The sequence below is a fragment of the Macrosteles quadrilineatus genome, unplaced genomic scaffold, assembly GCF_028750875.1.
Source record: "Macrosteles quadrilineatus isolate MER2022 unplaced genomic scaffold, UCM_ALF_1.0 Scaffold_7__1_contigs__length_78375512, whole genome shotgun sequence".
In the NCBI taxonomy this organism is placed as follows: domain Eukaryota; kingdom Metazoa; phylum Arthropoda; class Insecta; order Hemiptera; family Cicadellidae; genus Macrosteles; species Macrosteles quadrilineatus.
The window spans coordinates 62,426,341-62,570,519 of NW_026542600.1; the positions used below are offsets into that span (position 1 = coordinate 62,426,341).

Here is a 144,179-nt window from a genome sequence, read left to right on the forward strand (position 1 = left end):
TAATACAAGTTGACTTTCTGCTGATGAAATAATAATAATTCTAAGAATAAGAATACACACCAGTATAATTCTTAAATAGTTAACTCTTCAATCTTCTTGTACTTGAACGTATTAATAATGTAAACATTAGCTCAACGTCAATGGATGTTTGAAATTCAGTAAAATAAATGCACTATGGGATATCAGGAGTACCAGCAGTTATGAACTATGCAGGCATTGACTCACTTTACCCTCTTAAGGTAAAAGTAATGGAAGAATTACCTTCTTCTGACACAGATATTCCCTGCAACTATGCTGGATAATGAGTGATTTCAGTAAAGTAAATAAATTCAATACGCTGTTGTGGGACAAAGTAAAACAGCTTGTTGGTGGAACAAAGGACTGAATTGAAATAGTCTGGAACGTAGAATTGGAACAATTCCTAGTCCAATGGTTGTGTTCATATTAAAAATTACTAAATACATTTAAAAAAATTGAAATCAAATTTGTGTTGGAAAAATTGCAAGTCCAATGGTCCTATCCATATTAAAAATTACTAAAGTAGTGAAGTGGGGTATCCCATGTGTGCTCTTCAGTGCCAGACACAAAACTGAGTTGAATATGAATGATAGCGCCAGGGTTTGACCTCTGATATTGGGCTGTTTAAACAGGTTGGGTGGATGTGGGATTGAAGGACATGATTGCAACTAAATTCTATACACGTAATATTTGAAAATTAAGTTGTATTTATAAAATTACTCTTTATATGGCCTATGATGGATAGTTAATTGTACAGATGTCTTTTAATCTAAAACATACATACAAGCATGTTTACTACTAAAGACACTGTAACATGTTTAGCAACAAGTATATAGCCTATGATGGATAGTTAATTGTACGAATGTCTTTTACTCTAAAACATACATATACAAGCATGTTTACCACTAAAGACACTGTAACATACGAGCTACGAGTGACTTGGTAGTGTGTGAATGTGTTACTATCAACATTATCGAAATACACAACCCATACTTTTTTTCAAACAAAACCTAAAAAGGTGAAATGATGAGAACAATTAAATAAAAAAAACCTAACAATACACACATACATTGGGCCTTCCATTGTTTAGAAAAGTTTATGTTTGGCCCTTTAGATGTGTCTAAAATATCAAGTATAATAAGCAGATAAGATCATACTTAACATGAACTAAATTAAGGCTCATCTCCTTAGCACTTATTAATCCAGCAAAATACATACACACAAAATAAAGATTAATTTTACAGATGTTTTTTAAGTCCGTAACATACAAGCATGTTTACTACTAAAGACACTGTAACATGTTTAGCTACGAGTGACTTGGTAGTGTGTGAATGTGTTACTATCAACATTATCTAAATACGCAACCCATACTTCTTTACAAAATCTAAAAAGGTGAAATGTTGAGAACAATTAAATAAAAAAACCTAACAATACACACATACATTGGGCCTTCCATTGTTTAGAAAAGTTTATGTTTGGCCCTTTAGATGTGTCTAAAACATCAATTATGATAAGCAGATAAGATCATACTTAACATGAACTAAATCAAGGCTCATCTCTTTAGCACTTATTAATCCAGCAAAATACATACACACAAAATAAAGATTAATTTTACAGATGTTTTTTAGTCCATAACATACAAGCATGTTTACTACTAAAGACACTGTTAGCAATGAGTGACTTGGTAGTGTGTGAATTTAAATAGATGTGTCAAAAACATCAAGTATGATAAACAGATGAGATCATACTTATATTTGAACTAAATTATGGCTCATCTCTTTAGCAGTTATTAATCTATCAAAATACATTCAAACAAAATAACACAATATATTTAGTCTTTTGTGAGGTCAATCTCAATCACCTCTTCTTCTTCTTCTTCTTCTTCTCCTTCTCCATTATCTGGAATGACTTCTGGAACAGGCTCCTTAGTAGGAAGATTGAGTGGGTTGAAATCTGGATGGGAGAGCAACTTTTGCAATTTTTGTTCATCAGTCTTTGGCTGAAAAATACACAATCACAATGTACTTGGCAGAATACAACTAATGGTAAAACATACAAGTTACAATTAGTGTTAAGTAAAAGTGGATACTAACATTTTAATGACTCCAATATAAAATATAAGTAAAATCAAATTGAAATATTGGGTTTTTTATTTTATTTTGTACAAGTTACGTTATAAATAATGTTATAAGTCATTTAAATATTGGTGACAATCGAATCACAATACACCAATCACAAATCAGACGGAGCCGTGAGAGATAGTTCAAATCTGAGACCAATGTTTTGTTCTTTTCTATTTTAGCCAGTTTCTACCCTTATGTGACTATTAGTCTCATCATAATGTAAGAAATCATAACATAAGTTTCAGTGGGAAGGATGTTAATCCCTGTTGCAATCCATGGCCAGCTGATAGATTCCATAAAAGTATGTAGACATATAAAATGTGCATAGTGGTTTAGGTTTAGAGTGTTCACAGAATTCTGAACATGTTTGCACAAGGAGGCTGGCAGCGAATGTTATCAGTTTAAACTGGGACAGTGATCTTTTATTTCAATTTGTAAGCTGAGAAGCGTGTTAAGTCTACCAGGGTTTACTTATAGTCCTCGACAGCCTATAGTAGTTTACTATCAAATTGACAATCCTACTGCAATCTGCAGGCAAGAACTAACTAAGCCGGCCAGCCTAATCCATGCACTATGTTGTGCAAATATTTAAAACTGCCTAAGAACTCCATCCACTCCTTACAGGCATTTCCTAAGCCCATACAATTTCCTCAACTGGAGATGAATATGAAATGAAAAATGAAATTAAATGAGAATCCTTCTTTATTGAGGCAAACTTTATACAGTTAGCCTCTAACTCCTGACATCAGTAACGGTTGATGACTGAGACCACAGAAATTTAATTACAGAACAAGATTTATCAGGTTGCCCAGCGCCCTATCAAAATAATTCAAGGACAATTCCAGGTTTTCAAAATTCAAAAAACAAATTTTCTAGGACAAAATTTGCTGCTCAAAATAACTAAAACGTCTAGGCTACTTGTTCATACCTGCTAGAACCATTAAAATTCATGTTTCTGGCCCCTGGATTATATTGTTAAGACCATAATAGGTTTTGCATACCTCCGTCAAATAGTCCAACTATTAATATTGCTCATCAGCTTACATGTTTCGTTGTGAAGACAACATTTTCAAAGCTTTCAACTCGCCAAAACCACAATTAAAAACACGGATGACACGAACACAAAAAACATTAAAATCGTATGAATACACAAACATTTAGATGGCGCTATCATAGTAAATAATATTGGTTAATTTCGTCCGGCGCAGGCAGGGTTGGAAGCAGACTCAAAGTTAATTGTGTTTTTGATGTTGAATTCTACCACATGGGTGGTCAAATGTTTTGATTATGATAAATTTGTAATGATTATCTGCAATCGTGGCAACGTTTGTGATGATTTCTTGTAATGTTGGACATCCGTGATGGTATCTTAAAATCGCCACAAAATTTTGGGATGATTTCCCGTGCATGCTACAATTTTTTGGTCACTTGCCATTGGGGCAAAATCCATGATAGTTTCTCACGGTCATGGCAGCACACATTATGATGTATTTCGATCCCAGCAACATGATTGTATCTATCCGGCGATCATGCAAAACCTTTGATTATTTCTTACAATCAGGGTAATAACTATGATGATATACTCTGATAGCGATAGCACCTGTGATTATCCCACACGATCGTTATGTCTGCGATCATCTCCAGCAGTAATACCCAACACCCTTGACTGACACCGGTGACTATTATTGCGATTGCTGTCACACCTGTAATCATCTTGTAATTGCCCTGAAATTCATAATGATTTCTCGTGTTTACTGCAACGCCCGTGATCATTTCTACTTTTCTAGCAATAGTCCAGGAGCTGAGGGGGTTTGAGCATGCATGAAAGTGGTACGCAATGTTATTGCTGATTATTGTAATATGGACTGTGGATTATTTTAATATTCAAAAGTGGTCGATAAGGTGGAGGGGAGGGGGCAAACATGGCGGGGGGCACTGTGCGTTAAAACGCTGATATTTCGAAAACGGTAAAAGACAGAAAATCGGTTAAAACGTCGTTGTAATCCTAAGAATATGGACTACAATAATGGTTATCAGGTCCGAGGACGTATCTCTAAAATTAAAACAAGTTATTGTATAAAATATGTAAAAATGGACTATTCGTGTATAGTTTTTTTCCAAAAGTAGAATTAATTTGTGAGTGTCGCAAAGAAGTAAATATAAAATATCTTCGCTGATAGTTGTAATACGGACTGTAGTTATAAAAAATACACATATCGCCTACTTTTCAGGTGGTCGAGAACTTGGGGGGAGGGGTACAGAGATGGCGGAACGTGCTATTCATTGAAACGACTCTCTCGAGAACGGTACGAGATGGGACATCGGTCAAAACGTCGTTTTAATCAAAAAATATGACCAATAGAAAAGGTTATTAGGTACAAAGTTGTATCTTAAATAATTAAAAAATTATAACAAAAATATATTTCGCAAATTCTACATTATACAGCTATGTCTTTCCAGAATGTGGACACCCTGTTCAAGTACAATTACCAGTTTTCCCGATTGGCTGGACACACTGTTTGTACTTGGGGGAGCGTCAATTTTCCTTCAAAATGTTTTTTTTTTTTTTACTGGAACAAGACTCGTACCATACAGGCTAGAACAGTAGTGGATGAAGTAACCATGGCATTGGTCGATGATTTGTATTAGTTCCCTTGGCTGTGACAGGAGCTTGATGAAAACTCAATTTACAAAATATCATTGTGAAAGACGACCTCCACAGTTACTCTATATATTCACAGTTATACTGTTGGCTATTGAAATATAATTTAAATGCGAGGGATGGTTATAAAAATAAGGGGACTGGTTTTCTAAGAGACAAACGTTGGAACAAGACCTTACCGACAGACCACCACCGCCGCACCGTGCAGAACGCATCATACCGTACTGTTTGTGGGAAATTGTTATCTCTATCACTGTCGCTGTCAAAACGTATCGTTTGTAGGTTAAATTTAAATTAATTTAAATGTCATAACCTAACCAAACTTGCTCATAATGAAAATATCGAATGAAGGTTTACTAATACCGTAACCAAAATAGTTCTGTTCATAAAATACAATTATAAATGTCTCAAAATCAATTATATCATTTTTTAATTATAAAATTAAACTATCATAACCTAACCAAACCAACCAAACTTGCTGTTAATGAAAAATATCGAGTCAAAAAGTTAATGCCTCCGGTGGGTTTCGAACCGGCTACCTCCGAATTATCAGCCAGGTGCGCTATCCACTACGCCATCGAGACATATAACTATTCAACGTATCGTTGCGGTAATGGTGTTCTCTCGAGCAGTGGTGGGCAGTGGCGGTCTGTCGGCAAGGGTTTCTAACGTTGGAAGGCTAATTGTCATAATAGGGAGTCACCCGAAAGCCCTTCTTCACATTCCGGCCGGTTCGAACAATACTTGGTTGCTAAGATCGGCTACAGCTTAAGTTCATGTCACACAATTCAATTGAATTAAAGTCAATCTTTTATGGCATGAATCAGTTTTAAGTAATAATTAATCAATTTATTGATTGAGCAACATCTCAATGTAAAACTAACAAGAGAATTATTCACCCTTAGTCTTTTCCTTTTTTTTGGGGGGTCTCATTTTTTAAACTAAGGTAAACGCACCAGTAGCTGACAGTATAAGAAACTATACGCACTTAATAATCCATGGTTTTGAATAAATAGAAACTAAATAGATATTACGGATTTTATGTGATTCTAAATTTAGTGAAGTTTTCAAATTTGTCATAACCTTTGTACGTGTCCCAGTGGCTGACACTGGAACTATAAATGTACTAGCTGCTAAACCTAAGGGTTTTATAATTTATAAGACGAATAAAATCTAACTTAATAATTAAATTATAAAATCATGTAAAACGTTATTAAGAAAATTTATTTTACATATTTTACAATAAAAAATATTTACATTAAAAAAATATATTTTATATACAGGTATATTTAAAAAAAATATACATTTTTTAAAGATAATTTGGCTTATTAATTAAAAAATTAAAATGTGTGAAAGCAAACACATAAAATTAAACATTAACTATTCATTAGGTTAATGCAGAATGGGTTTAGACTGCTAAAAACATGTTCTTTTATGTACTCTCATCTTGCAAGTAGCAAATATCCCCTGTCAGCTAGTGGAACTTGTACGGCTTTTGTGCACCAAAGCCTGACATTGATATAATTTTAAATCCAAAACCCCTAACACCCCAATTTTATCATGAAATTGTCAACAAAGGTATAATTGATAAAAATAATGAGCCTAATCATTAATACTATTTAAGAAATTTAGCGAAATGACAAAAAACCAAACTTACCTTCTTAACAATTTTATCAAGGGAATCGACTAAATGTGATGTGTACAGACAGGGTCGCTTTCAAACCACCACCATTCAGCGAGTATGGGCTAAATTTCACTGATTTGTTTGTAAACAAATCAAGAATAAACATATGTTCTTCTAACAATGCAATCATGTGTACATATTTTTAAGAGACCACATTATAATGTAAAGAAACTCAAACTGTCAGCTTCTGGAGCACTGTCAGCTACTGGTGCATTTACCTTAAATGATTTATACAGTTCCAGTCTACTCTACCTTTTTGTTTGTTGTTTTATCTTTGTGTTCTTTGTATCGTTTTGGGTTTTATTTAAGTATGGGTACTGTAAGCAAGTTCTGAGTTTTAATCCTGAGCTACGTCACCCAAAGTAACAGAGGTGCCGACCGTTACAGGTGATGGAAGTGCCAGGAGTCTTGTAACTTTTTACAGAACTACAAATCTTACAAATCTTGGTACCTCTTCACAAAAAAAATTGCTTTAATTTTTGGGGTCCTAGTAGAGTTGACAAATTTGGTTTTTTAATACATATATATATATATTTTTTTTGTATTATTTGTAATCACCACTTTAGTGCAGTTTTTCATCAGTTTTACATGAGGGTACAACAATTATTCCATTTTACAAATATTTTAACAATTTATTTGGAGTTAACCAAAGCCTTGTAAAATGCCACTATTTTCTCTGCCACTACAGAAACTACCTACCGCGACTATTATAGTCACGCTGCCAGTTGGAGGGTTATGAGAGGGTTTAACATGGAGCACTTACACTGAATATTTATAAGGGTAAGTGGCTTAAACGTCTCAAATATTTATGGAGATGCCAGGGATTGAATTCCTTAGGTAGTCTAAGTCGCGCAAGAAATAAACCTGTAGATAAAGTTTCATGACAATTTTTTTTTTTTTTTTTACTGATACACTAGGTATACATTCTGTTTGCTATTAAAAACCAATTCACTGAACTATAGGTTTGTGGATTATTGGCACAACTAACTATTCATTTATTCAAAGGAAAACCTAGTAGACAACACTTTTTAGTTTTTATTTGAATGGAAATATTAATAAAAAATCTACAAGAAATGGGGTTAAAAATCTACAAGAAATATAAAAGACCTTTCAGCTGATTTGAGTGGCTAACAGCTAAGCTGTTATTATTAAGACCCTTTTGACTCACTGAAGTAACGTCTCGTTATAAATGGAGAAAATCTATTCCAACTTCACTCTGAGCTCTTCAAACAACAGTACAACTAACTATAGCCACACATATGTTTATACAACAACTGCTAAAGGCATAATTTTAACCATACCTCTCTAGAATATGTCTTGCCAAACTTTTTTACATCGGGCTCCGTTGGTAGGTCATTAAGTTGCTTGCTCAATCTTTCAATCAATTCAGGATTATTAAGTGTTTTCTTAACATTCTTAATACACTTCAGGATCACTCTTTTGGTTAAGTCATCCAATCCATAGAAAGGAATACCATTTAGCATACAATGGAGGTATCGGTACATATCCCTGCAACATTTAAACACCAAAATATCTTTATAACCTGTACACAACAGATTAAGCATACACAATTGGTAAGATAATATCATATCCCCCAAAGAAAGGGTTGGGATGTTGAAATGTCACATATTAAATGATTTCAGAGTATTCTTGAAAATAACTGCCTCTTACTATGTATATCAACCTCAACTTGTTGTATTATTGATTGTATTATGCTGTAGAGTGGCAACACTGTTAAATAAGAATAACTTTAGGGTCATGTTTTTTAATCAATCTGGATTCATGTAACCAGGGGCGTTGCCTTGGGAGGGTAGGGGGGAGCCTCCCCCCTCAGAACCTAGAAATGAGAAAAGTTGGGAATTTCCTCGCCACGAGTTGGGACGGTTGGGAAGTCGAGGAATATACAAGAAAAATATATATTTTAACGAAATAAAAAATAAATATTTGCGAAAATCCATCAAAGATTAAAATTTCTTTGACTTGAACAAATAAACTTGATGTTTCTTCAACTTGCATTTAACTTTGATTAGGCCTAAACACGTTTTATTTAAGAAATCAATAATCAATTAGTGGTAGTTTGTTGGAATTTCGATAGCAAGAAATTTTGTTCCTTGTTGGACGTATGTTGGCTACCCTGATCCTGTCCTGTGTTGATGATTCGTCTGAAAGACTGAGAGTTTGAAAGTTCAAGCGACGTAGCGCTTCAGTTGAATTATGTTGTTTGTTAGTGTTAAAAAGAAATTCAAAAATATTTTACAGGTCAGTCAAATTAACCTATATTTCATACCTTTTTTGTAGTATTTGGAGCAGGCTAACTGACAGGAGTACTTGCTAATAAGAAGATTAAAATAACATTAAAGAAAGGTTTTGTGTACCTTAAAACAGATTTTTTAATAGCCTAACTGAAATGAAATGTTAATTCTCTGAATACATTTTAAAAATCTACAAAAGTCATATTTCATTCCTAATTAAGGATTTACACAAATTAATCAACTAATCACTCTGAAACAGATCTACGTGGAAAACATAACCTAAAATTTTATGTTTGATTTTTTTGATTCCTAACACTGTGGTATTTTCCATAGGTACTACACATAATTTGTACTAGGCCTATTTTATATCCCTTAACACTGCTACATCTGCTACCACAATGACAATGGTTTTTACAGTTTATTGGATCTGAAACAATACTTATTCAAGTTTTATGGTCATAAAATTTTGTTATGAATTAATTGGTAGAAGTTATAGTTGTATTTTTAATGAAGTAATTTTAAATTAATGTTAAACTAGTTATGTTTTGTCAATAGAAGTGAATAAATACTGAATTGAGTATAACTGCAGTGTAGTATAATAATTTGTAGAGTTTTTTAATAGTACAGAAATTTTTGTCTTAAAAAAAATAGTTGGGAAATCTATACTAAGCAGTTGGCAAAATTGAGGCTTCTCCAATGTGTGGCGGATATACATTTGGAGTATTTGAATTTGAAAGGTTGCGAAACACGGTATAACATGTTTGCCTGTCTTAAAAACATAATAGAGAGGAAAAAGTGCTTTGTCTAAGCCATTCGTTAGAAGACAATTATTTGTTGTCCTTAAAGTGTAGTGAGGATAAGAAACTACAAGACCACATTGTAAAGTTTTACTCTAATTAGGGATTTTGAATCAACTATGAAGATGACAAGCTCTATGAAGTCGACAAGGTCTGCCATTTGATGCTAACCATACCTAAAAGGTTTGACTCTGTTATAACGGTTTTATAAACAACAAGCTCTAAGTTAACATTAGACTATGTTAAAAGTAAATTACTGGATGTAGAACCCAAGCTACAAAACTCAAGCCTAATTTCAGGTACAGCTAATAAAACTTTGTCAAATGATTGTATATTCAGTGTAGGTTATGGCAATCCAGACCTAGACCTAGTCCTAATTGCCTCAGGTGTGGTAGTACACCAAGGCGTATGAAAGAAGGTGTGTGCATAGTGACGTCACGTGCGAGCAAAACGTGTTTTATTTTGCCAAATCATATGTTTTCTTGTAATTTCCCAAAGACCTAAATTTTTGGTAATCCACTAAAAGTATTAACTTAAAATATTAAGTGGCTACTTTCGTTTCCCAGACATTATTTTTTGGAAATAAACCATAAAATTCAATAGGTTTTTATAAACATTTTGGAACATAGAAAGTCAATAAGTTAATGAATTACAGTCTAACCTTGATATAACGAACCTCGATATTAAGAATTCCTTGATATAACAAATTTGTTTAGATCCCCTAGAACTCTCCATAAGACAGAATGTATATTTTACCTCTACATAACGAACAAACCATAACAACGACCTTGATTTAACAAATTTTTTGTGATTTCGGCTGAAATAAGACACCTCAATATAACGAATTTATCATTGTCAGAACCTCTACATAGCGAATTTAACCTCTACTTAACGAATTGCCTACGTCTTTCCCTCGATATAACAAAACCCCCACCTTATTATTGTTATGAGAAAATCAGTTTTTTTATCAAATGAAATGGAAAGGTTACGTCATCGCTTGCGCTAATATTCGTCTGCTCCGTTTTACACGTCCTTGTCTGCTGCTGCTGTCGCTGCACGCTATGTGACATACTGATGACTGATTCGATTTCATTCTCTGAGGAGAGGACTGATGAGTGATGACGACGCAATCAATCAATTGTATTTTCAATACAATTTATTTCAACTAGCAACACCAATCCTTTAGTTGATGATTGTTAATATTGAGATTCCTCTGTTGTGATAAATCAGTACTCTACTGTAAGTAGCCTACCGGCCTATCACGAGCAGTAGCTTACAAATCTCTCTACTGTTTTGTTTTGTTTTTTACGTGGTTTATGACTGTACAATAGTGTTTGGCTAGGTTTTAGGAGGGTTAGATTAAGCTGTGATTTTCAACTTACAGTTTGTAACCTGTACCAAGGTCAATGACTAGAAATGTCATGATTGTGCAATATTAAAGATCCCTCCCCTTTATTACCCCAGATAATTGTGGTTCTACTTTACAATGTAAACACTTTACTGTAAAGTATTGTAGCCTATGCTACTTTAATTGTGTTTTAATGAGGTCAATCCCGACCTATATTGACTGACGCTGGTTCTGAACCTCGACTAAGCGAAATTCCTGCAAACCTAACCTCAATATAACGAACCTCATTTTAACAAAATCCTTGATATAACGAATATTGGAATATTCAGTTCGGTCCCTTCAGATTTGTTATACCAAGGTTGGACTGTAATTACGCACTTAAAACCTTATTCACACACACTATCAAAAATTATTTATTAAATTTAAAACATAAACAATCCTACTTTGACAGTTCTAATTTTGTCTCACAGCTGCTTGGTTGAAATTAGCAACTGTTGTCATTAATTTAGAAAATTAATAGTGCTGTACCCTTTTGGTACATTTTGTAACCTTTTAATGCTAGTGATCATCACTGAATCAAATTGTTTAGTTGAAACAGCTGTTAAGATTATTTTATTCCATTTAAATATCAGTACTCATAAGGTTCAGAGATATAGAAGCTAAACTAAATGACCTAAGAGTAGAAGCACAGCAAGTGGGCCTGAAAATAAATGCCAGAAAAACCAAGGAAATGAGGTTAAATAACCGGAACAACACTCCCCTCAGAACAGGAGAGGATGATATTGAGCGGGCCAATGAATTTTGTTATTTGGGCAGTATGGTGACTGAAGGAGGAGGTGCCGATTGGGACATGGAAAACCGCTTGAATAAAGCAAGAGCTGCATTTGCCCAGCTGAGGCCAGTTTGGAGAAGCTCTGAAATAAGAATAAAAACTTAACTCAGGATCTTTAACTCAAACGTTAAGTCTGTCCTCCTTTTTGGCTGTGAGACATGGAAGGTGACAAACACGAGCACACGCAAACTGCAGACTTGGGTTAATAAATGTTTACGAACCATTCTCAGGGTGTGGTGGCCTGAAGTCATCTCTAATGAAGATTTGTGGGCCAGAACCAACCAGGAGCATATTGCTATTCAAATAAATAGGAGAAAATGGAGATGGATTGGGCATATTCTTCGGCAACCACAAGATACAGTAGCGAGACAAGCCCTGGAATGGAACCCACAGGGAAATAGAAGAAGAGGGAGACCGAGAACCACGTGGAGGCGGACTGTGGAGAAGGAGTTAAATAGTCAGGGCATGACATGGGCTAGGGCAAAAGAGCTGGCCAACCAAAGGGACCGCTGGAGAGTGTTTGTCGAGGCCCTATGCTCCCCCTAGGAGCGCAAGGAAATAAGTCAAAAGACTCATAAGGTTGCATGGGAAACTCCAGAGCCACTGGGGCAGAGCCCTTTTGACGGATCTGCACCCAAACCATCCTTGAATAATGCTTAATAATACCTGAAAGTTTCATTACAATCTGTCAAGCGGTTTTGGAGTCCATAACGTTAAAATATATATATATATATATATACACAAACTTCCTCTTTTATAAATATAGATATAGTGTTGTATTCAGTATTGAATATACTGAAGTAGTGTTGTATAGTATCTTTTACTATTAATACAACAACTAGACATTCCATCCCCATGTTAAAGTTGTAGCCAGGTTTTTAATAAAATTTGTCTTAGTTGATGTAAGCCACCTACAGATTGCGCTGATCTAAATTACTGATTTCTGCCGATTACATGATGGTTTTTACCAAGTCAAACTGATGGAATGACTTATTATGAGCTATAGCAACTGTTGTGACCCAGCAACTATGTCAGTAACGAAAAATAAGGTACAAAATAGAGTTTTAGACACTAGCGCAATCTGTGACTGGCTCACACAACTACATTCTTTTTCAGTAAAAAATTTGCGACAGCTGATCCATATAGATGGGATGTCTTCTTCTGTATCCAATAGTCAATGATAGTATATTCAATGGTGGTAGTATATAACATTTTGATAGTGAATACCTTTTAATCGAAAAATAGTGACTAACTGTGGCTGCCTAACAGGCAATATATTTTCAGCTGACCATATACCAATAGTTTTTAATATAATACCTTTTTGTAGCTCCTACTTATGTTTTATATAATTGCAAATCTCTCATTTAAGTAGCCTTAGTGGAAAATAAATAGTTGCAAATAAATTGACAAGATTCTATTTACATTTATTTAACAAAACCAGCACAAAACGATATATAGCTTAAGTTGTAGCGAGTTTATGACATACACTAAACCCAAGCACTAAACAACTAAACCCGTAGGGGAACTCCTCGGACTATGGTTTTTCTTAATAAATTTAAAAATTTACTAGAAGCTTACCGAATAGCCTCTCTCGTTTTGCGAAGTGGAAAATCGTGACTGCAGCAAACGATAACGAATACAGGACGTCACCGCAATCGCCAGAAATCATCACGGCTGTTGCCGCGATACGGAAAATCATGACAAATCTCGCCGCGATTAAGATATGATCAGAGATGTAGCCGCAAACACAAATAGGCCTTTAGTCATGGATGCTGAGATAATCGAAGGAGATTATCGCGGAAGTTAAAATGTTATACTCTGCAAGATTGGTGCTTGGGCAGTCGAAAAATAGTTCAAACTGCCCATTTTTGGAGTTTGAATAAAAACTTTGTGTAAAAAAAAAAAAGTAAACACATATCTTGTTGTAAATAAAAGTCATTTAATTTGTAAGTACTTATTTTCCGCTAAGGCTATTTTAAATCAGAGGATTTTAATGATATTAAACATAAAATGTAAGAGCTGTAAAAAAGGTACTATAGTAAAAACTATTTATAAATGGTTACCTAAAAAATCGCGAGTTAGAGCGAACCCACGGATGGATTTGAGCAAGGGTATCAAGTATCAAAGTATTTGTATCAAGTATTTACTGCTTTACTGTTTTTCGATTAAATGGCACGTACTGTCAAATGTTCTAGACTACCTGGTATATTGTATAACAGTACTACAGAATATTCTATGTTTAATACAACTCTATATTGGATATATAAAACCTAAATAGTGTTATATATTCAATGCTAATTCGTAATGATTGTCATTCGAAAGTATTTGGGGAATTACAAGAAAACATATGATTTGGTAAAATAAAACACGTTTTGCTCGCACGTGACGTCACTATGCACACACCTTCTTTCATACGCCTTGGTAGTACACAGCATTTTATATCTTCCAAACCTCAGACTCAAAGTATTATGTAGGCCTACAAGGGAGTTTCAGATATAACTATCGTGGGAGAGGCAAGCAGCTAAGAACTGGTAACAGCAAAGAATTTACTTCCAATTCATTTGAAGAATAGGACTACTGTACCAAACATGGCATCAGGCATGAATTAACCGCAACATACAGCCCACAACAATGTGGTTTAGTGGAGCGTATACTATGTTCGTAAACACAAATCTACCTTAGCACTTATGGGGAGAAGGCAATACCAACAAAATAGGGGAGAGGCAATGCCAACAAAATAGGGGAGAAGCAATACCAACAAAATGGATCGCCTACTCGAGCAATTGATGGTAAAGTACCAGCAGAAATTTCTCTAGGTCACCTTAACCTTGAAAATTTTGTGTGTTTGGCAGTAAGGCATGTGTATATAGGCTACAAGTTTAACAAGTTAAAAAAGTGTTTTGTTAGAAGTTTAGAAGTTAAGAAGGGTTGGCGAGTGTAGGCCAATATAAGGAATCAATGATAACTACTACCAATGATATATCATCATCCATCACGTGACGTCATGATTACCAGATCGCCAACTCAACGGCTGTTGAACGTCATCCATGCTAATAATAATAATATTTAGGATCTTAATGTTTGCAATGTTAGTTATTTATTTTCTTATAGGTCTAGCCTATACATTTTTTGTTGTAACTTATACTGTCTTACAAAATTTAATAGGCCTAACTTATGCACTTGTAAACAGTTCCTTTTTTTAAACCATTCGGTAAAGTTACATAAGAAATTTCTTTTAGGTAGATAGAGTAGTAAATAGCTTATTCCCTATAGGGGAAATTCGCTAAAAAAAGAAAGTTTTTTTATTTAAAACCAGTGTTGTATTTATTTACAGTTTAACGATAAAGGATAACTGATTTTTTTAAAGCAATTTTAAGTAGGCCAACTGCAATGAGCTGTGACTCTTGGAACATTTCATATAAATTTTTGGAAGGACTTAAAATTGAAGGTGAGTATAGAAAATAACCGCTTAGTAGGCCTATATCAACCTCAACTTGTTGTTTTAATGATTGTAATATAATGCTGTATAGTGACAACACTGTTAAATGAGAATAACTTTAGTGTCATGTTGTTAGTCAATCTGGAGTTATGTAACATCTGTCATAAGTTGTTTGTTGTAAGCCTACAAGATAAAATGTAGTTTTATAATAAAGTGAATATTGTAACAGTCATCAGTTTTATTTAGCAACCAAATGAATAGTTTTTCTTTACAGGAAAAAAACCTCTCAACAAGTAGAAAATTAAATTGAAAGTGCTATGCAGGTTCTTTCCTTGTGTCTAGAATCAATTTAACGCAACGCAACAAATAATTTTTGGATGCAATTAGGCTATTATTAACAATGTACATACATACAGATATTTGATTGAAGTAGATTTAAATAGCATGTCTTTAACTTTGACTCAAAAACCAAGCATTGGCGTCATTACACTGACGTATCAACATCTTTTGGCACCTGGATTAAGGGCTTTACTTTTAGTTGTATTTTAGGAGAATAGAGGGAGGCTGGGTATTTTCATTTTCTAAAAAAAGGTACTTTTTTTAAAAATAACAAGAAATTTTAATGCTAGTTTCACTGCTTTCCCTTGTACTACCTCACACTAAGGCCCGGTTCACACGAGCGACATACCTAGCCGACTAGGCTGTGACAGGTAAGGTAAGCCCGACTGGATAGCGGACCACAGGATCAAATGGAGCCGTTCACACGAGCGTAGGACGCCGACTAAATAGCCGTGTTCGAGCTTGGTGTCCCAAAACCCAGTCGGGCCTCGCTTCCCAGTCACTCGTGGCAGTTACCCAGTCACCCAGTCGAGCGGTGTAGCAGTACACGTACAGGGTGTTTACTGGATTCTGGATAAAAAATTCATGGACAATTCCCGTACATTTAAGGACACTTTGTCGTAACCGTTGTCGCACAGATTACCGAATATATTTTCCTGATTTGTCAAACTGTATTAATCTTGTTCTTCACTGTAGTTGTACCAGAGAGAAAAGTAAGTAGGTAATAATAGACAAGAGTTAGAAATTTATTGAAATGAGCAAACATTTACTTTGGGTAAAGCTTTAGTGTAACAGAGAAACCCAATCATCGTCTACCGCAATAGCAACAAAATCCTGAATATCTCGATCGGTCATGGAAACATTATCATATCATATCCGATCTATGTGGGTTAGTTAGGCGTGATTCGCCCTAGCACAACGTTAAGTTCTCGACTACTTTTGAAACAAATCTTTAATACATATATTGTACCTCGGTTCTCGGTACAAAATCGGTATGGTAAGCGGCTACCAGTAAGCACAGAGAAAGATTATTGTCTTTTAATTTGCAAAGTTATTGGGATCAATTACATTTTCTTAGTATATTCTACAGCTCTTTCAAAGAATAAAAATACCCAGGCCTGGACCTAATTATTTAGGGGGGGGCTATATCAACTGAGTAACAAACAATGAGGTTATAATAGCAGCAAAGTCACCATCATCATTCTAGTTCATAAGATTTAGATTGCTTAAAGCATATAACACAATAAATAAATATGGGAAACAAAAACATTGAAACTGTGACGGCCCCAAAAATTCCCAGACCCAATACATATCAGTTGGGGAGGTTTTTGCTACACCCTCAAGAAACTCTTGTCAGTACCGTCACAAAAGCTTTGCTTTATTTCAAATATAAAAGGAGGGTCTGTAATATTGGATTGTTAACCTCCCAACTTTTTGCGTCAGCCAGTTGCCTCACCATGGAATATTCCATCAGCATGGCTCAGCGCTAGGCCGGGCCAACGTTCTCGGAAAGTGTAACGCGCATAGCTGGAATTTGCTGATACAGCTCAGCAAGTCGCTCGATGAAATCAGTTAATGCGCAGCTACAGTTTACCTAACGCCCCGATTGATCGTTAGGCAGCAGCACTATCCAGTGTTAGCACTGACGTCACGCGGCATAGCCGCAACGTGATTGGCTGGTTCCCCTCCACGCCCAACTCTGGGCGATGGACAGGGAGCACTCAGTCTAGTTAGTCTAAATTCTAAATTCATTTCGGTCGGTCATGTAAAGTTCTGTTCTGCGTCGCCTTGCCCCATAGCCTGCTTGGGAGGCTATGTTCCCCAATAACTTATTTTATTAAATAGATAAACTATACAGCAAGTCAGAAGCTACAAATTATTTGCTTTGTCATAAATTATTTATTCGTAGCGCATTTTCGTTGTTTCACTCTGCTACCTGTCACAAAACCTGAACAGCCAACAATATAAGACAAAGATACAGAAAATGCAATGACATGATTTGAGACCAAGTAGAGGCCTGCTACAATTAATGCAAACAACAATGCTTGTGGTTTTGTCAATTAAAAGTAATATCCATAAAAAATTGTTTTAACTTACAAAATAATATTGTAGATTAGTTACAAGTTTAATATGAAACCGTAAACAGTTTTATGACAGTAGGCAATGGCCAGCGGCAAATTGAATGTTCAAGAGGATAAAAGTACAAGTAAGAAGTGAAACAGCCATTATAATAAAACTATTATTTCCATGATTAAATAGGATTGGGATCTCATAATAATTACCCAAGTAATAAATAATGGAAGTTGTAAAGGAATAAAAGTGATAAAATTGTTATGAACTAAGCTATTTTCACAATGGTTCTTGGAAGTACTTGACTTGACACTTGATTGTGGTGATAAAATATTAATGGGTTTGAGCTTCTAATGGTCTTTTATTGCACAATTATCCTAGTAATAAATTTCTGAAAATGTAAACTAAACAAACATCTGATAAACCTTGTATGTGCTCCTAACCAACTAGCAATCGATAAAATTATTGCCCATTAAAAATTTAAGGACATAGTCTGGCATTTAATGACAATTGTGGTACATTTTATGGCCAGTAAAAAATTAAGTACAATTCCGGTTTTCCTGATTGGTAGACACCCTGACGTAGCTTTATACGAGCGTTCACACGAGCGATCGGGTAGTTTCGCTGCTGTTTGCATTCTTCCCTTTGTTCTCATTGTGCACACGTGATGGATCCCAGAGGTTTTGATAACGATATTTTCATCTAGTACGGGGACATGTCGCTCATGTGATCCTGTGGTCCACTACCCAGTCGGGCTTACCTAGCTTTACCTAGTCAGCTAGGAAAGTCACTCGTGTGAACCGGGCCTAAGCTGGTGCCTGGGTGAATCCATCCCCTTTCCCCTTGCAACGCCACTGGTTGTTTTCCTACATTTAGATAAGTCAAGGCTACATCCTACAAGGATTTTTGAACAAAGAATGATTTCTCATAATCTTAACATTAAAACATTGTGGAACTGTAATATAGGCCTAAGTCCGATAGAACTATAGAGTAAACTTTGCTTCATCAAATCATGGAAATCTGTACTTAAAAAAGGACAAGGCACTTTTTTTTCTGTTTACCTTTATGAAACATATAAAAGACAAGCTTAAATGTGCTAATTTCTTAAAAACACAAAGGCCACTAACATAGTGCTAAATTAATTGACTCCAATTATTATCATATAAAAAAAACTTAGCATGTCTATTCCATAACAGATTAAAAAACTAGGCCTAATATTACCTGGGGTCTACTCCTCCACATTCTTCTTTGGAAGGTAGATCTCCATATTCAGCAAACAACAAAAAATAATCCGAAAATATATTCTTATCAAATGCATTACTTTTATTTTTATGGAAATATTCAATCCATTCATCCAGGTTCTTTACTTTTTCTATATCAAAGGCTGGCTCAACATCAGACTCTCCTAATACTTGATCTTTTGTTGCTTGTTCACCAATTGCTTTCCACAAGTTGAGCTGTCTTTTAATATGCTTTTCTTTTTTTTCAGGCACATATCGTTGCAAACCTTCCATGTTTTCAGTGCCAAGTACAACGCATCCAGCATAAAGCCCTGCCAATTTTCTTTCTGGCCATATATAGCCGTTGTCCGTGCTGCAATCGTACGTCAATACATCTGGTTTTTTTTTTATCCTTTGGCTTACCTGAAAATCAAATAATTTATATTCAGGTAAAATTTGTTTTACATCAATAAATACTGAACATTTCATTTCATTTTTTTTAGTAGTTTTTGTATAACTACTAAAAAACATTAACACATGAACATCAACACTTTAATTCTTAGAAGTTGTTTGTTGAAATAAATACCTTCTTTTTAATACTACATAGCTGAGATAAAGCTATGCAATTCTTCCAATAATTTTATAAATTGTAGAACAACACAGGTTCAAGAGGCATTTATCTATAACTAGTTATATACGTCACAAATTGTTTAAGAGTCTTCATCACCCTCGGGCTAGTTGCGTTTTAGGGGTATGACCTTGAGGGGAAGGTTGTTTGGACAGATGAGTAGCCTGGGGTTATTGTGTGTGTGATTCTGAAAACATGGCAAGCACCTGACTATTAGAGATTTAATGGTGAGGTACCCTTTTACATTGAACCTCACGTATCGATCTCATATCACAGGCAACACTGCTCTTTCTATTTATATTATTTCTTGGTACAGATTAAAACCTTGAGAGTTTGACAGAGCTTTGGCTCATATGAACTTCAAACAACCTAACATACACACACCAGTCTATGACTATAGAAAGAAGCTGCTAGGGTGTGAGCCGATGTCATGGTTAATAACAAGAAGTAAACAATGGCCGGACATTTCTTGAGTAGCTAAAAGTGCCTAACAGCGGCACGCTTTAAAGCTGAAACATGGGTTATTTTAGCTGCTTCACATAAAACTCAAATACAAACATTTTCATGTAATTTTTTTGTAAAGCCGAAGTTATAGTAAAGATGAGCATAAATAAAGTTTGTAAATTGATTCCACAGAGAAGTAAGACACAGAGGAAACATTCAATGGTACACTTAGACCTCAATGGTTTTCAATTTACTTCCTAATTCAATAAAAGCTGAAACAATTACAAAAGATTTAAGCATCGGTTGAGGGAATTTTTAGTTAGGCCTACTAAAGAATTCTACAAGGTGTCTTCATTTGTAAATAATTACAATTAATTTATATAATATGTACCTCCAGAAGTTTGTATTTTTATTTATAACTTTCTAGTTTTAGTTTTTATGTTTTATATATTTAGTTTTGGTGACTTTTGCCTTGTACTTTATGTATAATTTTTAGAAATAAATCTATCCAACAAGTCAGTAATATTGTCACTTGCACTGTCCAAACTGCAATATTTACAATGTACCTATGCCATTATGCATTGTATTCTTAGTCTACAGATTATTGAAGATTGTTAAACCCACCCTTATCGGTTGCTTTCGAGCTGGCGGGTACGTTCTTTTTTCCTTTTGTTGTAAATCCGCCTCTTTTCCAGCACTAAACCACACAACCCCCTCAGATGTCGAATTTGAACATGAAGGTCCGGCTAGAGACAATTGTTGAAGATCAGAAGGGAGTGAACAGCCCTCGTTCCCTTTTACCCCCTCAGATGTCGAATTTGAACATGAAGGTCCGGCTAGAGACAATTGTTGAAGATCAGAAGGGAGTGAACAGCACTCGTTCCCTTTTACCCCCTCAGATGTCGAATTTGAACATGAAGGTCCGGCTAGAGACAATTGTTGAAGATCAGAAGGGAGTGAACAGCACTCGTTCCCTTTTACCCCCTCAGATGTCGAATTTGAACATGAAGGTCCGGCTAGAGACAATTGTTGAAGATCAGAAGGGAGTGAACAGCCCTCGTTCCCTTTTACCCCCTCAGATGTCGAATTTGAACATGAAGGTCCGGCTAGAGACAATTGTTGAAGATCAGAAGGGAGTGAACAGCACTCGTTCCCTTGGTTACTTAGTTCTGCAGGATCGATACTGTCGATAAGTTCGATAAAGTCTGCAATCGAATCTTGTTCTTCGACAGGCAATATTGGATTTGCCTCACCCTCCATGTCTTCTATAACAGAATAAATGTTATTTTATTTACAAGTCTTTATCAATTAATGGTCAAATTGGGGCAAACCCGAGCTTGAATTCAAATACCCCCTACCTAGCAATCCTCCAGACTAAGCAAATTTTAATTTTTTTAATTGGATTCATACTAAAATAGTTCCATAAACAAGACATAGGTATTTATTTAGCTTTTAAATGACGAGTAGGCCTACTTAGGTTTGTTTGCTGCTATAGAAAAGTTTTTTTTTCGGCCAAATGTTATTAGTGTAAGGTGAAATGTTGTTATAAATGTAGGTACAGTAGACTCCCTCTTATCCGGACTGCTCGGGACCGAGGCCAGTCCGGATAACGGGTTTTCCGGTTAAACCAACATCCCCAAAAACTCATTAAAAGGGACCACTTAAATGCATGCAACCCAAATATTTGACTCAAATTTAGGAGAGCATTGAGTTTATACATGTTATGGCTGGTCTCAAATCTTTCCCACGAGAACAGTACCGCCCACTTCCTGCCGATCAAGTCCGGTTAAACCGATGTGCTGATAAAAGTTGTCCGGTTAAAGAGATTACATTTCCGCCGAGATTACATTTCCGCCGACTGTAGTCCGGTTTTAATCCGATGTCCGGATAAGAGGGAGTCTACTGTTCTCCATTTTGACACCCTTACATCTAATGTAAGGCCAAATTATGGTAATGATAATAATTTGGAAAATGTCATAAGTTCTTATATGGATCTGATAGTCAAAGTAACAGTATGATCAATGTAACAGTCAACTACAAAAGTTATGGATAAGTTATGGATACTAATTCAATAACGTACGGTATGGATACTGATTCAAAAACGTATACGGATATGGATTAAATAACATATTGATAACTTACTGATTCAACAACACATATGGCTACGGATTCAATAACGTGACATATGAATACTGATACCCCCATGAATCAAATTTTTATTTTGATCATCACTGAATCGAATCGGAATTCCGATGTATTTTCGATGCATCGCACACCCTTCAAATGGTAATTCCGTCCTAATGATCAGGAATACGGTACACGACTCAAAAAAATTTGACAAAGTTTTGGGATCCGCTAATCTCTAATTTTGAAGGGTTAGATTATTCGCGAACTTCGGCTGAAATTCATTACTTTTTTCACGACCTATCAAAATCCCCGACTTTTTCCCCAATTACCAGACTAGTAACTTAGACACCCTGAATTATTACAGCCAACATCACACCATTAGGGATCTTGCGATACTATCGATACGGGTAGGTACCGATACTTTTATTACGATACGGTATCAATACAAAAAATCGGAAAGACAGTGGTATTGCAACATCCCTACACAGCATAATGGCATGTCGATGTCAGCTTAGCAACTTACACCAATCGAACAGGTTTTAGCCTACATTAGCTTAATACAGTGCATGCTAAACAATTAAAATTAGCTTCATTAGGACAGAAACATCTATTCTAATTAGTTTTGATAATCTTGTTGTAAGTTAGTATATTATGAATATTATCTTATTTTAGGCCTAAGGAGTTTTTGTTCTTCTAGCCTAGGTACTTTTGCTGTAAATTATTACAGTAACATAAGCCTATGAGAATTTAAAGTATTATTTAATTCATTCGTTCACCATACTGCCACTCAGTTCTAGTCTGTTAAATAAGTACCTATTCTGGAAACCAGGGGGGAGCTACCGGTCAACAGTCACCAATCAGTTAGCGTCATGGTAACCGCCATGGTTCTCAGGGAAACAAAAGCTTGTGCAATTAGCCACGCCATAACAATCACTATGACCCTTCTACTGTTATTCTATAAATAAATAATGGTTTAAATACCTTATATTTTACTGTCAAAGTGATCCATCATCGGCAACGAAACTGCAGTAGCCTATATTTGGACTACAAAGGATCGCTTTGACAGTATAAGGTATTTAAACCATAATTTATTACTATACCAGTGATCCGGAGGCTAACAACATGAAGTTGTCTTATGTTCACTGTCTAGCCTACAAGGTGCAAGGTTCGTCCTGAGAAGATTGATCCCAGTAGAATATCTCAAAAAGGGTGTGAATGTTGACAGATTTTCTGTGGCTTGGGCAGATAAGGCTACTTGTGTGATTGAACCGCCTAAACCTTAGGTAAGGGGCCTAAGTTAGACCTATGATCTATTAAACTACAAGGTTAAGCTAGGTAGAACGAATATGAATTAGTTTTAAGTTACTGGACAACCTATCTGCTTATTAGAAACTCATTTCAAAACGAAAGTCATAATAAATATCGGACAGCATCTAAAGCCTGAAATAGGCATTGCAGCCACTTAGGCCCCTATAGCTTTAAGTTATGGAAGTACCCTAAGGCCAAAAACCCAAACCCAAAGGGGTTTAATCGTCCCAACAAACGAATGGCAAAACGTAGGCCTAATTAAGTTGGTTGTAAAATCTAAATATTTTGATATTCATACAATTATTATAGGCTAGGCCTAAGTTACTTACGACTGACAATGCCGCCACCAGCCTTTTCGGTAATGGCAATACTCTTCTCCTGTTCAAGTTCAGAGCTCTACTACTTGGTCCGCCAGAGAAGACGAAAATGATTGACTAATTTGGTAGTTTAGTTATTTGATAATAAGTATTTAAACCAAACCACGGCAAGGCACGAGGCGAAGCTCAGAACTCAGCGAGAGCCGATTCAGCCGAGAGCAGAGCAGAGCAGCAGAGGAGAAGCAGCGAAGCACGAAGCAGGAGCAGGAGGAAAAGAAAGAGGAAAGGAAAGGAAGGAAGAAGGAACCCTTTGCCCTTTGTTTCTAAAATTCTAAGCTAAGCGAAGCCGAGGTGGGTGGATGTGGAGGGAGGCTGGAAAAGCGCGCCAACGAATAGAATAGAGTAACAGAACAGAGGGCATGAGGTCGTAGAGTAAGAGCACAATAGCAACAGCACATCATAGTCATTGAGATGATTAAATAATAACTAGAGTCACCACTATGTGTTTAAAAAGCGTACCACTGTTTTTGCTGATTTTATCAGTGTTTCGAGTTGTTAGGTTGGCCTTATGATCGTTTGGTTGAGTGCTATCAAATTAGGGATAGGCAAGGTGGCGTCATTATGTTGTTTTGTTGATAGTTGATGCAGTAGTAAACAAAAATAGGTCAATATTATGCAATATTAGTTTATTTATTTACTTTACGGGGAACCCATATTACGGTAATTATATTAACCTCCGGAAATCACCCAAAATTATTTTATTTTTCAAAATGGTCGAAATTTCACGCTTATTACAAAAATGATTGTAGTTTTCTCGGGGAAGCGGAAAATATGTTTTGATCAAAACCCATGTCGTGGGAACTCAAATTGTGCGGAATTTCATCCTGAACAAGAATATTTAGTTTTTATTAAGATCGCTACAAAATTAAATATCGACGGAAAAGCGGGCCGTTCGTTGGTGACTCATTTGCTACGGGTACCGTATAGCGCCAGCGTTGCGGATGACTCCTACCACAGAAAACATACTACTATAACCGTATATGGTTATAGTAGTATGTTTTCTGTGCTCCTACTCAACTGTGGAATGTGGGCATTGTTTTATGTAAGATTATATTAGGTTAGTTTGGGTTAGTAACCCAAACTAAGGTAACCTAAACTAAGGTAACCTAGGTTATTTTAACCCTTACCAGAGTTAGTGGATAGGTGGGTATACTAACCCGGTGGCTGTGGAGAAGTAGTGAGGGCGAAATCGGTGGGCGAAGCGTACTTTAAAAAGGTACTCCGGTAAGGTAACCTAAGAAATGTTTCTCAACTTTGCCATACGTACCCTTTGTAATAGCTGCCTGGATATCCCACCATAACGTCGCTGTATGTTGTTGATATGCGCACCGGAATTCGGGTCCACAATGTTCTTGCTGTGATTTACTATCAGGTACTTGAATCTGCTTCTCTTTGCGTATAGTACGCCAACCAACAATCAGTGATGATGATTGATCCCTGTCGGACGTACTAACGGGCCTGTGTTTAACCAGGGTCTGTCTGGTACGGTCGGAGACACGGAGACAGGGATAAAAAAGCTCTCCGCAGTTCCTGTGACTACCCCTAGAACCCACTGTCCTTTGATCAAACTACCTCTGTTATATTTTCTTTTACCGAATTTTGCCTTATTTATTTCCACAACGTAACTGGGCCTACCTAACCGTTTTTTTTTTATTTTATTTTGTTTGTTGTGGAACAGCAGGACCTCACGATAAAAATAAAACCAGTCAACGACCGTGTTTGGTCCAAGATCAAGGATGTTTTGGAGGAAAGATTGCCGGAGAAGATTTTTGGTGTAGTAGATTACGTTGTTGTATTAATAGTCAAAGTTACTATCCTCCAAACCTTGAGTATAGGCAAGCAGGTATGGTCACGGAAATCGACGGCAAACATATTCTTGTTCAGGATTAAATTCCACACAATTTGAGTACGCACAACATTGGTTTTTGAGCAAAAAATATGTTTTCCGCTTATCCAAGAAACGGTACGTTTCAGAGAAAACAACAATCATTTTTGGAATCAGAGTATGAATTTTGACCATTTGAAAAAAAAAATTTTCGGATGAGGTTCGGAGGTCGATATAATTACCAAACCCAAGCCTAAACCGATATCTCCAAACAAGGAAACTTGATTATTTTCACCATTAATCATAGCTTGAAAAGAGGAAAATAAACATTTACCCCCCTAGGAAAAATAACTCGTTACAATCTTACAACTAAAAATCGTAATATTTCAGCCATTTCTTATTCGATCTTTTTGAACTTGATATTGTTTGGAAGGGAATTGAAAATACTAAATAAAAGTGTACTTGACATTTTTTTTTAATTTGCCGTTTTTAGTTATTAAAGTTTAAAAAATAAAAATGGCCGCCATTTTGAAATTTAATGTTGGATCTAAGCCCAAGATGAACTTTTTTTCTAACATGGGTCCCTTTTACCTTAACCTACAAACCAAGTTTTATAAAGATCGTTTGAAAAAATTTAAAAATAAAAATGTTTATGTAAAAAATACAAAATGGCAGATATCTCGTTAACAAAGTGATTTTGGAAAAAATGTCTCTCTTTTTGCCTGGATATTGGGATTACATTTATTGCGGATGCAATACATTGAGTGTTCTCCAGCTGGCTCCCGCGACGGTACTATTTAATATATAATACTGTTCGTCACAGGCCTGTGTTCAGTCCTCGATAACCATATGTCTTAATTCTTTGTTGTAAAAATGTGCGTTTGTGTTTATGTTAGTGTTTTTGTGAATATGACGACGTCCGAGCGATCGAAGGATCGACTACGTCAAGATAAATGTCGACTTCTTAACAACTACGTGACCATGACGCAACTATCGTCGAAACCATGGTTGTAGATAATAGGTAGGTTGTAGAGTCTTTGAACTGTGACGAAAGTAAAGATGGTAAAATAAACCACTTGATCCTGCACCGTAGGTATAGGGTGTTTCAAAAATCTCTCACGAAACTCAGTGCGCATGTTCCTGAGGTCAAAACAAACAAAAATATCATATAAACATTATGACCTATCGACCTCTCTCACTTCGTTTATGTTTGAATTATTATTTAAATATAACTGTTGACAAACGTCCAAAGCCAGCTGTAATAATTATTAATTACTTACTTTACTTACTTACTCACTCGACGTTGTTGACCAGCTCTTGCTGGATAGACTGAGTCAACAATAAAAATAATAACAATATTTATATACATATTTACAAGTTTAGTGGCAGGCAAATTTTATAAAATTCATCTAGGGATTATAAGGTCCTTGCCAGTATAGCCACTCCCTCAGTTCGTTTTTGTAAACTGAGGCCTCAAGGTTTTTAAAGTACAGTGGCAGTCGGTTGTACATCCTAATTGCCAACATATAGGAAAGCTGTCATTTTTTTGTTTAGTATGCAGAAAGGGATATCAAGGTTGGATTTTGACCTTGTATTGTGATCATGATGGTCTTCTCTCAATGCAAGACTAGAGATGTTGGTCCTTACGTTGGTGATTAGAATGTACTGGCTGTATACTGTAAGGATATTGAGCTTACTAAAAAGAGGTCTGCAATGTTCGTGGTAGTCAGCGGACGAAATAAGTCTGACTGCCTTCTTTTGTAACAAAAGTATATCCTTACAGCCAGCTGCATGGCCCCAAACCTCCAACCCATAGCTGAGATGGCTGTGGAACAAAGCAGACAGTTAGTAGGAGGTATTGCTTTGGATCAGCATAGGTTTGAGCTTCCTACAGAGAAGCAATGTCCTCGATAGCTTGGTGCACACTTTCATGGTACCTGTTTTCCCCAGGTGAGTTTGTGGTCGATTATGAAGCCTAATAATTTTACTTCAGGCAGGTTATCAGGGGTGGGATTCCGAGCTAGACTGCAGGTCATGTGTTGCGTTTTGCTTTCATTTAGGCAAAGCTTATTTGCTTTGAACCACGTCTTGGTTTTCTCGAAGGACTATACAGCCTTGACCCTGGCTTCCTTAGGAGTGCTTGCATCCGCAAAGATAGTCGTGTCGTCCACAAAAAGCAAGACGTTGTCTAGCTGCCCGAGGTCGTTCACCATCACCAAGCCACACAGGGCCCAACACAGATCCCTGGGGCACGCCATGTTTAACCGGCAATGGTTGTGAATTTGCCCCTTTTACTGCAAAATTATCTGTTTTCGATTTAGGAGGTAGGATTTAAAGGCAAGCAGTGCTGGCCCCCAACGCCATATAGATGTAACTTTTCTAGCAGTTGAATGTGGGAGACGCAATCAAAAGCTTTGCTTAAGTCAGCTCTAGGGTGAGTGCAACTGAATTCCCCTCTTCTAAAGCATCGACTATACCTTAGTGACAAGTTTAAGAACTGCAGTAGTTGTGGTTCTACCGCTCCTAAAACCATACTGTGAGTCACTAAACAGACCATTTGTTTCAAAGTGTTGAACAAGCTGTGTTTTCATTATAGTCTCATAAATCTTTGGAAACATAGGCACTATGGAAATTGGTCGATAGCGATAGCTTCCTGCATCTTCAGGGTTGCCCTTTTTTAAAATGGGTACTGTTTTAGAAACTTTTAAGACATCAGGAAAAACCCCATGGGACATACAAAGATTAAGTACTTTTGCTAGGGGATCAGCAATAATGTCCGCAACGTGTTTCAGCACAATGATGTTTAAAGCCATAGATATCCTGACTAGTTGTGTTCTTGAATTGTTTGATTATTTTAATGATATTTTGAGGCGTTACATAAGCCCAGTTATCTAGAGTTTATAATAGGCTTGTCCGGTATTTTAGTTCCAGTATTTACATCACTGTCAGGGTTTACTGAGTCAACAATTTTGTCAATTTCCCCCAGAATATGTTCATTGAATTATTTGAATTCATCAGGATTTGCGGGGCATTTAGAGTTGGGGTTGGCTTAGAAACACGATTTACCAAATTCCATGCCCCCTTGCACGGATTTTTCGCAGCTTCAATCTCAGTCATGTTTGCAAGTTTCTTTGCCTCGTCCACCTTTACTCTATACTACCTATATACAACAACTATACAACCTCTTTCTTACTTCTAATGTACAAGCTTAAGTACCTATTTTGATCTATTACCTCAACAGCATGCTTATGTTTATCGTTAAAAGCCAAGACGAGTTTCCTCATTTGATCTAGGTCAGGTGTGTGTGTCATGACTTACCACAGATTAGCTCACTCTTAGTAGTTGGTGAAGGTTTAGGCTTAAGCTTAGGCTTACGTAGGCACTATTTTTTTTAGGAAAGACCTGGTCAAAACAGCCCATAAAAATACTGAAAAAGGAGTCAAAAGCTGTCATTGAGTCATTGGTCTGAATTTCTGCATTCCAGTCTTTACTTAATAGAGATAGCCTAAGATAACCAAACTTATTTTCACAAACAGGTCTTATAATTTTATTTTGTTGTACATAGTAAATCAGGGCAAAAAATCAGAGTTACTCACCCATTGAGTGGGAACATCCAGGATTACCGGTCAGTGATCAGCCACTATCGAGTCAGCAACAGAAGTCACACAGGTCCTGGTGTCAAGCGAAGTTGCAAAAGTATTCAAGCATACAGGGCCACGTGTATGAGAGCGATTCGTCACAAAGTCCATGACTTTTTAGCACAAAACCGAGTTTATGCGTCCTTATTTCATCTTGATTTAGATAGATTGTGATAGATATATATCTATTCTAGCCAATTTTCACTCAGACATAGAACATCAGGAGACACATAATTTATAAATAAAGATAGCAGATTTGTTTTGGTAAAAAGAATAAAAAAAATTAATTTAATATTTAATAAAAAGATTGGGCAAGTAACATAATTTGTTTATGTTTAAAAATCATGCCTTCTCTGTTCAGTTTCCTCGGTACATTGTCATGTATGTCACGATAACTATAATACTCTTTGGCTTCATTCTATGTTCGTAATGTTCCTGACCCCTGGCTTGAACGTGACTACATTTTAAAACCGGCAACTATGAACATCTGTTTACTAAACACATGATTTGTTATTGTCACCTCCTGGCTTGCTCCTTGGCAAAGAAAAGAAACTAAAAGAAAAAAAGTTTATGCATAATCAACTAATCAAGCTGAAAACTAGTACTTTGGACTTCTGTCAAAAAAGTTGAAATTCTTTTCTTACTCCAATTTGTTTTATTGTAAAAATATTTAAAATTAGCAAAAATGAGCAGTTGAATTAAGTGTTAGGGTATCTCATAATCTAAGTGACGCATAACATCATAAAACTTCAAGAACTTACTTTCTTTAACAATATGGCAATTTCATTAAAAGGGGTTAGTTTAATTTCTCAACGATCAGTTCAGCTGTCTCCCTTCAGGTAGGCAAATGATTATATTAATCAATATGAAAAGTATAATAATTTACTTAACTTATAGGTTTAGTTCTTAGCAAATAACTTTGGAAAACAATTTTATTAACTTGCTCTACTTCTACTTATTTTTTGTTTACACTTCGTAAATAAGTTAATATTAAGTTCACCGGTGGTCTCAATTTCAGACTACTGTCAAGTATTTCTCAATTTCAGTCTCAAAATCTATGTTAAACTCTTGCCTACAGTATTTGAAACAAAATTTCTTGTTTGCTATATTTTTAAACTCAATAAGTTACTGCTAGTCCAGCACAACTTCCAGAATAGGCATCGAAAGAAGTTTTAAAATTATAACCCACTAAATTAGTCACTTTCGCAGTATATGGTGTTAAAAAGTTGGGTACAGTTTCTGAACTGGGCTATGCTAATATCGATTGAAACTATCGAATTGAAAATACTGATTAATATTTGATAACTTATTTTTAAATATATCTATTATAAAATTAAACTACCTATCATAACCTAACCTAACCAACCAAATTTGCTGATGGTGAAAATTTGCATGAAGGTTTACTAATAAAATCGATAGTTTCAATTGATATTAGCATAGCCCTGTTAAGAAACTGTACCCAAAAAGTTGGTGCATAACGTAAGTGATTTTATGTACCGTTTGACAATGTGGTAACTTTATCTCTATAAGTGCTATATAGCTTCATTTGGCTGAGCCAAACTGAGTGGGTTACCTGATAACTTCCTCTTCGCCAAGACCAGCTATGCCGGATTGGTTATGTCATAGGCCTAGTAAAAAAATAAAAAAAAACAAGGAATGACCTATTTGATAGATCAGCTAAAATAGCTGAATTTACTGTGCTGGTCAGATCTTAAAAACTAAACATAGGGTGAGTTGTATTACCGGTAATTACAAAGTGCACTAGCCTAACTATTGGCTCAATTGATTCAATAGGTCGGCCTGATATTCTTCATAACTAAGGAATGAATTTTAAGCTGGATATTACAGCTTCATTTTACAATAACTTATAGACAATATAATTATACAGGGTGAATAAAAAGTCAAGACCCCCCCCTCTAATATTTTTCCAAGTAAATATACAGAGATATCCTTTTGGCGGTCAAGCAATCTTAGCAGGAAGTTTCATTTTATCATTTTGAAATTTTTGAGTGTCCCCCCAAAAGGGGGGATTTGGGGGGCAACTCAAATATTTTAAATGTAAACCCCCTTCAAGTGACACCTCATTTTGAAGAGTTTACAAAAACTTAAAGAATGGTGAAAACTAGAGGTCGCTATCTCTTCTCTATCCAAAATGGTAGCCCGTCAAATGTTGTGGAAAATCAACGGTAAAATTGTTAATATTGGCTGCCATTTTGGATAGAGAAGAGATAGCGAGCTCTGGTTTTCACCATTCTTTAAGTTTTTATGAACACTTCAAAATGAGGTGTCCCTTGAAGGGGGTTTCTATTGAAACATTTTTAGTTGTCCCCCGAATCCCCCCTTTTGGGGGACACTCAAAAATTTTAAATGTAAACCCCCTTCAAGTGACACCTCATTTTGAAGTGTTTACAAAAACTTAAAGAATGGTGAAAACCAGAGCTCGCTATCTCTTCTCTATCCAAAATGGCAGCCAATATTAACAATTTTACCGTTGATTTTCCACAACATTTGACGGGCTACCATTTTGGATAGAGAAGAGATAGAAACCTCTAGTTTTCACCATTCTTTAAGTTTTTGTAAACTCTTCAAAATGAGGTGTCACTTGAAGGGGGTTTACATTTAAAATATTTGAGTTGCCCCCCAAATCCCCCCTTATGGGGGGACACTCAAAAATTTCAAAATGATAAAATGAAACTTCCTGCTAAGATTGCTCGACCACCTAAAGGATAAATCTGTATATTTACTTGGAAAAATATTAGAGGGGGGGGTCTTGACTTTTTATTCACCCTGTATGTACAGCACACAACATTATGCGGAGCTCTTAAGTTACACTTTTGATCCTAGCTCCATGTTAGAGCTCCGCTTTTGACCTGGCTAAATTAAGTATAACTTAGCTTGTTTTTTGCATTTATGCAATGTTGCATTTTGCAAGAAAATGAACCAAAATCTATTGAATCAGGCAGCTTAATGTTAGGCAAAACCATTAGGCCTAGAAAGTAATTGAAGTTTTGTCTTCAGTCCATGCAATTCTTCTTCAAATATAGATTACATCAAGTATGTCAAGGCCTATAAAGTTTTTATCAACCTATCATCAGGTCTTAAAAAAACATTGAATATAGGCCTATTATTCTTTTCACAGATTAGTCAATGTATGAATGGCCTAAAGTAGACTACATGACACATAACTCACATTAAACATTTGACATTTTTTTGAACTTAAAAAAAAGAAAGCTTACATTATGGCTGGTGATAGTCAGGGTCCTATTGCCTCAGAGTCCTATCGATTGTCAGAGTCGTATCGCCATCCGTTTCAACAACCTTATTTATTTTTAGTTTTTAAAAGTTAAAATTAATGTTGAAATGTTTTCATGGAGGCTAACTTATGTGTGTTGTAATCTTACCGTTCTGACAAGTAGGCCTATGTGAAGAGATTAATATGCATGTGTTTCATGTTTTTTTTTACCTTGTTATGTGTAAATAATTTAAAAATCATACAGGCTAAAAAATGAATAAGAAATCATTACTCTGCCAAGTTATAAACAAGAATGGTATTTTGCTATTCTTACTTATAGCCTAATTCCAATCATCTAAGCCTATCTGAAAATAAAGTCAAGTTGATACATGATATAATACTATTAGCAAGTAGGCTAATTGGTAATTGAAGGAAAATGCTCTTAAGTACAAATATGCCACCAAATCACTGGTTGCTGCTATAAAATATTTTTGTTTGAAAGCTGTTATGTTAACAATAAAAAAATCTATCGAGTACTTTATCGATCAGGTTCTTAAAGTACTACCATACCCAAAAATCGTCATGAAGGGAAATTGAATGTTTTATAGGTTTAATAAATGTCCTACCCGTTAAAAAAATGGTTTCACTTTATGTTAGTTTTAACATGTCTTTATACAAAGATTTTTCTTTGCTTAATATTACGTTTTATAGTGAAAGAATGTGAAAATCCACACACTATTTTAGAAATAATGACGTTTCATATATATTTCTATCGACCAGGTTGTTAAGATACTCCCATACCCCAAAACCTTAAGAAGAGAAATACCTAGAATCTTTTATAGGTTTCATACATGTCTTAACCCTTTCAGTGCTATGAAACGATATATCGTTGTTTTAAATAATCTCTAAGGGATGTAGAGAGGAAGGTTATTTTAACAAAAAGTAGCAAAACGGCCATTGGTGACCTGTATGTTCATAGGATATACTAACAACCACTTAGCTAAAAGATTCGCCCAATCTGATGATTTCGAGGTGTAGCCTATGTCTAAACCAAGGATTATGAACACCTCACTATGCCCCAGTGGTTGTAGTATATCGCTACAAACACACAGGTTACCAATTATTTGCCACACATGACGGGAATCGAACCCGAGCAGACGAATGCCACTGGCCAAGTGACACACGCCCTAGCCTTCTCGGCTATCTGTGCTTGAAGACTGAGGAGTCAAAAACCGGTATTTAAGCTGACGCCACAGATTGCAAACAGATAGCGCTACAGATGGTTGTTCAATGCGTTACTAGGTAGCAGCACTAGTTAGTCACTTTAGTCTATTTAGATGATATTTTTCAGTTGAAACACAACAGTGATCATAAATGCGTTCCTGAGACTTTGCTGCAAAACATTATTTTCCCTATAATGGCTATATTATGATAACCTCGACCAACTAAATCAAAGTTAAATTCAATATTACATTATAAACTATATGTCTTTTGATTTTATGAGATTTTGGTTTCAAACAATGCTATCAGATCATAAAAATTTATAGGAAAACCAGGAAAAATACAACAAAACTAAGTTTTATTTATAGTTTACTACAAATAGGCCTACCTGGATTTATCTGTGTTTTATATTTTCTTAAATTGTCTTATTATTCAAAATTAGCCTAATTAATAAAATAGTGACAACATTACAGTTAAAATTCAACAACAGGTAATGGAATTGAAAGGCAAACAAAAAATTCTTACGAAAAAATACTAATTATTGGCCTAGCACTGAAAGGGTTAATCGCAATTTTCAATGTGTCCTATTACACTTCAATTTAATTAATAGTAAGTTTCATATTTTATAGTAGGCTAATAAAAAAGTTTTATCGTCTTTTAGATTTATTATGTTCCCTTGAACTTACCTTTTAGTTGTATGTCACGTAAGTTTACCAAACGGTCACTGTTGTTATCGGCCGGCCGTGTCTGCTACAACCAGTCACGTCTGCTACGCCGGTCATGAGGTAAAAATACTAAATGACGGTAATACATTTTTATATAAATATATACTTATATAAAACTGATGAAAAAATGTATTCACATCTCACAATAGTAAATTCATTATTTTAATATATATTTCCAATGATTATATTTTAGGTATTAGGTATCAAATTATGATACACTTCCAGCTTCAACACCATTTTCTAATTTTTAAAGGTTAAAATTATTAAATCGGGAAATAAATACATGTTATTCCTTTTCATTCTTTATTTAATGAAACATTCTTTCAGTAGTTTGCAGAATTTGTCTTAAACTCCTTTTTTTTGTGGGAGGTTAAGTTAATGTGACCCGTCTGTTCTCCATCCCTGTTATGGTTGGCCCTACCTACTGGAAATGTTTATTTTTTAATATACAAATGAAAATTGTGCTCTGCTGCTGCATTTTAGTGTCCCCAACAATATGTGAGACTAAACTATCAATAGTTGAAGTCAATTTGAAAATTTTAATTTAAAAAAACTTTCCTTTAACCTAATTTTCCCAATTGGTGGTGTTGACCCATACAGTTAAAGAACTTGATAGATCAAAGCTAAAGGAAATGGGAAATCTTAGAATGAAAGAATTTGTGAGAACTGTCCTACAGGGTAGTAGATTTATGGAGTTGATATGCAGTAGAAAGACCAATAAGATAAAAGTAGGCTAATGGTAAAAACCTTTAGAAACTAAAAATTTTTAATTACAGAAACTTTTAAATTGTGTGAGGAACGTTTGTGATAGACCTATAGACTAAGAATAATGTGAGTGTTAATCAAGCAAAAACAAAATTGTATTTTCAGTAAATATGGTCTGGTTATGTGATAGCGTTAATAATATTCTATTTTACACCAGGAACGGAAAATGAGGTTTTGCAGGGTGGAAATGATATGAAGTATATGTCTGAAAAGTAACAAAAATCACGATGTATAAAACAATTCTGCCTAAAGCTTAAACTTAATATTTTGCAAAACATATAATATTGAATACTCTTGCACCAGCAAACCTGAAGGCAAAGTCAATTTTAATAGTAGAACAAATTTTACTCATTAAATTCAGGATATTATAAAATAGACTTGGCTTAATGAGTATGGTACTTAGGTTTTCTGATACAAGGAACAAAAAAGCTGGTCACAATACAATCTTTAAATCTTGGAATGAATTTAAAAGTGTTCCGTTCCAATTTCACTGACAGCAATTAATTGATAGCCTATATTCTACGTAATGTTACCCTGGAAGACAAACCTCCCAAAAACTCTTTTCCTAGGATTAGGTTGAGCTAGTGTGCTACTACAGTTAGCCTAAGTAGATGTTAGTTTGAATGTTTGATTTAAATTTGGATATTAACTGGACATTTCTTATGAGAATATCTACCCAAACGGAAAAAATCCAGGTATCCCTACGGTTACATATGAGCAAATTAAATCAAACACTACTTATTTTTGGCATCATAACACTCTAAAACGAAAACTACTATAACCTTGACCTAAGTCTTACCATAGGCCTAAAGATTACGGTAAAGCTCTTCCCTAGAGAAAAATTTACTGAAATCTAATCCTTGAACAAAACATTGATGCCGTACTGCAACTTAGCATTTAGTTATTTAAGTTGCTAGACATCGAGAACAACATGTACAGTAGACTCCCTCTTATCTGGACACCTTTAACCAAACATCGGTTTAACCGGACTACACTCTGAAGAAATGACATCTCTTTAACCGGACAATTTTTATCAGCACATCGGTTTAACCGGACTAGATCGGCAGGAAGTGGACTGTAGACTACTGAACAACTGTTCTAGTAGGAAAGATTTGAGACCAGTGATCACGTGTCTAAATACAATGCTCTCCTAAATTTAAGTCAAATACTGTATATAGTATACATTTAAACGGTCCGTTTTAACGAGTTTTTGGGGACGTCTGTTTAACCAGAAAACTTGTTATCCGGACTGGCCTCGGTCCCGAGAAGTCCGGATAAGAGGGAGTCTACTGTACGCCTAAATGTAGTTGCAACAAATCTTTGGTAGTAATATATGAAAATGGTTAAGTTAAGTCTTTTTGTTCAGAGCTAAGTGTATTTAAGTTTTAAGTAAATAAAATAATTTCTGATTTTAAGTCTTTGGATGGAAATTTGTATTATACATAGACCCCTAAAAAATTTTTTTTTCAGTGAATGAGCTTGTAAACAACTGAACAATGCTTTCGCTTGTAGTTAATTGATTTTACCAATGCAAAAAACAGTTTAACCTTTCAGAGGTCGCATTGATTTTCAAAATGGGAGAGGGTGCACCCGGAGGTTACTTCCAGGTTGATAAAAACAAACATTTATTAAGTAAAATTTGTATTTTAGTGCATAAATTAAGTTTTATTTTTAATTTTAAACATAAAAAATGTGTTTAGTGAACTCTTAATTATAAAATAACGTAATTTAGATTTTATAAATGTAAAATTAAACTAATATTCTATCAAATGTTCTAACATAAAAGTAATATGAAGAAATCTTTTACAAGAATATATTAAAGAAGTTAATTCAAATTTTACCACAATGTCCTATATTGTGGTTTTAGATGATAACACTCTCAATACCTGATGTTTTAAGTAATTTAACATAATGGGTATCTTAATACTAAATGACTCTGTACATACGTCGTTCGTGAATCTCCCTTTCAGCTCGGCTAAGAGTGTTGCAATTTGAAATTAAACTTCTTCGCTCATCTTGTAAAAACTATATATTTACTAAATAATGCCATGAATCGTAAAAAATAATTATTTACAGTAATTGTTTACACAAAATAATCAACGCACACACTAAATTAGAGGTCGCATCACGGAAGTTGCCTCCAGGTTGTTTAAGAATCGGCAGAGCGCACACGAAATTTACTTCTAGCCTCTTTCAAAACCGAACAAAACCAATAAATATAAAATAGTAGGGGTGAGTTTAGACCTTCACTCGATTCTAGGAATGAGGTGCATGAGGTACAGTGATACTCACACTGCTGACACCACTCAAAATAATATAATCGCGAAAAATAAAACATCCCTGGAGGTTACTTCCGTGATGCGACCTCTGGAAGGTTAAAAGTCAAATTCCATGGTGTAAAGTGCTTTCTGACTACGAGACTATTTAAAACTGAAATTTTGATTATATCTTTACTTGAATTTATATTTTGAATACCGTTCCGGTACTGGCTACAAGCTCTGAGATATTACGTTAATGTATTATTACAATAAAAAAAATATTTAATATATGCTTGAGCTGCTAATATTGTTACTTGTTTGTCAGGCAGTTCATATTTGCCTGTTATATCTTAATAACTGTGCAAGCTTATCTCTTATATTACATTATGTAAGACATGTGATATAAAAACATCACACTGGATTTATTGAGCTGTGGGTAGTATCTTACTGTTTATGCGTTTCACTCACTGTCTTATCAAAGCACTTTCATCTGAATGTCGATTAAAAGTCCTATCACCCTGTGAAAACACATAAAACATTGATTGACATAATTTAAGGTTTTAGACATTATTGCATGGAAAGTTTAATGGGCTAAGACTATTATTTATTTTTAAAAATATCCATACTTTACTCATTTTTTGTGAGAGGCCTACATGATAGTGGAATAAATTTGGGTGATTCAAAAATTCAAGGCTATATCAGGGAAAGTTCTGCCTGTAGAATATGTATAATTCTCAGCCCCTAATCTGAACTAAGTTTTTATTGCGTTTATGATTTGGCCTATACCTGTCAATGATTAATGGACACTTTTTGTCTCAAACTCATTTCCTACAACTTCAAAAATTTTATTTCATGTTAGGAATTGATTTACATTTGGAAATTCATTGCTTTACTATAATTTCAGAAGAAAAGTTCTAGTACTGTTGTTATCATTATAGTTTGAAATAAGATTAAAGCCAGAAACAGAATTTTGTCTTCATCACACTTTAATGTTAACATAATTTTGAGATTTTAAAAGTCACCATAGCTATGAAAACCACCCTCTAAATAAAATGTGACGATGTCTATTGCTAATTTGTAATGTGCTGAACGACGGAATAAATGCCTTATTAATGCCTTAATGCTACATTTATATTATAAGCCTTCTTTACTGTAACCTAACTCAATAGTCATTTTATAAAAAAGTGGCCCTGAGTACCAGTTTATCATTTTAAAAGCTTCCAAATTTGACCCCCTCTGTAGTAGGCTATTTTGCACCTAAGGAACCAGATGACCACACTGATAGACTTATCCCTAGACTTACTTACTTGTAATACTTGTTGTCTTAATCCTTGACTGAAGTATCCTGGATAGATTGTGTCATTATACTAATATTTACAAAATTTACTACTTACAAAACTTACTATGCAAAATTTCTAAAATTTCTAAAATCTTTTAAACTTAGGCTGTGGTATGCGTGTCAGTTAATTCAACCTTGCATTAGCTGATTGTTAGGCAACTCCTCAAGACTGTACAGGGGCCTATTTGTGATCAAGCTCTTCAACTCGGTCTTGAACACTGTACAGTCGAGGTTCCTTTCGCTGTTTGGCAGGGAGTTGTAGATCTTTATTGCTGAACTAGGGTATCTCCTTAAGGCGTGGCTTAAGCGGCTATATAGGTCATGAACCCTTCTTGTTCCATATTCATGCCTATCACCAGACCAGTGATCACGTATCTAAAAACAATGCTCTCCTGAATTTAAGTCTATTATCACAGTGAACAATCCATTTTAACGAGTTTTTTGAGACGTCGGTTTAACCGGAAAACCCGTTATCCGGACTGGCCTCGGTCCTGAGGAGTCCGGATAAGAGGGGGTCTACTGTAGTAATTTAGATCAAGCGCAATCTGTAGGTAGCTCACATCAACTACTAAGATTTTTATAAAAAATCTAGCTACAAATTTAACATGGGGATGGAATGTCTAGTTGTTGTATTAATAGTCAAAGCCGACACGCTGGACTCACGAGGAAACTACGTCTGCTCGCATCGACTGACTGATAAGAACTGATAGTAAAGATGTGTTTGGCCTTACCAGTAAGTTACGTTTACATATTATCGATTCAATTCTTGTTCCATTAACCTATTGTTTTAATCGAGTTGAAGCAATACGACGTGTATTTCTAAACCCTGAAGTTCCAACCTTCGAAGAATCAGGATGTAGAGGGGCCTCTCTGGTGAGAGCCGCCGGGGGCCTCATAGATGGCTCTGTAAACAATGTATTTGCTTAGTGGTAAATAAATTTCTTATTCTCATTCTACACCACAAAAACACTAATGATGTATGTTTTGTCTGTGTTGCTAGTGCTTACTTGGAATGATTCAAAATCTCTATAATTGACCATCAGTAATGGGTAGGCCTATACCATTCACTACTGTTAACATACACCTCACTGCAGCCTCAAGTGTATCAAAGCCTTAGTTAACTCGATAGTGATAATTGAAAGAATCAATCCACTAGTTTATTTCAATACCAGTTCTTGGTTATTCCTAGTTTTCTACTGTAACACAAAATCAACCATACATTTGGTTTGTCACAGACATTTGGTCACGAGCTCAGCCCTAGGAGATGTCAGCGAAGGATGGCTCAGTAAGCTGCTGGTTCGTAAGATCGAACCCACCAAAGAACCTCACTCTCGTATGCTGTCCGATAAAGAGGTCATTTATGAACTACAGACTCACAACGTTCGACCAGACTCCACTTCCAAATACCTCGATAATTAGTAAGTCATACAAATATAACTAAGTTCATAAAATTAAAATAAGTTCTAAAACTTAACAATCTAAATAAAATTGGACCCTTATCTTACTAACCCTTTGCGGTCATAAGGCCACTACGTGTGGCCACGAGTTCCATAACGTGACAAGTTGCAATATATATACTGTGTTGATACCAAAATTTATCGATTCTCGATACCGATACCTACAAAATTGATTCTCGATTTTCGATTCCGATACTATTTTTTAATTGTTTTACCAAATTTTCTGAATGGATTGGTTTATACTTCACCAACGGGTAGTATAAACCAAAGTAAGTCCTTCCATTGAGTATTTCTGAGGTAATGAGGTGTTTTTCAAGTAAGAAAAAAATTATGCAGCTACGATACATTCCAGATAGCCAATTTCCAACTAACTACCTACTATATTAAAGATAAATGAAGAGCTAACAAAAAACCAAAAATAAAATAATATTTTAGAGGTGTGCTAGCTTGGCATTTTCAGTCAAGCCAAACTCGAGGTAATATCGTGATCATCGCCAGCGGTCGTTGAGATATCATCTGATCGTCTTCAGCGATCACTGTAAAATATGAAATAACTTCCTAAATTACGGAAAAATCATCACTGTCTATCGCGATCGCAGAAAAATCATGAACGTCTCCCGCGGCCGTGTATACATCATCATCAAATTCTGCGGTCAAGGAAACGTTATCGTCGTCGTCCACGATCGCCGAAACATCATCGTCGTCTCTCACAGTCATGGAAACGTCGTTGTCCGCAATAGCGGCAAAATCATGAACATTACAATCATCGGCAATCATCATCGTCTCCCGCGTTCACGGAAATGTCAGTCATCATCCAAGATAGCGGCAAAATCATGAACATCTCCTGCGGCTGTGACGGAAACGTCATCGTCGTCTTGTGTGTTTGCAGCAATAGCTTTAATTTTCCAATCACGGGGTTGTCACAGGTATCGGTATCGGAATCGACTTTAGACGATCGATTCTGTAACAATTAAATTTTTTAGTATTCTTAAGTATTTCTAAACAAAATTATATTTTGTGGTCAAAACTGATTCAAAAACAATAAAAATGGTTCATTTACAATAAAATTTAAATAAAAGAAAATCATATCCGAATTATATATTTTACAAGTTACATGAATATTGTACACTATTATGCAAATTACCAACTATCCTTTGTCAATTTAGTGATAAGGAGAAAAAAAAACCTGTCTAATATATAATATTAATTTCAAAGCTTAGTACTTGAAACCAAATAATATAAAGTAGTATTGTATATAAAATAAAATAAAATGCTGATATTCCTCCAAATCTTCAAACTCAATCAAAATGGAAAGGTCGTCATCTCCGTCAACTGTAATAAATCCTGTATGGTATCGGATGTTAGGTAGCTTTTTGTGGCTATTCAAAATCATAAATATAAATTTATTGAAATTTAAAGGCTTTAAAAGGACTAATGCTCAACACGAGCTGATAACTGAACTCGCTAATGAAAAACAACGGCTTGTGGTTGTCTCCAGATGGTTCCGATGATTGTGGAGGGAGAGCATTATTATTATTATTATTACTACTACTATTATTATTATTATTATTATTATTACTATTATTATTATTATTTGTCAAAGGAGCCAAGGTACCCAGACGGCTACCTGGTACCCATTTAATTAAACATAACCCGGGCCCCATAGTGTCAGCTGGAGAGCTTGCGCACCAACCTTGAACACCATGGGTGGATGACTTAAGGCCATCAAGCTAACCGGCTGCCAAAGCAACCATTCGGAAAGAGGGTTACCCCTCAATCCTAACCAGGGACACCGGTTACTTGGTCGCACGTACACTCCAAATGGGTTCCACCAAGGCCCAAACCCTAAAGGATCATAATGGAATGCCCTGAACGCAACACAGTGCAAGCAACACTCGGGACCTAACTAATCCCTGACAGGCCGAAACCCGCCATCAAATATCTCTGGGAGGGAGAGCAGCACATCCCAAGCGGAGAGAATTGAAAACAAAATTACAATGCTAAATAATTTGAAGAGAAACAGGGGGCCACTATGGGGTGGACAGCCGAGCTGAACAGGAATCATGTAGAGGGCCACTACGCGTGGCCGGCCCAAGCTACCAACTTTAGCGCTGACAATGTTGCGTCATTAAACAAAATGAGAGGGCCAGTAAGTGTGTTCATCCAGATCTATAGGGAAAGAAAAGAGAACGATAATTATAACGGATCAACTAGATCTCTTTTTAAACCTTGCTAAGTGGGAGGTTGGCTACAAAATCCACTGTAAATCAAATCTAAAATAACAAAGTCCTACCATTTTGAATCCACCCATACCATGTCCCTATAAAAATATTTATATCATGTGCAACTTCCACGGAAGAAAGTTAGCTAAAACACATTAAGCCACACTTCAAACTTAAACTTCAATTTTCAAATCTAGTGTTGCCAAAAAATTTATTGATCGTTAAAGACTAAATAAATTGATTTTATAAAAATTAATGATGGTTTGCCACAGTGAGAAAAGCGTAAAGATGATTCTGTCACGGAAGGATGAGTTCAAATGTGACTTGGTGGCCTCGTGGACAGTGCAGGTGGGTGATCTGGACCAGGCGTTGCATCTGTGGAGGTATACCGGGGGCTTCTCTAGCATCGACAAGTGTAACAATCTTCTGGCAGTGGATAAGGTGCGGCTTACTGTCAACCTTTAGATAACTAAACACTAAGTACAGTTATTGTTTAAGAAGTATAATATAATGATTCGTCCCAGTATTCTTAAAGCAATATATCAAGATTTATCTTGGTATTTCGTTGAAATGAGCTATTATTCTTAATATGCCATCATTCCTTTCTGAACTTTTACTTAATTCAAAGAAAATACTTTCACTATTTCCTCTTTTTGGTAATCATCTTGTAACAGATCTATTAATATTTTTGTAAAAGTCATTTTTTCAACTTCAGTGAGAATGAAGGAGTTCCCTACAAATAATCGCAACCATTCTTTTTTATTGGCAAAATGTGTTTTTGGAGTACTTCCGCAAAATAGTACGGCATAGTGATAGATAGTTTGGGAATAAGCAAAATAAATTTTTGTCACAATTGAGATTAATCTAATTAAATAAACAACTTAGGATAATCTTACAGAGGCTATTTCTGTGTAATTCCCAGTTGGCCTATACGGTTTGAAGGTGGAAAAAATAAAACTGTGCTGAAGATAACACTAACTAAAACCATAGATTTAAACTTTCATGTGCCTACACAAATTACTTACCCAATCAGTATAATTCAGACTTATCAGCAACTGTTGACTGAGAGGGGCAACTACCTCAGGTCTCGTCATCTACAGTACCTGCTGGCATTCAGTTACTGGCCACCAATCTCGCCTCGCAAGGGCAACAACTTGTACGAGATACGCAGCTACAGCCTCAAGCCGGGAACTATGATAGAGTGGGGAAACAACTGGGCAAGAGCCATCAACTATCGCCGCAACAACGATGAACCCTTTGCAGCCTTCTTTTCCCAAATTGGAAGGCTTTACAATGTTCATCATATTTGGTGTAAGTTGACCTTATCCATCCTTGTGAGTCAGTCTAATACTAGAGATTTAAAGTTTTTTAGCCAAGCTGTTTCTGGTCTTAAAGCTTGAGTGGTTTAACATCATGTCAGTTAATAAAGCCAATCTTTTATTATTGTAGAGTTGCCAAGAGGCATGGAAGCGTGAATTTAGGTGACCACGAAAAAGTGGGTGAACTATGCGTGAATTACTTCTTTGGACCATGAATTTTCAAAATCATAAATGATAATTTAACATATATTTTTGCCAAATAAAAAAATCCATATAAAAAAACCCTGCCGTCTTGAATGCATACTACCTGCATACTAAGAAAATTTCCAATTATCACAAAGCAAAGTGAATTTCTTAATTTATTATTCTCAAACTGGATACATTTTTACTTTAAGATCTTTGCTTATAGACTATATTGTAATATTTTAAACATTGTTTGTGTCTGCAGTGTAATATAATTAAAAATAACTTATTATTTGAACTTAAAAGCTACTAATTGAGTTTTCTTCTTCTAAGGTTTGAATTTATCGTTATATTTTCTCAAATCCGATTTATATTTGATTAATAATCACATTGTTTTATCACACACAAGCTTATTTTTATGTATATCCTTTTTCAACTGTGGAAGTTAATCAATAGAAACACACAAAACAATTGTCTCTTAAATGTACAATTCTTAGCTAGGCATCACTCGTTTGGGGTGAAATTGCAAACTGCCTATAATTTTTTAAGACCAATGAAAAAATCCTTGAATTCTGCATGCATTTTTTTACCTCACTTTGGTGGCGACCCTGTTCGTCTTATTTGCACAAACTGTCTGCAAAGATTGCACAATCAAAATTGTAATTTTGCCACTATCACTAAAGACCATAGTGTCTCTATGATTTTGGGAGATAGGTAATCACAATGCCACCACAATCAGTGGAAAATAATTTTCATGCCACTGCAGTGTGTACTAGTGCCTCATGTCCTAGCTTTTTACCTGCATTTGACTGAACTAAGGACTTGTTACCAGCTTTATAAGTGTTAATGCCTGTTTATTTCGTATAGAGTTTGTCCACAAGTACTATGACTCATCAGATAGAACAACTAACCATTTTTATGGCTTATTCAATAGTGCATTCACATTGGCTGTTCATGTCCGTGACTTCTCTCAGCTAATTTAAAATACGGTGAATGTGAGTTTTAACACTTTCGATGTCATTCAATTTCGTATGCTGAATCAGGCGGTGAAGATAAAACTGATTAAGATTCTTGGTAACCAATGTAGTCTCGGTCCCATCAACCTCGGTTAATCGAGAGTGTACTTTACAGGAATATGTAGTATTTATTTACTAATGAGACAGTATATTACAATATTATATCCATTAAAATGGCTTGATTCTCATGAATAAGCTTTTGTGAATGTTGCAGGTTATGAGAACCTGCAGGCTCGTAAGGACACTAGGGAAGCAGCCTGGAGGTCCCCAGGCTGGGACGAGTGTGTCGCCTACACAGTTCCTCTCATACGAGAGATGCACTCACGCATCATTGTGCCCACCTCATTCTCTCCCACCCAATAAGTCTGTATTTTTATATTGGCTCGTTATTCCAAAAATATTCATTTTATTTCTTTATATATTTTTCAACTATTCAATTATATCATATGTTTAAAGTCATTGAAAGAAGTTGTGATCAAAGCAACGTTACGTTTTCTTTAGATGTAATTTTTATCTGAAACAAATATTGTCAGTCAGTACAGTTGCACAAACCAGTTATCTTTAGTATTGTTGTGGTTCTATTGTTTATGGTTCTTACTTTGTTGTTATGTACAATAATTTTGTTATGCTGTATAATAAATACATATTTTCTAGGATAAACTATCTTATGCATTTTTAATTAGTGCTCATGCTGAACTTAGTTACTTTAACATACTCGTATGCGTTTGTATGTAACTATGTATAGTTATCATGACATCAAATTTGTATATTCAATAAAAGTTTTATTTTCTCATAAGTAATTATTTTTTGTGCAAGTTTCACTAACTGTTCTAGGCTATGTCTTTGATTTTTTATTTTGATTTAAAGGGATTAAAACTAAATAAACAGAGTTAAATCATTGGCTTAGTAGTAAAAATGGAGTACTATCTCATAAAACTGTGGTTTATTAATGTAATAATAGAATTTTTACAACAGCTCTAAACAGTGGGGAATTGTGACTTATTAGGCCCCTCTTTCACAATACGATTTCGGTCGCCCGACCAAATTCCAATTGTGAACCATTGGATGTTATAAGCGCTCACCCACACACCAACAGTCGAACAACGAACACAATCGGTCGGCGTGCAGTCGTCCACTGCCATTATGATCCACGACTGTCGCCCGATTCATTGGAACAAATTGGCGTACGTAACCAAATGGAGGTTGGCCCACGCACCTATATTTTGTTGGCAGTAGCCCGTTCTCACCAGTAGTCCTTGATGCGTTTCCTTGTACTTTAAAATAAATATATCCCTATCCTACAACCTGTACCTTTGCGTTATTCCCTACCCCTCCGTACTTCGTACTCCGAGTTAAAAATTACAAGGCTAAGGTGGCCTTGGCATATACTGCTTCTGTACATTGGAGTGAATAGTGACTAACATTGAAACTTACAATCATCATGTCCTTTAAAAAGAGTGTGGTATGCTCTTGTGGGTTCCCTATTTTGATTAAAATTAGTATACACCTATGCTCAAACCACGTGAACGAGCACCGTCCATATCGTTAGTTTGAGTGTATTTTTTTTTCAATTCAATGCCCTAAGGACATTTTTTAGCGTGATAGTAGTAAAGCCAGCACTTTTGCTAGATTCGGGATCCATTGTTTTACTATTTTATAAATGTAACCCCTCTTGAGATTGTTGCGCAACGATTACACTCGTACACTGCTACAGAGTAACTGTTTGTTTTACCGATCAAGTGTCGTTGTGTGGGCAAGGACCGCTCCACCGATCCAATGTTCTTGGTGGCATGATGTCGAGCAACCAAAATTGTTGTGTGGGGGAGGAACCTTAGCCTTGTAATTTCTAACTCGGATTACGAAGTACGGAGGGGTAGGGAATAACGCAAAGGTACAGGTTGTAGGATGGGGATATATTTATTTTAAAGTAAAAAAAAAAAACATTAAATTCAACAGCATAAATCGATTAAATTAAACCTCGCCATTACAAACTAACATAGTTTTAATGAAATAATTTAACTAACAAGAAATTAATTTTTTCATCGAATGGAAATTATTGTTTTCATGGTTAATTCAACTAGACCTAAATGGTAATGGTTAATGTAAAAACAACAGATCTTTATTTATTAGAAGTCTAAATAACCAAAAATAGGAAATTCATCCTTAAAGTCTAGATGAAGGGGAATAGGCGGATAAAAGATAGCGTTTACACAATGATACGAATTTATTTATTAAAAATTATACACAATATTAGCACAAGCCAGGAGATGATATATATGACATTGAAGCATAGCTTTGTAAGGATTTGCACCTCACATGAATAATGTAGAAATGTCCCAGTTAATTGGTGTTACATTTAAGGTAATCATATATTTAAAAATTCAATAATCACAATACATTTTGATTTTATCAAACAATACAAATATGATTGTAAGATAGAAATCCTGACAGATTCTGAAAATATTGGAATCTAGATAATCATTTGTACAGAAACGTAAACAATTTATACCTGCAAACTATAGGTTTTGCAGTAGTATAAATGATTAAACATTTATTTTCACACCAACTTGTATATATTCTTATATTAAACTTGTCTGATAGCAGTATTACTTTTTATTGGCTATTTATTAGCTGTTTGGTCTTGTCACTATACTCTATTAAGAGCAAGGTCGAGGAAGTTTTGGTATTCAAAGACAATAAACCACAAAGCAAATAATTGCTTAATTGAGAAATTCTTTTGCTTAATGACAGTAATAATAGAATAGCTGTGTCCGGGTTTCACACATAGAGGAAAATACACATAAATTTTGTGGAAAAAATATGTACAAAGTGAGACCATTTGCCTTTTCTTTTTTTTGTGTCCTAGGACGCTAGGCACGAGCCTGGGATTGTTTTTCACATTACTTCAGGCTAGACCTAGGAGTTGCGGCATTATCACTTAGATAAAATCCATTGGTGACTTGGCGGGGATCGAACCCGGGACCTCAGGGACTGAAGTCCCGCGCTCTAACCACTACGCCAGCTCGCTCCCCGAGACCATCTGCATTGAGGCATTATTTTGCCATAATAATGTGATCCAATCAGTCTTTCTTAACCGTTTGAACCCCTGAGATTATTGGTTGATTTGATTATTTTCTTACTTTCTTGATTCTTTTCTTCTGTATCTTGTGAGACAGTAAAAATGTTCATACAAATCAGTTGTCAGTAACTGCAACCGTGCACAAATAATAGTGTAGCTAACAAATAATAATACACCATTTAGTCAACTTCCGAAACGTCCAATTATTATTATTAGGAGGCTCTCCTATTTAGATTTGCCATTGACAAGTTAGCTCCTAATGAGACCTGACTGAGACAGATTTGAACCCACAACCTGATGGCATTGTACACTGAAGGGCCTGTGCATTGATCACAAATAACCGTCTGTCGCACAAGCCCTACAACAGTTTACCAGTAATTATTTTTAAATTATGGCACCCCATTATATAGTTCTTTGTGAGTCAAATGGTTAACAATATAGATACCTAATTTTTCTAAAAATTTGAACCCAAATGGTAGATTTAAAAAAATGAATGAACTAAGAAATATATAAATTGTTATAGTTATATTAATTCAACATTCACTTCAAATGTGGAAAAATAAGCTTTGTATGGTGTAAACTCAACATTTAAATTATAGTTTCCAAGTAAATTCAGAAATGTCTGTTTGATATGGATGGTGTTGATTAGCCTTGTATCAAAGCATCTTCATCTTCTTCTTCCATGTCATCATCGGCTCCTGGCTCTCCGAGGGCATGCACAAACTCTGAAACATTCCGTCAGAACAATAAAATTGAATAAGTTAACAGGTGAAAACGATGTTGCTAAGATAATGGTCAACCAAAATTAACATAGGCTTTTTAATTTAGTTATTAATAAAAAAAAAACTACTTACAAAAAAACACAACTTACCGTAAAAGTCGATTCTACCATCACCATCCACATCTACTTCTTTGATCATGTCTTCAACTGAAATCAAACAATTAGCCCGTGAATAAAAGTTTGAGTGAAATGTTGATAAGTAGATAGTTTCCAGGTGAGAATTGCCAAGCATGGAATTTTATGCAAGTACTATTAACACCTTCCCGCTTCCCAGCTGAGACATGTTAGATACCTTTCATAGGTTAGTTTTTAGTTTTAAATTTAATGATTTTATATTTTATTATGTTTACAAAGGTCTTTACTGAATTTCCCATATAGTGAATGAGCTATTACCGTAGGTGGCATGGTAAGACCCAGGACCGATATACTTTTTCGTTTTTTATGTCCCTAACAACACCATCCGATCAAATTCATATATACAGTTTGTTCAAAAAAGGTGGGGACATAATTTACGTAGTGATTCCTTGGGTCAAAATAAAGAGAAAATAAAAAATTAAATTTTTTCAAAATCGCTTCGTTAACCAGATATCCACCATTTTGTAATTTTTGCATGGACATTTTTATCTTCGTTTTTTTACCGATCTTTATGAAACTTGGTATGTATGTAAAATAAATCCATGTTAGAAAAAATCATCTGGATTCAACTAAAAATACCAAAATGGCGGCCACTTAAAGTTTTTGAACTTAAATTTCTCAAAATGGCTGATTTTATGAAAAAATGTCAGGTACACTTTTATCTGACATTTTTGATTCCCTATCAAACTATACGAAGCTCAAAAAGATCGGATAAGAAATAGCTGAAATATTACAATTTTTAGTTGTAAATTGGGGTAGACTAGGCAGAAGCTAGTCAGGTTGGCCTCATTTTACAACTAAATACTTTCGCCGCAGCAAACCTGCAGACTAAGTGAATTTCCATTTGTCTGATATTTAAATAGCATTAGGTTTAACAAGTCAAGTACCTAGGTTTGCTGCTACATGGAGGATAAACAAGTGTTTTTTAGTAAAAAATTATTAGCTTAGTATAAAATAAATACATTTGCCAAGTTTGAACAATATATATCCATAAACAAGCAAACTACAACAGTTAACTTAGTTTTTCAAGCTCTTCAAAATGGTCTAGAGAGAAAGTGGGAAATTTTATGTATTGAGGGTAAAAAACGAGAAATACCATTTTATACCCCATAAATTCCCCCATAAAATCCTGTTCTAATGGTCCAATCATGCTAGTTCGCAAACTCATTCAAATAAACGTAGGTTTACATGTTTGTACCAAATTTCATCAAAGTCGGATCATTTTTGCTTGAGTTATCGTGCTGAGGGACACACACACACACACACACACATATATATATATATATATATATGAATTTGAACAGATGGTGTTTTTAACCTCTGAAAACATCAAAACGAAAAAGTAAATCAGTCCAGGCCTTAACATGAGACCTACGGTAATAGCTTATTCCCTATATGGGAAATTCGCTAAAATCATACAAAATGGGGCAAACCTGACTAGCTTAGCCTTTTTCTACCCGATTTTACATCTAAAAATTGTAATATTTCAGCTATTTCTCATTAGATCTTTTTGAACTTTGGTAGCGTTTGATAGGGAATTAAAAATGCTAAATAAAAGTGTTCTTCAAATCTTTTTATAAAATCAGCCTTTTCTTAGTAATTTAAGTTTAAAAATTGAAATAGCTGCCATTTTGAAATCTTAAGATGAATCAAGATGAACTTTTTCCAACATGGGTCTCTTTTATCTTAACATACATACCAAGTTTCATAATGGTCGATTGAAAAACTTTAAAGATAAAAATTGTAATGTGAAAAAAACAAAATGGTTGATATCTGGTTAACGAAGCGGTTTTGGAAAAAATGTTATACTTTGTTTAATTCTTAATTTTGACCCATAGAGCCATTTCCTGGAGTTAGGCTGTTTACTCACGGAACACCCTGTATATATGTCCGTTAGCAAGATAAATTGAGTAAAAATTATTTGATTTTGTTGAAATTTAGTACAAAGGTGTAAACCTAAATTAATTCGATTGAGTTTGTGAACCAGCATGATCGGACTAAGGGAAAGGGGGTTTATGGGGTAAACATTTTTTTCCCATTTTTGCAATGGTCGCAATAGCTACACATTCCAAGTTGCTGTTTGACAGGATTAAAGACTTATGTCCGTTAGCAAGATAAATTGAGTAAAAATTATTTGATTTTGTTGAAATTTAGTACAAAGGTGTAAACCTAAATTAATTCGATTGAGTTTGTGAACCAGCATGATCGGACTAAGGGAAAGGGGGTTTATGGGGTAAACATTTTTTTCCCATTTTTGCAATGGTCGCAATAGCTACACATTCCAAGTTGCTGTTTGACAGGATTAAAGACTTGGTTCTTTGAAAGAACCGAATTTATCACTCTAGTCGATAGGAGAATTGCCACTTGTTGATATTTTTTGTTGTTTTGATTGGTATGTCTGCTATAGATTTATCTGGTCTATGACACTAACCTTATCTACACTGTACTTCTCATGTAAGTGGATATCTTTGTTATAGAATTGATTAGGGATTTATATGAGGTTAGTACATATTCAAGATGTAACTAAATTAAATGGTTTTAGATACTTTGGTTCTTATAGAATGGTAAAGATTGCTTACTTTCTTCTTCAGACAAATCTTCTCCCAGACATTGAAGAACAGCCCGCAAGTCAGAAGCACTTATGTAGCCTCTATTGTGTTTATCAAATACCTAAAGGAAAATCACAATTAATTGTTTGTAACCCTATGTATTGAATGTTATGTATATAAGAAACAATTAAAAAACAAATAGTCAGCTTTTAGATCAGTCGTTCTGTTAAACTTTAACCAAATTTTGTTTCCCTTATTAAAATAAAAACTAGAAACTAAAATTCTCTTTTCACAACTTTGATTCCATTACCAGGCTTAAAGAACAAACTTTATATCCCCACTTTACTTCCACTATATTTCACCATTTAATAATTTTTGTGGAAGTGAAAGCGCTTTCAGAAGAGATTTTTAATTAGAAGACTTATTATAAGTGCCGACAAAAGAGAAAAAATATACATGTTCCTGAGTAGCACCGAGCCTCTCATATAGCCACCATGTTTCAGTTTCATCACCAAGACTTTAAATTTTAAAATTCATATGTAAGAATATCAATGTGGTTTTATGGATTTCAATAAACTCATTTCATCTATGAGGGACCTTTTTTAAAAGTAACTGCCGTTTCTGCGTATAGCTCTTGGCATGTCGAGGCTTCTCGCTGCTTACTGGCTTAATTTGTGAACAGAATGGTTTCCATTGCCGCTCTATTGCTGACGTGTACAATTTGCTGTGTGCTGTGTGTCTATAAAACTAAAATTATTGTCTCATCCACTGCATACGGGGTCAATGCTTTTGACTGCAAAACAATATTGGCTGTGGAAATTCATCGCCAGATGACTGAAGATTATAACCTTAATGCAATGAGTTAGGTTAAATGCAGAAATAGGTTAGGGAGTGTTCAAAAATGGTTGTGAAAATGTCTACTTCGGAAGGAATTGTCATTTTGGTGGGTACCCAGAATTCTCACAGAAGACCACAAATGAAAAAGGTTTTCACAGCCATTTATACACTTCCAAACCTACTTTCCCACTTTACCCTCACTCAGAGCATATTTTAAGGGATTTCCACCGGGCGACAGTGGCGCCGAACTTACCGGGGGTCTGGCGGTTCCCCCCGGAAATTTTTGCATAAGTTAAAGCAAAGTGAAAATCACACATTTCTACGTATCTTTTAATGAATTTTTCGATTATATTTGCTTGTAAATAGTCCACTTAACACGTTCACTGCGGGTGTATCCGATCGGATACGGGCCGTGCGCTGTTCAGGTGCTGCCGTAACCGATCGGATACGCTCGGCAATGCCTTTTGTATTTCATCGTTTTTGATCTAGCGTCGGTCGAAGGCAGACCTATTCCACGTTAGCGTGTAGTGGGTGACTTGCTTTTTGTTGTGTTGTAGGTTGGTAGTAAAATTTCCCCATTAAAATCCCCGTCTGTCAAACTTAAAAATCAACTTGTCCCGTCTTTCTCCCTCCAATTGGCAATACGATGGGACCGGCTACGTTCCAAGCAGTGCTGCTATCTGTGAGTGTTTAGCGAACTACTTCGACTCTTGTTATAAAACAGGACATCACCGCACGCTATTTGCTATTCGTCATACCGAAATATGAGAGCCAATCACCCGGCAATCGGGTTTGTTCGACGCTGCGGGCTGCGCCGCACTAGGGCTACGCCTGCCATTTGATGGCCCGCAGTGAACGTGTTAATCTCACTTAATTACGTATTCTAGAACGTTGTAACAGGCCAAGGCTCCTTCACAACATCTTTTGGGCCAAAATCATAGCTCAATACTGTACTCTAAAATATTTATATCGTGTTATTTTTTAAATTCCGATACATTTAAAATGTGAATCATAAAAAAATATGCCAGCACCACCCTCAGTCACTGAGCTACAAAATCTCAGCAGTTAACATGTTATTTTATGGCCTGCCCTCACTCATTGCATTAGGGCCATAACTTTTGTCATTTTGCAATAAATGTCACCATTGAGTATGTTTATTGTGGTAAAAAATTGTAACATTGACCTTACCTCAAATTTGGCGGGAAATTTAATAACATAACATTATTTAAATCGTGCTAAGCGGCAAGCCGCCTTACAAGCGAACTACAAGGCTATTCGCAAAAACAATATCCTTTCTTAAAAAACATAAGTTGGTAAATAGCTGCTGACAAAAATATACACAAGTTTCTAATTTCAGAACTGTTTGTTTTGGTACATTCTCTGGTCTTTCTTAGGATCATTGTAGATTGTGTTGCATAATAATATATAATTATAATTACAATTAGAATTGCATGAATAAAAAGTTCTTTACTCTGAATGCATCTCGGAGCTCCTTTTCTTCTTGGTCTGCAGTTTTTTCAGCTGTTGCTCCCATGTTGGAAACAATTTCAACAAACTCCTCAAAGCTGAAGTAACCATCTCCTGAAAATTCATAGAGCGAATTAATCAAGTTTATTGTAAATTCAAGATATTGCAGAGGATTGAATACACTTACTAGGCAGCCTAGATCGGACACCCATGAACACATAATGCACAGCATTAAAGGCCGTTGGATAAAGACCATTGATTAAACATTAGGCCTAGTTAAATATTTAACTAGGCTGTCACATGTTTACATAGTATTTGGTTCCTGACTATAATAGTCTGCTAGGTGATATTGTGGTGATATGTGGTCAGACCACTGACTGAATGTCCTGATTGATTTCACTGATATCTGGCATCTCACTACCATGGGAGGTCTGGGTTATTTATTTAGTTAGAGCCAAAGTGTGAACATCTGAATGGCAACTGTGCTCTACCCCCTCCCTTTTACATATTTAATTCACTGAACAGAATTGTTTCTTGAATCCACCAGCATTATTTTGTTGAAATTCTCAACCAAGCCTTACATTCACCGAACGACAGTTGCAATATAATATAAACTAATCTACCTGGACCTTTATTATTTGACCTTAGGCTATCATTTGATAATATATTATGATCAATGATTAGGTCAGATTTTACGACGACAACTCCAGGTTTAAGTTGATGATGGGTGATGGTTATAGGATGTTAAATGAATGAGATGACTGCTTTCTTACTAAGATCAGCCAGTTCTGTAGCCAGAACCATCCATTAAAAATCTCAATGATCAAGAACAGCTGGCTCCGGTTTCCAGCCGTCAAAAATATCTAGGCATTTCTCAGGATCGAACTAGAAACCATTAGATTGTCAGGCTAGCATTATAACCACTCAGCTGCTTACTCTAAAAAAAGCAATACTTTAATCATGCAACAATTTTTTAAAGTAATTTACTCTACAAATGCATTTATTCATAATATTGTGAACTTAATTAATTGTTTTGAAAGTTTTTCCCCTTATCATTTTGTTATTTTACTCACCATCAATGTCTACTTCATGTAGCATCTGCTGCAACTCCTCTTCTCTCGCAAATTGTCCCAAACTCCGCATTACTCTGCCCAACTCCTCCTGTGTGATACTTCCATCTCCGTCCTTATCAAACAGCCTAAACGCTTCCCGGAACTCTGTTCAACATTTACAAGAATTAATTTATATAATAAGATAGTTTATAAGGCTGTGAGAGCCATTGAGTTTTTGAGTAAACAATTGAAAAGTGTCTCATTATTGGGAACCTCTTTGACTCTTATTTTACAAGAGTAGAGTGTCTTTTCTATGGGTAAGTTCTTTAAATACTCTGATCCCTATAAGTTCAACAATACATCCACGCTTTATAATCATTTAGGCAAAACTTCAAGTATACACAAAGATTAGGCCTAACACTTTCAAAATTTTCATCTAAATAATCCATTAAAGGATTTTGTTTAACCTAAAGTTCCATCTTATTTTTTTAATTAGGTACTTTTGTACATTGTCTTAGTCAAATGAGGATAAAATATACTCCATAATTACACTCAAGCAAGGCTGGATCTAGGTTTTCAGAGATTTGTTGCACTTACGCTGATGGCGTCCCATTTCTGATATTTATTCTTATATTCTTATATTATTTTTGCTTCTTTGTATTCTGTATTGCACTCTAGGCAAATCATAGTGTCTGATGAGAAATGTGGCATCAAGTTTTAAGTCTTATAAACATAGCAAGGGTTTTTTTTTGTCCTAGGACGCTAGGCACGAGCCTGGGATTGTTTTTCACATTACTTCAGGCTAGACCTAGGGGTTGCGGCATTATCACTTAGATAAAATCCATTGGTGACTTGTCGGGGATCGAACCCGGGACTGAAGTCCCGCGCTCTAACCACTACATCAGCTCGCTCCCCGACATAGCAAGGGTTAAAGACTCTACTTTGTGTTTTAAAAACTCACCATTCATTTGTGTTTTTGAAATGTTAGGTTTGTTAGATACAAAATCTTTTTTCTGGTTAGGTGGTGGTCTTTCAAACGGTTCTGTGGCCGAGTTTGTCGGTGGTCTTTCAAATGTTGATATTTCAATTGGTCTTTCATATTGTGTAGGTACATTTGTCTCCTTGGACGTTGGTGTCGGGTTTGTGAGTGGTGTTCCTGGGATGGTTGGTCCCAGGTTGATAGTTCCCTCTCCTCCCTCTGAAGCACCTCCTTCTGTAGTTCTTGTCTGAAATAGTTATCAAATTGATAATATTAAAATACACTGAAGACTTTACCGCTAAGAATATAAGTTTCTCACTGTTCCAATCCACACTAAAAGCTCTGCTTTATTTAAATTTGGATTATATGTTTACTACTTTAAAAATAGGAATAAACTCCAAATCCTTTTTGTACCTAAATATTTTTTTGTTTTAAGCCGGAATAGGAAAATTCATACTAAGAGTTTTTTAATTAGAAATAATTCCTAAATAAACTGATTGATTCCATCAACCTTACCCTAAATATTCCGTTCTGAGATACTCCAGAAAGTTTAAGCATTTTCAGACATTACATATCCTATGCACACAAATAGAAAATGCATTAATATTGGTAATCAACACAAGTCAAGATATTTCTTCAGCATTTTAATGTCAGTTTCAAGAACAAAAGATGTTTATCTACCTTTGCATACATTTTATCTTAAATAAATCTATAACATAACAATAGTGCGAAGAGTTGCATGTAAAAAAAGTAACACATTCTTCCTATTTTGTTGTTGATGTCATTCCAATGTTCTACCCTCTCATTGTCCCAGGGAGTCAACTTCCTCTTTGTAAGGGAGATTTTTGCTGTCTGAGACAAAACGTTAATTTACCTTCTCCCTCACAATAAGATCCAATTTTTGTGTGTGTATGTTTACGTATTGATCTAACTACATGAAGCTCAAATGTTTACTACAGTGCATTATCAAGACATTTTTTCTTATAACTTATAACTTATGTCAACTATCAAAGTGGTTACTATTTAATGAATCCTTGACAACATATCGATTCTCAACCATTAAGTTTACAGTAACATATTAATTAATATATTTAAAAATTGTCAGGTTGTTTCATTGCCTCCTGTAATTTTTGCAATTTGAATGTAATTGAGTAAAAATATGACGTATAACAATGCTATCTTTTATCAGTAGGTAAATATTTTAAAATGACAACTTATTTTTTCCAAAAGATTTTTTTTTTCATGTATGTGGTTTACAATTTTGAAATGCATATAATTTTGGGATTTGATATCTGAAGGTATTTTTGCCATGTACACTCAGAGAAATTAGGATTAGAGAGAAAATTTACATTGTGGTAACTTATAAGTTACCACAGTTGTACAGTAGAGTCTTGATGTTCCCGGCTGTTTAGAAATCCCAGTAGAGAAAACTAGTTTTTTAAATGGTAGAAATTATTAATCTTATAAAATATGTTAGTACAATTAGCCAACTACATATCACCCCAAAATTGTTGAAGCTAGCGATGTGGCTTTGAACGTCATGGGAGCTGGCAATATTTTCATGAACTTCATCGAAGTTAGCAATATCAATGTGCTATTGACGATGTTTGCAAAAATGCCGAGAACATTGAAGATTCTAGCAACAATATATGACAAATGTCGTCAGCAATGCTATTGAGGTAGCCGTGATCGTTATTAGTGATGTTAGCAAATCTGCCTGAAATCCCCTAGTTTTAAATAACTACAGTAGACTCCCTCTTATCTGGACACCTTTTAACCGGACATCGGTTAAACCGGAATACACTCGGCAGAAATGACATCTCTTTACCCTGACAATTTCTATCAGCACATCGGTTTAACAGGACTGGATCGGTAGGAAATGGGCGGTACTGAAACAACAGTTCTCGTAGGTAAGATTAGAGACCAGTGATCACATGTCTAAATATGTAATAATCATTATCGGCTTACACAGTATGCATTTAAATGGTCCGTTTTACCGATTTTTGGGGGACGTCGGTTAAACCGGAAACTCCTTTATCCGGACTGGCCTCGGACCTGAGGAGTCCGGATAAGAGGGAGTCTACCATAATAAAGTTACGATCGTCGACAAAGCTAGAGAATCCAGCAGGAATACTACGAATGTTGGCAAAATATTCAATATGTTGCTGCAAATGGTGATGATACTACAAACGTCAACGTCGGCGAAGGTTGTTATTTAACTTGGTAATTTCAGGAATTGTAACTGAAGACACCACTCCTAAATCACCTACATTCTTTTCCCTTGTGATTTGCATTACTCACTTTATTTAAGTCAAACTAAATAATGGTCCTAAAACAATATTTATTCATCGTAATATTTAAAATTATACAATAATAGTTATACTAAGGTTACTTACAGAATACATCTTAGTTAGGTTCACAATAGCTTAGAAGATAGTGTCCAACTTTAACAACAATGTAGGTACTGGATATCGTCCCTCCTTAATTCAAGTAAGAGGCAAATATAATCTTATCGCAACTGAGCAATATTCAATCTTATCTATCTCACTTTTCAAAGCAATGTGTAGTCAGATAGGTAGGAAATTCAGTTGTATTAAAATACCCACAGCAAACCTGCAGGCAGACTAAGCAAATTTTCATTTGCCTGTTTAGATTTACACTAAAATGTCTCCATAAAAATATCACATTTATATTCCCTATTTAATTAGTTTAACGAGTACTTGGGTTTGCTGCAACAGGGAGGGTAAAGAGTTTTTTTTTGTAAAATTTTAATAGTTTAGTAAGAAATAAAAGCATTTTCCAAATTTTGATAAAAATATGTTCATAAAAACAAACTACAACAGTTTACTTATTCTCCATAAAACTAACATGGGAATTTTAAATTTATATTTTTTGGAATTTTCTCCGTAACGATTAGGCGCATAATAACACTTCAATATATTTAATTATTTGTTTTTTTTAGCTCTACAAAATGGTTTGGAAAGAAATTGCTAAATTTTATGTATTTGGGTCAAAAATAGGAAAAACCAATTATTACAACCATAAAGCCCCGTTCCCATAGTTTGATCATGCTGTTTCGCGATAGATGTAGGTTTACACACGTTTATTGTGTTTATATAGGTATTAAATATAATACATGATATCACTTGGTAGGGGAGGGGTATGATATTAATTACACTTAGTTGTACTTGATTTTATCATCAATTCTTAACCAAAATACTTACACTGATTAATTATGTTTAGACAGTCATAAATTAAAGTGTGTATATCCAATAAATTAAAAATCAGAAGAGAATTGAAGATCAGAACAGAACAATTTAACTTTGAATATTTGTTAGATTATTTAGAAGTGAAATCACGTTTTGTTTCCTCCAAATATATCAGCTGTAGAAATGTGAAAAGAACACAAAAGAACAAGGAAATCCTATTTGGTTTTAAAGTATTGTGGCATCAAGAGTGGAAAGGCCAAAAGCTGTGGTTATTTTATTTTGTGATCTGTATTGGCAAGGAATATGTGCTGTGTGATATTAGTTGTGACTTTGTGTTTTGTAGTTATATGTCTGTTAACATGAAATCAGACAAAATACTACATTTAGTAGGTATTTATATTTATTTTAGGTGTTTAGATTGTTAATATAAAGTTTGTTTAAATAACTTAGATATCATTATATAGGTATACTAGAATTAAGGGTACTACATTTATTATTACCATCATATTGTAAGGTTTCAAATATTAAGTATTTGTGTCGATGAATTTCAATGTGAAAGTGGATGGTTATTGGATTTTTTCAAACTTTTGTTTCCTCTCTTGAACATTGCAGTGGATTTTTGAGTTTTAGTCTTTCCATATTGATCAGGAATGCAATGTATGGACATTGCTTCCCTGTGTTTATTTCATTGAGTAAATATCTAGGATTCTTTTACATTGACTGGTACAAAAAGATGTAATTTTTGATGTCTCATTACAGACATTATGAATTCAAAGAGAAAAAAATTATATGTAAAGTTAAATATTTAAAAATTTTTATGTTAAGAATAAATTAACATATGGCAGATAAGTTACAAGTTACATGACTTTGAGAACACTGCACAAGCTTTACAATGTTAATAGTTTTAGTATCCAACTGGTGAAGAGTGAAGAACAATAATGAAAAAGGTTTTTAGCTTTTCATGGGCATATTAATTAATTGCAGTAATCAACTACAGGTTATAACAATATAAAGATTAATAATACAATTTTTATTTTTCCACAAATATGCATTAATCTTAAACATAGTTGCGTTTTAGAAAACCATGTTGACTGTTGAGTCTTATTCACAATAAATTCCCAACAACACAAAACATGAAGACAACAATGCATATTAAATGGTCGGTAATAAAGTAATGGAAGCTGGAAGCATAGCAGCCAACAAACTCAATTTTCTTGAAACAGAGTTTGTTTACTTGTACAATCTGTGTCCACTTTTATAAAAAAAAAAAAACACCCGGTATGGATCAAAATTCCCCTAAAGTTATTGTACATTTATTGTAACAATATTTTAAAAGTATAACATTAGTATAGTTTGTAAGAAAGGGGATTAACCCCGTACCCACGGTGCTCATCTATGCAGACACTCTGTTCACATTACACTTAGTCGACCAGTTGGTGTGAACAGAGTTGAACAGTAGCATGAGCATCGATTTACAAATTCCTTTCCCAGCTGATGTGAGCTAGGCGATGACCGGTAGGGCTGACTTCCAAGAAACACCGTTAACCTATTAGCCACACACCCTATCGGTAATCAGCCAATGAGAAGGGCTAATGATGAAGATGGAGGGGTCAAGACTCTTGGAGCTGGAGGATCTGAAGGAAAACATCGAGGAGATCACCACGGGCCACCGGAGAAAGAAGATCGGGAGTTTGGGAGTGCGTGTATCGGTGTGTGTGCTTCTGGGACAATAGACAGTATGTAGAAAGAATAAAATATCTAACTAACACTTTGTCAAACATAAAAGTCATATAATTTGTCAGTAACTAATTCTTTTATATTTTTAATTGATTTTCTTTTCTTGTAAATTTAACGTTGCAAATTAATTTATCTTATTATTGTTGTTTTTTGCATTTTCAAAGTTTTCTTTTGCTGTTGTAACACTTTTAACATTTGTTGTTTTCGTAATTTAAATTTTTGTTCATTACACGTTGAGTAACACCCTTAAGCAGTCTTATGTCTCATTAACCTAACACCTCTTCACTAAGCTAAGCGAGTGTAACATTTAGGAAACTTAAACTTAAAGTGAGGCATGGGACTCGCATGGTGGAGGCGCCGGGTAACGATCCCGGTACCTCTCACAAAAAGAACATAATGTCATTTAATGATAATGACAACATACCCATTAAATCCTGGTGGTGCGGGGTTAATCCCCTTTCTTACAAGTTATACTTAAGTTATTGAATTAAATAGGTGAGTTTTTTTGTATTTTGGATATAAATTTAGCATATAAAATACCTCCTGATAAGGAGTAGTATAAAATAATATTAGTTGAACAAAATTAAATAGATCCTCAGGTAATTAGAGAGGAAAAGTATATGTCAACGTAAGCCTAAATGAGCGAGTAACACGAGCACGCTAGTTATGCCGTGTGTTGTTTAAAGCAGGGGTGCCCACAAGGGGGGGCCGTGACGCAGACTGCGTCATTGAAATTCTTGGGGGGGGCTCAAAAAATTCAAATGGGGGGGGGCTAAAGTTAATAGCAACAATGTTCAACGTGACGACAATCCAAAATACATTACGAAGTCGCCAGATAGAAAGTGGATTAATTAATGACAATAGTTATATTATTGAATTAAATTAGTTAAAATAGGATTTTAGGATAGTTTAGGATTCGTGTAGAAAGTTTTTATTTAAGATTAGCAAGACGTGAGATCTAGAGGGAGCGCACGGGATGGCTCAACTGCTGTGATAGTTAAAAGATAACGCGTGGTACAGACACGTCCAGCTACACCGCGACTTAGCACAGCAGAACGCTTTGTTGACATAAAGCTCGTTAAAATACAATCAAGTAGCAAGTAGCATAGGCTACAATACTTTACACTATTGTGTAGATACTCGATTACCTGAGTTAATAGGGAGAGGGGGGGAATGAAAAATACGGTTAATCCAATATAGTATAAAAACAGATGACAAACTCATTAAAACGCTGTAAACAGCCATAAACGTCACGATTTACATTTTTATAAACGAAATTCAATATTGCACAATCATTATTATTGTAAATTTCAAATCATTTATCTTGGTTCAGTTGTACAAACGGAAACGTTTAAAATTGTAGCTAACTCAAACTCAACTAATCACTAGCCAAACATTGTATTGCTATAAATAACGTAAATTATTAAAGGAACCTTTAGAAAGTGTTATAAGGTACTGCTCATGATAGACGGATAGGCTACCGATAGGTGCTGTAACACAGCATAGGAATTGATAGATAAGTAATAAAAAATTGTAAAATTATATTGAGAGATAACTAAAACACTCTTAAAAAAGAATGTAACGAGAACAATCTTGTTATTCTCTTTCTTTGTTCTTCTGTTCTTTAATAGGTTTCTCTTCAATTCATACACGAATTCAACAAGTCGCCATATTTAGGTCTACTCATTGGCCAATCACAGCCTTACTAAAGTTACCATGGTTATCACTCAATCACAGTGTACTAAGCATTATATCGTCATCATTCCCTAGAGCTGTTGTATCTGAAATCTGTTGTAACATAGCGCACAGCAGACAGAAGTGTACGGAGCAGACGATTGTTGGCGCAAGCGTTGTTTCCATTTCATTTTCATCAAAGGAGCTGTGATGTTTCTAAAGGGAGGGAGAGGGGATCGTAATATCGAGAAAGACGCTGACAATTCGTTAAGCAGGTTACGAACGCTGTATGGATATTCTGGCAATAAAAAATTCCTTAAATTGAGGTGATTTATGAAACTCTAATTTTATTTATATAGAAAGATAAGTTTTCCAGTCCTGTACAACACTGATTCACGGTCTTTTCCCTGTAATCAAAATTCAAGTACAACTTGATACAAACAGAATCTCCGGTTCCCGACCTGGATGATGGCTAGTTATTTCATTTAATTTACAGTTACATATTAGTACTCGTGATAAATCAAACCCGTTATGTAAGCCAAAGCCACACGGTTATTAATCTCACTTGGTTTTGGATTTGCTTACAAACGTGATCGGAAATGGTTAGGGCCTACACAGTATTCTTAAAGAACATTTATGTAAACATATCAGTGACAGCTAGGAAAAGGAATCTTTATCAAAACAGCTGCTCATAATTTCATACATGACGTGTTCTCATAACAGATTATTAGTATTTCATAAATTAATGACGTATGTAGTAAACATGGAGAAAATAAACTTGAAAAATCACACAAAATTGTGTTTTTGATCGTCCGTTATTTTATTTCCAAAATAGTGAGGCCATATTTTAATGGCTATAAGGACTCTCTCGCCAATCTTGTGGATACAATTAAACCATTAGAATCATAATCGGTACTCTAGTTTTCTTTAGAGTAGGCCATGAGTAGGCTGCATAAAATGCATTCTGGGCCGTGACGACAGACGGACATAAATTGAGATAAGACATGTTTCAACTTCTTCAATGTATAAAACATAAATATCCCAAATTATGTACAATTCTGAGCAATTTTCAGACAAAACTATAACTTTATTGATATAGATTAACTGGGTTTGAATTTTAAATATCTAAAAAAATTATAAAACTTCTTTTATAGTTTTACAAATAGTGCTGGGCGGGGGAATAATGTTTCTAATTTGTTGTGTACATCATTTATGGGGGGGGGCTGTTGCTCAATTGCGGGGGGGGGGGGTTGCGTCATGAGTCTAGGGGGGGATGGGCACCCCTGTTTAAAGCCAAGCACAATAATGGTACTTGAGACTTGAGAACACCTAACCGTGAATGAACCACTTTTACTCTCCTTCTCAGAGGCCTTTACATCTTTATCTTATTTCCTAAATGATGCTTTGGCAAGCTTTTTATCCTGGCAATTAGTTCACTTAACATTTTTCATTCGCCATCTCCATGGAAGGTTATAAATAGACTTTTACTCCATTTCCAATACATCCTGGTAAATTTAAAAATTACGGTAAAAAAAAGACACAATCCAATACACATGTGATCGCTGAAATATATTGACATTCCCCCACGGGCACGAAAACATCATTATCGCCGCCCGCGATCGTCGCAATATATATTCAAATATATAATGACATTCCCTCGCGGTCACGAAGACATCATTATCGCCGCCCGCGATCGCTGCAATATATTGGCATACCCCCGCCGTCGATAAGACATCTATCTTCATTGCCTCCCGTGATCGCTCTGCAATACATATATTGAAATTCCCCCGCGGTCGCGCAGACATCGCCGTCGCCTCCCGTGCGAACGTTGCAATAATATTTACATTCTTCCTCAGTCACGAAAACATCATCATCATCGACACCCGTGATCGCTGCAATATATTGACATTCCCCCGCCGTCGATAAGACATCGACATCTCATCGCACATCCCGTCATCGCTGCCATATATTGACATTCCCCCACTGTCGATAAGACGTCGTCATCACATCCCGTGATCGCTGCAATATATTGACATTCCCCCGCCGTCGATAAGACATCGACATCTCATCACATCCCGTCATCGCTGCCATATATTGACCATCATCATCGTATACCGGGATCTCGGCGAAACTAATGTTATCCCGCGGTTGCGAAGATCTCGTGTTGTTGCGACAAACACATGTTAGATATGAATAGTGGAGATTTAATTAATCTAGTGTTTAGTAGAGTTGATTGATTCAAAAAATTATTTTTTGGGCTACTTTAAAAAATAAAACTATCAATAGAATGCTTGTATTAATTCCCCTCCCACCTCCAATGAATCCCAGTGGCGTAATTGTTACAGCTAACCCCTATCTGGGCACCCCTGAATGAAAGTTGAAAAGTTATTTTGTCAATGTGATAAATAATTATATTTTTCGTCATACTGCACCATTCTAACCTAATTATAATTCAAAAACGAAAAGTTTTATCCATTGTTTCCTTTAGACAAATTACAAATTAGCTCCCAAAATACGATTTGGTTATCAAATACAAAAATGTTATATGCACTAGGTATTACTCCGCTGACACAATTTATTAAAAACTTAGTTTTCTAAAAAATGTTAACATGTCCATTTATCTAAATGTCGATAAAGAGGTTACGTGTATGTAATAAAATATGTAGTTAGTGCGACACGGTGGTATTTTTAATCAGGACTATTTTCTGGCCGACAAATCGGCGGACGAATTTTAAGTTTAAAAAAATACAGCTGATGTCCTCAGCCTCAGCTGCAGTTTATTTAAAGGATAAACAGAATTACTCCAGTCCCACAATAACGCATGACATTGAAAACTAGTGGAACTTAATTTTTAACTAGTGGACCTAACCTACGCAGTGGAAGGTCAGAAATAATTCTTGACTACAATTATTGTATTCAATAGGTATGCAATGTAGGCCTACTCAACAAATTTGTTTTTGTTATTTGGAGATTATTTTTTATATTTAAAATGTCGATATTAGAAAATAAGTGCAATATTACGAGTAGCAAAGATCAGATCAACCTGTTATGGTCATGATAAGCAATACTTAATACGTAATTATTCATAATTAATTATGGAGCTGTCGGATTCACCATGAAAATGAAAAAAAAACAACCATATATGAACCATATCAGCTTATATCAATGATATTGGGCTTTAAAATAAATGGTTATAGGCCTATCAGTAAACCCCTTTGTTTATGGTGTTAGGATGGTATCACCTGAATTACCTCCCTCGACGTCCATGGCCAGCTCTTGCTGGATAGACAGAGTCAAACTATTTACCATTAATATATATAGACTATATACATATTTACAAATTTACATTTTGCAGTTTATCATTTGAAACAATGTCGTCATTGTTTTTATCATAATCTTTATTTGTTGCCCATATAGTGTTATATTTAAGTAAACATTTTAGGTTTGCTCCAAAATACTATACTAACTTGTAGAGCGTAAATTTATTTACGTAATTAATTTTATTTTCCTGTTAGAGTATTTTGATAAAGTTTCTCTAGTCTTGTAATGAGTTGCATGTTAGTAAGAAAACAAAGTCTAGTTACATCGAGAGTAAACGTGAGGACGAATTTCATTAAAATAAAAGAAAAGTTAAAGAAAATTACGGTGAAAACAAAATTCACGTCGTTTGCAGGTTTGCTGAGACGGACATTTTTGTGTGTTTTTTTTTATTTTAAAATATTATTCGAACGTATTTCATTATGTATCTAAAAGCATCAGTTTACGTTTCAAAAAACACCCATGTTTGGCGTGTCTTTTAATATAGAACATTTTTTTTTACCGTAGAAGAGTTTACATAAACCAAAATTTCAAGTACAAATAAGTATATATTTTAATTAAATATATACTTTTATTATTATATTTATGTTTCATAAGTCACCGGGATAATTTTATTTTTAAACATTTACAATACTGTCTTAATGTGCATAGTTTCATATTATCGCACCCAGATAAGACATCATAGTTTTTACAACAACATATGGTCTATGGTCGATCAGAGACCCGATCTAACTCAGTTGGGAGTCGAACCTGGGTTAACAGAGAAAAGATAATAGCGCATCACATACCATAAGGTTGCGAATGTGGTTGACAATCGGAGGCGGGGTGAAGATCCTGCCGAAAATAGAAACGACTTTCCCTTCCAACTTGAAGATTCTGAGGACTGTAGGGTCAGATCTGAGGTGTCTGCTAGGTAATGGGTAACTGGCCGGGAGCAGTGTTGTGGGGGTTGTCGGTCGTCGGTCGCGCCTGTCACACACACGATGCTGCGCGGAGTGCGCGCTCCTGTATCGACCCCGGTATCACTCTTATCACAAGCGCGTGCCCTCGCCACAACCCCGTAACCCATGCCTTCGTAAGTCCCCAATCTGGAGTTGTATCTGACACATTTGAAATATGTTTTCAGAATTAGTTATATGATCCTTCAAAATCAGTTGGATTTTTATTTTGTGATTATCAACACCATTGACCTTTTACACTTATTTTTAAGGATTCGGTCCAACCCCTGGTCTTGTTACTATCTAACGATCACCATTTTTAGCATTAATGAGGTATTAAAAGTATTAATACTACCCAATGACAAATTAATGACTGTGCGCACAATCGGTCACCCAATGTTGCACGCCTTTTGAAAGCACAAATTCAGTATGGAATCGGACGAATTAATCCCTCTATTATACACTCGATAATAAATATGGATATATTTTCATTCACCCTAGACAAATAAAAAACAAAAATGCCAAATATACAAAATTAAACACTAATTACCGCCAGGATCTGATCTACATACGGCGAAACGGGGTTAGTAATAACAAGCAGAATATTTTGATTTGATCAGGGTAAAATCATTGACTATACTGTATATACCTACTTTATACTACTATACAGAGTGAGTTTCTACTGACCGAGTTAACTTCGCCAGTAGGTTCTACTCACTAAAAGGAACAAAAAAGTTCCTATAAACCCATGTCCGATTTTCAACCGTTTGGCTGTAATAGGGGATTTTGTGTTTTTCTTATTTTATTAGACTTTGCTCCACAATTTATGTAATAAATACCTAACCAATTACTTTAGAGAGTTATAGTTAAAATCATTGGAAAGAATATTAAATTTGCTATAAATCAACAATTATACGATTACATAGTCCACGTTATATCCAAAATAAAGTAAAAATGTCATTAAATTAATTAATTACGATAAATTTCATGAGCCCACTTTGATACATAAACCTTCATCTATGCTATGTTGAAATGCATAAAAAACCTGCCCATTTAATAATCTTTAAAATGATATGCTATTCAATACTATTATATTGATATGAACCAGTGAGAAATTACTAATAAACTACAATAAAACACGGTTTACAGATTTTGTTTTGACACAGTTTTTACTGTTAATAATAATTACTGTATAGCAGGAGAATGGACAGCAACAACTAATATAATTAACAACCCAACAACCAACCACATCGCCGCGCGCATTGTGGGGGGTTTTGTCCTTCAGGGAAGGTCTCTAGTGCGGCCATGTCTCTGGAGTTATGGTCCTCCAGTGAACATCTAGTGAGAGTTATAAGCCAATCATCGGCCTCAGGTAAGAGGCACGACTCTCGGCTTTTCAAATAATAAGTAAAAGATATAACTGCGGATTGCGGAGAAGAAAGCAAATTTGGGTGATCATATACCAGCTTGTACAAAATCACAGCGAGAGCTGGACATTCAACTTAGGAGACACCTAGCGGCAGTTAAACAAACTGTTACGAACGTTAATGTTAGTGACACCTGGTAGATAGCGCCCCAGCGCCAGTTCGAGTCAAGTTCTTTCTTAACTTAGTTTTAATGTGAATAAACATTTACGCTAAAAAATTTTGTTAGAATGTTTAATAGGAGTTCTCTATCTATTTAGATCTGCCAGATGGCCTATTTATTTCAAATATAAGAATATCTTAGAAGTAGTCTTACTCTCATTCAATGTTTGAATATTTGATAAAATAATTATATGCTTAGTCTTTCATGTATACAGGTGGGACAAGTAGCGTACGCAGCCAGTAAGGGAGGTATTGTGGCAATGACTCTGCCCATGGCAAGAGACCTGGCAATTCAAGTCCCTCCCAGTCAGTCAGTACTCAGTTGAGTTGAGTTGAGAGTTGATTAGTTCACTAGATGAGTAGTTGAGTTGAGTTCACCCACCACACAGCACTCACTCACAGTGTTTCCATTTGAGGGATAAAAATCCCTTTCTAGGGATATTTAGGGCCTTCGAGGGATTGAAAAGGGATTGAGGGATAACTAGGGATAATCAGCGAAATTGGAGGATTTTTTAGATTTTCTAGGGATTTCAGGCCTTTGACATTATAAAATTGAAATATTGATAAAATAATACATTATGGCTGTATTTCAACAACGTTAAGGACCTATTTTGGTTAATTTTGCAAGGTAGTATTGATTATACTACTTTTTCCCTAGGTTTTGGTAACAAATCGATTGTAGCATAGATAAAAGATACTCCTCAAGGAGTATGTTTTATCTATGGTTGTAGGTAGTGGTAGTGACGTAGTGTTTCAAAGTCGGAACACACAAGGGGGAGAGTAACAGCCAACACTGCACGAAACAAGCGAAGGACTGGAGTCGGTCGGTGGAATGGAATGGCGGATCTAGATTATACTGTAGGCCTATTTTGTTTCTTAGCCCTGTGCCCTGTGTCAATATCGAATGATTGTTTCGTTTTGATTTTGTTTGCCGGTGATTTCTGCGATGTTTTTTGAGGCATGGTGGCCATGTTTGAAAAAGACTATTAAGTTTGAAATTTGGACACTTGAGTAATATTTTTGAAACAATTGTAAATACTTATACTGTAAATGAAAATTATTAGTTTATAAATTTAAAAAATAACTATTTGTTTCATTTTTTAGTTAATTAATCTTGTTTTGTACCACATAGACAGTTTTTATTCACGGCTACCTTTAATTCCAGGCCGGAGGCCGCGGCCTCTAAGTGGCAACGTTGCAAGTATAGTGTGTTGTAAAAGGTGTTTGTTTGGAGAACGCTAAGCTAATGATAATTATGTATTTTTTTATGAATACGAAAGCTTGGTTACTGAGCTATGAAAATGTCGACTATACATTGAATGTATAGAAATAGATTTTAAATTTATATTGTTTTTGTTTTCGATTTTATATTATGTTTTATTTCTATGTTAACTTATGGGACGTCTGGCGCTAAACAATACTACGGTACTTGCAACGTTGCCAATTCTACCAGGCTGCGGCCTGCCTGGAGTTAAAGATGGCCGTGGTATTAATGGTGCAAAAATGTTTTTTATTTAGTATTACTTTAAAAATAATATGGGATATTGAAGAATAATATTACCAATTACCATATTTTAGGTGGCTATACATGATATCCATTGGTATTGCTGGGTATTGCTGCAAAAATAAGAAGTTATCTAGATTTGATGGAGAGGGATAATTGGAGGGATTATTAGAACACGGACTAGGGATAACTAGGGATTTTTTTACGTTGGCCCAGGGATATTTTTTTCTTGCGGATGGAAACACTGCTCACTCAGCAGAGCAGAGCAGACCTCACCTGTACTCAGCAGGAGTGTTTGTTCTCCAACTTCTTTATAGATGCATATCATAATCTAATGCTTACAAATTATTGATGCATATAAATGAATCATTACAGTATTTATTGAATGTAGATAACCGAAAATTTGTTGGAAATCCGTCATCAATATAAAGGTAAAAAGCATCATACTTAGGCATTATTTACAATAAACAAAAACCTAACCTATACAACTTTACATAAGAATAACAACGATGTAAATAGTCTAATAACTTACATTATGAGAGTACAGTTTCTTAACTGGGCTACGCTAATATTGATTGAAACTATCGAATTGAAAATATTGATTAATAATCGATATTTTAAAATATATCTATTATAAAATTAAACTATCATAACCTAACCTAACCAACCAAACTTGCTGATTGTGAAAAAATTGCATTAAAGGTTTACTACTCGAATTGATAGTTTCAATCAATATTAGTGTAGCCCAGTTAAGAAACTGCACCCCATTAGGATTTAATGATAGGCCGATTGGAAACCATAACAATTATTTAGAATAAGGTACATTTAGCTATTTTCTGGGGTACGGTACAGTTTCTTAACTGGGCTACGCTAATATTGATTGAAACTATCGAATTGAAAATATTGATTATTAATCGATAAGTTATTTTAAAATATATTTACATTACCTATTATAAATTTACCATTTACGGTGTCTTCTCCACAATCCAGGGATCGGGGAATCGTCAAACTTCTTCCTGGGATCAGGGTAAAAATGGATTTGTAGGCCTATTCATGTCTTAGATGCTGGAAAGTGTGCTCTACAATGAATTCGGAGATTGTGTAGTATGGCCTTTAAAGTTGCAATTAAAGTTTAAGTTAAAGTTGTAGAGTTATGCAGTCAAGACTATGAGAGATTTTTTTTTGTTCATGAAAGTGACCATATATATATTGATATGATTCAAGAAGAACTTACTTACATAGTACTTACTTACTTCTTTGAAGTAACTTATGGAGTGGTGAAGCGTGTTACGTAAAGAAAGACTGATAGTATTAGTGCGGTCTGGCTGGAAGATCTTACTGTCTAGTTATTCATGATTAGGAAAATTTATAGGCCTAATTGCAAAGATTTAGTGTAATCTGTTGTAGGACTAGTTTTTGGCAATATATGAAGAAATACACAGTTTTAAATAGCCTAAACTAAAATATACTCAAGTAAAATCATTAATATGTAGGCTTTGGAAACCAGAATCGGAATTCAGAAGTTTTAGTGTCAACCACATTGTTGATCTGACAATGGTTGATGAAAAAAACACTGGTGGAAAGTTGGATAACTTGGGCCGTAGGAATCAACTGAGTAATTTAGACCAGTTTAATATGGAAACTAAATCAGCAGTGCGACCCTTGAAATATAAAATAGGCATACTTTCATCCATAGCCCCTCCTCCTCTAACATAAGGCAGGGGCGTTGGTGTGTGGTAACGTTGCAACGTCATGCCTATTGCCTTGTTAATATCAGAAATAAGTTAATATGAGTGTAAACATTAACATTTTCTATACTGTCCATTATAAATTAGACCAACGGCTGTATCGCTTTGACGGGGCAGTGGTGTTTCCACTTTTTGGCTTGCTGCAGTCTTGTATTAGAGGAGGCTATGTTTCATGTCATATAGATAGAAACCCTCTTTATAATGTATGAGTTTGATCCCTAAAACATAGTAGGCTTTGTTATACACAGGCCCCAGTGTGATTGAAAAGTCCCGGAACGGTGTAATATATTTTTTACCATTTAGTTATAGATAAAGTAACTTAATGAGACTTGGTATAGGCCTAACCATAAATGTCCATAAATGGGTGCTAACCCTAATGTCCTCAGAACCTCAGCTTTAGCGCTCAGTGTGTCGGCTGCGGAGTATGGAATGCATCGTCACATGCAAAAAAGGTTGACATTGCAGTCAATGACATGGCTCGGATTGAACTGGGTATTTGAAACCAACCCCAGTACACAAACTCTATCCTATCATAGGGATCACCCCTCCACCAATCCGACGTGATGTCGCTGCCGACGCAGAAAGGACTAAGCAAGAGACAGACCTTCGTCACCCATTACACGCCCACCAACCTGCAGAGCGACGGCTTCGGTCCAGAAAGAGCTTTTTATCACGGACACGAGTCCTGGATGGATCACTCTCGAAAGCAAATGGGTGGCAAGGTGGGAGGCTACGTTGACCAACCCTCCCATACCAGCCAGGGAGGAACTGGCTCCTGGTGGAGGCCTTCATTACACGGTGTGGAAGACCCTAAATCGAATTAGGGTCGAGGTACCAAAATGCAAGACAAACATGCAGAAATGGGGTCTCTTACCAGACGAAGAAAACATCTTGTGCGCGTGTGGTGCTGTTCAGGATCCTGGCCATCTGCTGATCTGCCCACCCCTAGACCAGTCTTGCACATTAGATGATCTTTTACATGCGAATGACAAAGCCATATCGGTAGCTAATTTTTGGAAAAGCGAAGTCTGATTTCCGGACACGGAAAGTAAGTAACCATAAATGTCTACAATTTAAAGCTGTTTTAACTTTTTTTATCCCTTAAGGGGGGGGGGGCACGAGGAGACAGACAAAATTCTTAAATAGCGGTATAGGTCGAGTTTAAAATCAAATTACAGGTCTTAGTCAGTAGAAAATATTGCTGCAGACCTGAATTCAAACGGACAACAGAGTAAAAAATTAAAGCTGTTCAGAGATTCATTGAATTTACAATGCTATACACTATCTCCTATGGTTAGGTAGCCAGCTAGAAATCTGAAGAATATTATAACTTAAAAGCATAGGTAGATATGCACAACAAAAATAATTAGTAGAATATAGTACTGCAAATTTGAGCTCAATAGAACAACTGAGTAAAAAATGGCTGCCGTTCAAAGATTCAAAATGACAGATTCAAGAAATATTTGAACATCTGCAATTTCTGACTCTATAGTCCCTTTGACTTTGGTTTTGCAGAAATTTGTTATACTAAGACCATTAATTTGATACCAAACTTGACCTATGCTGCTTTTTAAGAATACTGTCTGAAGTCCTAGTAGGCTGTTAAAGGATAAAAAGTGACAATAGCATAAAAGAGTAGATATTTATAGCTATTATTGACATACCAAGTCTCATTACTTTATCTGTACGGTACCGGTAGTGGTAAGAAATACATTACACTGTTCCGGGACTTTTCAATCATACTATATATTGCTAATGTCTTGTAGGGTCCTAAAAAGGTACAGTTGGTGGTGATTATAATACTTTTGGTTGTTCCAGGTGTCAAAATGAGTCACGTTCCTTATGCCGAAGTCCCGATTATACATCAAGGGTTGCGACAAGAGGAAACTGTAATACAAATCACGTTAGCTCTAGATTACTTGGAGAAGGTATCATGTGGAATTTTCCAACATATCAAATCATCAGTAGAAAAACAGAAAGTTCAACTTTCCAAACTTCAAGACCGAAGCAAATTAATTAACAAAAAAATGGATAAATTAGCTGGCACAAATAAGGCTACCAAGGTATGAGGTACATAATTGTATAGGCCTATACGGATATGTATGAAGCAGTCAAATCCTGTTCACATTCATCCAAAATTTGTACCATCCAAAAACGTTTTTTTGTAAAATCCACACCATCACCTTTAAAAATGGTGCAAGCCTAACAGAGGGTAATAAATATTCACACCCTTTATATTATTTTAAATGTGATATTTTTTTAGTGTAACTTAATACAGTTGTTAAAATTTGTATGGTCTATTTAATTATATTTTAAATGGCATATGCAATATTCCCACTAATAAATTATTGTTGTTTTGACACTTTACACTTGTTTTAAACTCCTGTTTCTCATCATAATTAGCCTACAATTAACAGTTCAATAAATTACATTTTGTAGTTGGCCTGGATAAAAAGATTTAGGCCTATGTCATTATGTAATGTTTTCATTAGGCTTATCTAGAATTTTAGTTTTCCAACAAGTTATATACAAAAATATAGCAAAAACAAAACAAAAAAATATAAAAACCCACCACTAAACTAGTAATTAGTTAACAACTTCGTAGGGCCCCTCATGGGCTAGACCTTCTTCACTGAAATTTCACTTGTCCGCCTTCTCTTCAAGAATGTACAATGTGGCCCCTGAAGAACATAGATTGAAGACCTCTGGCCTCTTGCCTACTAATTTACTGTACACTCCGGCTGCATAATATAACACAGATCAGTTTTGAAGTTGTTTAAAAATGTACCTATTGAAACTACTGTAACACATTTAAGCTGTTTTAATTACAGTGTGGTTCAAATTACAACTTTTGCACAGGCTATGTATAGGTCTAATTAGCTTTAAAATCCGTAGCTATTTTTGATGAAGGACAGAAGGGCAAATAATTGTCTAGACAAGGAATAGCCTCTAATCCTTTTAAATAGCATAGAAAAATCAGCTGTTTTTAGGTTAATATTTCTTGATAATTACAATGTAATTTGGTTGAATTAAGGAAGGAGAGTGTCCCTCTCCCCAATTGTTGGACTGTGTATACATTCCAATTTTTTTATATATCACAGACTCAATTATTCAAATGTCTGTGTTATAACCCTCTCTGTGGACGATCGAGTACTGTGTATTACGATAATCTGTATACTATAGTGGCTATGTTGAGACAATACCTTTTGCTGCGCCTGACTGTTCATGGAAAATACCTCAGGTTTTATCTCCTGAATTTTGCTGTACGGTCATACAGTTTCAAACTGCATGTAACACACAGTTTGTCAACTTATCTGCTATCCTTCAAATCTTAGTCATGGTGCGAAAGTAGACCTGTAGTAGCTGAGCGGATGAGTATAGCCTTATCTCACACTTTACAGTAAATGTAGTCATGTTTTTACCTTATTGTTTTTTTTCATATTAAATGTGATGATGCCTTGGAAGCAAGAGAAGTTTGTGGATTTATACAAGAGAAACTTAAAGCATTGAATAGGTTCTATAATTGAGAAACTTTAATAATAATTTTTAACATGTTGTCGATGGTTTGTTTTTATTTCCCCTGTTATGCCATTCGGTGTGTTACTTGTCTACGGCCAGTTAAGGTTGGATAATAAAGATTCAATGCAATACAATTTTATAAAATAAAAATGAAAAAAATTATAAGTGATCTAGAGGATTGTATGCGTCTGTTTTCAACATAATGTGACTTCTGGTATGAAGTAAGCTTTGAAGCTTAATATATTCATAGATAAAGTATTGTCATCAAAGTGTAGTTTGTTATCAATGTAAATCTATCTGCAGGTTTTTGCCAGTGCAAAGTATCCTGGTAGTGATATACCTCGAGACTATACTCTAGACATTCTTTCAACGCCGTTACCAAAGCTTGATCGGACCAGTGTGCAAATATCATCCAAACATCCTCCGTTTGACCCAGACTCTATTAAAGTAAGTACAGTATAATATATAGTTATGAAATGATGGCTGGATTTTAATTTGTTAGCTTTGATGTTCAGAGTACTAATTGCAACAATTTGCCAGAACACTCTAACAAAATATGTGCAAATGTCTTTGAATCCCTTGAAACTTATGATAAAGTATCATAACTAAATATAAGTAGTAATGTATACTAAAATATGTATACAGTATTTGATTTAAAGGGTACCTATTTCTTAAGACACATTTTTATTCAGATCACCTAATTGGCTCATAAATAACTGATTTATTAATTTCTCCAAAAAACATAGCCTTTTACAAGTCTTGTGAATTTACCGAACAAACTTCATGTAAAAGGAAATTTTAACACTGGTTTGTCTATAGGACAAATGCCAACATTTCCACATTAAAACAAGCACAAAGCAGATAAAGAAGAATATTGAAGTGACTCCAGAAGAAGGCCTTGGCAGTTTACCGGCTGATTTAGACTCCGTCAGTGCTCTTCTCCTTTTTAATACTTCAGAAAACTTGTAAGTCTATGTGCTTTTGTTGCAATTAGTTATCATTATTTCCCCCCCTTTAAGTCTGTATCTTTCTATAATCAATTAGATTGCCACTTGATTTTAAGGCATCTCATTGTTAGTACCATCCTACTATTATGATGCAAGTGATTTGACAGAGTGATAGGATTATGTTTTGTTACGATTGATTAGAAAATTCAAAGTAAGACTGGTTTGAGACCGTTATCTAAACCTAGAAATTCTTGATTATCCTATATAAAACGGCCGTAGTGAGGATTGATTGTTCTTATAAAACGAGAATAATAAATAGACCTGTTGCAGCAAACCTACTGACTTCGCGAATTTCCAATTGCCTGTATTGGATTTCTTGAAATACTTCCTTGAATATGTTAGATTGTTTCCCCATTTAAACTACACGGAAGATTGAATAGGTAATCAAGACTCTACTTCTTGATTCTTTTAGTCTACCCAGTCACACAACCAGTGCTTAAATAAAAAAAAATTAAGAATAGGGTAGTACCTAAACTCAGCCCAAGGTGCAAAACACCATATAACCACAGAACAGTACAGTAGTCAAATACAAACACCGTAAAAATCAAAAGATTAAAGACCTAAAATAAAACAATATGATAGTAACACTCTCACAGGGGTACACATAGGCTATATACAGCATCAGTATGATAGTATGCAAGTAACAAAAATTGGTAGAACACAATCCAATGCGTCTGCACAAAAAGGTTTGTTTTTACTAACCGTGATGAAAAATGTCCGCAAAAAACTATTAGATAAGGAAAACTCAACATAACTAAAACTTAACTTAATACAAATAATATTTCTTAAGTTTGGATTTTTCAAGGATTAATCTATTTGCCTGTGGTTTTCAGGTACAAGAAGTATGTCATGCTTGACCCTCTCGGTGTAGTTACCAAGACGAGGCAAGTATTGGAGGATGAAATCAAAGGTGACTTGGATGCAGCTCCTCGCTCTATGTGTCAGGAGGTGGTTGAGTTTAAAATTGGGGAGAACTACTTCTACTCCCCCACCTTACAAGAGGTGCCCCAACTGGATGTTCCTCTGGACTTGCCCGACCTTCCAGGTAACATGACTGATAATTCAGAGGTCTGCGGGACAGAAAATTTAAGGTTGATGTTGATACGGTACATTGTTTTGTACCTCGGTTCTTGGTACAAAATCAGTACGGTACACGTTTACCAGTATTTTGGTGTTTTCTACTCAAGATTGATCGATAGTGTCTAACATTCATGGTTTTCTATCAACAACTATTACACAGTATTAAAACCTTAATTACTCCTATCAGGATTGTATCAAGAAAAAGAAAACAGTTAAAATAAAGGCTTTAGGGCTACCTATTTTATTACTACTAAGATAAGCGATAGCTAACACAAAATGGTTATATAAGTAGGTTTTTAATGTTTAGGAACTAATCATTTCATTTCATTTCATTTCAATATCTTTATTCAACAATTGTACATTGTACATTGAATAGTGTCAGATTCCTAACCTAGTAAATAAAGTTATAAGCTAAAATTACAATTTATATAATACTAAGAAACTAAAAATAAAATCAGGTTAATTGGGGAAACACCTCTTTAATGGAGTAGGGAGCGATTTCTATGAGATAATTTTTTAATTTGTTTTTAAATTTGATTGAGTTGCCAATGGGTTTTAAATGATTTGGAAGAAACCGTAAAAATCTTCTTCCGGCACAGGTGGGCTTTTTATTTGAAAATAAAAGATGGTTGCGACTATTTTCTCTTAGGGCTTTTCCTCTTGTATTGTAGCATAATTGTGTGTTATCTGATATACTTTCTTTCGCTATGAGAGCAGTTTCAAAAATGTATTGGGCAAACACAGTTAATATTTTAAAATTTTTGAAATGAATTTTAACACATTCATCATTTTTTAGTCCCATCATTGTTCTTAATGCCCTTTGCTGTAATTTTAAGATTCGATTAAGATTTTTCTTAGTTGTAGCTCCATATAAAGATATACCGTATGAAATGTGGCTATGGACAAGAGAATGATATATTGTTTTTAAAGTATTGATATTACATAGATATGACATCTTTTTCAAAGCAAATATCCCTGAATTTATCTTTGAGCAAACATGATTGACGTGGTCCTGCCAGGATAGATGTTTATCAACTTTTAAACCTAAAAAATCTATTTTTTCAACTTGTTTGATTTCATCGGAATCCAAAATAATCAACGGTTCTATTTTGTTTTTACATTGCTTAGTTGAAAATGATATAAAATTAGTTTTACTTTTGTTTATTTTGAGATTGTTGGATAGTAAGTAATTTTTAATATTTGCAAGTTCTATAAAGGTATCTATTTCGATATGTTCTACTGTTTTTCCTGTAATTTTTAAGTTAATGTCATCAGCATATAAACACATATTTCCACAAGGTACACACGACAGAACATTTGGAATCTTATCAATGTAGCAAAGGAATAAAACAGGGCCTAGTATTGAACCCTGAGGGACACCAAAGTGATTAAGTTTTATTTCTGATCTGTTTTTTACCAGCCAATTATTTTTATTAGACATGATTTCAACGTATTGCTTTCTTTCCGATAAATATGATTTGAACCACGCCAAAATGTGACCTCTTACTCCCATATCTTCTAGTTTGAGTATTAGAGTTTGGTGACATACCCTATCAAAAGCCTTCGTAAGGTCCATTGATATTCCTATAACATTTTCGTGGCTATCAATTGAATTTATTATACTCTCAAAAAAACTTGAAGCAGCTGTAATTGTTGATCTGCCTGAGCGAAAACCATGTTGGCCACTAAATAGAAGGTTGTTATTTTCTATAAAAGACACTAGCCTAATTTTCATTGCCTTTTCAAATAATTTTGAAATAACTGGCAAAAGTGATATTGGTCGATAGTTTTCTACGCACTGAGGGTCCCCCTTTTTGAAAATAGGCACAACCTTAGCAACTTTTAATAATTTTGAAAAATGACCGGATATAAAAGATGAATTAATTAAATGAGTAAAAATTGGAACTAGTTCTTGTTTTGTATATTTTATTACTTTAACGGGAATTTCGTCGTGCCCACGTGAAGGTTTGTTACTTAAAGAGTTTATCAGTTTTTCTACTTCCTCACATGAAACAGGTTCACATCGAAATAATGTTTTAGATTTTACACAATTTGTTAGTACTGGCTGGTGATTATCTAACAACTTATTACAGTTTACAGAACCATTCTTTCCAGATAAACTAACAAAGTAGTCATTTAGTACATTAGATATTGCCCTGGGATCTGCAATAGTTGTTCCTTTGTACGCAATGGTCATGTCATTCACTAAGTTATTTTCTTTGTTACCTACTTCTTTATTTATAATTTTCCAGGTTGTTTTCATAACATTATCCGAGTTATTTATTTTTTTATCGTAGTGTAATCTTTTAGTTTTGTTTGCCGATTTTTTAAAAGTCTTCATTTTTGTTTTACTGAGGTTAGACAAGTTTTCGTCTTTTAATAATCTAGCTAATTTTGATGATTCCACGATTTCATTGAATTCCTCCTTTAATGAATAAGTATACCACTCTTTACTGTTAGTTTGTTTCTTTATTACTTGTTTTTGAAATGCTGTGATAAAATGTGATTTGAAAATTTTATAAAATGTTTCGTATTTTTGTTCACAGTTTGATTTCCATGTCAATTAAGGAAGAATAATTTTGACAAGATAATTTAACGCAACTGGGTGTTTAATTTAAACTTTTAAAAACATATCAATGGCGCAATATCTTCGAGTAAAAAGACAGTCTATGTTTCAGCTGATCATGCACGAACAAATTACCAATGAAAGTCTGGAAGCAATAGTGAAGTAAAGACAGAGAGGAAAAATACCAGACCTCAAAACTTTAATGTATAATATCAATTTCAACAATACTATTCTGGTTACAAAAGTTGGTTATAAAAGATTTGTATTAGAAAAAAATGTCTTATAAACTTAACATTTATACTTAAATGCTTGTTTAAGCTATATTTGATTGCGACTGTGCTAGAACTACTAAGGACATAGCTATATTTTAAGTATGGAAGTACATTCAGCACTTTCTAACTCGTAATTAGATGAAATGAAATCTATCTTAAACAATTTTTATTTCCTTAGAAGAATAACCTCTTGATTTTAAAAAGCGTTATATTTTACCTTTGTTTGTTAAAGTGACACAACATTACCTCTATAACTCAAAGTTCAATAGATAAGTAGAATTAAATCTGCGCTTTACCTCTACAAGTGGAAGTTTACCTCTAGACTCATGTTTTCTGAATAAAACCTCCTGTATCACAGCAATGATCTTTTGGTATTTTAGTTGAATAGATCATTATAATAAGCAATAAAATGGTTTTCTTTCTATCTCCTTTAATAACTAATTATTGAATTTGACCTAACAGATTTACAGCAACCTCTTAAAATCTAAATGCAAAAAATTATTTCTCTTTGGCAAATGATTGAATATTTACAGGAATTGCTGGAGATCTGCAGTTCTCTATGGAATCAGAGCCCCATATCGCCCCATCGAGCTCCACACCCATACCAGAACTTCCCTCAGTGTTTGTTGATACATCGTCAGATACCATATTACCTACACCTCCTCTACCCCCTCAAGTTTCCTTGATATCTGAGGAGGTGAGACCACCGCCTGTAGTTGCTCCACCCCCACCTCCACCTCCACCCCCTCCTCCACCACCTCAGATACCTCCTCCACCTCCAGCTCCTACACAGGATCAAGATATGCAGACTGTTACTCCAACCACTCCAGCGGTAAGTCTTTCAGATGTATTTTAAGATTCACTCTAAAACGGTGTTTTCCAATCTTTTTTCCTCTTGCACCACTTCAAAAGACAAAAATATTTTGCTACCATTTAGCAAGCAGAAGTAATTGTGGAAGTTTAATTTGCTAACCTAGCATACCATTTAGCGTACTAACCGACGACCACTTATAACTCTTTGTTTGTGCGCTATGGGATCATTCTTTCTTGGGGTTCCTTTTTGCATAGCAATCTGAAGCGTGTGCTCATCATCCAAAAGATAGAAGTTCGGATGCTTGCCGTTCTTGATTGGAGAGACAGCTGCATAGGGGCATTCAAAGTTGGATATTTAACAGCTGTAAACCTTTACTTGCTAGTTGCTAGAGGTCATCTGCTTTGCTGCGTCAGCTAACTTGCGATGGATGGAGATGTCCACACCCACAACACAATGCCTTAGACTTTAACCTACCAACTCACCATACTACAAGGTTTTAACTAGTGATGTGTCGATACCAAAATGAAATCTGTCAAAGATCTGATTTTTATATCGATTCTCGATACCGATTTGGAAACCTGAAAAATCTATTCTTAATACCGATACCATTTTTTAAAAATTGTTTTACCAAATTTTCTGAATGGATTGGTTCCTTCTACACCAACCCCTGTCTTTATGTCCTTCCATTAAGTATTTTTGAGGTAATAGGGTGTTTTTCAAGTACAGAAAAATGTATGCAGCAATGATACATTCCAACTAGCCAATTAAATTTTAAACTCTCCCAAACAAAATTAAAACAAACTACCATATTAAAGATAAATGAAGATCTAAAGTACTACAAAAATCAAAATGAAAATGATATTTTAGAGGTGTTCTAGCCTGACATTTTATTACCATTGACTCTCATGGTCTCGAAAACATCATCGTCATCATCCACGATCATCTCAAAATCATAAACATCTTTGGTGGCAGTGTAGACATCATCGTCATTTTCCGCAATCTCGGCAGAATCATGAACATCTCCCGCTGCCATGTAGACATCATTTTGGTCTCCCACGGTCGTGAAGACATCATTATGGTCGGTCACGGGAATTGGCTTTTGATCAATCCTCGATACCAATTCCAACGCCATCCCCACCAAACATTTGGCAGTGGAGAGGAAGGGAGTTTATCAGCTACAAGGAGAGAACAAGGCAAGAGCAGAGGAGCACACTTACACCTACCGGCTCTTTCAGGAGAGCTGTTAACAGGAGACACGAGGACACTGGACCAGGAGACTAATTCAGCAAGTCCAACCACGGGTCAATCGGTGATACAGAGAGATGGATTATTATATCACCCAGTTTCTGACAGGTTACGGCTGTTTCTAGTTGTACCTGTTCAGGATAGGCTGTGTCATCCAATGGCATTTATGGTCCGGGCACTCCTGATTAAGTGGAACATATTTTTTTCTGCTCCTCTTGTTGGAAAAGTCTCGCCTGAAGGCTCTACACCATAGGGCTGCTGTCGGTGGACACGAGCAGGGTAGACGGGGGTAAGGCACTTGGACCTTGGACCTGTGTGTCATAGTACGGCCAGGGTATTCTCCGCACCAGGGCCGATTTACCGAATAGGTACGGTAGGCACGTGCCTAGGGCGTGAGGCAATTGGGTATTTTGGGGGAGTCAATAATTGGAATATAAAAAAAATAATTTGGTGATTCTATTTGCATGCGATCGCGGTAAACCTCTAACAATCCATCGCGGCCGTGTTGACATCATTATCGTCTTCCGTGATCGCGGGATATCGTCACGTAATATGGAAATTATCGTCATGTAAACGTCACTGTTGTCATGCACAATCGTGGTAAATTGACAATTCCAGGTAGAAATACAACAATCACACATAATTCCCGGTTCAAAAAGATCCACTCGTAATTCCCAGATTACCTGATCGGTGGCATATATAATGCAAAGATGCGCTATTATTAGTTTTGCCTAGGTCGCTGACATCGTCAAAAACGGGCCTGCTCCGCACCATGAAGAGACCTTGACCGGGTTGCAGTCTAGGTAATAACTGGCTTGGTAGCTTAGTGGTTATAGTTATAGTGCTCTCCTAATAATCAAAAGGTCGCCGGTTCGATCCTGAGAAAAGTCAGTAGCTTTTTGATGGTTCGAAACTAGACCCAGCTGTTCCTGATCATTGTTTGTTGCTTTAAATAAATGATCCTGGCTAATGAAATAGCTGATCTTAGTCATTAACAAAGCTACACAGATCATCTCACACCATTCTACACTCATCCTTCACTCATATTTGGGTTAAAATACGCACCTAGGTGGCGTCCCTATCTCAATGATTGATAATAATTGATAATAATAAAAGAGCATACTGGCAGAAACTGTGTGAGTCCTGAAGGCTTAGGCTTAGTTGATTTGACCTTAAGAAATGTGAAAAAATCTCAGGAGTAGAACAGAGTAGAAGGGATTTTTATAACTAGTGGGATCAATTCAGGAGCCTCGTACCACAGGCTGGCCACCTGTTTGCATAAAAATTCATCCTCTCCCTTAAAAAATAAGAAAAAGTTCTAAAATAAATTAAATGTTTGTAAATTAAAATGAATGAAACAGTCATTATATTAAACAAATGACCCTTATCAGTACATAATCAGTAGTACTTGTATTGTTGCACTAATTCATACAGAACCTCTTTTGAATCCTTTGAAGTGGTGTGTTTGTTTTCAGTAGAAACTTTTTTTACTTGATAACATATCCTGGGAAACATGTTCAAGGTGGCTCCAGTAAGGACTGATAATGCACACGCTAACTTGATGGAGGCCATCCGCAACGCAGGAGGCAAAGATAGAGCTAGACTACGCTCAGTTACGGACCGTAAACAGGAAGCTAAGAGAAAACAGGTAAAGTTGGAAAACCTAGGACAAAGACTCTCATGCATACATTTTTTGTGGATAAAATGGGGACAGTATTATTAAATAAAATTAAGTAAAATCAAATAATATTTTTTTCTGTATAGGCCTACTGTATATTTTTATATACAAATATGAATACAAATGTGAATAGGGTGAAGGAGTACAATACATTATAATGATCATACAACTAAGAACAAGAACTAATATTTACTCTGGATTGCTTTCCTTTTTAAATAATCATCTATGGCCTATGATATAAAGAGATAGGTTGATTAAAACAAAATTTATTTAGGAATGTAGTTTAAGGTTTCTTTATTTTGAGTAATATGGGAAGGTTTCTTATGAAAAACAAGCAGGGATAACATCTAATAAAGTAGTTATGTTCCACTCCATTATCATGGAAACCAGTTTAAAGATTACCTGGGATCTTCATAGGATTTTTATCCTTAATCATACTAATGTATAGGGGTGTGCGGAGCAGCAAAAATTTTCAATTCGAAGCAACTATGCGTTTCAAAATATTTTTGATTTGAATCGATGCAACTCAATTCGAAGAAATATGGCATTTTTCTATTCATACTTGTCAATGGAGTGAAAGAACAATAGCCTAATTAAAATTTACCACATTTGTGTAGTACATAAATGTGAATTTTAGGTGAACAAATATTGATTTGCATCACTCTGTATTCGAATATAGCCCATTTCCATACAGCTGAGGTCTTCGAAAATCGTCAATTTCCATACACCAAAAACAAATAGTGATCAGCTGACTTTTCTTGGCATAACCATTAATTTCGCTACACAAACAATACTTTGCCTGACATCAACAAAGTTACAACTGAAGAAAAATGAATAGATATCAGATAATTTTTTTGATGAAGTAGCTTTTACATCGTGATAAAAAGTATCGTTCAATACTCGTCACGAAAGTCCCATTTCGGGGCTCGAAAGTGTTTCCCATCCTCGTCTTCGACTTGGATGTAAAACACTGTCTCGCCCCAAAATGAGTCACTTTCGTGGCTAGCGGTGAAATATACTATTTCAATCATATATGCTGGAAATGTCAGTGAGCTGCTTTACTTGCCTGTTTCATAATTTGTTCTTGCAGAATCATATTGTTAAGCATGTTACCTATTGATTTTACAAATAAAGATACGTTTTGGTGTAAGTAAACAAATAAAACATTTACACTGAAACTTTCATTGGTTTACATTGATAAAATGAGAATAGCATCAGACCTACAAACTATAAGGTATACATAGCACACCTAAAAAAATACCAAATTTTTCAGTCTTTAACATCAATCTTACTAGTTAAGTGTCAAGTAACAATTTTTCAGACTTGTGTTATTTTTAGAATGATTTTGGAGTGACTTGTTTTGGCTATGTTTACGGTAGTAAAACATATCTCACACTGCTTACACTTAAAAAAATTCTCATCATTTGCAATGTCAAAACAAAAAAATATAAAACAGTTAAAGCAATATTTACGAGCAAAGAACAACTACACGCTCCTGTATTGCGCGTATTGCATTGACTTACTGCAGGCGTTTTTCGTATATGGATACTGACTCCCTCATGAATCAATAGTTTTTTTTTTATCACCACTGAATCGAATCACGATTCGATGTATCAGATCGAATCAAATCAGAATTTTGATGCATCGCACACGCCTACTAACGTAAAAGCCTTTTCCCTTTACTTTCATGGTTTATTTTCGGTGGCCTATACATTTGTTTTTGTATTAAGTCTTGATTTCACATTACTTACTAGCTCATTGAACTGCCCATCAGTAACAGCTTTTCCAGTTGCATTCAAAATGGTTCTCAAAACTCAAAAGTAATGCTATCACATGCAATTTTATTGCTTTAATAGCAGCTTGTTGTTTACATTTTTCCATTACATCAGAATTTGTCTTTAGACGTTAAACAAGTGTCAGGTTCAAATATGTTTCTCCTTTGTTTGAAGTTCATTGTTGGTGATGGTGAGTTAATGTTGTTCAAAGATTTACTGCGAACATTTTCCATCACAATGTGTATTTCCCTTTTTTCCATTGTGATGAAAATTGTCCACAATAAACCTTTGAACAAAATGTTTCTCCTACTAAGTCATCCTCTTCAAAATCTCCCTTTAACTCAAATATTTTACTAAGCCTTAAAATTAGCAGAAAATTCTTACAAACTTGCCAAATAAGGAAGGCAGAATGTTAGAGTACTGTACATGAGAGTAACTCTGAGAATGTGGCCACAGGGGATGGAGGCAGTTACAACAATAAACATTGCTGCATTACAATTCTCTTAGTTTTTGTCACAAGCTGTTATTAACTTATTTAAACCTTACCACATAGAATTAGAACTTCTTTACTACAACACTACCATAAAACACTTTTAGAATATATTTATTACTGATCAATATAAAACTTTGCACACAGAATTATGCAAGATTATTTTTACAAAATTACTTTTCAAATTTGTTTGCACTGAGTATGTAAAACATATCAGAGAAATTAATCAAAGTTGAACAACCGTTTTTAGGAAGAGGAGAGCATAACAAAGTCAACGGGAGGCAACCTGATGGCAGACTTGCATGCGAAATTGTCTCTTAGAAGGAAGGTATGTTGTGTACAATGTTGCAGCTTGAGAATTTACTTTCATTTAAAATAATTGGCAGTTATGTTCATTAAGTGATTACAAAATTGTGACTGTAATCCAGCCTAAAAATATTGAATTCATGTTAGTGATGTAAAATACCCAGGTATTTAAAACTCGGGGTAAATACCCTGGGTATTTACCCGGGTAAATACCCAAAATCCATAAATACCCGGGTATTTTGGGTATTTATAAAATCAATTGAAATTCATTTATATTTACCCCTAAATATGTTATTGTTATTACATGATAAATTAGGATAGTCAATAACACCTTTTACAGTAACTTGAAGCTTTGCTCGCTTAATGATTTAGCACTTTTTTTTAATAATACATAAAGTTATAATAAGCATGGGGTTTTGTGTCTTAAATCGAGTAACATCAGTTAAATTTAACTCACTAAAAAATAGTATATATATTAAAAAAGGCTGTGGCTATTTCATTTTTTATAATTTCATAAATTTATAACCAATTAAATAACATAGCCTAAACAAAATTATTTTAATTTATAAATATCCAGGAATTGTTGGGTACTTATGATGCAAAATTTGTATTGTATAAATGGTTTGGAAGGCTAGACAGACCTAAGGCCTATTTGACATCTAGGCAGAATGATAGAATACTTTTAAGTAGGCTTAATTAAACTTGTCTGTGTTACCGCTTGGTTGGAAACAATAATATATTTGGATAAACCTACTAAAAAAACGTATCTCCTGTTTTTTGGGTGAACCTAATATAATTTTTAAAGATTTATTGTGCTATAGATTCCAATGTTTTGTATCACAAGTTTATGAAATTAGTTTTCTTTTTTTTTTGATACCATTGATACCAACAAAAGATTTAGAACAAAAATATTAAATCCTGCCAGCCTACAGATTGAATTTTTTTTTCTTAAGTTGTTTACACATAGGTTACTTCTAGGTTAAATTTTCCTGTCTTTCTAAATAATAATTATTAGGTACTTTGCAAATTATTTTTTTTCACTTTCAATCAAATAAATTCATCTATCATAGAAATTAAAAAATCATAAGTAGTCAGGACCATTGCAACAACCATGCGACCAGGGTATTTATGCCGATTATAACCAGAAGTAAAATGCCAGTAGTGACCATATGAAATTTTGTTTAACGCATTTTATCATCATTTTACTATCCTTGCAAGGTAATAATTGCAAAAAAACATCTAAATCTTCTCTAACTTTAATAAAAATTATAAATACCCAGTTTTTGGGTATTTACCCGGGCCTGGGGTAAATACCCGGGTAAAAACCCAATTTATATTTACCTACCCACTGGGTATTTACCCGGCCCACATCACTAATTCATGTTGATGGCCCCAGACTACTACATGATGACTGATATGGTAGTACAACTTGTTGTAGAAATCAGTTGATCTACATGTTTCGCCGTTAATGCGACATGCAGTAGTGAAACTTAAACACGTGACGCAGACACACCCGGTGCAGGTAGTAGACTGTAGTGTCAGACTCCTTCCTCATTGTTGTCCACATAATCAGTAGGACAAACTAATAATGTCAGGTGGCGGATTACTTTGGCTTATCCACACATTGAAAATAGAGTGTAGCTGGAACTAGAATTTGTGTTGAGGATATCTTCACTGGCTGTGTTGTTGTAGTACATTTGTAAATTTCTAACTCCTCTAATTTGTTTAATTTACTACCTTAACTGCATACATGTAGCACCTATACACCGTCAGCAATCTGACTCATATTATAGTTTAGGTAAATTAAGTGCTGGTCAAATGTTTGTTTGCTTGTCAAATGTCAATTTTGTTTGATTAGTCGTGGTTTGGGTCTATGTTCGTTGTAATGAAAATAGTGTAAATTGAAAATAGAGTTTTGACTATAGTACATTATGTGAGTTACTCATTCAACTTCATATCGAATTTGAACTGAAAATTGCTACAGCTGGCACAACAAAACAAATGCACACAACTTTTAGTGATAAAATTGTATCAAAACCTCTATATTGAAAACTAAATAACCTATTTACTGTCACAGGGAATCTCTGGATCCCAGACAGGAAGTGATCCTCTGGAGAAGTTTATAGCCATGATCCCCCCTCCTCCTATCAAAGAAGGACCATCCGACACTGATGAGCCAGATGATGTAGATGCTGACTGGGAAGAGGATTAATCCGGAAATCGTACCTTATAAATTTATTGTGCTTGATACTTTTCTACAAACCCCCCCCCCCCAAAAAAAAAAAAAAAAAAAATGTTTAAAGGGAAATTGCAAAAGTTTGTTTTAAGGGGCAACAATAGAAAAAAACAATTCTAAACTTAGTACTATGAATTTTTACCCGTTATCATGCACAGATCGTGTAGATCAATACTGTACATCCTTATCAGATCAAAACAGATGTACATTTTGTACATATATAATAATAATCCTCAAATAAACCAGGCTACCAAATGCTTTTGCACTATAAATACGAAATCAACATCCTGCAAAATTTTTAAATAGTATTTTAAAGCATTTCCCCCCTTTATTGTGTATATAAAATATTACAATATGTTTATAGTAGTATAGCAAGTTGGTGTAGATGGCTTCTTGCTACATTCCAATTTCAATAACTGAAATTTGGAACTGGAAATAAACTGTCTGTGATTCTCATATATTCCAAAAATTCCTTTTCCTTATAATGCTGGGAAAATGACTGTTTTAAAAACATTTTTTATGGTCATTATTGTTTCACTTGTTATAAACTTTACTTTTTATTGTTTTGGTGGAGTAATACATCTTGCTTCTAAATATCGGTCATAAAATATAGTATATTCTTACAATATTAATTTTATGATTTATAATAAATCCGAGTTTCAATTGTTTGCAGTATGTAACAATATTGTTGCTGTGCATGTTGTGATCTTCTTACTTTGTCAACCGATTGTCTTTTACATTAATTTTTCATAAATAGAGCAAACTAATAACACTCTAAATTATTTATGTACTTGTTATGTTTATGTTTGTTGAATAGAAAATGTAGATAAATAAGTTTATACATAATGTTTTGTAATGTGCCTTAATAAACTAAAAGTCATTGTATATTTTCAAAGATTGTGAATAAAACTGTAACATTTGTTTGATTTTGCCTTTCATTGAAATTCTTGGGACAAACAATTTTACTTTTAACACTTCTAACAATTCTTCTTGTGGATTAAAACTTTTAGCATTTTATCGTAGTGATGATTGTTATGTTTTGTTAGCAAATATAAAAAGTAATAATGTATTGATATAGTCTACATTTATTTTATTTAAAACACGTCTCATAACGAAACAGTGTTAACAGCTTACTTGGTTTGTAAATCTAACAAAACATAATGGCACATCAATTTAAATAATGAATTGTGGTTTTTACTAGAATTTCATTCACATCTGTTTCTGGAATTTTAATCGACCATGGTAAATTACAGTGCAATCATCTTGAAACAAGTTGTCATTAACCTAAATCCAATTGAACCATATTTTTTTTATAAAAGATAGTATGTGTGCCTAATCAGTAATCATAGTTATTATTAACCTCAAACTTGAGTGGCTTGTTATCTTATCATAAGAGTTTCACTAAATGTGTATGTCTTCAGAAATGGCCTTTTTCTGGTTTGTTATTTTTTTGTTGTGTTTTGTTACTTTTGTCAGGGAAGTCTTATCAATGAATTCAAAGCAAAGAGTTTTACAAGTGTATAGTGTGCCAGGAAAGTGGTATACTTTGAAATACGTTTTTGTAGTGGTCCTGTTAGCTGTAAGAAAGGTGAATATTTAAGTTAATAAATAAATACTTTTAATTAACCAATTACAACTGCACAAATTTACTCATGTTTTGTACGAAACACAGTATTCTGTCGAGCTCTTTCAAACTACTAGAAACCTTTAAAATCCATGATTTTAGCCCCTGAGCTGTAACGTAACTAAAAAGTAGGTTCCTTCGACAAGAGCTCATACGTTGTAACTATTGGTTACGGCCGTATCGTCATCAGACATAAATCTCAGCTGAAGCAGCGTTGTCGTAGTTAGAACACATAACACACACGTAATTTTTAATTGTTTTGTAAATATTTGTGTGTCTTAAATGTGTTATAACTTCGATGACGCTGCTTCAGCACAGATTTATGTCTGATGATGGTATTTTGATGCCAAAACGGCCCTAACCAATAGTTACAACATTTAAGCTGCTTCAAGGATTTAAAGCCTACTTTTGAGTACCTACTAGAAACTTCTCACACCAGGCAGGTTCTAACCTCTGCTGCCCACTTCTAGTCTAACATTAGCCATGTTAAACCATTCCTAAAAACTAGCTCTCTCATTTTTGACCTTGATTTTAGTTTTTATTTAAAATATTGATGAACCTGTATTCACAAGGAAACTTTTACCTTCGACGTCAGGTTTGGGTCTGATTGCAGCAAACTATTTAGAAACAATAATTGAACCTTTTTACACCTTTCCTACTATCAACTTCTCACATGGTATAGAATAGAATTTGATTTCTTATACAATATTTTGCAGACTCAAACTACTTGAAAGCGGAAATTGCTTGTGAACTAGAGAGGAGACTTTTTAAGGGCCAATCAGCATTTCCATTGAATTTACCTTGTACTTGCATAAATAAAAACCTACTTTCATTAAAATAAAAACCCTGGATTATTTTAGGCAGGTTGGTTTAGGTATTAGATAAAGAGAACCTCAAATTATTCTAATGAAACAAACATTTTATATTATAGTTTTTAGCAAAGTACTCACAAAAAAGAGTCTTATCGCCAGGGTATGGCATCCAGTCTTGCAGCAACCTTGAGGAAATGGATAAAAGGATACCACTTTCATCTGATCCTAAGGTAATCAAATATCTATCACAGTACAGTAGAACTCCGATTATCCGAATCAATAGGCCAGACCCCATTCGGATAATCAAATATTCGGATAATCAGAGTTTTACCGGAATTCCGGGAATTTTAAAGATAAATCCTAATTTTCGGTACTAAGTGAACTTTTAATTAATAATAAATTAAATCAGAACATTTTTACAGTTTACAATGCTCTTAGTACAAGTGTTCTATACATGTTATTAAGTTAATAGTTTAGCCAGTGTGTAATTTTGGTGTTCCATCAAAGTCCAAAATTACACACTGGCTAAATGTGTTTAATAACAATTCTTTGATATTTTGCAAAACTTATTACTGTAGCTTTACGTTTTTAAAATTGTTGAAGTAAGCGATTCGGATAATCGGAGATTCGGTTAATTGGAGTTCGGATAATTGGAGTTCTACTGTATATTAAGTTGAGGTTGGTGCAAACTGTTAGTTTTAAGTTGTTTTTTCGGTATTTTCTAAGTGATACTAAATAGTGTAATGGTTTCTGTATTTATGCATTTTATTAAAACGTCAATTTATTTATTAGAACCATCAGTAAAATTCATAAAAAAATATTTTAACCAAAGTATAGTAGGAGAATAAATTTGATTTCAAATACTCGAATGAATTTTAGCATTCTGCTTTTCTTAGTTAAAGTATTATTTTTCTTGAATCTCAAGGTTTATTTTTTCTTAAAGTAAAAACTAATTAATGAAAACAATTTGTCCCACAAAGAGGTTGCTATTTTGAACTGTGTACCAGATTTATTAAACATGCTACAAACTTTAAACTCAACAGTTATAAATAAATTCATGTGTAAACTAAAATTAAAATAGCCACACGTTTCATTTGATTTACATTAATCAGACCAACGTAGCGGAACAACAAAATTGTGAAAAAAACTGGATGGAAAATCTACAATGCATATCGATTGATGGTCATCAATTCAAAATATGGGTTACTCAAATGAACTCAAATAATTTAATATTTGGTTTACCACTTTTTATCTTTATAATTTTTGTCATTTATTTCTAATTTATTTTAATACTTCAAAACACATAAAAATCAAAACACCTTTATTTTAAAGTTTTGTAATTTTTTTTATTACGTCATTTAAGTACGTTGGAATTAAGTGAGACTCTTAGGGGGAAGTTACATTTGTGTTTGTTGTAGCGTAGCTATGGATCAAGCTTGTGTGTTTGATACACAGTTGCAAATCAACAATCAAATAATTGATTATTTTTTTGATGATGCAGGCCTTTGATGCAGTTTACTTCAATGGAGCAAACAGAATTGGTTGGAATATAATCATAGGTTGTGCATTGAGACCAAAAAATGTGGATGGTTTTTTAATATTAAAAGTAAGTATTAAGTATAGGCATACAACACATACTAATAATAATCTTTTATTGTCATTTATTAGCAAAATAAAATTACAATAGACAATGTCAGGAGACAAATATGACATCATATGCTTAAACATATCCTTTACCTTAATAAAAGGGTCAGCACATATTTATTTGGCTAAAAAACCTATTAATTTTTTTTTATTATAGGTACAGTAAAAGAAGTTTTTGATGTCAGAATTATCAATGTCCTATTATGCTAGTTTTCAGTGTCCCTTTTAAGCAAATAGGTATAGTTAGACTAAGAGTGTAAAGTCAGTCTCCAATAAAAACAATATTACAATAACAGGATACTACAAGTAAAATACTAAAACATAATCATTTAAATGAATCCCAACAACCTACGTATTTATGTTGCACAATGTATGTAAGGTCAAAGGTGGTACCAAGTGCTGGGTGTTTAAATTCTGTTCTTACCAATTATAAATAAATAAATAGTTGAGCTTCAGTATAACAATTTTCTGTTTGATAGTGTTTTCTGGTGAAGAACTTGATAGGTAGGAGCATAAAATAATCACTGACAAAATTGTTATGGTCCCCAAAATTGCCAAAGCAGGTACAAATTGAGACAAAAAGGGATTTTTTAAGCTAACATCGCAGATACAAAACACTACGCAACTGCACCAATAAGAAGACTCACAACCGTTGCACATTGCATGATAAAATAAATCTGTTTCCATTATAGACTGATCCACTATATAGCTGTAAATTAATTATGGCTCTCAAAACAGAACAAAAATCATTTGGTGGCTCAGTCGGTATTGTGATGGACTGAAAAACCAAGACATCGGTGTCTTAAGTTTGCGACCCAGCATTGCCAACTAAAATTTATCCGTACAGTTGTTTCTTGTACTATACTGCTCACCCCTTGTTTGCTTGCTGTCCACGCACAGGCCCTTGTGGACAGCCAACGCAAAGTTAAAAGAGATCGCCAACCTCTTAAAAAACCTGTAGTACAGAAATAAAAATGAATTCACGTATTAACTCATATATTCAATATGAGTTCAAGATTTCATCATAAAAACAAATTAATGAACAAACAAATGAACATAAAAATGAATTCACGTATTAACTCATATATTCAATATGAGTTCAAGATTTCATCATAAAAACAAATAATACAATTGATTATATTGGTACTTATACCTATTGGTATAAGTTGTACTTATACCAGTAGGCCTACAATAGAAATATTTGTGTTAATACTTTTGTTTCATTTTTACACCTGTTATTCCTAGGTGCCAGGCGTTGGTCTTCTTCTTTCTCCAAGGCTCCCAGACACAGTTCTTTTCAAGAAAGAAGAGGATTTGAGTTGTTTCTCTACTGATGGGTTAACTCTTACTCCATTGAAACCAATGCAGTTATGGCATTTGCAATACAACGGAAAAATGAGGTATGTAAAAGAACAATTTTTTGGTGAATTGTTTAGTACGCATGACTCTTCCGTCCTTCTGAAACTTAAAGTGTGGGTGTGACATGTAAGTGAATGATGGTAGAAGGTAGAATATCTCTGTTGGACCAAAGCCTTTGTTTTTCTTGACAAATGTACCTAAATCTATACTAAGAAATATAATTAATTTTTTAAAATTGAATTGTAAAGAGTGTTGTACATTTAGTATTAATGCAAAGATATTAACTTTTAAGAAATCTTGAGGTATACAACTTAAGGGGTGACAATAATTAGTCGTGATAAGTACATTTAATTGTTAAAAATTGTTAAGTCTAAATCTAAGTTAAAATCACTGCTCAAATTACATCACAACCCTCAAAACATACAAAGTTACAATTTACCATGGTTGTTTTGTTTAAGCTCTTAGGCCGGCGCCACACTATCCTATTTTACCATCCCGGTGGATGATTCGAACTCATGGGTTTTAATAGGAGCGGTTACGTTGTTGCGGTTGCGGTGCGTCGACGGGATCCACCGCATGCTGCTGCGGCATACCGGTATGACCGGACGACGGGACGAACGGCGAAACACATGCAGTTAAATGAGAGCAGCCACCCCATCCCGTTCTGCCGCAAGTTTGTCCCTACTGTTTGCTATCAACAGTGCTCAGAATTTGATGCTCGCGCTCTTCACTCGAAGTATCTTGCGTTGGAGCAGGAAGGTTTGACAGGGTAATGTCAATGTGGAAAAAACGCATCCCGCTCAACCGCATCCTGCTCAACCGCATCCCGCTCAACCGCATCCCGCTCAACCGCATCCCGCTAAACGGGATAGTGTGGCATCGGCCTTAGTGTGCTATAGTTTAAATAACTTGGATTAGCAAGCAACGTCCTCCTAGTAACAACATTTTTTCATGAAGGTAAAATGTACAACCAACTCTTAAAAAAAGTTGATACCACCGATCAAATATGGTATCGTTTACTTGGCTGCTTTTCATATTTTGAAGCTATTGAACTTTAAATACAGTACTTTTACAAGAAAATGTTTGCAAAACATCAGGTTTTAAATAAAATTAAGACAAATGATGATACAGCAATGCTTTTCTCTCATAATATAATCAAGCTTTTCTTTGGATCAGCTTGCTAAATTGTTTTCTTCAATGACTAGACAGGGCATAAAATAACATGTTAACAGTGTTGAGATTTTGTCGCCCAGTAGCTATGGGTGGTGCTGGAATATTTTTTTAATGATTCACATTTTAAATGTATTGGCATTTCAAAAGTATTAAAAAAATAACATTGTGTAATTATTTTAGAGTATTCTCAGCTTCCGTAGTAGTACACTTTTGAAATTGAGCTATGATTTTGGCCCAAGAGGTTGTGGTCTTGGCCTGTTACAACGTTCTAGAATACGTAATTAAGTGATATTATATGGACTATTTACAAGCAAATATAATAGGAAAATTCATTAAAAGATAGGCCTACATAGAAATGTGTGAAATTCACTTTAATTTATGCAAAATACTTCTGGGGGAACCCCGGTATTCCATACCCCCCAGATATCCTGGTAAGTCCAGTGTCACTGTCGCCCTGTGGAAATCCCTTAAAATATGCTCTGACTAGATAGGCTTGAAAAACTGAAATATGAACCTTTATAAAATGTTACATAGACATATTTTCATAAACATATGAATGTTAACAGTTACAGTAAGAAACGTGATGAGGGAACTCTCCTGGTCGCTTTGTTTGAGTTTTAGATTCTTTAAGATTAACTAACAATGAAGTGTCACCAGGTTAGCTAGTTAACAAAGTCAACACCTAAGTAATATAAAGACAACACTTGTTATGTATAGTGATCCTTGTAGCATTTAAAAGTAATTGTATATTTATTTGTTCTCATTGGTTTTAGATTATCGCATAAACCTCATAAAAAAGTCAAAGTGGAAATAGACGCTACTTGGGAGTCAAATTTACCTATTTTCAACTATGACACTAATGTTCTTACAAAAAATATTGCTAAAGCTATGAGTAGAGAGTCGTGGTCTTCTCAGTACTTCAAACTGTTGAAAAAGTGAGTATACATAAGTATACATGCAACTGCTGTTTTTTTTTTTATTTTTAAAATATCCTCAAAGAAATAATACTTTGATGACCTAATCATTTTTATATTCAAACCCATTTTTTTGTAGAAAAAAAAATAGTTTATAATATCATTTACAGAGACATACAAACACTTAAAAAGCTGCTATTAATTTCAAAGAATTACAAGGGCAGTTTTTTAAGTAAGGGCAGTTTTTTTTTCCGTATTGCTCTGTATTTTGCGTGTACGCCGCTTACTGGCATCATTTGTGTATAGAATGACACTATTTGCAGCTCTGTTGCTGATGTGTACACTTTGCTGTGTGTTTGTTTTTAGAAATATAGAATCTGCCGCTGCGTTTAAGATAAGGTGAGTGATACGTTTTAGACCACATGAAACATATCTAAAGCTAACATTTATCACGAGATGGCTGAAGTTTATGACCCTAATTCATATAGGGGAAAGTACAGAAATGGGCTAGGGAGTTAAAAAAAATGGCGGTGGAAATGTTAATTTCCAAAGGAATAGTCTTTTTGGCGGGTACCCAGACTTCTCATAGAAGACCACAAAGGAAACAGACAGAAAATCTGTGAAGTTTAAGTCGTTCATGTATTTGTACACTATATTTTGCAATGAGCCTACACCCAATAACCGGCAATATTTTGATGGTAGTTTATAAGTATTCTCTACAAACAGAAGAATTAACACATGACTGTATGCTTTGTTTCTGGTCTCAGTTTAACTAATTAACCGTATTCAGAGGTACTCATATAACTATACTAAGGAAAATCCTTCCTTATAAAGAATATTTTTGTATAGAACTTACTTATTTGGTGAATACAATTCAAATTTAATATTTTTAAGTGTTTTTTTAGTTTCCACCAAACACATTATGAACAGTTTGGAGAGTTAAGCGGGAAAGTGATTATTGACGGAGTGGATTTCAAACTAAATATGTCTACAATGAGAGACCATTCTTTTGGTAATTATGATTTTTGAAACATATAATTAAAATAATTTATTCACAACAATTAGTATACATTTATGTATGCCCATTAATTTGTATACAATTAGTATTCAAATGTTATGATCAAAGATTAAGTTATTGATATTAAAATAAGTTTTAACAAAACTTCAAAAGGATTTAAAGCATTAGGGGCTGAAATTCTAACTACTATCGGTAAGAACAATCGCCCTTAATGTACATTACCAGGCAGGTTAGTTTGACTCCATAACCCATACAGCTTTATATACTCTACTAATGCAATGTTTCTTCAAAAAAATTTTTATTTGATTCTAAAAAAAAGATGCATTTGGTCAGAAACTGGAAAAAATTACTATTTAAATATTAAGATTTAATTGAGAAAAGAAATTTAGGATTAAAAAAGATATGTATAATTGAATACATTCTAATTACAATTATGATTAATGTTTTCATTTGCTCCAACTATGTGTTCAGGCCTGAGACGGGAGTGGAGAGCTTTTCACCGCTACATGTTACTCATGTTTACTTTAGCTGATGGCACCTGTGGTACTGTTGGAATTGTCTGCATCCCCAACTTATTCTCCAGGTACGAGATATAATTGTGGTTTCATCATATGGCTTATTCTTACAAGTATTGTATTAATTAAATTATTACGTTTCCATTTATACTTTTCAAAATTTGCATTGTTTGTAGATATATTAGTTGTATTACCTTTTTCAAAATGCTGAATTTAGAAACCGACTGTATTTAGAATAAAGTGGTTTGGTTTAATGTGTTTAACAGGTGATATGAACCCTTATAAATGAAAACTTAACAATTTAAAATTCTTGATAGAACTTGGTCCCTGACTTTTCTTTGGTCAATGAACTATTAACACGTTCCCTGCGGGCCATCAAATGGCAGGCGTAGCCCCAGTGTGGCGCAGCCCGCAGCGTCGAAAAACCCGATTGCCAGGTGATTGGCTCTCATATTTCGGTATGACGAATAGCAAATAACGTGGGGTGATGTCCTGTTTTATAACAAGAGTCGACGTAGTTCGCTAAACACTCACAGATAGCAGCACTGCTTGGAACGTAGCCGGTCCCATCGTATTGCCAATTGGAGGGAGAAAGACGGGACAACAAGTTGATTTTTAAGTTTGCCAGACGGGGATTTTATGGGGAAATTTTACTACCAACCTACAACACAAAAAAAAGCAAGTCACCCACTACACGCTAACGTGGAATAGGTCTGACTTCGAGCGACGCTAGAGCAAAAACGATGATATACGAAAGGCATTGCCAAGCGTATCCGATTGGTTACTGCAGCACCTGAACAGCGCTCGGCCCGTATCCTATCGGATACGCCGCAGTGAACGTGTTAATGATCGTTTAGGATTTTTATTTTTACTCTTCTTCTCAAATTTGAAAACTCTGTAAATTGAAGCTTAACGGTTTCTAGATCTATATAAATTAATATGTTGGTTCAATAAACTTTAAAATCAAATTTGAATATCAATTAAACAATTGTATTGACTGATTGTTATATTTCTCATGACAAAAAATAATGCCTCCTCCAGCCACTGTTGGATAAACCATGGTTTTCATTTGTCATTATGTTTGTTCATTGATCATATTGTCTTTGTATGAGTTGCTCTTTTTTTATTGCAATGAGATGGGGATGAAAGTAATTTTTAGCAGTTATGAGAATGGTCCTATATTGGAAAAAAGTTGTACAACTAATCAAGAATCGCCACATCAAGAGTTTTATTGCCATTGACCTTTCTTTGTACAAAGGAATATACATAGTCATAACACATACAAAATATTCCAAATTAACAAATAAAATACAAAGTTTTACAAACTGGTAGGCAGTTAGGGTAATGATTCCTGCAAATCAATTATGAAATCAGAGAACAAAAAGTTAACGTATTCGATTACTCTAATCTTAGTTTTTAAAATTGATTGATAAATCACAATTTTTCTGTTCTAAAAAAGTGCAATTTTTGTACTATTTTTTCTTATCCGGTGCATATGTTGTACATGTTGTATGGTAACCTCATAAACAAAGATCGTATATATTCAGTAGTAATTTAGTAGAACTTATTCAGTCTTGAGTGTTATAGTATTATTTGTTGTCACAGAATGGAAATTGGCTATGTATATGGGAAGGATAAACGGTTAGAAGCTGTTTATGATGTGGACTTTGATCTCTATAATCATGGAGAGACTGGCCTTCCGCCTACAGATTTTGGTCTGACATTCTTCGCTGGTAAGTACAATTTTATTTGCTTTTGAATATTGTTTAGACTGTATAATACAAATGTAATACTATTTTCATAACCATATAACTAAAATCAGCTGGATTTTTTCATTTATTAGGACCTCTGCATTCTAAACTTTTGGTAACACATACATACTTCTGAAAATATAAACCAACTTATGATCTTGAGCTGGCCATAATAATACAAAAACTACCTACCACATGGATTTAACACATCTAGTAAGTTTACTATTTAACCTATCGCAGGGAATTTCTCCCACAGGGGTGGGAGCCGCTCAAGTAATTTGGCCTAGGGCCGCAAGTACCTTAAATCCTGCACTGTGTTTACTAATCTTGTTCAAATCAACTTCATTACCATTCATGAAACATAAAATAATGGAAAATGTATGCAGTAATCTTAAGCAACATAAACTTATCACCAAAAATTAACTTCAATCAAAGTATATATCCAGACTGTTCCTATGGTAGGAGGCAGACTTTATGAGATGAAGGTACATGTGGAGGAGACGACCGAACTGTTCCTTGGGCTTACATGGGAGGCTCGTATTGTAGAGGGTCTCTGTCGTTTCTCCATCAACAGGGTGGATGGCTGGGGCTGTGTGGAATGGATGTATGCTCACTCGGACGGGCGACCATTTAAACAAACATCTAAACATCCACTAGCTGCTGAATAGGTACTAGGTAACATATCACCATACAACCATACTTACTTTACTGCTTTGAGCCTTATTTGGTTTCCGGTTCCGCTCAGCTGCTAGTATAAGGACCAATATGTTTGAGAATTAATTATAATGGTAACATATGATTAATAAGAGCTGGATTGTTAAGCCTCATTAGTCTTATGAAAGAGCAGCACTTGAAATATAAAATACACCTTTTTCACTAGCATTTTTATACCATTCCCAGTTTCTCTTTTTGATATTATTAGCCATTGATAAATTGATTAGAAATAAAGTAAATAGAAAAGGAAAAGGAGGGTCACTTTTTGATGATTCCATTCCTTTGCCACTTATGTTCTTCAGTTGACAAACTATAAACTCAAACTTTTATTTCAAATACTGTAAAATATTTTTTTTAATGGTGAATTCTGCAACTGAAAATTAACTGTTCCACTTTACAATTGCCTTATCTTATCATATACAGTGGTGTAGCGACCGTGGAGCAAGTGTAGCAGTTGCTACAAGGCGGAAGGCTCTGGGGTTATATGATAGTATCTCAGTATCTTTAGAGTCTGTTTGAAGGTGGAACCAGACTGCTGAAATAATATATAACTAATAAATAAATGTCTGCTCCAAACTTGGCTACGCCACTGTCATAGTACAATCATAGTGGTGCAAAAGGCAAGGAAATAGAATTCTTTAGAACGGTGTCTTGTGGAATAGTAAGGAACTTTTTTACTTTCTTACTATAGCTATTAGTATAGCTCTTAGTTAAGTGGTGTAAGCGATTAGATAGACAGATAGATAACTTACACAAAATTAAACTATGAAAGCATCTACTAGTCTTGCGGTTATAGCCTTAAACTAGATTTTAAAATGTTAATTCTTTTCTAATTTCTATATATTGATTGAAAATTCACGAATCACTCTATAACACGCTTAAACATTTTTTGCACTTAAACTTCTTAGCTAAGGATCTGTATAAATTGCTCACAAAAATGTCACTCTTATCATAAATTCAAGTCCAGAATTTATCCATATCATTCCTGACACTATAAAATACCCCTTCACAGCAAACCTACAGACTAAGCAAATTTCCATTTACCTGGCTGGATTTCTACAAAAATATGACCTGAAAATTTGTTGTCAGATTTATTTCCTACTAGTGTACATGTTGCTCGAATTCGAGCAATTGCAAAGCATTACAGGAGTTTCAAAACGAATAACAGTCATATTTACAATGAGTTAAAAAGAGTCAACTCAAAGATTACCGGTGTGTAACTCAGACCATGTTTATCTTCGTTATTTATAAACCTAAATCATTCCGGCTGGTTTTCTCCTTCTCAAAATGCCTCGCTGTACATGCAACCATAGATAAAACATACTCCAACACAGGTCATTGCTAGAGGGCCAATTGAGAACGAAAAGTCGTTTTGGGGTAGTGTTAGGGTGCATTTGTAACCTAATAGTTGAGATTGTCCAGGGTCAGGTGATGAGTTAAGCCTATTACGCGCCACTGTAGCTGCGGTCGTTATCACGATTACGCCTGCTGTCTATGTTTCGTTGTCGTCGCGTCGGAGGCATTTAAAAGAAAAAAACAACAAATAAACAAATTATAGCTACAAAAAACAACGATAAACGCACAAATTTAAGTTACAATCATACTAACACGATCCGTCACAGCGACACAAAACAACGATAAATACACAAATTTAAGATACAACCATACTAACACGATCCGTCTTGGGGGTTATGTTTACACAAACTTAAATAGTAAATATACTTAATGCGTTTCATTGAATTGAAAAATAAATAACAGCAATTAAATTATACAGCTGATCAAAATGTAAACAATTATGTTCTCCATAAGGATAACATGGGAACTTTCAAAGCCACTGGGGCAGAGCCCAAGGGACGCTTTCAAAAATGTAAGGCCAGTTTGCAAATCTACACGACACGCTCTTTCCAATAAGTCGTCAATGGATAAAATCGGTTAAGAAATGGTGGAGGAGTTCAACCGACAAAGTTTCATGTAGCGTATTAATTATATAGATTTAAATAACATTAATTTTAATGAGTACCTAGGTTTGCTGCTACAGGGAAGGTATTGAGATGTATTTTTTATTGAAATGTTGATGGCTTAGTATGAAATAAACAAAATTTCCAAATTTTATTAAAATATATCCATAAACAAGCAAACTACAAACGTTTATTTATTCTCCATAAGAATAACTTGGGATTTTAAATTTAAGTTTTTTAATTATCTCCGTAACTGTTAGGCATACAACAACACTTCAATATGCAAAAATTTTTTTTAAGCTCTAAAAAATGGTTTGGAAAGAAATTTTATGTTTTTAGAGTCAAAAATGGGAAAAACCAATTTTTACCCCATAAACCCCATATAAACCCCCGTTCCCATAGTCCGATCATGCTGGTTCGCGAACTCGTTCGAATAAACGTAGTTTTACATGTTTCTACCAAATTTTTTGAAATCGGATCATTTTTGCTCTAGTTATCGCACTAACGGACACATATGTATATAAATTAAATATATATATATATATATATATATGAATTTGAATAGAGGGTGTTTTTGCCCTCTGGGGACCTCGAAACGACAAAGTAAATCGGTCCAGGGTCCAGGTTTTACCATACAGTAATAGCTTATATGGTAATAGCTTATTCCCTATATGAGAAATACGTTAAGTTAAAACCAAACATTAGTATATTGGAAACCAACTTTGACAGATTTAAACAACAAAACAACATATAAGGGGTTATGAAGCACAATAAAAACAGTGTCTGCAATTTTTGCACTCTTTATTTAAATGTCACTGAGTCACATGTTCAAAAGAAGAACCATGGAAATAGTCTGAGTTTTTTTACAAAACTTGTAAATTCTGATCATACAAATATCTGTACATCACAGTGTGTTAGAAAGGTTGTAGCATTGCTTATAAAATTATTATTTATCTACTCTATGTAATATGTATGAATTTATACAAACTGAGACATTGTAGTGGTGATCTGGACACATCTGGAAGGATCGGATTATCAGTAACAGAAGCAGATGTATTTACATATTCACAACTCATCACTTGACAATATTTATAATAATATTACATCCTGAATCAAGAAGAGGCCTACGTGCAGTTACTTTGACACAAATTATGTAAATTGTTAAACTTATTATTAAGATAGAGTTTAAACAGCAGATAGATAAAATTTTACAATATTATATTAAGGTAACCAAGGAAATGAAATGGATGACATTTTTACACGATAGAGTGCTGTATTGTATAATAGAACGGGTAACCAAGAGTTACCTCACATTTTAGTCCCAAGAGTTTAAGTAATTTTATATATTTTTTGTCAGTAAAGATTCATCTCTAAAACAATAAAAAACACAAAATTTTACTTACATTTTTTTAGAATTTTTTTCTATAATGTTCCTACAGTCTTTGCTTTTCTCTATTATTTTGATAAACGTATAGCAGTAGTTCTGCCTCTTGTTAATTGAACATTTCTCTTCAAAGTATTACATTGCCATTAATTTAAAGATCTTTGTCTGTACACATTATGCTCAAGACCAACATTATGTACATGGTAACATGAACCCATTCAGTAAAATAATAAGATGGTTAAAGTATTACTTGTGTGTAACAATATATCACTATAATACATAAAAAGGGTATTTGTACAATATACACACTACTGCAACAAACACTAAACACACTATATTTGTATTTGTTTATAAATCTCAATTTGCCTTTAAGTGAATAATAAGGTTGCTTGGGGTTTTTTAAAGTTAACATTTAAAATAGGGTAGTTATAGAATGGGCAAAAATTAGCGTCTCTGTATGGATTTTGCAATTATTTTATAATGCTATATTTAAATCAAAATTCCAATTTACTTAGTACGGTACATCATTTTATTATTTACCTATTTTTTTCATACAATAACTCTTATCACTCTGCAAAACCTTTTATTTCAAATACCTTATAGTATTTTTTTTATATGGTGAATACTGCAACTGAAAATTAACTGTCAGTTTACTTAGAATAAACATAGTCCATGACCTAGAATTACCTTTTGTTCAGTGAAATAACATTTTGTTTATTACCAAGTGGGTTGACGTTAATTCATATCCCGTTAAACCAGGAAAACTTTTAAAATACCTAGAACAACTGTAAAACCCATTAAATGTGTAACTTAAACAATGTAATCTTAAAAAAATATATAAAAATTCAACTGTATCCTCATATAAAAATAAATTTTGTCCTGGCAAACAAAGCAAAACAGTTTTGTGCCATGAGTAAGATTGGTTTTCTAGATTATTTTATTGTTTACTATAACTTTGTTAATAGACCAAATAATGATAGTTAATGTATGGTACTTATTTTTATTTCATGTTCATGATATTGTTTACCAAGACTTCTGCATTGATAATTTGGTTTTAAAACCAACCCCAGTGAAGTGATGTGAAAAGTGAATGTGCTTCCTCATTTCTCACTTAAAGAATTGAATTGTGTATGTCTAACCTATACTTGAGATATGTGTTTTATGAATTGTGATACTGTTGTGTGGAAAGGCATATGTACGTATATTTATATTACAAAACAATATTTTATCATGATTGTTTCAACACGGTTGGGACAGGTCATGCAAACTGCTACTAACATCTAACTTTAAAATGTGCTAACAAATAATACACTATTTAATTAACATTTTTCAATATTTACTTGATTTGTTTTAGTTTATTTTTTGCTACAAACAGAAAATCACAAACCATACCAAAACAGATTGTGCTTAGTAACAAGTATGACAAATTAAAATTAATTATGGGACAAATCTTGGTTTTATTAGAAGAAATGTAGCAGCAATGTTCAATGAAGGGGAAACTGATTCAAACTAATCCACACATATAAATTATCTTAATATTCCAATTCTCCTTTTACTAAAAACTTTGTCATAATGTATTTGATCGATACATTTCAGCTTAGAGACAATAATAGGTTTTAGGTTCAATTCTTCAGAAAATAGGTCTTTAATAAGGTAAAATTCCCATTAATAAAGATTATATGACATTGACATACATTTTAACAACAGTAAAAGAAATTTCGATTTCAAAATAATGTATAGTTAACTAACTAAATCTTTGCATAACTCTAGTTTAACGTATAGTTTTTTATTTTCTTTAAATTTATGTTTTTCTTGAAAAAAATTAAAATTTAATAAAGGTACCGGTAGCATTGCAAGTTATAAATATGTAACAATTACAATATTGTTGTATACAGACATTTTTTTATAATAATTTTCGGTGCTATGTGTTAATCTTGAATAAAAATAAGACCTGTTTAAACAGTTGATTGTCCCTGTCGCAGAAAATGGAACAAAATTTGGAAAACATATTAATGGTTTACTTTCAACTTTTGTAGGTATGAACTTTTACTTTAAAAAACTTCTAACGATACCTTCCAACAGTTATTTCTATGTAAGATAAATGAATTGCAATGGGAAACTACAATTCTTTCTGTAGCCAATTTTTGTTTTGGGGATTCAATCTTTTGTGTTAATGTCAATTTAAACTGACTTAAATAGATACATAAACAAATAATTAAGAGACATTGAATTGGGAAATTTTTTTACCTAACTAAATTTAATTAGTACTATGAACCTTAAAGGTTCCTTAATCTTCAAAAATTTAACATTCACACATTTTATTATCACTAAGGCTGCAATCAACATTGCCCGCACGAGTTTAGTGTTTGGGCGAGCTTGCACGTGCAATGTGCATGCAGGAGTAAACATATAGTTCAGACAAACAAGAAAACAATTTGAAATTTGCACAGTGTGATCATACTACACTCACCAAGTCGCACGAGCGTCCAGTTACTCGCATTACCAAATTCTTGCAACCAAATGTATTTGTTTTTGAAGCAAGTACGTTCAGGCGCTGTGTAGTTTTTGATCCCTTATTTTTTAACTGCTTTTGCATCAAATGGATTAACTTTTAGTGGAGTTGGTATGTGCTAAAGCAATATGAAACATATCTGACAAGAAAAATTCAAACAGAGAATGCTTGAACGATTTTCGAAAAATGTATCTAGCTGCCCCAAAAGATCAGGGAAAACACGGTGGCATTCTCCTACCACTTAACTGTCAACAAAGTGTCTGTTCACCCATTCCTCCCTAATTCATTCACTATCCATTACCCAAAACTTTAAATCACTATTTTCCACCACAAAAAGTTCATCATCACATGATTCCATCTTTTGCATCAGCCACTGACTGCAGGAATATGCGAGTACTTACAAGTAATGTTAACACTCCAACTCGTTCGAGCAAGTTGTGCAAGCTCGCGTCATTTAACACTCAGGCAAGGGTGCGAGCAATGTGATCACACCCTGATGTCCGAATATGTGTCACGAGTAATTTTTAGGAAGAAGTATCATAAAATGTGTTAGTGGACCATTGTAGTCTAGATAATATAGAATTCACAAAGTTGCAATTGCCATCAGAATTATTGTCTAATCTGAATTCCAATACCAACTAAAGTGCTAACTCTTCCCATAGCAATTCAATTTTAAATCAATATAATAATTAATTTAATTGCTGTGATTCTCGTCAGCATTGTGTTTTCTATATGTTTAAAGTATTTGGGATTGAAAACTATGGTCAGTCTATACAATAAGGTCTATAGAAAGTGTTATGATTCACTGGCGTAGCTGGTAGAAGGAGTATCTTCTTGAGACATAGAAAGGTCCTGTGCTACCTCATCATCAGCGCCAGTCGAGTCCTGACCTTCCGAAGACCTCTCCTCCCGAACTCCAAGTCCTGCTCCTTGCCCGTAAATGTTTGTTCCGTTCTCCTGCTTTATTCTCATTATTTCGTCCTCCTGAAGCCTATCACAGTACATTTGTATATTAGGAAAGTCTTTTAACGAGATTTACAAGGGCTGTACAAAAGTAACAAAAGTTTGGTTCTACAGTGGTAGTGGGCAAAACTAACCCTGTTATATTAGCATCATAGTTTTTGTAGACTATTTTGATTGCAGTGGTGTTAAAATTCCTACTAGTTGTGAACTGGGTTATTAATATTGAACTGTACTATGGCTTATATTGGAGTTTTTTGATACACAGAAAGCTCTTTTTATCTGACTGACCTATCCTCTTTGGATTCTAGACAGTTACACCTACCACCTACAGTTTAAGGTGGATTCCAAACTACTGGGTCTCGGAATTAACAAGTATCTAAATGCCGATTGGTGGGATTTAAACTTGAACTTAAATAATAATAATAAGATAAAGTAGAGTGAGACGTTAATGAAATAATTTGTACTTGGTTTTGTAACTGATGAAGGGGAAACAACAATTAAATACAAAACTTAATAATATCTATCAATCAATCAATCAATCAATTATCAATCATTAAGATGGGGATGCCACTTAGGTGCATATTTTAACCCAAATATGAGTGAAGGATGAGTGTAGAATGGTGTGAGATGATCTGTGATTCATTAGCCAGGATCATTCATTAAAAGCCCAATGATCAGGAACAGCTGGGTCCAGTTTCGAACCATCAAAAAGCTACTGACTTTTCTCAGGATCGAACCAGCGACCTTTTGATTAGTAGGCGAGCACTATAACCACTCAGCTACCCAGCCAGTTAGATTAGATATGATCAGGATTATACATGAAATATAGCAACATTTTATTACAGTTTCTCATATTTTCATGGAATTTCCTTAGTATATTGTTGTGAATATATTTATCAACCCTCAGACTTTGGTCCCATTAAGCTCGGGACATTGGTCTCTGAGGTCTCGGGTTCAAATCACGCCAAATCACCAATGTATTTTAATGCCTTAACCCCTAGGTCTATCCAGAAGTTACGTGAAAAACAATCCCAAGGTCGTGCCTAGCATCCTAACCTAAGAAAAAAACCTGTATTTATGTAGTCTTCTGTATAAAACTGTATGAAACTATATCAAAACGTATCGTCAGAGATGCTAGCGGCCAGTCTTTATGCAAAAGTTGTCAATATACATGTGTTTAACAATTTTATTACCACAATTTGAGTTGTTGATAATGGTAAAATATAGATGAAGGATTATTTATTGGTAAATTTAATCTAATTAAATACATATTTGTTTTGTTCAGACATCTAAAATATCTGTTACTTCGAGTACAGCTCTCTTATCATAAACAATTTCAGTTCTGATTCTCAGACTTAGTATATCCATGGTTGAATTGATCATAAACAAATTTGTATTTACGAGTAGATATAATGTATGATTAGACCTTCTTGGTACGTACCACCTGACATCAAGTTGTCTCAATATAGATTTATTCATTCTAAAAGTCAATCTAAAAGATATTCTAATAAGGCACCACTTTTAGTTGCAAAAATTCCAAAGACTTGTTAATCAGAAAATCTATCAAGGTATCTAGTTTAAGGATAAATTGCAGGTTATTTTAAGAACACACTTGTTATGAATATATTTTTTCTGTCGAGGGCCTTGCAATAATTTTATTGAAATTTTAATATATCCATTTAATTGATATTGTTATAATGTTTGAACAGTAGTTGTTTATATATTTATCTAGCCATACATACTTGTTGTATTGTCATAATAGATTTATTAAAAAGTGGATGGAAAAGTTCTGAAAACCTGCATGTTCAACGTACCTAAATGAAATAGACAACACCATTAACCAAGAATTTTGTTTTATTAAAGGATATTTCTTTATTGGCCTTTTTCACAAAATTCGGCAGCTGAGGTTTGACAGATCATCAATTTGTAAATTATTTTTTTGAGTTCCTTAAAACTAAGAGTACCGGTAATCTGATGATTCCCAAATATCATTACCTTTGTTTCTTGTGCAGAGGTGAATGGGAGTCCCTGTCCGGACGGAGGGGTGGAGGGGGGCTGCTCACATATCCGGGAAAAGCATTTTCTCCCAATGGTACCTATGTTGTCACATACATTGCATTTATCTTATTAAAACAAAATATTACTAATATCTTTCCCAATGTTTTTACTGATATTTGCCTACTTATTTTTTATGTACAATAACATTAAATTATTATACCCTGCTGTAACTCAAAGAAAATAGTTATCATAATTGCCAAAAAAATTATAATTATAGTTCATTGAAAATTTTGTTCATCCAAACTCATGGGAAAAGCTTATTTTATATTGTTAAGTTCAGTTATACCTAGATATCACGCTTGAATAGTAAGAGTGACAGGAAAATATTTATTAGTATTTTGTAGCTCAACACATTGGGGTTCCTTGGATCCATCTCATGAATACAAATCACTTAAAGGTGATGTCAGGCATCCTTGGTACTGTGTCTTTTGTGTAGCCTCTAGAACTTGTTTCAGGATAATTACGCTCCTTGGGATAAATTGTAGTGACAATTTAAACTACAATTGTTGTTTTTTTTCATATGACTGTTGATTTTAATTGCATTTGTAATTTATTTGCTTTTTATTACTAAGTGAATTAATAGTATTATTAGTATTTTACTTTGCAAACTTCTAGGACTAATTCAAGGCTGCTAAGTAAATCAGTTTTAGAGAACATTTACCATTCCGAGGACAAAACAGCCTATGATACCTATGTTACCTTGGGTGAACTTTGAAAATTATTATGAAAATAGTATGACAGTATGACAATCAACATGATTCCAATTTGGATAGTAGTTCCCCAACATAATAGCACATCCTAGCAACAAGTTTCCAATACTGCCATATGTAGGGAAAATGTTGGGACAGACAGTATTTTGAAAGAATAACGTAGAGAAGAACATTGTGGAAATTCATTGTTATAAAAATATCACTTGGTTGATCTAATTAAGGCTTCGCCCTGACACATATTTACCCGATCTCACTGCAGTGTAGGATGTACTAGACTGTTTCACACAGTGAGGAGATTCAATGTTCCAGTACTGGGTATGATCTACAGTCAACCAGTTGATTTGGTATCTACTCCACTTTTGTAAGAGTTTGTATATGGATGCTTACCTCTTTACGGTCCAGAATGTGATGTGCAGGAATACTACTTTAGAGGTGTGGTTTTTTATCTCCTATACTCTTAACTAGAGACTTTTGTTAATACTTTTAGCACTGAAAAGTAGCTAAAACTACAAAAGCTTTCCAAACATGTTGAAATATTTTAGTAAATATGTTGCATATAATTATAAAATGAAAAGTCCATGGTTTTGGAAGAGCTATAAAATATACTTACTTTGGTTTTGTATAATTGTTTATCATGTGTAGACATATTAGTACTTTATAAGTAAAGTCAAAAGCTTATTTACTATACCTGGATATTAGCACTACTAGCATCCCCATAAAGCCTAGGACTTTTGATGCTGAGATTTTCTTCTTGCTGATTATCCCTGTTACAAAAGAAAAATTGAGTCATTGGTGATTCTTCTAAACAAGTATGCTACACAGTCCCTTTTGAATTGGTTTAATAACATGATCTTAAAAAAAACTTTGTAAATATTGTAAGTGTGTAGTAATTACACATAACTTTTTACATGGTTATTAAACTGTTTTACCTCAAATATTGACTGAAGTTCTAAAAAAATATAGGGTACTTGATTAAATTTAACCTGAACCATATTCATCACAAGAGATACATAATTAGGAAACTATTACTGAAAGAAAAAAAAACAGATACTGTAAGGAGTTTTTCCTTAATATCCTTGAGTTAATGCTTAAAAAATATAAGTCATATTATTAGAAAAAGTAAGATTTTTATTAACAAATTTGTAATTTTTGGTATAATGTATTTTACTTTGTTAGCTTTTTCTTAGATAATCCCTATTTAAAAAAAGATGTATTTGCCTAAAAACCTGAAAATAGAAGATAAACATGAATAGCATTAGTTTCAAATAATAATTAAACCAGAAAACATATATCTAAATACGTACTTACTGGTAGCATAGTATGTTTCATTAAAACATTTAGCAAAAGATAGTAGGTAGCTGAAGAGTTAGAACAAAAATAGATAAAGAGGAGAAGCATATGAAAAACTGATAGAGTAATACCAAGTTGATCTGTACTGGAAAACTATCACTTCTAATCTGAAATAGACTTAAAGGTATTACTTTCACCTGGATACAGATACAGAAATGTTTCAGAATAACCTGCTCAGATGAACTCTTCATCACCCATCATTACAAATAAACATAGAACACAAAATCATGGTATGGAAAGTAAATTTTTTACCAACTGTTTTGCTGAGTTGGCGTGAATTCTGAGTGTTAAAGGCGATTCTATAGAGATTTGTGCACAATTTATTTCTTTAATCTATTTTCTTGCTAATTATAATATTATAATTTTCAATATCCAACATTCAGTGAGGCTATATACCCTTCATTTATTCAATATCCAGCAACTGACCATAAATTAACCCATCAAAACTTGTTTTACAAAAGACCGTCATAAATATATATATATTACATGATATTATTTTAACATAGCCATACAACAAATTCCGTATTATTGTTCTTTGATCTTATTTGCCTTCTCTTTATTCCTACTTATTTTTTATGTTTGTGGAGTAACAATCAAAAATATTCATATGGAGATTTAAAAAAAGGAAAAACTGCCTTCCCAAAGCAGTAAATGAAACAAATAAATAAATGTAACTACCGAAAAATCATATAAACTTGAGCAAATATACTCTTTTTCACAGAACCTTTTTAAACAGTTACAAGTAAACACATGATGACAATGACTCATGGTAAGAAATGCCATATGATATATTACAGGATTATCATTGTTATATAAATGTATCCAAAATAAAATGTATATTAATAATATTCCAAGCTGTAGAGACTATACAATACCTTAACCAGTCCATTTGTAGTAGTCATAAAACAAATCTCAGTACACTATTCCATTAGACGTATATTAATTTTTAAAATACTTAATATAAGATTAAAGAGTAAAAAGATAGCAAAAACTACAAATTGTAATATGTAAAGAGATAAAAAGGAGAAGATAAAGAGAAAAACATACACATTTCATGCAGAAGAAATTTCACACTGTTACTGTACAGCATGCATATTTACATTTACATTACAAGAGGAGATTATAAAAATAGTTAATACTAATACAAAAAGCAGTTCTAGCAAACTGATGTAAAACCCTTAGAAGTTGCAAAATACACAGATCCTCAGGTATCTATTTGGCAAGACCTTTGTTTAAAATATCTTAATCGATTCCATTCTTAATATCTTTAATATAAAAATAGTTGGTTTATTTCATCGTTGGATACTTACCATATTTTGATGTACTTCTTGCATAAGGTACTGACTAAAGCTAAAGCTTAGGTTTCCAAGACCAGATATATCTGTACATAACTATTGGCTTATATCCTTTAAAACTTGGTGTGATTGAAAAAGATTTACATTCCTGGTATGGTTTTAAGTCATGAATAGGGATATATTGTTTTAAGATCTTATAAATAAAAACATGTGGTTCTCCAATAGATTATTTATAACTCAAACCATTGTTCTCCCCTAGCTCCATTTGGGTTTTAAAACCACCATTAATTTTGCATTGGGTTCATAGATTTTAAATTTAAATTTTGTGCATTATGAAAATTCAAGTATAAAATCCTTATCAACTTAAGAAATTTTTTTTATAAACCACAAAAAATTAGAGTCCCTTTCAAACACATTGTTGTATGGCACAGAAGTAAAACTAATGGTTTTATGACACCTACTGACAATTACACAAGATCATGTCTTGTCTTATAAAATATTAAACTTCAGGATCCTAAGAACAAAGGGTGTGTCTTATTATTTTTAACATCATTTTGAAACTATTGAGCACAGAAGAAAACTATATTTATAGAAACCTTGTCTTGTGGGCATATTAATCTCACTACATTGTATGGTTTATATTCTTATGGTTTTAGAGATAATGGTTAGGATTGTACCATTTTAAAATCCACCCCTCACACAATCTTCTTTCTGATGTCATCTCAAAGTAGGGTTTTTTACAACTTACTGGGTTAAATTAGTACAAATTTCAGCTGTCAGATTTTTTCTTAGTTCTATGACTGAGCTTGTTGATTCCAACTTCTTCTGCTGGTTAGTTATTTTTAGATTTGTTGACCCAATTAATTGTAAAAAAAGTATAGTACAAATAATTGTTTAACAGTATAAACAAAATCTTCTGTGTGTACAGTATCATACTTGTCTGCATCATTGTGCCCCACTTGAACAAGTCCAGTGTGATACACAGAAGGAAGAATCCGGGCTAGGCATCATGGTGAATTTTTTTTTATTTTGGCCCATTTATAACATAATTAAATTTTTAACTTTAAAATTCATAAAACCTGTGCTTGCTCACACTCTTCAAGCATGATCTTGGAAACCAAGGCGTATAATAAAATCATCTCATATGTATGAACTTATTAAATTTCAACCAATATTAGGTAAGATAGATTTTTAATTGGCGTGTCAATTAAATTAGTTGGTACGTTTGATTCTAAGACACCATAGAGAACAGAACTCAGTTGCCTCAACCTTTACTTCAGCCAAACCCTAGCTTGCAGCTGGAGGTGTTTATAATTATAAAACAACATTTTTGATATCTGCCAAGCAAAATGAAGCAGCTAATTAAATATCAATTCCCTTGCTGCAGAAATGTATCTAAGATAGTAAACAATCACAACCAACAAAAAGGCAGACATATTGTGTGTATTTATTTTATTGCACTGTAAACCAGATAATAAGTTAGTAAGGAATGCCAATCTTCTCCAGGTTAAACACTTTCCAAAGTTCCTAACCTGTAGCTCTATAAATTACTAGATATGGAAAAATTAACGATGGAAAATAGCTACAGCAAACAGAACAGCATTCCTTGATATCATAGCATAATATGAAATAAACATTTAAGTGAATTGACTTGTCTTCACAGTTCTCTGTGCGGAAGAGTTTTGGTTTGGCACTAAGTCTATTAATCTATTCTTACCAAGAACAACACTCGACACATAAACTTATCATTCTTTTTCATTTCATTAAGAATCAGCATTGGTGTAAATGAGGACAATAAGTATATTGTTGGAAGTAATATGGATACAGCAAATCAATGTTTAACTTTTAAAATATACTGATTAAGGAAGTATTTGAAGACCCTCCCAAGATGAAAAGAACCATATCAATTATCAACCAATCCAGTAGCTTAAAATTTCACCTCTTCACGTATTAGATTCCCTATTATTATTCCTTTGGTGTCAAAATAACCTCTTAATGATTTTTCATTCAATCAACTTCCGTCTGTGTATTCCTCTTCTTTTGAGTTAAACAGCCACATACCCATATGCCTTGAGACAATATTCAATAAACTCCAAAAGCCTTTATGAACAAGAAAGTTGTGCAGCAAGCCATATAATTGACCATCCCAATTATTATTATGCTAAAGTAAATCATGCCAAAAATCTTGAAACAATTATATTGGCGAACGTGCCTAATCATCCTCAAAACAGTCATTAAAATATAACATTGAAATTAGCCAAAAATACAAGATCTATGTCTACACTGATAGAATAAATAAGATACTTAAATCACAAAAAAGGCTCTGGAAAGATATCATGCTATAAACATGATACGTCACCTGATATGTTTTAAATGTAGTAGATGGTCTCTATTGAAGTAAATGGCCGTGTTCTGTTTAGTCACTCATGGTAGGAATATTTTTTTAAATTTTATTTACAAGTTAAACTGAGAAAAAATAGCTGTTTCCCAATTAAGTCTTATGAACTACAAAGTATATAAAAAAGGTATAAATTGATGCATTGAAAATGTCTTCAGTAACCTTCCCTACTGAAGTTGTGTTTGTTTTTTTTTTTACTCTTTATCCTCACTTCTGTATTCTGCATTTTCAATAAGGAGCTATAGAAAATCAGTCGCCTTTTTTGACACAAAATGTAGGTTACTTAACTGTTTTTCACAGCTAATTGTTGCAGTTTTAGTTGTTTGTGCCAGCAATAAAATAATTGTTAAAATTTACTATGAGTGTTAAAGTAAGATCATTGGGTTTTTTAATGGAAAACATAGCTAAGCCAGATGTCTCTTTTACTGTATTGTTTATCTTAAACATTCTTTTGTTCGAACTAGTTATACATTTAGTCTTTCGTTTTCTATTTATCAAAGATTTATACTTCTCTGCAAACTCAACCAACTGGGTACAGTATATGCCAAGCTAATATTTTAAGCAACCGGATTTAATGCAGTTTAAAATCTAAACTGTGTAAACCGTTTTGTTTGTCTGTGTTTGTTTATTATGTTAAGACGCTATATGTAGCTCTATATAGTTTTGAATAGTGTTATTTTTTTAAACGTTACTTACATTAGTTGAAATCATGAATGAAAAAATACCCTAACATCACATGTTAGAGACATCAGTATTATCACTTGTGGCTGTGTTCAGAGAACATCTATTCTAGCCTTACCTCCAGCTTGGTGGTATTTTCATACAGAATAAAGAACTGTGTATAGGACTGTACATAGAGCAGCGGATGTAAAATAAGGAGAGGTCAAGAAAACGGCAATAATATACAGTAACTGGCCAAATGACTGATATGAGTCTGTAAAAAATTCATAGAAAGTAGAGTTAAGTTTAGTTTCCAATATTTAATAACTGTATAAAATTTGTTTGTCAACTTTGGATAAGCTAATTGCAAATTCCTTATGGATTTGACTGCTTTGAGTTTTGGAAGGAAACGGATATGAAATAATACGCTTACAATATAGTCCATAAAAACCTTAATTTTATGATGTAGAAGCGATCCCAGGTCTCCGAGAGGAATGTATACTATTTGACGAAAAATATAGTGCCATTAAGCGTAAAACGGACTCAAGCACAATAAAGAGCAGCGAGCGAGCGACTAGCAGAACAGACACACAGACAAGCGTGGCCAGCCTAAACAACATGTTGCGTGGCAAGAGTGCTTACTGTATGGGGAGGTAAGGTAGAGTGGGTGATGGAAGGGGGTCATATTTCCGCGGACGGCCGCGTGATAAGTGTCGCCTCTTGACATACTCAGCGTCGTCCACCATCCAAAATGATCCAAAGTCATCTTCATAGCGGACAAAACACTTGTGTAGAGAGAGATTGGTGCGGATGGCGTTCTGTATACACAGACCATCAACACAGAGAAAAAAGTGTGAAAGACAAAGTTAAGAAAGAGATAGAAAGAGAAAGAGAGAGAAAAGTAAAAAGACGGACTCCTAGTAACTGCCTTATAAACAACACATGTTCGGTTCGAATGTACCTGCTTTCGGAGTCCTCTGGCGCCCATTCCTTGACCTGACTTACAATGCGCGGTATGTACAAAGAAAAGCGAAGGAAGAAAAACACAAACGATTAAAAAGAGAGGTGAAAAAGATTAAAAGGTTTAGAATTCGAACCGAAATGCTTGCTAAAAGGAGCTACAGGAGTCACAACCGCTTTGTCCGGTTGACGTACCCGATGAGGCACCGTTGCGGCCGTCGCTTGTAAAACTCCATCTCATCCACCGTCCAGACGGCTCCCTTGACATTCTCCACCCGCATGAAACATTTATGGAGGGAGAGGTTGTGGCGTACTGCGTTCTATACAACATACACATTGTCACTTCATCACACACTCAACATGGGCCTTGGGCCTGCACCGTTGTCAAACATTAATAGCCTGTCCTATACCAAAAATGAAAGATTTTAAAGCAAAATTTTATGTAACTGAAACTAATTAAAGTAAATTTAAGTAAATTAGAGGCCACTCATGACACAATTTTGCATAAAACATTAAGTGAATGCATAGTAGCCTATTTTAAAAAAAGAAAATTAATACAGGATATTTTATGATTTGTGGTGATAATTACAAATAACACCCATTAATCTAACATGTATAAGAAAAAATAATGATATACCAAATTGTTTCACATGATATACAAAGATTTTCATGAACTTTTAAACATGAATAGACTTACTTATCATAATAAAATACTCATGTAATTGCAAAAAATATTGAGGTACATTTGTTAAAAATTTATATACAAATAAATACTAATAACCATAAAACTCATTAAAAACTTAAAAGGCACAAATTTCTTTAGTTTAATTAGTTGTCTTTTAATACATGTATAATCAGATTTTTAATATTTTCCTTCGTACAGTACTATAATCTTTACTTATGGTCAATTTGTTTAGTTTATATATTTAAAAAATGTAGTGTGACTTTTTTAAATGCACAAATTAGTATTATAGTTTTTGAAATATTGTAAGAGACCATAATAAAGTAGTTAAATGTAGGAAGACCTTGTTTAATTCATAAAATCTTAAGGGTTTTTGAATTGGGTGCTGTTTGCATACAGTACAGAGTGTATCTATAGTTAGTGGTTTAAATGAGTTATTGCTTACTCTGTTCATAAGGTCTTGTTTTATATTGGATATACTGTATTGGCTCACAAGTTTTTGTAACAGGAGTAGTTTGCAAAGTAAAAGGTGTATAATAAAGCCTTAACCAGAATATGGAGGAGAGGGTTTGAGATATCCAAGTTTCCAGGTAATCAGTTTTTGGTATTTGAAGGTTAACCTTCAAATACCAATGTTGTTTCCATATTCTTTAAGGAAATTATTTTCATTTTACATTTTTTGATCCCAATTCTTTAAAGTCAGATAATGAAATGGCCATCATCAATCATGCCTTGCTAGCTAGTGTTTCTTCCCAAGCATTTTGGTCAACTCAGGTTCAAGCTAAGCTGGGTTCTACTATCTTTTATATCGATTCAAATAAAATATGATACATATTATCAAATTGTTAAAATACATTTAGCCATTGTTACATTAAAGGAGTACAATCAATAATTTATGTTGTTGGAACTAATATTTCAGACTATGTGGCTGAACTAAAGAAGCATTTGAATAGATCATACAATACAATAGATCATTACAATTATGAATGAATAAACAAATTAAGTGTTTTAAGACATACTTAGAGATTGAGCAAAAATAAGCCATTCTGTTTGAACAGCTAATACAAAGTAGGAATTGAGAGGAAGAGAAGAGAATATTTCCACTTAACCATATTTTGTAGTGAGCTGTGGTAATACTTTTCCTAATTAAATTTCCACAAACCCTGATGCTTTGGGCTAAGTTTGTTTACACTTGAGTAACTCTTAAAGTGTATATGGATCATTACACGATAAAACGAGAACACCCAGTTTTAGGTTTACGTGCACCATCTGTAAGTTGAATCAATTTAGTGCAGTTTTTAAAAAAAGTCTTTATTTTATATAACTAAAAAGACACTATGTAGTAAATTATTTTCCCCCTTGTTATAAATAGTAAAAAATCAAACAAACTGTCAATGTATGTTAGTTGCAACTTATCAAATATTTATTTAAACGACACATACCTTCCATGTTGCTGCATTTCTTCTGAAGTAGCAAAACGTATTTTGGAACCAATTGTAGATCTCATTCAGTGTTAGTTGTTTATCTGGAGATTCAATAATAGACTGCACACAAATTAAAACTGATGTATTGACTTATAATCATAAAACAATGGTTTAAGCTAAGTGAAACTCTAGAAAACTAAACATTGCAAATTAATAGACATTAGGTATTTTATACAAATTTTACACTTTATTTGATGTATTGAAGTTTTAAATCCAACAACTCTTTTTATGGTGAAATATTAAAAGCAGAGTTTGATGCAACGATTAGATCCATGCATTGTAGAATGTGATTCACTTACCTGTCTGATCAAAGAAGCGTATGTGAATGGTGGCCTGACATCGGCATTCTTATAGAACTCTCGATTTCTTTGTATTTCTGGAAAATGTAATTAAAACTAACAATGGCAACTAATTCAATAGTTAAAAAATTAAACCTATTAAATAAACTTATTGCAAAATATTAGTTTTAGTTACATAATGTAAAAAGTTATTTTTCCGTAAACATTTTTTAGAGCTCATTCAAAAATTAGGATTTTTTAAGTATTAGTAGATGGTCACCTAATTAAAATGTGTCAATCTTTTACTTCCCGCAAAGGTATGAAACAATCAAAGAATTCTTAATATCCAAATATGAATTTATCTGAGTAAATCATCCGTCGCAAAAGTGTTAATAAAATATTCATTGTCAATTAAATTCCTATAACCAATTTCTATAATAATGTAAGCGTATATGTACTGTGTAATCCTAGGGTTTAGCTTACTTCCTGAAATGTATAATTTGTGAATACTAAGTATGAATGTCTGATTATATGAAGTTTGAAAGACACAGATAGTTATAGTAGCCCTTAATATCTTTTGATAAATTAATGATTTTCACCATAGATTAAATAATGGTATGAATAGAACATACCTTGTTGAACGTCTAGACCTGCTCTCTCAAGCATATATGGTAACCCTGTGAGCACAAAGGAATCATTGGTGTATTGCAGTTACGCCATTCACACTAGTACTAAGCCTAGTAATACCTTTCCAGGTAAAATCATAATTTGGTGAATATACAGCAAACTCTAGTTAATTTTTTCATGATATTATGAAGCACCTCCAAAAAAGTATTACACACAGATTAACTTTTTAGTTGTATAAAAAATTTCATTTAGCATTTTTTTTTTAAATTATGTTATGTTGCTTACCTAATGTTAATGTTTTTTAGGAACACCAACAATGAAATCAGCCGATATAATGATTTAGCAAGCGGAAATGAGGTATTCTACGAACTGTTTACAGGTGTGGCAATGTAATCATTTCCATGCGGTGGTAAGAGGAGAAAAATATTTGTACTCATATACATACTGTAAACCGCATCATAAATCACCTGTTTTTTTGTATTTTTTTTAATGAATGAGGTTGGTGACTTCTATTTACCTTACATTTGCCTGTCACATGGATCTTGATTTGCGTGAATCGCATCAAACAAAGTAAGGGGCGCTACTGTAAAAGAGTGAACTGTGCTGATAAAACTTTATAGCAGGCAATAAGACCCACAACATCACTGCCTTGAACTTCTAGTCCATTGCACAACCGCTGAGCCACTGACTCACATCACATTATGTTAACATTTATGGTAAATAAGCCAAGACTGAATGTTGCATGAACACACCTCCTGATAGCGAAAGCGCAGATTTTTCATAGATCCTTCGTTTGGAGGGAGACATGAGACTCGGAGTTGTTGGTCGCAGAGGGTTGATGGAGGAATGTACTGTAGACACGAGAGAAGACAGAGATACTGGAGGTACTGTGGCTGGCAGACAGGGCTGAGGCTGACTACTGATGTAGGGTTGTGATGGACTCATCTTTGGTAAGCACAGGCTGCTCTGTGGGGTAGAAAGGGAATATTACAACATTTCTAGAAACCATTGCAAACATTTCCTACCCATTATGTGTTTGAAGTTTCTTTTGGCGATGGCAAGTGTATATAATTTGAGGGATTATTGTGGATATTCCCCATCAACAAGTTTACACATCATTCGTAATCTCGAAGATTAGTTGACTATATCAAAATCCATCGCAATAGTTTCCTATAAATTCTTTGTTTAATGCTTATATTTGATAATTGTAAATTTATGTTATTTGATATTGCAAACATTTTCCATCCTAAATAGTTGAAAAAAGTTTTCAAAATGCCTTGGGATCTGGGATCTCAAAGTTTAGTTCATTATTATTCAGTACTTTATGTCGGTTCCTTTGTAATTTTCCAGTTTTGGCAGAGTTTGTTTTCTAATCTTTATGTTTTGGGTTCTTTCTCACCTAAGAACTAGATCAGATTCTAGATCCTGATACAATGTCAAAACTTGTCTTTTACTAATAATTGTGATGAAAAATATCACTCAAATAGAATTTTCTTTAAATTATATTAAAATCTTTACTTATCAAGTAAATCATTTTTCTCTCATTAATATAGTCTTATGTATAATAATAAACAGATATACAGTAGATGGTTTTCTTTTATGTACTTTCAAGCAATTCACTTACTTTAGAGCAAAGAACTTCCATGCAAATCCTATTTTAAAATATATTCTTTAACATCTTTATCCTTTGTTAGATATACTACACAACACACTTGAAATAAAATGTAACTGAATGTCTGTGTAACCAGAGAGGTTCTAATGCTTTTGTATTTTTATGCTAGTTTTTAACCAGATGCCTACTCTGTCACCTTTACAAAAAACTGCCAAAGTCTATTACTTTGTATGAACAATTATGATTAATTTGGAGTATTCTTTGCTTTTGTTTTCAAAAATAGCTACATATTAAGCTATCCTACTCCAGAAATCCTTGTGGGAGGATAATGACGGCAGTAGATGACCATCCAAAACATCAAGCAATACAACCGACTCTTACTATTCTGACATCAGAGGACACAATTGACTGAATGAGAAAACTTTTTGGGTATGAAACGAATTTGTTTTCTTACATTAGAGGCCTCTCTATCCTGTTCTCCTCCCTGCTGTTTGGACATGTGCAGATGTAACATCATCGCCTGCAGTCTGTCTCGCTCCTTCTGCAACTGCAGTTTCAGCTGAGAGACCACCTGCATCTGCACTCGGGCCTGCGCTGTCGACCGATCATCTAGACTGTGCTCCTTGTGTAGATGTCTGTAACATGGAATATATGCCACAAGGAGTCTTTATGAAAGCTTCAAATTAGAATTGAATCAATTTGAGAAAACATTGTCAAACATGAGCATTGTTATCAAGAATCTCTAGTGATTTTCTGTATCAACCGAGTTGTTGGTTGGAGATCACTGCCACCTGCCAGACATTTCGCACCTACGTCTGGTTTAAGACGAGAAATAACGTCAGCGTTGAGTGACTAAGGGTGTCTCTTTAAAGTAAAGGAAAAATGTCTGGCAGCAACCTCTAGCTGTCGATTCTCAAAACTAATTCTAATGACACCAGCTGAAAAAGTCCATGAGTTGCAATTATTGACCAAAAACCCGTAATGTCAAGCTAGAGAAACCTCAATTGGCTTATTTCTCCCTTTTTTTTTAAACAGATGCTTCTAGGCTATAGCTATACAACGATGAACAACATTGTACAAAATATGGAATTATTTTAATGCAGTGGAAAGGGAAAACATCTGAAACTTCAAACAATCTGGAGCTTTTTATCAGTCATTTCACCACAAGATTCTGATAGATGTTCCTCTTCAAATATTTTGGAGAGATACTTCAATACAGGAAAACTTACTTGAAAAATGCCTGTATGTCTTCGCAGACTGCTTCACACCCAGGCCACTTACAGATGCCGTGGCCGAAGAGCAGATGGACTTTGGTACCAGGCGGGGGCTCTCCTTCACTGGCCTCCTCTTGGGTTCCCGAGCTGCCTCCGTTCAGGCATTCACGCCTTGAGATACCCATTGATGCAAGGAGCCCTGTGCAATACATCAGCCATCTAAATAAATGTCAAGTTAGTTTACATCCCTACATTCCCAAACAGGATGATTTTAGATAGGGTAAATATGAGGTCATAAACATCACGATATGGTTACAACCCAACGAAATAATAACAAAGTTCCAGTGTGTGTTGTTGCTGAAATTTGTTTTACCAAGAAATCTTTTTTCCTCAGAACTTTTTCACCTCAATAGAACGTTTTCATCCCTACTGTATATACATTATTTGATAACCAAAATAAGCGTTATGAAGAATATGGGACATAAAAATGTTACTTTTAGCACTAGAAAAACAAATTAACTGGTTATTATTTTTAAGTGTTGCTTAGTGCTTAAGTCAACTATCAATTACGTCTTGAGCTGCAAGACCTAACATACATTCATGGTCTGTAGATGTTGTTGAAACATACCTAGTCAAGACTCCTCTACAGGGCTAATTCAAATTTCAAGTGACACATTTGCAGGTGAGGGTTTTAAATTATATTTAAAAAAATATTTGTATGCTTACTCTACAAAAAATAGGCATATGTAAGTATAAGATGAGCCAGTCTAGGACTCATAAAAGACACATAAAAGGAGACAAGCACACACGTCATAAACGTACAGTCGTCTTGGTGTTACTCTGCACGAGATCGAAATACGGTATACGTCCTGCTTCATTAGGAGATTGACCAAGTGTAAGTCGCTTAATAATTTTGAACAGTAATTACTACGTAGGCCATCGTGAGATGAACATTCTAAATATAAGTAAGAAACACGAAGTATTCATATTCATGACTCGAGAGCACACAACGTAACATGTTTACACTGCAAAAACAGCAGACAGAGAGCATTGTGTAATAAGGTTGTCTGTGTTGGGCGCTGGACGCTGGATTCCTCTTGTGTTTAATTTCCATTATCTTATCGACAATGATGTTTTAATAGTGTCATTTAATTTTGTTATTTATTTAATTAAAACCAAAAGTTAATAATATAGCGTACTTATCAATCAACTTTCACTTGTGACAAAAATGGAATGGCAGTTCTTGAAAAGATTAATGTAGACCTAAATACCCCCGCCGCAGCAAACCTGCAGACTAAGCGAATTTCCATTTGACTGATTGGATTTACACTGAAATGTCTACTTAAAAATATAACATTTATTCCCTATTTAAATAGAATTAGTTTAACAAGTACTTAGGTTTGCTGCATCAGGGAGGGTAAAACTGTTTTTTTGTAAATGTTAATAGTTAGTAAGAAATAAAAACATTTTCCAAATTTGATAAAAATATGTTCTTAAACAAGCAAACTACAACAGTTTACTTATTCTCCATAAGAATAACATAGGAATTTTAAATTTAAAATTTTTGGAATTTACTCCGTAACCATTAGGCGCATAATAACGCTTCAATATACTAAATTATTTGTTTTTTTAAGCTCTACAAAATAGTTTGGAAAGAAATTGCAAAATTTTATGTTTTTTGAGTCAAAAGTGGGGAAAACCCATTTTTACCCCATAAAACCCCCCGTAAACCCCCGTTCCCATGGTCCGATCATGCTGGTTCGCGAACTCGTTCGAATAAACGTAGGTTTACACGTTTGTACCAAATTTCATCAAAATCGGATCGCTTTTGCTCGAGTTATCGCGCTAACGGACACATATATAAATATATATATATATAAATATATATATTTATATATATGAATTTGAACGGATGGTGTTTTTGGCCTCTAGGGACCTCTAAACGAAAAAAAAATCGGTCCCGGGTCCAGGTCTTACCATGAGTACTACGGTAATAGCTTATTCCCTATATGGGAAATTCGCTAAAACGAAAAATGGTGTATACATAAGCGAAACTACCCGTTGCTAGGAGTAGAACTGACACATAAACAACAAATATTGCTGTTGAACTAGGCCCCGTCCTAGCTGAGCGATGAAAAATCGGTCGGTCGTCCTTGCGAGCGAATTTTGTCTGACGACTGAATTGAGTGTCCACACGAGCCTTGCTTGCAGGTCGCAGCGACTGACAAAAGTTTCTCTCCATTCGACCATTGTTCCCATGTAGCATTCCTGTGGTCCAACTATTTCTTATTAAGGTAAGCATAGATTATAGAAGAACTGTCCAGCAGCATGAGCTTACGTCTTTTCTCGACCAATAACGTTAACAATGGTAGAATGGAGAGGAACTAGTCATTAGTCGCTGCGACGACTGCACGGCCGAGTGTGGACACTCAATACCGTCGTCAGACTAGACTCACTCGCACGGACGACCGACCGATTTTTCGTCGCTCAGCTAGGACGCCGCAAAGTTTACAAATTATATATAATGTTTAGGACAGTTTTTCTTTATTTACTTTTAATCTACCAGTTTTATAAATGTACCGTGTGTTGAAAAATAATTTAACTAAATATACCTGATAAATTAATCATGCTGCCTACAATGACAATATTAGACATACGGTAGATGACATCAGTATACAGAAGAAAAAAAAACATTGCTTACCGTCTGATTATTTTCCTACCGTACATATTGTAATAGTTACACGCCGATGAGAAAATACACAAACATTTAAAATAGTATATTTTAATTCTTTACTACAATGACGTAAACAAAAATGGATGTTAATCTTACTTAAAAACATTTCAGGACATAAGATAGACAGGACATCAATAAATCCGGGGTCTACTGCACAAGTAGTAGTAGTATTTATGTATTGGCGATTTTAATAGCCGTCGTAAATAAATAGAGTACCTACTCGTTCGATGGTAAAAATCACATGATTCTATTAGCTAAACCTAAAACAGCTTCCTAAATATAAAACGCCAAAGACTAAAGACCCTCATACTTTCCATCTCCATCGCTTTTAATTCTTGGTCGTTATTCTATTAACAAGTGAGTTGTCTATAAACTAATTTTTTAGAGGTTGGGGACCTCTCTTAACCATTATTTGCTCACCCAAATCTATCTCAAAAGCATGTGTGTGAAACGTATCACGTTTAGCAATCAAGGGGTTAGCCAGTACAGCAAAGAAATTAATTGTAGTGATAAATTTGAGTGGAGGTATTGGAATGTGAACTCAAGACAACGTTGTCTTGGTATCACACTCCGCCGCTCTACCCGACTGAGCCACCGACTGGCTTTGCCATTTATTTCACATCATAAACCTATATTTGACACTCCTTTTGCAACATGGAACCAAATAGTTTCTGTTACGAATCAGGCTATATCAACACAATTATACCTAATGAGAAAGCAGCAGGATTGATACATACTGAATCAAACTTGTTGGTATAAAATTGGCTTCGAACAGTGTTTAAAACATAGTTCAAACATTCAAGATAGTAGCCATTTTGAAGTGCAGAAAATAATCCCACCTTCCTGAGAAAATCGTTCGATAGCTCTTTTCCGATACGTTACCTACAAGCTGTTTAAGAGGTTAATTTACATGAAATTCCTCTATATCCTCAATCCTACTTGAATTACTCATTCCAGTCTAGAAAGATAGATCATTCCAAGACGCGAACTGCTGCCATCAGTTCAGATCTTTAATATCTCTCATTGAGAAAAACCTCTACAACATTCATTATGACAGTAGTTTACGATACAACATTCATTATGACAGTAGTTTACGAGACAGCACGAAGGACAGTTTTCTTAGGGAAGCTTTGCATCATATCTTGCCCTTCTTGTTGAGTATTCTTAATTCAATGCTATAAAGTAGAATGATAAAAGTATATCTGAATCTGGGACGGTTTGCAAGACTTGCCGCAGGGGATGGTGCTCGCCCTATTGTTGTTCAATGTGTATACTTCCCATTAAGTTGTAGTAAGTTAGCCTACACTAAATGACCTGGCTTACCAGAGCCAACGTTACAACCAACTTTACATCAACCACAAGGGGTACTAATTAATCCCCTAAAAAAACACTAACGTTTCTTGAAGCTATATCAATAAACTTTTAAGTAGAGGTATAAGAACCAAGACGCTTGGTATGCTGATGCCAACATTCTATTTCATCTGATTTATGCCAGTTAACACACAACATCAACAATATGAATTAAATGTTCAAATGATGCTACAATTTACAATAATTTGTCCTTTCAGTTAAGTGTTTTTAACATTGGCTCACTATACAGAAATAATTAATTTACACCAGCGCACTCTATCGGTGGCTCAACATGAGTCAGATTTGTGTTAGTAATTTTCAAAGCTAAAGCATAATCCAGCAAAAACTACCACCGTTTGCCGAGTGCCGTCGCCGTCATTTTGCACCCACTCTATGTTGACTTTGCTTGGATCAACAATTTGATCTTTATGCTCTATTGTTTATTGACGGATAACCCACTCCATGGTTTTATAGATAAACAGACAACAAATACTTACAACAAAATTGCGTTAAAAATTAAATAAATTTGCACTTGACTCTAAATTCTGTGAGGGTTTAATACCATGCGGTAAATAAAACACTTCTTAAACATAAAAAAAATTGGGGGGAAATGTGTTTATGCCGTTAATAAACGCCTAAAGACGCGGAGGATGTTCAAACAAGAATATGCCTACGTGGCTTGTGTTTACAGTCTGTTGTAAAAGCATCAGGTAGCTTGTTGACAGTACAGTACAGTATCAGTGCATTAGATGGCTCTCAGGGAAAGGGTGGTAGCCAGAAATGCTGTCGTTTTCTTAGCATAGCTTGATTGCCCCTCATATTGTTAGGTGGGTAGTAAGGGGTGGAGTTAGCAACGACGGTGTGGGAGAGGGGATTGCTCAATACTGACTGGAGGGGCGAGCAGGGCGCCCTTAGCAGGTTCGGCTTGCATCTTTGAATCTTAAATAACTATAAACTTTCTTCCGAAGCGTCGACGCCAATACTTACCTTTACAGACAATCGAAATAAAATATTCACAATCGACCGCAGCCTTTTTGTCGAATAAAAAAATGTATATTTTGTTATTCAGTGTTGTTTTAAGGTTGGATTACTACTTGCTGCGGCTACGACACGTATTATTACGTATTTATTTTTCTACTGGCTTGTTTTTATTTTATTTAAATAAAAAAAATGTATTATTTATAATATTTGGTGGGCACTACTGAAACAGTATATTTAAATGCGTTACAATGATTTGGTGGAATTAAATGACTAGGTATATAATTAAATTAAGTTTCTCTTGCGCGGTACAAAAGAACCCTGCCTTATAACAATGTTTCGGTGTTTTCGTTCATATTGATTACCGGTACTAAGGGTGACTCCCTTCTAGAATATCCCTTCTTTACCCACATTCGTTCACACGCCTTACGATTGTTCCTTTGTGAAACATAACTCGCTTTGAAATTATTTGTAATTGCTCATGGTTTTTAATTTATCTTACCATCTTTATTTTTTAATTTTATTTAATTATTTTTTAATGTCTCCAGATGTATAACACACATTCATATCGGGCTGTTATATTGTACCAGTATATTTAAATTGATATTAATCGATCATTCCTCACACATATATTGATTATTTGAGTTATATTATAAAATGCCAAAAACGTGTTATTTTATGTTATAAATTGTAAAAATGTATTAATATTGGTATCCGCTGAAACTCAATTAAACTCGAATGATCATTCTTTTGACCGTGTTCTTTCTCAAGCCAAAATGAAGCAACGAATTACGCTTTTATAGTGGTCAAAAATGCATAAAAAAATGTTTAGTGTGTATTTAGAGTATTTATATTCAAAGGCTTGGACTGATTTTTTATGGAAACACATAGGGACATAAAAGGGCACATAAAAGGGCAATTGGTTAAATCTTTAAATACAGGCAAATCTACAGTATTAAGAGTACACATTTAACGAACGTGAACGTAAAAAAAATCAAATACTTATATACCATTTATATGGAAATCTATCCATTGAGAAATGAAGATTTTAGCCAGAGACAGGTGCTAAACAAAGCGATATCGACCTACAGGTAGTAATATGATTAACGTTTACTTTTACCAATCAAGAATAAACTAAAGTTTTATATTTAAATCGGGAAACATCTTGAAACCATTTTTAAACTAACCTAGTAGCATTGTGGTAAAAATCTCAGATGATCAGCTGTTTATCTCATCACAAGGAATTTTTGTTAGAATATTTTTATTTTTTTCAGATCCAAAAGATAACGTTGATGTATTTGCTAAAAAGAGAGGCAGGTTACTCAAAAATATAAAAAAATATAAACAGATTTCTGACCTTGCTAATCGGACTCAAACACATGTTAATATTGCAGATAGAAAGCCTTCCCGAATTCTGGACCGATTCTAAGAGTTTTGTAGAAAGCCTTTCTAAAGTCCTTTGGTACCAAAATGTCGAACAGAACGATACGTTCAATCTAGGTAACAAACAATATAAGGGATCTAGATCTAGGGATCTATATACTTTATATGTTTAATTGTATGATGATGAGACCATTGTTTAGTTAAGTGTATTTGTTGTTATGCGATGAATGTGTATTTGTAAAATAAAGCATTTTGAATTCAATCATTTTCAATTATTTGTAAGAGGATACCAAAGGCTCTTAAGAGGAGTCATTATGTCATGCTTAGGTCGTGCCTATTAAACCCCTCCTCTGAATAATACATAGAAACTGTTATAGTAGAGTTCAACACTGACTATTATGAAAATTACATAAAAAGTAACGTGAATAATATATATATGTTCAAAAAGCTTTCAAGCGTTCGTTCTGAAATCATGATGTCAGTGTTTAAGTTTTGTTGTTAAAAATCCTTGAAAATCATCATCGGACAGTACTTAGATGTGAATTAAGTTCAAGTGAACTATATTTTAGAGTTTTGAAGTTAACTTTAGTTTTATGGAAGAAATAGTTATGTATTGATGCAAAACTTTTAAGTAGCGAGGTATTTATTACAATACGGTGATTTTAGCGAAGGAGTACTATTGTCCTCATAAAGTAACTTTTCAACCGGCTGATTAAAGAAAGACATATTTTTTATTCATAACCTAATATTTTTCTCTTACTTGATTTGATACTAACAAACCAAAATAACTCCCTAGTGTGAAGCCATTTCTTCCCTAGGCTCAATGCGTGGGCTAGTTAACATGATTTACTTACTCATTTATAAAACTTGAGATTTTCGCTTTTGGATATATGCATAGTGTTAAGTATATTACAACAGTTTAGCCATGAGATTTAAACGTTAGTTTAGTTAGTAACAATAGCTTGAGCAACAAATTACTAGTGCTTGAAAAGACAACTAATTTTTTAACAGATTTGGTATTCATAATTAAAAACGGTAAAACTGTTTAGTTATGTTAGTAGTTGCCTTCTCAATCGGTTGGAGTATTTTTTGTTTAACCTCTTTTTTTGGAAAAAACTTTGTATTGTTTTAAATATAAATAGAATAGTATAAAACACCAGTCTAAATTGAAACATTACCACCTGAAATCAGCATCTCCCAATATTTTTCAGAACCGCCAATAATTGACATGACCAATACAAATTTTGTATTTGTTATTTAGGTTCAATAAATGAGTTATGAGTTATATTTTCCAAAATTTTTTTTGGAACCCTTTGGAATGTTAATAATGTAAGTTGACCTGTCTTATCAGCTAGTCTCATAGACTGTCAATTATTTATGCGAAAGGATATTTTAATAATTGTTGAAATGTTTTTAATATACATGTGATTTGATTTTCTTCCTTTATGACATTCACGCAATTGTTTAAATAAGTAATTCCATTCTATTGTAATTGGAATATGTTCATAATTCAGTTATCAATTCAAAAACCGTTCATGCCATGTCACCACGTCACGTCCATCAACTACTTTGTTTTTGGCAACTGTTGTCTTTAAACATGTACCTACTGTTCTATTTTTGACCACATGAGTATTAACTGAGGTTGTATATTTCATTTACCTAGGACCGTGTTTTAAAGTAGCCGTTTCAGTTCAGTTCTTAGAATTGAAAAGTTTCTCATAACAGCATTGTTTACTTTCTTGACAGCATTGTTTTACTCATCAACGCAGGTAATGAACCAATTAGGTTCAAGGATTGAGAAAGAAGAAGTAAAATTGTAATGCTTCGAACTTCAGCTAATCAGCTGTTTACCAATTTAATTGTTAACGAATGGTGCAACTAGTGATTGGTACGTTGCATCATTGTCAGTAGCAATGTAAAGTTATAAACAAAAACATAACCTCTCTAGAAGTTATGAGTACAGTAGACTCCCTCTTTTCCGGACATTGGTTTAACCGGACTACACGCGAAGGAAATGACATCTCTTTAACCGGACAATTTTTATCAGCACATTGGTTTAATCGGACTAGATCGGCAGGAAGTGGCCGGTACTGAAACGACTGTTCTCGTAGGAAAGATTTGAGAACAGTAATCACATGTCTAAATACAATGCTCTCCTAAATTTAAGTCGAATATCACCGTAAATGGTCCGTTTTAATGAGTTTTTGGGGACGTCGGCTTAACCGGAAAACCCGTTATCCGGACTGGACTCGGTCCCTAGGAGTTCGGAAAAGAGGGGGTCTACTGTAGTGATTGTTAGTACTGTAATTAAAAAACTGTCGTAAAGTAGTGTATGCAACTCGCGTAAATAGTGTTAACGACACTCGTAGAAGTGTTTAAGGCACTCGCCAATGATCGTACCTTAAATGTTCTACTCGTGTTGTAAACACTATCTTTACGCGATCGTTGCATAAACTACTAACTTTAGGCTACAAAATCTGACAAAACAACTGTCGATTCAACAATGTCAACGTATTTCATGAACTATCTCAGAGTCTACTGCCTAGTTTCGCGATATAAACTCGCAGTTTATGTAAATATACAGCTGTTTATCCACGCTTTCCTTTTACCCGTAGGGACGATCAAGTCCAACATAAAACAAATATGAAAAGTGGTGGGTAGAAAGGGGGAGAAGAGGCAAAGAAAGGCAGAACAAGGCTTGATAAGATAATGGAAAGTAAACACAAGAGGAATCCAGCGTCCAGCGCCCAACACAAACAGACAACCTTATTACACAATGCTCTCTGTCTGCTGTTTTTTGCAGTGTAAACATGTTACGTTGTGTGCTCTCGAGTCATGAATATGAATACTTCGTGTTTCTTACTTAGACAAACCCAACGACCTTAAATTTTGTTTTTAATTGGAGGTAGAAATGAGATGGTTACAAACATTTTTACGTTTGTGCATTAAATGACATTGTGAATTGAATTTACATTTTAAGCTAGTCAAAGAATACTTTACTTGGTGTAAGATTAAGTAGATTAAAAAGGCGTCATTACATTAACTCAAAATAGTTTTAGGACCTGCAGTGTTAAAACTATAGTATTTGCTTCCTTAATCTTATAACAATAAGCTTAGAACTTAAACTTGTCTTTAGGTAGTGAAGTTAAAAGTAACAAATCTTAAACATATAAAAAAATTAGGGTGGGTTTGTGTAGTTGTGGTCACGTAGATGTGGCCATGACATATACGTACTCATTGTGATATATATCGATGCTCATATCTAAGAAGGTTGCCGCAAACTGATTTCAAATATCTCAAATGGTTGAAAAGTTGAGGCGGTGTGCAAGTTACTTTTCAGCCACCCTGTATAGTGGGAAGCATCACAATGATTGTACTATTCTTAAATTCATATTAAACTACTTATTTCAAAACAACGGTATCTTAAATATTAAAAGTTGAAAGTCAAGAAAAGGCTAGGTTCACAAAAAGTTAAAATTTGAAATAAATATATATTTTGAGTCCACAAGTAGTAGTCCTCTTGTTCGTTATATCGTTTGGTTAACAAAGTCATTAGCATTTTATTGTTTATAGTATTTCACGTTTATTGCCTGCCTCAACTGACTAAGCATTCAATTTGTAAGGTTCTATATACTGTTTTAATAATATTAATTGTGAATGTTGCATATTAGTATTTTAATTATTGGGAATCTTTGTTATTATCTCCCTAATTAATTTTATTGACTAAAACTATCACACATTCTATCTTTAAAAAAATTACCTTATTATAGATTTTTTTCTATCTTAAGAGGTCAAATTCTTTATATATATTAAAAATTGTAAATTAACATATCTATAATAGCTGCCCAAAACTTCTTTCAGGGTGCAACTGCTTGTGCTATGAAGATATAGCGAATTATTCTTCCCACAATGATGTAATCATAAAACCAACACCTACATACAATATGTTAAGTAGTTTTGCTAAGTTTTGAAATTTGAATCTAAACCTCATTGATTAAGGTGAAATTTCTTCACAGATCATAAAAACTACAAGTATTTATGAAAAAAATCATTCTTAACAAAGAGTAAAGTACAGAAGTATCACTCGCTATCCAGTAAATTATTTTAAAGTAATAATTTTGTCTGAATTTCAATGGATCTGCTGAAACCCATAGAATGTAGGTCCACTAAGCTAGTTAGTAATTACAACAGCCTAAGTAGTAGAGTATGGCTGTGACAAAATCATACTGAACGCTGTTGGTATTTACTCAAGCTCGAATTCTACGTTAGTAGCCAAAGTATTAAATCAGGAGACCAAGTCAAAAGATCTCTTAGCCCGATGAATATGAAGTGAACTGTTGCTCGTATTCTAATCTCATTTTCAACGCTAAAAAGTGGGACGAAAAACCCAACCTTTTACGTATGTAGTGGAAAAACTCATAGGTTATGGTAAGTTTGGTAAGTTACAGCATATTATGTTGTAAGAGCAAATCAGGTTTTAACTTACCGTTGATGGCGCTCTTATCGGCGCTGGTACCAGGGGGCCCCGGGGGTTTGTCCGAGGGCTGCTCTTGACCAGCACTCGTGCTTCCTTGGTTGAGAGAGTTCCATAGTGCAACAGCCCCTACGTTCACATCTCCTCCTGGTGGTACAACAGGTATGTTGTTAGAAATGTAAACACCCTCACTTTCGATCAATCAACAGAAACGCACTTAGGGATTGGAACTACAAGTGAATAAGAATGCAGGGCGAGTGTCCCTGTATAGTTTAGTTTAATACTAAAATCAGTAATTTCTTCAGTCAAGCTCGTTTATTAAAAACTATTTTTTGATTCCTAGTTTGCATAGCCTTTCTTAAATCTATTTGCTTATTTAGGTACTGTAGAAATTTAACATGCAAACTTCTAAAGAGTGAAACATTTTCACCAGTTTGTTCTTTACTGGTAAAACTTTTATCTAGTTGGAACGAGTACAAATTTGTATATTAGCTGGATTCTAGCATTGACTATTGGATACAGAAGAAGATATCCCATCTGTATGGATCAGCTGTCACCATTTTTTTTTTATTAAAAACTAATGTAGTTGTGTGAGCCAGTCACAGATTGCTCTAGTGTCTAAAACTCTATTTTGTACCTTATTGTTTGTTACTGACATAGTTACTGGGTCATAACAGTTGCTATAGCTCATAATAAGTCATTTGACTTGGTAAAAACCATAGTGTAATTGGCAGAAATCAGTAATTTATATCAGTGCAACCTGTAGGTGGCTCACATCAACTAAGACAAATTTGATCAAAAACCTGGCGACAACTTTAACATGGGGATGGAATGTTTAAGATTCAAGTAATCACAAATCCATTTAATATATTTATTTTAAGGATGTAACTCTTTAAAAGTTTACTTTTCATAAATGTAGCCTCAAATTATGTATTTATGTTTATCATGATAAACCGTTTTTATATAATTTGGTAAGCATGTAATGTAACAAAGCAATTAAAGGAAATAATAACGTCTAAGTAATGTTTGATAACGATTCAAATGACAAATTTGTTCAAAGTGAAATTCACCAATATCTTTGGTTATGGAAATATTAAGCTGGTCTAACTAATAACATTTAAATAATTTGGACAATTAAGAAAAAAAATGGTTGACTTGTTTAAAACTAAATTGTTTTACCATGAAACTATTTTACAATATAAGAGTCAACAACAACAACCAAATTAACATGGTTTGACGAAACGTGTTTGCATTTCTGTTTACATAGTTCGAAGTCCTGTTAACATTGCCCAGAATTTCCACAACCTCTACAGAAATTATATTGGACCAGCATTATAACTGCTACATAAATTACTGATCCGGCGAAAGTAGGGGGAGCGAGGCTTTGATGGGGTGGGGAGGGGAGGGGTAAGCCCCGAGGGACGGTTTCCAGGCAGTTATTTTACGATGCTGTTTATTCTCCGAGAGACCTAATAAACAAAGTCGTGTTTTTGTTTATCAATCGACAAATACTCATCGATGAATGTTTAGCTTTGTTAACGGTACCCTTTTCATTTGAGTGCCGTTGTTAACGACAATGATTTTTAAAGAGGATCGCTCTCCCAAAGTGCTTGTGTCATGCATTTTACTCGCGTCAAATATAAAATTAAATTTTTCTTTTCATTGAAACATATACCGTTACAGATACTAATTGTTTTCTGTGAGTTTGTTTAACCATACCATTTACATTATTTCTTATTTTCAATTAATATACTTCATATATTTAACACAACTAATTGAATGATACAAACATAGCTTTGCACGAAGTTTTGATTCAAATCTTTGATACAATACATTTACCTTTCCTCTTATATTCAGCCGGTGAATAACTATAATCTGGCAATGTATTATGAATTTTTGCAATTAAAAGCGTTATAAGCGTTATTTAACCTCAGGATAAAATAACCATTTGTTAAAGAAAATGAAGATGGGATGTAAAACCATGTAAAATACGAATTGTAGTGAAATTTTACAAACTTGCATTTCATTGTAGAAGCATCATAAAAAAGTCAAAAGTATATTCAACTCAGAGGAAATGGTATTATTTCCAGAACTCTATTCAGGCACTTGAATGCCCAACCTCAACTCAATGATTGAACAGTAAAATGTCCTTCTTAGCCATCTATGGATTTACCATTGTTGGTCTTGGACTGGTGAGGCGCTGGAGGGAGTGCTGATGGGGGAAGATTCATCCCGTGTTGTAGTACATATCGGCGCTGGGTCATCTGCAGATGATGGACCAGTTGCTGCTGCTGGAACGCCATCTGATGGAGGTCTGACGTCTTCACGTCCGAAGGCGACTGCTGAGATACCAGATGAGTCTGTTGAATCAGATTCATTTGGAGCCTCTCCTGCAACTGCTGCATCTCTGGTTCCGAAGAGATGTTCAGATTCCCATGAAGTATCTCCACCTGAAACCAACAGTTCGGGTGTCACCGTTAAATCAAATATACTCACTAAGTTTTACTAGTAGGTTAAGTTAGGTGAGTTTAGGTGACATACATAAAGATGATCACCTAAAGTAATGATCCACTTTTGTTTTTATAACATAAAGGCAACCATACGTAATAAAGTTTTCCTTGAATGTTTCTCAAGGAATAAATTTTTAATATCTTTACTGAGCCGACCCATTTCTTGAGGAGAGTGCTGCAATTCACATCAAAAGATAGCATAAGGCACAACAAGTTTACATACAGTTAGTTTCATCCACTTTGTATACCAAAACATTTTTCCTATAGACAATAACCATATTTTTCACAGGTCCTTACAGTATAAAGCTTTCCTTATCTGTACCATTATTAGTAGGTATACATATATTGTCTTTGAATGAATTTCATTTATAATTCAACTATATAAAAAGTATGCCTATAATTTGTCCAGGTTGATCTAAAACATTTTTAACTGTAGTGCATTGCAGTGGTCTACTTGAAACGCACAAGTAAGTTAGGAAAGCACAGAATCCCTGCCAAAAGTGACCACAAAAACTCCGTCAAGATGCCGAAGGGAATCTCAACAAATCAAACACATTCCAGGACATATCGTCCGGTTATTCTCGTACTGTAATTGTCTCTTGCTTGGTAAAACGACTTTTTAAGTATTATGGGCCGAAAATGCGGAAGAGAATTTCTTGGTCCTCCCAGAAAAGTAAAAATAATTGTAATAAGTAAAAATAATATATCACATCCTTCCATTAAATTCAATGAGCCCCTTGACATCACAAAATATTCCTGTTACTTGGTTTCAATTATAAAGCTTAGCTGTGTGAACTATACATTTCTCCTCTCTAATGGTAATAGTATAGGTACAGTATAAATGTCAGAAATGTAAGATTGTGATTGTGATTTTGTGAATGAATTTCACCAATTTAACTTCCTACATCCAACATTTGTACTTTCAAAGAGCAGAACAAACCCCATGCAAACCCCAGAACAAAAGTTGGGGATGCTGGTATGTATTTTATTTTTTTTCTTTCTTGCATACGTATTCTGTCTCTTTAAACATTTATTTTAATTGGGCTAGTCGTCTTTTACGAAAGGACCAAATCAAGGTTAAGGATGTGTTTGTTGACCCAAGATTAATAAAATCTTATATATTGGTCTTATTAATAACTATTGGGTATTTTGTGTCAAGGAGTCTTAGAATCCTATACATAGTTGCTGGTTCGGGTTCCCCAATTCAAAATGTTTGTAAAACACATATTCGAAAGCCAGTTAACGAATTTCCCATGTAGAGAATAAGCTATTGCCGTAGGTTTCATTGTAATATTTAGACCTGGGGGAGATTTAATTTTTTTTATTTTCATGCTGCAGAAGACAATAACACCATCCGTTTTTTGTGATAACTCGAGTAAAAATCATCCGATATCGATGAAATTTGGTACCAACACAAGCTTATGCAATTTCTTTCTGAACAATTTTGTGGAGTTTAAAATTCAAATAAAATAGTCACTGTAAACTCAATTGTTACGCATAAAATCGTAAAAAAATACCTACATTTTAATTTGCCATATTATTTTTATGGAGAGTATGTAAATTGTTGTGGTTTGCTTGTTTACGGTTATATTTTGATCAAATATTGCAAAATTATTTCTGTTATACTAGCTATTAACATTTAACTAATCTTCTGTAACAGGAATCCTAAGAACTAATTGACCTAATGTTGTTTAAATAGGAAATAAACTTGACACTTGTAAGAAAATATTGTAGTGAAAATTGAACCAGGCAAATGGAAATTTGCTTAGTCCGCAGGTGTGCTGCGGTGGGGGCATTTAGCATTACAATCGTGCAAAGTTCTATTCCCTCCCGTACAAAGTGTTGATAAATGACCGTATTTGGCAACAGACAAATGTTTTCATGCGATCGATGAAATCCTAGAGTTACCTCAACCGTTAGTAGGATTCTATTAAATGGATAGCTCATTTTGGCTAAATTAATATCGTTTAAAGGATCATTTTCAAGGTTGTGGTGAATATGAAATAAATCGGTATGGTAATTAAATGAAAGTACTCCCACATTTACGGCGTTGAGTACATTCTTAAGGCTAAACACTGGTATAGTAAAGCCACCTATAGCCTTCATATTTGTTTGACTATAATCTTTCCGCTGGTGCTTTTAGCTGATTCGTCAACGTCTACGTTTTTATTGCAACCTTACTTCTTCACTAGTTTGCATGACGTTTGTCTATTTTATCGGTTGCTAGTTTTTTTCTGTGGATAGTTTTGAATTAGCATGCGATTTTAACTTAATAATAATTGAGACAAACTACCTGCCAGTATCATTTTAGACAAAAGGAAAATTTTCACTCTCTGGATTGAAAAATGCAGTAAACATAAAACAAAATAGGTTAACTAATGGTGAATCATAAATATTCTTGCAACAAAAATTTGAAATATAAAATTTATCAAAACCACGAACGCTAAAAACTGATTTGGAATAATCTCGAAAGACAATCAAATCTGAATTAAGATGAATACAGTAATATAAAAGTTAATTTCCTTAAACACGTATACTGAACAACGTAGAATTCTAAACCCAAAATAATTCAAATAATTATGTTGGTAAAATTGATACAAATAGACATTGATATAGTTTTAGGAAAGATCCCATAAAGGGAATATGCTATTAACGTAGCTCCTATAGTAAGAACTAGACAAGCGACCGATTTCCTTATTTGTTTTGATGTCCCCAGAAGCCAAAATCATCATCCGTTAAATAGACAATAGACAAACATCTTTATTATTTTTTTTTTAGATATACATTAGCGTCATAATACATACAATTAAGTTGTTCTTGCTTTTCAAATAATTGTTAGGTTTTTTGGCTTTCCATCATCTTCATAGGTTGATGAACCTAGGCTTGAACCCTCCTTGACTGGTTGATTTACGAGACAATCCATTTTTTTCAATTTTTCATGAAGCCATTTTATGTGCAGTAGGAGGGAATTGAGATTTTTTCAGCCAATGGTTTCTTACTGAATTTGGTGTTATAGTGGACGGGGAGGCAAGTTGTTCCTATCTCAAGTATGGTGGATTGTTGTTGTGGTAATCCTGATGCCTAGGAATATAGGTGGCTTGTGTACATGTCTAGTTCATGAATGTGGAGTACTGGAAACTGTTAATATTTCGAGTGATTTGAAAGCTTCTCTACAATACCACCATTCATATGTATGCATATATATGTATATTTATGTGTGTGTCTGCAAGCAAGATAACTCGAGTAAAAAACATACGATTTTGATATCACTTTATTCAATGTAAACCTATATTTATTCAAACGAGTTCGCAAACCAGCATGATTGGACTACGGTGATGAGGAGGTTTTTATGACTGGGGGTTTATGGAATAAAAATGTATTTTTACTATTTTAACTTTCAAAAAATAAAATTTTGCCATGTCTTTCTAAGCCAATTTGTAGAGTTTAAAAGAATAACTAATTGAGTTCAGTGAAGTGTTGATAGGTAAAAACGGTCAGCCTAATGTTTAGGTAAAATAGAGAATTTTCTACTTTGCAACTTTAGATATATGTTTTAATCAAATTTGGCAAATTTGTTCATTCAATAGGCCTGAAAGCCATTTAATAAACCACACTTAAATATCTTCCCTGTAAGTAGCAAACCTAAGTATTAATTAAAATTGTTATTAAAAAAAAAAAAACTCTCACTAGCTCAAAGGATTAGTTTAGTAAATATCCTATAATGTAAATGGGAAATCGCTTAGTCTTCAGGTTTCCGGTGGCGGGGGTATTTTAACATGTCATACGGTGGATAAAAAACCGAATGTGTGAAATGAATTGAAATGAAATGAAAACCCTTTATTTCAACAGCCAAAGTTAGGGCCGCATGGCCCTTTCTTACACTTAACCTGCATACATAATTATAAATACAAAATAGAATACACAATTTAACACATTATACAAACACACACATTATTAACACATTATTTGTTTGTGGGGTGTCATGAGTGCCTATTTCCCCTGACTAATATTTGGGATTGAATTTATTATGAGTTAAATACTTGATTGGGCATATTGTTGTTTAAGGCTCGAATGGACATTACCAAGTTTACCTTAAATAAAAAAAAATCACTTAGTTCTTTTAGAAATATTCTACTAGTCCTCAAAATAATATTTTCTCAAAACAATTCATACAATGTTAAAAGTTAAGAATATTGACGGTAAGGATTTCATTTTTATGGCAAGTTGATGTTAAAGATATGTGAAAAATTTGAAAGTTTGTGAATATTTAGACTTTTTAGATGTTTTATTCATTATTCTAGTCAAAACCAGTATTTTGGTATGGATGACTGTTTTGATTAGGAAGTAGGCTGCATAAAGTAGAAATACTTAATGGAATTATAATGTCAAAATAAAGTTTTTCTGTCATAAAAACAAGCAGGACATTGATGTAGCACGGACAAATCCTTGAGGAACACCGGGTAACTAACTTGAATTTGTCTGATGAGATTTTTCCCATCAAATAAATTCTTTCTCGCAAGGTAATAAAATAAATAGCGGTGTAAAATAATAAAACAATAGTATGCGATGAATAAAAGGCGTAACAGTGGAATATCATTAAAAATCTGTCAGAGTAAACTATTTCATTGTTCCTCATACTGGAGGTTTTTTAAGGCTTTATAGTTCAGCTCAAAAATTCATAGGTGTGGAATTTTTATTGTTTTTTATTGTGGGTCAGCTAACTCTCGTCGTCACATTTCATTAACTTTATTTCGTTTATCTGTGAAGTTGACATAAATATGGCTTTGAAGAATGTATAATGACTTTTTACTCGCTCGAGTAAGGATAAAATTTAATTTATTTAAAATTTCCAACACTGGCTATTTTGGCTGTTTTCATAGTTGCCTGATTCCACTAAGCACAATTTCCATTAGAACTAGTGTTGTATGTAAGCAATTTTAGCAGTTTGCACTGGCACAGCCTCGAAGACAAGTGATGTGTGTTAAATTTGTAGGATTTATGTTTTGAATACCTTTAAAAGCTGATGTTCTTTTCTAAATTTGTAAACGGTACATTTCAAAGTAAAATTCCTTCCTAAAAGTTTTAGCTCATGAAGAGTAGAGTTGTATATGTAGAGTTTTTATATTCCCCAAAATTGTCCATTTCATGATCTTTGTTTGAAACTAGGTTTTTAACTTTATCCTAATCTAAGATTAAATTCGTAATCATACGATCGAAGAAAATAGTAAGAGTGTGTGATATAAGGAAGTGGTGTGAGGCCACCTACATGCACACCCGATCTTCACTTCTACCTTAAAGTTTTCTTTGAAATCTCAAAGAAATGCAAAGCTTTCAAAATAAATAGCTTTTGGTAAAAAAAACATAATAAATCTTAGGTGGTTTAATTTATTTGCGTTGACACATCTATCTGGCTCGCTTAGGTGTGCAACCCAATCGGATTGTGGTTTAAGAAAACTCTCATTGTTTGCACTCATTTATGTTTTACTTCAAACGTTTTTGGAACACGAGGGCTAATATACCATAGCTGGACTTCATAGTATCACAATTAAGTATTGTTATTACGCCAAGGTTTTGAAAATATGTTGAATACTATTTCAACTAGTGTGACCTCGACGTCAAAAAATTGCAATTTTACAAAATAAATTATAAAAGTTCCATTAAACACATCATGATTTAAATTAAATTTAAATTTTTGAGGAACGATATAGAAGATGCATTAAATGGGTTTCTTAAACATTCTGTAGACGCAAGCCTACCTTTTTATTGGTTTTAATCCAAAATATGGTTTTTAAAACACCTTAATTTAAGCTAGTTTAGTCCAAAAACTGGTCTAACATGGTTTAACAGCTGAGCAAGGTTTAATATGCTTACGTTAGCACCTATTAACACGTCAGTATTATATATTGACAACGAAATTATCGGCAATATAACTTTTTTTGTTTGAACACTGAATTCACTCGATTAGCAGTATTAGGTTTCCGTTAGCAAATGTAACCAATAATATTTAGAGCTCACATGTTTTAGATGGGCTGCCTGATGGAGGCAGGCCACCAATAGTATCCAGAGAGACCTCCGATAAATGCAAAGTAAGGCTTTGAAACCTTTTAGCCTTATCAATATCCACAATGCTTGTTTGTTCCCTATATCTCATATTGTCTCATATCTGTTATACAGGGTATAGCTGATATGCTCCACTTGAGACCGTGGTTTAAGATCCACCTATCTCCAATTCTCACAACCTGGTTGTTCGGAGCCCAAAACGTCTCCAAAACGTCATAAAGGTTAAAACGTCTTTATGGGGGTAAAATGGTGGAGAAGTAAAAAGTTGGCAATGATAGTTTTTATTATTTGAGACAACTCTCCCCAAAACATTCATTTGACATTACATCATTTCAGGGATTTTATCTGATAAGAAAATAATTTACTATTACAAAAAAGTTAGAAACTCATTTTATATAATTCGATTTAAAAAGCACCTTTGTAAAATACATTATACGCATACGTGATCTGGTTAAAGTTTAAGTTAACGTTTGATTTGACTCGTAGTTTTACATAATTAAAACGGGCAATATCATTAATATTCCAAAACTTTCCTCAAACTTTGGCCGATTAAAAATTCAACGTAAAAGGCATCGTGGAGAAATGTTGTAATCAGGGCTGTCACATTTTTTTAGAAACATGATACTTTCTTAAATTATTCAGGGTTCTTTAGAAAAATTCAGATATAAGTATTCATGATAAATTAAGAACAATAGATTCGTGCTAGTTGAGAAATATAAGAAATATTTTTTACATATATTTAAATATATTTTTAAAGTTTATTTTTCTGTATAGGCTACTGTAAATACTTTCTGAAACTGATATTTACATTCTGCATACTACCTATTCAAAATACAAAATCCAATTCCTTACATTGGCATATCACAGTTACCACAGTAACATGTTACTTTATCGCGGAACTAATGGGTGTTTCATTTGTGATTTTTAAAATGAAGTGTTTCCTTAAAAACACAATTTATTGTCTGTACCATAACCCATTTTTCTGTTTAATATTAACGCTATTTTACAAACTAAAAAGGATATTCTTAGTAGAAGTTTGCTGTGATAAAATATTAATAATGCTGGTTCAAATTCATAATTTAATTAGTGATTATAAAACAGCTTCTCATTAATTTGAGCTATAATCTCATTATATTTTCATCGTTACATTTTTACTTTCTCCCCCTATACAAGTTGTTAGCAGGCTCATGGGGGTATGTGTCAGTTTGCTGATACCGTTTATTTTACTTTGGTTCTGAATTAATAAAGGGTGAAGGATTTCCCAATAGCGTAATAAACACATGCTGAGCACTTTTTAATGAAAAAAATCCAACAAAATAAAGAAAGGAAAAATATCTTTGTTTTAGTTCTTAGTCCTTAACTTTTAACCTAAACTACTTAAATGTTACTACTTAAATTAAAATAAAAAAGGCATGAAAATTTATATTTTTTTAAGAATTAAAATTCATTTCAACCACATTGTTGACAGTGTGTGAAATTTTTAGGGTTTTATCGAACCTCTAAGATTATTGTTGATTATTGTTAAGATAATTAATTATAGTCCTTTCCTATTAGATCAATACGATGTTTCTTTACTAATGTAATTGACCTGAATTTAACGTTTTGACGATTTAATTGACGTTTTCAAGTCGTCGCAAACAACTGAGCTATTGATATGCTATCAAATGTTAAAAATTATATTCTACATAATAAATTAATTCCAATAATGATTATAACAATTGTAAACGACCTATGAACCTGTGAAAAAGTTTCATTGATTCAAGAAAATATTAAAACCAACATCCAAAATAGAATTAAGAATTTATTTGTCACCTAAATCCAATAAAAAAGGATATCTTTAGTAAATTTTGTATATTAACTTTGTTATATCTCTCCCAGTATTTAAAATTTGTTTTGATAGTGTGACATAGCGGATGTTGTAAACATAAAAGTGTGTTAGAGGTTTTAAAAAAATGTTGCGTTTGTTTTGAAAGGCTAAAATATTTGACAGAAGCGTACCTTGAGGGTGGATCACTTAAACAACAATTTGTTTTAAGAACACGTTTTAAGTGAATAGGGCAACCCTATTGAATAGTGTCATTTGATAATGTATATCTGGCTATTAAATGAGTTACGTATAATTCTACCGGGAGATGTTTGCACAGTAGGATATTCCTAGTATAAAGAAATCAACAATGTAGTCATACTGTAGAGTGAAATGGATCGGTAAACAGAGGTTTCAAATTCTTAGATTTCTCGTTTCTGTGAAAACAAAGCAACTTTTTTCAACTTCAAAGAAATACACGCATTTTCAAGGATTCCGGCAGGGTTAGTGCACAAGAATTCCGATGACTGTGACTTCATCATGAAATGCTGTGAAATTGATCTCGAGAAGCCACATCTACACTATTTGACCTTCCTTTCTAGATAAAATCGTTAAGGCGGGTAAAATCTCACTAATCAGATCAAAACAAAACTATAATTAACAATTGAATTTCATTCATGTCACCATAGTTAGTCATTAGTACCATAGTTTTATGCTAGTGGCGGAAGTAGAACTCATTTAAATAATTGATAATGTATCTTGAAAATA

At 34.2% G+C, this 144,179-nt stretch overlaps 6 protein-coding genes across 13 annotated transcripts in view; 3 read left to right on the forward strand and 3 right to left on the reverse strand.

Annotated features, from left to right (window-relative positions):
• Window positions 1-743: 743 nt before the first annotated feature.
• On the reverse strand, window positions 744-23,970 carry LOC128999126 (uncharacterized). 2 transcript variants are annotated; one of them, XM_054425488.1, is made up of 5 exons: window positions 23,624-23,970; window positions 20,481-21,121; window positions 18,786-19,207; window positions 7,789-7,996; window positions 744-2,017 (listed from the first exon to the last, which is right to left on the reverse strand). In XM_054425488.1, the coding sequence occupies exons 2-5, from the start codon at window positions 21,114-21,116 to the stop codon at window positions 1,850-1,852; spliced, it is 1,434 nt and encodes a 477-aa protein (XP_054281463.1). In that variant the 5' UTR covers window positions 21,117-21,121; window positions 23,624-23,970; the 3' UTR covers window positions 744-1,849. The 2 variants fall into 2 exon arrangements, with proteins under 2 accessions (XP_054281463.1, XP_054281462.1); XM_054425487.1 differs by having other exon boundaries at window positions 23,621-23,970.
• Window positions 23,971-29,705: 5,735 nt separating this feature from the next.
• Window positions 29,706-45,366, forward strand: LOC128998218 (protein NipSnap-like). The gene is made up of 5 exons (XM_054424249.1): window positions 29,706-29,970; window positions 39,907-40,089; window positions 42,623-42,791; window positions 43,394-43,661; window positions 45,083-45,366. The coding sequence occupies exons 1-5, from the start codon at window positions 29,906-29,908 to the stop codon at window positions 45,229-45,231; spliced, it is 834 nt and encodes a 277-aa protein (XP_054280224.1). The 5' UTR covers window positions 29,706-29,905; the 3' UTR covers window positions 45,232-45,366.
• Window positions 45,367-47,073: 1,707 nt separating this feature from the next.
• On the reverse strand, window positions 47,074-66,604 carry LOC128998579 (calmodulin-beta). 2 transcript variants are annotated; one of them, XM_054424779.1, is made up of 7 exons: window positions 66,474-66,604; window positions 55,730-55,994; window positions 54,790-54,933; window positions 53,721-53,830; window positions 51,443-51,533; window positions 48,819-48,875; window positions 47,074-48,672 (listed from the first exon to the last, which is right to left on the reverse strand). In XM_054424779.1, exons 1-7 carry the CDS (start codon window positions 66,474-66,476, stop codon window positions 48,593-48,595), a joined length of 750 nt encoding a protein of 249 aa, XP_054280754.1. In that variant the 5' UTR covers window positions 66,477-66,604; the 3' UTR covers window positions 47,074-48,592. The 2 variants fall into 2 exon arrangements, with proteins under 2 accessions (XP_054280754.1, XP_054280753.1); XM_054424778.1 differs by lacking the exon at window positions 66,474-66,604 and adding an exon at window positions 58,144-58,262.
• Window positions 66,605-69,989: 3,385 nt separating this feature from the next.
• Window positions 69,990-88,474, forward strand: LOC128998576 (WASH complex subunit 1-like). The gene is made up of 9 exons (XM_054424772.1): window positions 69,990-70,144; window positions 73,280-73,524; window positions 75,284-75,427; window positions 75,800-75,945; window positions 76,821-77,032; window positions 80,439-80,737; window positions 83,487-83,612; window positions 86,158-86,235; window positions 88,291-88,474. Exons 2-9 carry the CDS (start codon window positions 73,288-73,290, stop codon window positions 88,423-88,425), a joined length of 1,377 nt encoding a protein of 458 aa, XP_054280747.1. The 5' UTR covers window positions 69,990-70,144; window positions 73,280-73,287; the 3' UTR covers window positions 88,426-88,474.
• A 1,329-nt stretch (window positions 88,475-89,803) lies between these two features.
• On the forward strand, window positions 89,804-108,896 carry LOC128998577 (uncharacterized). Of its 5 annotated transcripts, none has more exons than XM_054424774.1 (10): window positions 89,900-90,037; window positions 91,005-91,115; window positions 92,387-92,491; window positions 93,775-93,929; window positions 95,835-95,996; window positions 96,881-96,987; window positions 97,465-97,576; window positions 99,114-99,241; window positions 99,722-99,934; window positions 108,803-108,896. In XM_054424774.1, exons 1-9 carry the CDS (start codon window positions 89,939-89,941, stop codon window positions 99,925-99,927), a joined length of 1,185 nt encoding a protein of 394 aa, XP_054280749.1. In that variant the 5' UTR covers window positions 89,900-89,938; the 3' UTR covers window positions 99,928-99,934; window positions 108,803-108,896. The 5 variants fall into 5 exon arrangements, with proteins under 5 accessions (XP_054280751.1, XP_054280749.1, XP_054280750.1 ...); XM_054424775.1 differs by having other exon boundaries at window positions 99,722-99,927; XM_054424776.1 differs by lacking the exons at window positions 89,900-90,037; window positions 108,803-108,896 and adding an exon at window positions 89,804-89,886 and having other exon boundaries at window positions 99,722-100,138.
• LOC128998575 (forkhead box protein P1) overlaps window positions 102,716-144,179 on the reverse strand; it is a 57,422-nt gene continuing 15,958 nt past the window's right edge. Inside the window, exons 3-14 of one of the 2 annotated variants that reach the window (XM_054424770.1) lie at window positions 135,211-135,487; window positions 133,050-133,184; window positions 122,134-122,317; window positions 121,359-121,539; window positions 120,045-120,258; window positions 119,298-119,342; window positions 118,687-118,763; window positions 118,346-118,447; window positions 115,904-116,079; window positions 110,247-110,322; window positions 108,786-108,886; window positions 102,716-106,818 (exon numbers count right to left, since the gene is read on the reverse strand). In XM_054424770.1, coding sequence (XP_054280745.1) covers window positions 106,623-106,818; window positions 108,786-108,886; window positions 110,247-110,322; window positions 115,904-116,079; window positions 118,346-118,447; window positions 118,687-118,763; window positions 119,298-119,342; window positions 120,045-120,258; window positions 121,359-121,539; window positions 122,134-122,317; window positions 133,050-133,184; window positions 135,211-135,442 — 1,719 coding nt within the window. In that variant the 5' untranslated portion in view covers window positions 135,443-135,487 and the 3' untranslated portion in view covers window positions 102,716-106,622. Of the gene's footprint in view, window positions 106,819-108,785; window positions 108,887-110,246; window positions 110,323-115,903; window positions 116,080-116,416; window positions 116,542-118,345; window positions 118,448-118,686; window positions 118,764-119,297; window positions 119,343-120,044; window positions 120,259-121,358; window positions 121,540-122,133; window positions 122,318-133,049; window positions 133,185-135,210; window positions 135,488-144,179 lie in introns of both variants that reach the window. The other variant, XM_054424771.1, reaches the window with a different exon arrangement.

Excerpts from the sequence above, each read along its gene's own strand:
- LOC128999126 (XM_054425488.1), bottom strand. The coding sequence starts at position 21,116 with ATGGAGGGTGAGGCAAATCCAATATTGCCTGTCGAAGAACAAGATTCG. Across the intron at positions 7,997-18,785 it reads TGTGGAGGAGTAGACCCCAG|GGATATGTACCGATACCTCC; the intron begins GTAATATTAGGC and ends TAAATGTTGCAG. Across the intron at positions 2,018-7,788 it reads GCAAGACATATTCTAGAGAG|CCAAAGACTGATGAACAAAA; the intron begins GTATGGTTAAAA and ends TGTATTTTTCAG.
- LOC128998218 (XM_054424249.1), top strand. The coding sequence starts at position 29,906 with ATGGCAATTTCATTAAAAGGGGTTAGTTTAATTTCTCAACGATCAGTT. Across the intron at positions 40,090-42,622 it reads TCCAAATACCTCGATAATTA|TGAGAAAAGCGTAAAGATGA; the intron begins GTAAGTCATACA and ends GGTTTGCCACAG. Across the intron at positions 42,792-43,393 it reads ATCTTCTGGCAGTGGATAAG|ACTTATCAGCAACTGTTGAC; the intron begins GTGCGGCTTACT and ends AGTATAATTCAG.
- LOC128998579 (XM_054424778.1), bottom strand. Across the intron at positions 54,934-55,729 it reads TTCAAAAACACAAATGAATG|AGTTCCGGGAAGCGTTTAGG; the intron begins GTGAGTTTTTAA and ends AATGTTGAACAG. Across the intron at positions 53,831-54,789 it reads ACATGAAGTAGACATTGATG|GAGATGGTTACTTCAGCTTT; the intron begins GTGAGTAAAATA and ends ATGAATTTTCAG.
- LOC128998576 (XM_054424772.1), top strand. The coding sequence starts at position 73,288 with ATGAGTCACGTTCCTTATGCCGAAGTCCCGATTATACATCAAGGGTTG. Across the intron at positions 73,525-75,283 it reads GCACAAATAAGGCTACCAAG|GTTTTTGCCAGTGCAAAGTA; the intron begins GTATGAGGTACA and ends ATCTATCTGCAG. Across the intron at positions 75,428-75,799 it reads TTGACCCAGACTCTATTAAA|GACAAATGCCAACATTTCCA; the intron begins GTAAGTACAGTA and ends GTTTGTCTATAG.
- LOC128998577 (XM_054424774.1), top strand. The coding sequence starts at position 89,939 with ATGAATTCAAAGCAAAGAGTTTTACAAGTGTATAGTGTGCCAGGAAAG. Across the intron at positions 91,116-92,386 it reads CACTTTCATCTGATCCTAAG|GCCTTTGATGCAGTTTACTT; the intron begins GTAATCAAATAT and ends TTGATGATGCAG. Across the intron at positions 99,242-99,721 it reads TGGTCTGACATTCTTCGCTG|GAGGCAGACTTTATGAGATG; the intron begins GTAAGTACAATT and ends TTCCTATGGTAG.